General features: G+C 39.7%; 3 protein-coding genes across 5 annotated transcripts; 2 read left to right on the forward strand and 1 right to left on the reverse strand.

Annotated features, from left to right (window-relative positions):
• The first annotated feature begins 525 nt into the window (after positions 1 to 525).
• On the forward strand, positions 526 to 21665 carry LOC132133070 (carnitine O-palmitoyltransferase 1, liver isoform-like). 2 transcript variants are annotated; one of them, XM_059545764.1, is made up of 19 exons: positions 526 to 657; positions 5159 to 5317; positions 5546 to 5688; positions 6596 to 6767; positions 7173 to 7274; positions 7479 to 7616; positions 9023 to 9100; positions 9825 to 9932; positions 11219 to 11306; positions 15044 to 15239; positions 15609 to 15797; positions 17616 to 17721; positions 18338 to 18454; positions 18544 to 18708; positions 18785 to 18919; positions 19011 to 19163; positions 19244 to 19357; positions 19995 to 20087; positions 20536 to 21665. In XM_059545764.1, the coding sequence occupies exons 2-19, from the start codon at positions 5177 to 5179 to the stop codon at positions 20623 to 20625; spliced, it is 2328 nt and encodes a 775-aa protein (XP_059401747.1). In that variant the 5' UTR covers positions 526 to 657; positions 5159 to 5176; the 3' UTR covers positions 20626 to 21665. The 2 variants fall into 2 exon arrangements, with proteins under 2 accessions (XP_059401747.1, XP_059401748.1); XM_059545765.1 differs by lacking the exon at positions 11219 to 11306 and adding an exon at positions 13625 to 13709.
• A 6136-nt stretch (positions 21666 to 27801) lies between these two features.
• Positions 27802 to 82877, reverse strand: LOC132133687 (SITS-binding protein-like). Of its 2 annotated transcripts, XM_059546602.1 has the most exons (11): positions 82740 to 82877; positions 81944 to 82397; positions 80646 to 80817; positions 71753 to 71957; positions 70742 to 70892; positions 58029 to 58223; positions 55627 to 55895; positions 36103 to 36239; positions 34487 to 34608; positions 31720 to 31899; positions 27802 to 29283 (listed from the first exon to the last, which is right to left on the reverse strand). In XM_059546602.1, the coding sequence occupies exons 2-11, from the start codon at positions 82346 to 82348 to the stop codon at positions 29107 to 29109; spliced, it is 2013 nt and encodes a 670-aa protein (XP_059402585.1). In that variant the 5' UTR covers positions 82349 to 82397; positions 82740 to 82877; the 3' UTR covers positions 27802 to 29106. The 2 variants fall into 2 exon arrangements, with proteins under 2 accessions (XP_059402585.1, XP_059402584.1); XM_059546601.1 differs by having other exon boundaries at positions 81944 to 82861.
• Positions 82878 to 107886: 25009 nt separating this feature from the next.
• mrpl23 (mitochondrial ribosomal protein L23) lies at positions 107887 to 137413 on the forward strand. The gene is made up of 5 exons (XM_059546703.1): positions 107887 to 108003; positions 108989 to 109111; positions 114230 to 114312; positions 121933 to 122006; positions 136670 to 137413. The coding sequence occupies exons 1-5, from the start codon at positions 107987 to 107989 to the stop codon at positions 136832 to 136834; spliced, it is 462 nt and encodes a 153-aa protein (XP_059402686.1). The 5' UTR covers positions 107887 to 107986; the 3' UTR covers positions 136835 to 137413.
• The last annotated feature ends 6766 nt before the right edge of the window (positions 137414 to 144179 follow it).

The raw sequence follows: 144179 nt of genomic DNA on the forward strand, positions 1-144179 counted from the left end.
TTTACATAATATAATTTGAGATAGATAGATAGATAGATAGATAGATAGATAGATAGATAGATAGATAGATAGATAGATAGATAGATAGATAGATAGAAGTATCATCAAAATATATAATTTAAATCTAGGCTATATATTTTAAGTTGCAAATATACTAAAACAAACACTATATATAGTGAAATTAATATAAAGACAGGAATTTCTAATCTAAAGCATATATATTTTATATTTCTAATATGTTACCCCCACCTCCGGCCCGATAAAAAAAATATATAAGCCTGTTGCAATATATATTTTAATGGTTGTATTAAAAAATTAAAAAATAACTTTAATTTTTTACAATTAATTAATAAATTAAGAATTTTCATGATTTTCTTGTAAATATAAAATTCCCAGATATTTTTACCTTTCCCTGGTAATAATTATATATTATTAGAGAGAGAGAGAGAGAGAGAGAGAACGGATTCCTCTGACGTCACATTTACAATCCTGCAAGGCGTCGCTATCCATGCGGCGTGACGTCACGTCGAGGGGCGGATCTAGTGAATTAACCTTATTATTACATTCATTCATAGCTCAAGCTCACACTTAAAGCAGGCGGCGGCAAAACGGTGCTCAGTAATCCACGTCGTCCATTCCTCAGAAAGAATCGCAGAGGTAAGAATCCAGAATGAATCGGCTATATTTTCCCGCTGCGGCATGAGACTGAATGTGAAGCTCGTACACCGGTTAAGTAGGTGAAAGTGCACGAGCGCACAGCCTGGGATATTTTTGTCCTTAAGGTTTGACACAGATATCCTATACGAAACACAAGGGGATTCCGGACGGCAACGCAGTTTTTCTTTGAATACAACACTAATGGATGTCATTCATGATTTTATGTTTATAAATGCATGCATGTGTTTACATTCCGACACTAAAGAGCAGCTGAATGTTGCAGGACAAGGTCAATGGGTGCCGGCTCTGTGGGGCATTGCTGCTGTTATGCGCGCGCAACAACTTTGATTGATTTCAGCTATCGATTGCAATATTATCAGCGAACTTGTCAAAGTGTTTGTCCTTTTGCTGATTTGTTTCGGTGCCAAGTAAGTTTACTATTGAGAATTATTACGAATTACTCAACACAACAAATAGCTTTGCAAGCGTGTTACATTTAGAGATAATAATAACGTATATGTTGTCGATTTAACTCAGAAATAAATAATCCAACATGTACAATTCTATAATAATTTACTAGCCCTCATGTTGACCCACACAAAAGGAGATATTATGCAGAATGACAGCAGTCACCATTCACTTTCATTTTAAGGGAGAAAAAAAATGCAATACAAGTAAATGCAATTTCCTAAACTGTGGCTAACATCTCATTTTGTGTTCTACAGAATAAAAATAGTCTTACAGTGTTGGAATAGCATTAGTGTGAGTAAATGAATAATAATTTTTTTCATATTTTGGGGAGCTGTCCCTTTAATTTAATAGTTCTCGTCGAGCAGGGACTATGCAAATGGATATACAAACATGTGGTCCTTTTTCTACTGTATGATCAAATAACTCAGTACACATGGAAGAATATTTAATACCAGCGTATTAAAGCATATTGCCATGTGAGCCATAATCGCGTTGAGCATCGCGTGTATGATCATCATCACAGTCGCGCGTGACCTTTCGCCTAGTTTCCATCCGCACCGGTCACGTGACCACACGGCCTCCTTACACAACTTGACCGTCGTAGTATTCTTTATTAGATTTGCGCTAGATGATGATAATATCACTGTTATAAACAATTAATTACAATATTATTATTATAGTGTTGTATTTATGTCTGTAAAGTAGAAAGGAGCAAGAAAGTCTGAAGTTGTAAACTGTAATATATTATTTACTTATGATAATAATAACAATTACATGAAAAAAAAATTACATTGCAAAGACATTTGAAATAGCTTGCTGAACAGTTTATTTATTTATTGTGTATTTAAATAGAAACGTTTGAATCATGGCTTTTCATATTTGACGTCTGGAAGAGTCTCTCATCTGCCATTGGTTGAACAAACCGATAGTCCCGCCCCCAAATTCAGGTTCTGTTCTGCTGGTCAGGATGTTAAAAGATGTGTGTGGTTGTAAGATGTGTGTGGTTGTGGTGCAACAGAATCTCTGTAGTTTCATAATTGGTTTCAGATGGTGTAATTTTCCATTAGTTTCCATGCTTTTTAAAAAGAGTACTTACTATGGAAATAATATGATTTAAAAGAAACACTTAATTGCTAGTGCTAATAAAAATGTATGATAGTACATGAAATAAAATTATCTGAACTTTAGAGTGTTTATTTATTTATTTTAATTTTTTTTAATATGCGTCTTCATATATCATGGCAGTAGTGGCCTAATGGTTAAAGAGTCAGACTTGTATGAGTGTGAAGTGCTCGTAAGACACTCTGCTTGGCTCCTAATTCATTGCAAATGATACGAGCCGCGACCATACGAGCATAAGCGATTTCCACATGATTGAAAAAAAATCGCATGCGAACTCGTACGACAGCAAAAATCGCACAGTGTACGCTCGCCTTAAGGCAACTCAATTATTTTCAGTTATTATAACAAAGTTTTGAGTTTTCACAGAACTTTAAAACATAAGTACACAACCACACAATTTTATCCTAACAAACTAAATTTTTATTGGTTTGTGTTGTCAGTGTTTTAAGTGCACGCTAGTCAAATATGTTGAGTTTGTTTACTTAAAAACATGTGATTGATGATTTGCATTCCTCACTTAACATTAGCGGATGCCTTTTCAGATGAGTGTGAAGGTATACGCTCTCTGAGACAAACACATCAACAAATGTATAAAATAAGTAAAAGTGAATAAATATTAACACTAAAAAAAACTTACTTAAACTGTTCTTCTGGTTATTTTAATTTTTTTATTCTTATATAAAAATAAATAAATAAATAAATTTTGTGTGCACTTGGGTGGCTGAAATGCAGAGAACAAATTATGAGTATGGGACACCATTGGCCTCATGTCACATCACGTCACTTTCACATATGTACAGTAATTTTATAATTACTTCTATTGCCATTGAAATATGGTGAACATGTGCTGCTGAATGTCCTAATTTGCACTAAAATATATTATAATGTATGATATATAATATAATCTTCTATCATGTATTAAAAATTCTTTGTAATCACACATTTGTAATAATTCTATAATGTAGTCATTTAAAATATAGTATATTTAAGTGTAATATTACTAATTAAAGCAATAATTCTGTAGTATGTTAGTCAACACATCAATGCAAGTGTACTTCTTTAGAGCATTATAAAAGACGATTAAAAATAAAGATTTAAAATGTACTTTAAAACTTTTTAAAAGTGTACTTAAGTGTGTAAAGAAACATAGTCAATAAAGAAGACTCTCTTCAAGTGCACTTGGCCTTTTGTTAAATGTAATCTGCATTATATGATTTGTAAGTATAATATACAGTATATAGAGTATAGTATATAACCTATTATAATATATATATATACTTCATATATATATATACTATTTTTCACAAGGGTATAATACGCCTTTGTTTTGAAAATGTGACAAGGACATAAACCCTAAATACACACTTTCTATTCTGTTTCTGTTATCTCAGACCCGTTATATTAAATATAATGCATTGTTTAAACTATCATGTTATGATTGCTCCAAAAAGTCAGAGATCATTGTGACCTGTCAAACATCCATGCAGCTTTATTTGTTTACATCAGAGTGATGTTCACAACACAAGTGCTTGTGAAAGAGTCACAGAGGCCGTGAATAAAGCACTTTCTGTAATCCGCTTTGTTATATCATGAAGTTAAATGCTTGAGGTCACACTGAACGGCAGAGCAAACGCGATTAGATTACAGCTAATGTTTTATTAAAACAACATATTTTAAAAAACATTATGGCTTTGTGTTATGTAATACGATGTTTGTTCATGTACTTTTTTTTAATTTTTTTTTTAAAGAAATAGTTCACCCAAAAATGAATATTTGCAGAGAATGTGCTCTCCTACGGTAAAAATCGTGGTCCAGGGGCACCTAAATCAGACTAAAAGAGCACTTTAACATTGGCAATTAAAGGGGCATGTGTGCACGCCACTGATTTAAGATATAGATGAGTTTGTTTCTTCATCAAAACAGATTTGAAGTAATTTATCATTGCATCAGTTGTTCACCAGTGGATCCTCTGCAGTGAATGGGTGCCGTCAGAATGAGAGTCCAAACAGCTGATAAAAACATCACAGTAATCCACAGCACTCCAGTCCATCAAGTAATGTCCTGTGAAGTGAAAAGCTGCGAGTTTGAAAGAAACAAATCCATCATTAAGAGGCTTTAAGGTGGCTTGTCTGAATCAGGAGAGAAATAGGTGAAAACAGTCCAAAACAGTTCTAAACAAATATGTGAGAAACAACAGGAGATGGATGTTTTTACTGACAGAAGCATTATTTTGGATTATGGACTTCACAATCCCCCGCCATATTTGTTTAGAACAAATATGTTTTGGACTGATTTCACCTGTAACATATTTCTCTCCTGATTCAGTCGAGACCGAAGAAAGCGATGTTAATTTATGGTACGTAACATAATTATAATATATTTTTGTTAGAAGCTCTGGTTTGAAGGTAAGGATTTATCTCTTACAAACACGCAGCTTTTCATTTCACAAGACATTAACTGATGGACTGGAGTCCTGTGGATTATTGTGATGTTTTAATCAGTTGTTTGAACTCTCATTCTGATGGCACCCATTCACTGCAGTGCATCCACTGGTGAACAAGTGATGCAATGCTACATTTCTCCAAATCGGATGAATAAAAACAAACTCATCTATATCTTGGATGGTCTGAGGGGAAGTACATTTTTTGGGTGAACTATTCCTTCAATTCATGTTACTTTTTCAATTCAACTTTCATCATCTGATATCATTTGTAATGAAAATGTTGTATTAAAATAAAATAAATATACATATTTAAATGCAAACTAGAAGCATTATCACTGTGCCATGGAGCAGTAGTTATTTTATGTTGTTTATGTTATCCTGGTAACCATTTATAAAGTTCCTGCACACTCTTCAGCACTGTGAGTCATGTATTTAATCTATCCCGATTATGACTCTCTGTCACAGTGTGAGTGCACAGTCACCATGGCAGAAGCACATCAGGCGGTGGCCTTCCAGTTCACCGTCACTCCTGATGGCATCGACCTGCACCTCTGTCACGAGGCCCTGCGCCAGGTCTACCTCTCTGGCCTCCACTCCTGGAAGAAGAGGTTCATCAGGTTCAAGGTGACCTCACAACTGTCCTCCTAATGATTCATTACATTATCAGTAACATATCAATGTTTCATTGAATTTTTCAGGATTGTTCATTCTCTGGAAATGACTGCAAAGGCCATTTTAATAAAAGTTTATTAGAATATCAACTTTAATGAGTTCTAATTAAAAAGCTATGCATCTATTGTATTCTGTTCTGTTTATATTGGTTTAATGTGATATTATGTTGTGTTTCTGTAGAATGGTGTCATCACTGGGGTTTATCCTGGAAGTCCCTCAGGGCTGCTGGTTGTTTTGGTGGGTTACATGTCCACAACCAAATATGCCAAAATAGACCCCTCCCTTGGGATGTTCACTAATCTGTCTAAACACCTACCAATCAGGTAAACCACCAAAGAACGGCCACCCGTTTGTCATTAGTTATTAGCAAGTTATTAGGATATGTTTGGAAGATAAAAAAGACAAAATGCCATTCTTCTGTAGTGAAAATGATCACAATTTAATCTGACAATCTTGTTAATAGGAAAATTATAGCAGTCTGAAATTCAGAGTCTCATGAAAACACAAAGGTCTGACACTTTGCTTTGTAGGTTTAACTACAGGTTTGTTTTTTTGTTTGTTTGGGGTTTTTTTTTGTTAAAAAGTATAGCTTTCTAAAGTCCAAAGACATTCAAACACAAAGGTCTGATTTTTTGTTTTGTAGGTTTAACTACAGGTTTTTTGGGGGGTTTTTTTTGTTTGTTTTGTTAAAAAGTATAGCTTTCTAAATTCAAAAGACATTCAAACACAAAGATCTGAGTCTTTTTTTTGTAGTTTAACTAGTAAATGTCTTGTTTATAGTTTGTTTTGTTGTTTTCGTAACTCTGCTTTGTACCTGTAGTACGAAACTTTAAAGAAAAAAAGCTCAAGAATCTGATTTTTCTGTTTGTAGTTCTTTTAATCTTTTATCTTCAAAACAGATTACAGTGTTATAAAAGAAATGTTTATCACACGCTGTTAACTGCAGTGCTGATAATAACAAATAATTTTGATTTTTGATGATTGAATATCTTATAATTTTAATAATTAAAAAATGATGAGTAAATTATTAAACATTATTATTTTAAGTATCATTTTAATAATATATTTACCATGTCTGTCATTTAAAAATGAAGAATCTTAAACTATTTGAACTATTTTAATTGATATTATCATAAAGTGCTGAAAAAACAGCAAACAAACTAATAACTACAGTGTTTTTGAAAGTGCACTGCAGTTAATTGCTCACCTAATAGCTGTGTTTCCCTGCAGTAAGTACGTAACAGAAGAAGGGCAGTGTATTGCTGGTGGTGTGCTGATTGGGACCGGATTGTGGATTGCTGTGACTTTCGTTTCGAGGAGCGTCCTCAAGTACTTGCTGTCCTGGCATGGCTGGATGTTCAATCGCCATGGGTCTTTTTCCTTAAAAACAAAGATTTGGTTGGTGGGTGTCGCCCTGATGGAGAATTGATCACTTAAAGGAATAATAAATAACCCAAACATTATGCAACTATTGGATTTTTGTAGTCCATATGATCCAGAGTTTTCACTTTAAGGTGCACTTTACCTTTAACACTCCCAGTGCTGTAAATATTTCACTACATCATATTTAGAGAGAGTACAAAGTCTAATAAGTTTGTTTTATAACACAATTTCAGCACTGTTCTAGTCATTAATTTTGAAGTTATCTTTTTGTCAGGTTTTGTTATACCTTTTTGTCAGGTTTTGCTATCATTGTGTCAGGTTTTGTTATACAGCTGTTCACAAGAACTGGTCTGGTTTTATAAATGGCAGATTTATGCTTGTCTCATGTTTGACTCTTGACCCAATTTTAACACTGTCCACACAGGTGTTGGTGAAGTTATTTTCGGGGCCAAAGCCAATGCTGTACAGCTTCCAGAGTTCAATTCCACGGTTACCAGTGCCACCTATAAAAGACACTGTCAGAAGAGTAAGTCAAGTTTCTTCAAACAATTATCAAAAATATTAGTTCAAATATGACTGAATTTTCAGTGCACTTCTTTTTAAATTATGTTCACTTCTTCACATCTATCTATCTATCTATCTATCTATCTATCTATCTATCTATCTATCTATCTATCTATCTATCTATATATATATATATATATATATATATATTTATATATTTTTTCAGTACCTTGAGTCAGCTCGTCCTCTGATGGACAATGAACAGTACAAGCGTATGGAGGGGTTGGCAAAGGACTTTGAGAAGAACTTGGGCCCCAAGCTGCAATGGTACCTGAAACTCAAATCCTGGTGGGCCTCCAATTATGTAAGTTCGCTCTTTTCTCTACTATTCAAAGGTCTCTTTCAACAACTTTTCCTGAGGGATTTTGGGAATATATATATATTCTTTTAATAATGTGCAGATTAGGGCTGGGACAACGCGTCGAGGTCATCGATGACGTCGACGCAAAAAATACGTCGACGCAAAATATGCGCATCGATTCGTCGACCTGTTTTTTTCTCTAAAAAACTTTTGCAAAACGTTTACCTTATGTGCGCTGAATATACGCGATGGCCGGATCAACATTCTGTCCAACGTTATATAACCAATCCAGGGGTTTTTCTGCATTGATCTTTTTTTTTGGCGGCTGTCAAAGCCTTATTTGATCGGATGTAGAATAGAATGACTGTGCTGCGCCTGACAGGACGCGTACGAGAGAGAGCCCCGGCTGTGCGCGCGCACTCACAGTCTTCAAACAACACGAGCGCTTCTTGCTCTCTCTCTCCATCGTGCATATTAATCAAAATCATTAAACACGATAGAAAAAGGGCGAAACACCCAAGTTTCACACGTGCTCGCGCACTCACAGTCTTCAAACTACACGAGCGCTGTCTTGCTCTCTCTCTCTCTCTCTCTCTCTCTCTCTCTTTCTCTCCCTCCCTCGTGCATATTAACCAAAATCATTAGACACGTGGAGTTTCACGTGGAGCATTCGGTGATTTTTTTTCTACATGACAGGCTGCTGGCTCCCACTGTTAATTTTTATTTTTTGGAAAAGCACTCTCTGTATTAGCTTAAAGCCCTAAAGTTTACATTGGTTACTGTATTCTTTCAATTGCTCTAAACAAGTATTTTGGGTGAACTTTTTTATTGAATGCTAGACATCAAGTTGTTGTTATTTTCATCTGAAAGAAGAACTTTTTTCAGTAAGCTAGGCCCTATGTGTTCAGTAAGCTTGTTTCAGTAAGCTATGTGTTTTCAAGGCTTCAAGGTTTTATTGAATGCTATCTCTATACAAGTGCAAAGTAATGCATTCTTAGTCAGTCTTTTATTTTGTAATTTTAAGAGCAATAAACATATATTGCAATGGTAAGGAACTCATGTTTTTTTCATTCAGATATGTAAATCAACATGTATAAATTGTTAGTAGTCAATTAATGGGGAGATAATCGAAATCGAATCGGTCTGGAAAAATTAATCGTTAGATTAATCGACGCATCGAAAAAAATAATCGCTAGATTAATTGTTTAAAAAATAATCGTTTATCCCAGCCCTAGTGCAGATTTATCATATCTCATTATAAAAATGCCTCTGGACCTTTTTGAAGTTTTTCTTTCTTTCAAAATAGCATGATGGTTCTTAAATAATCAACCTTAAGTTACTTTTATTTGAGATTTATGGCATACCTTGGATTATGGATATTTAACTTTTTTCTACTATCATCCTCTTAGGTCAGCGACTGGTGGGAGGAGTATATTTACCTCAGAGGTCGAGGACCAATCATGGTCAACAGCAACTACTATGCAATGGCAAGAATGATATCCAATGGTTTCTGGATTTTGTTAAAGTCAAAAAAAAAAAAGAATCAAGATGGTGAAATTTAATCAAAATATAAAATTAACTATCTTAAATTAGGCTTTGCTCAATCTTCACCTTGGTCACGACACCAATTTGTGTGGTGTAAAAAATGACAAATTTATATTAAGTCTTACTTGTAGCACAAACTATTTTTTTTATAAATCTAACATCTGGGTCACGGCACCAATTTTTGTGTTGTACAAATGAACACATTTACATTCAGTCTTACTTGTAGCACAAACTATTTTTTTTTATAAATCTAACATCCGGGTCACGGCACCAATTTTTGATTTGTAGAAATGAACAAATTGACATTAGGTTTTGCTTGTAGCACAAACTATTTTTATAAATCTAACATCCAGCACATGGTGGTGTAGAATTTAACAAATTCATATTAAGTTTTGCTGGTAGCACAAACTATTTTTAAAAATCTAACATCCAGGTCACAGCACTAGTTTTTGTAGTGTAGAAATTAACAAATTCATATTAAGTTTTGCTTGTAGAGCAAACAATTTTTATAAATCTAGCACAAACTAGAAATCTACCAACTGGGTTATGGCACCAATTTTTGGAAAGTTGCTTTAACTCATTTAACTCCAGGTTGTTTGTATAATAAACTCATAGCACTGTTCAATGGCAGCATCTCAGGAGAGTCACTTTCTCTGTGTTTATCAGGACTTCCTCTATGTGATCCCCACTACACGTCAAGCCGCCCGTGCTGGTAATTCCATCCACGCCATCATGATGTACAGAAGAAAACTGGACAGAGCACAGATCAAACCAGTGAGTCTAGTTTACTCAGTAGAGTCTGTAACACAAACATTCATCATTATTGCCTAAACTGAATGCAATCTTTTTTACCTTCATTCTCTACAAGAATAATGGATTTGTTTCAAGATTCAATAACAACAACAACAACAACCTTAATAGTAGCCAAGATAACTCAAATGATAGCTTTCTGTGAGACCCAAATTTTTTTTAAAATCTTATTCACCCTGGGGTGATTGACGTTAAATGAAATTACTTCTATATGCGCAGCATCATGCAAAATATCTCCTTGTGTGTTGCACAAGATAATGTCATAGAGCAGGGATCCTCAAATCTGGCCCACAAGATCCACTTTCCTGCAGAGTTTAGCTCTAACCGTTATCATACACACGTAAGCATACTAATCACTGTCTTCAGGATCATTAGAAAATCACAATGAGTAAATGGTAATGAAATTTACTTTTGGCTGAGCTATTATCTTTAGTGTAATTATTAATGTTTCATAGGTCAGGGTCATTGGAGGTTAACTACTACTCAGAACTTCAGAAGAAACATTAACTTTTATTATCACATAGTGTTTGACCTAATTGAAGCAAACGAAGAGGCATGTGCTTATTTAGATTCTTGCTTTTATTTACAGATAATTTTATGCAATTATTTGACCATGTAGTAATGTCTACTTAGATAACAAATTATATATTATAAAATATATAATATATTATGTTTATGTATAAACATACACTGCCATTCTACCAATTTAACCATGTTAAATTGATTTCTGAAGGATCATGTGACACTAAAGACTGGAGTAATGATGCTGAAAGTGCAGCTTTGTATCACAGAAATAAATTACATTTTGACATAAATTACAAGAGAAAACAGTTATTTTAAATTGTAATTATAATTGTATTTTTGCTGTATTTTTATCAAATAAATTGCAGCCTTAGTGAGCAGAAGAAACATTAAAAGAGAGGTGAAGAGACCAAAATATTTGTAAAAATATATCTTGATGATCCCAAACTTGTTAATAGTTTGTGTGTGTGTGTTCAAGTCTCTCCTACGTCATATCCTATGTGTTTTAGTGCATGTTTGTGTATCTTTTATTTTTATTTGTACTGTATAATAACGAAATCATTAGACATGTTGAAAATGTTTGTCATGTCATACCATGCCTCTCTTTAACCACCTAAACTCTGTGTGCATGACTATAAAAGCATCCCCCTCATAAACAACCTTGTGTTTTGTTCCTCGCTCCCGGACGTGTCTGTGTTGCTGTGTGCTCTCACTCACCACATGCACAGTTATACTTGCTGGAGAAGCGAGTGCCGCTGTGCTCGGCGCAGTGGGAGCGGATGTTTAACACGTCCCGCATTCCCGGGCTGGAGACAGGTAAGAGGAGAGGCTTGTCCGTCCCGACCCGAACCCCTTCATCAGCTCCAGCAGCGTCCTCCTCAGCCTCAGCCTCAGGACAACAGCACAGCAGACAAGAGAACACTAGAGCTTTTTGACTTCCAGTGGTCCACTGATGAGCTGATTTCTAGAGAGCAGGGTGGACGATGATGCAATTTAATGATAGCAGCTGAGACCAAATCTCTCTTAGACAGATCTTGGTCATGATTGTTAACCAATACCTATAATACATCAATATATCAATCAATATACCAGTGATACATCAATATATCAGCTAATTATAGAAATAGGTAAATAGTTAAAAAAAAATCATAATAATTAATTATGTATTATTATAAAATGTATTATTTATTTATTTATTATTATTATTATTATTATTATTATATTAATCACATAATATTATTTTATTATATGTATATATATATCAATATTGCTTTATTGGCATGAATTTAAATGATACAATATTGCCATAGCTTAGTGTACATATATAGAAAAAAATAAAATAATAACAATAATAAATAATAGCAATAATAATAATTAAATGAACATCACAGTAATGGAATTGATTATTATAACATCTTAGAATATAAAATTCTCTCTCTCTCTCGAACATTTCTGGATTCCTTTTCCTTTTAATAATACCAATAATAGTGATACACCAATATATCGGGCAGTTATAAAAATCGGTAGATAGTTAAAAATTATAAATAGTTACAAATAATTAAAGACATAATAATTCATTATAGTGGTCGACCGATATGTGTGTTTTTTTTTTTGACATCCGATGCCGATATCTTGGAAAGCCGATAGCCGACATTATTGTAAAAAAATTATTATTATTAATATTTAAGAAATTTTTTATTATTTGACAGTGGATTAAAAAAATGTGTAAAATAAACATAATTATACTTTAGATTACAGTATTTTTCACAAATAAATAAATATTGTATAAAATTATAATATATATAAAAAGTAAACACTGTAACCAACAGGGCACTCAGTATTCTGGCAAGTTTGTGTGCATTGGGAATCATATTTTCAAATAAAGTACATATAGCGCACAGTGAAAATGACATGTAGTCTATATGACAGTGGGCAAATGCATAAAGTGATGCATAATTTGAAATCACACGAGTTTAAAGTTTAAAGCATTCAATTCACACAGACTGATGGTCACACAGAGTGATTATGCTGGATAAAAATGCACACTTCACAGGATCTCACGGCTGGATTCGACTGAGTTTGCAAGATTTGTGAAATTAAATCTTCATTAGTCATTCAAAGATTTGTTTATTAAATTATATAAATAAGTATTTGCTTAATGCTGACAGCGAATGATAAAGTATTATAATGCTTGACTTTCTATTACTAATAGGCCTAATATAAAAGCAATCATTATAATACTTTCTGTATACATTAATTCCTTTGTTTAACCGTTCTATCTGATTATTAGATAGACTTCTACCTGTATCATACAGAACTGTTAACGATGACGACGAACAAGAGAGAGAGTGTGAGCACTGTGTGCGCTCAGACGCTGCCGCTCTCAGCACTGTCAAAATAAAAGTCCCACCTTGAACACATCGGCCAAGCAGAAGAGCTTATCGGCCAATGCCGATATTCGAAAAATGCCATGTATCGGCTTTGGCGATATATCGGTCAACCACTAATTCATTATAATGATCATCATAATATTAATACATTTTTATATTATTATTATTATTATTTGGTATTGATAATATTTATTATATATATATATATATATGTATATGTATATATATATATAATCTACCTTGACATAATCTAAAATAATTAGTATTTTGTAAGATAACTGTTGCCTACACTTCTGCAATGTTTTCAATATTTAGTTTGAAATCTTTAAATTGAGCTGTATTTTTGTTTTTTCTCTCAATTGGTCATCAGTCACCCTACACTCTACGAATTAGCCTGAAACATTGGAAAACGCACATCAGACGACCACTATCAAATGATCAAATATCAGAATGATCATATATTGTATCTGCCTGACTGTTATATCGGTCACCACTGTTTTTCTGTTTGGTTTTAGAAGATATTACTGTAGGCTGTTTTGTTATTTCTCAGCTGTGCTGTTATCCAGAGGCTGGTCACCGTGTGAATTCATCTCTCCTGATGATCCTTCGTTCATTCCTTACACTTTTTCTTTTTTGTTTCCAGTTTTCCATTACTCTGTTTTCCTCTACAGGTCTCTATAGTGGTATTTTGGGTTTCTTCCTTGTTTTTCCTGTTAGTGTTTGACCTTGCGTTCTGCTTCACAGCTCATGGTTTTGAACAATATCCCCATGTGCTCATCTCAGTACGAGCGTATGTTCAACACCAGTCGAGTTCCTGGTGTAGAAACAGGTAGAGCTTCCCTCTCGCCTGATTTCACAACCAGTCCACCTTTAGATGCTAGCTAGTGACCGCTGTGGGTCTAACCTGCATGAGGGTTTGTGATTTGGATTTGCGCTCTATATAGCTGACGTTTCTGGATAAAGCAGATGGCGAGGACTTCGTTTTGTGTGCTTAACTGTCTCATAACTTGATAACCTGTTTGTGTGACTTAATGATTAACCCCTTATATCTGAAACAGATGAATGAGGAACAGGAAATAACATGTTTTTACACCCGTCTGGCCGTTTAGTGGTGCCAGTCAAAGATGTCTGTTATTTTTGTTGCTACTGATTTATAACATACTGTAATAAATTCAAGAGGTTATAAGAGCTGAATTCATTCCAGTTTAGTAACTAACAAATATACTTTATTTAATGACTTAATCTACAGCATTACTATTTTGAAAATTAATGTGATACAGTGTTTTCATAATAACATAGAAATATGTGGTATAGGGTCTAATTCTTACTAAATGAGAGTAAAATAAATTATTACTGAATTAATATAGATCAAATAATTATAATAACTTAACTAATTTAGAGTGCAAGTATACAATTAATGCAGAAAACCAAAAACAATATAATTATAATAAATACTTATATTAATATCATTTTGTACTAGAACTAATCAAGTTAATAATAATAATAATAACTTTAAATGCAGGTATTCTATTAATGCAATAATAATAATAGTTTTAGAAATGATGATAATGATGATGATGATGATGATGATGATTAATATTTAACTAATTTAAAGTGCATGTATACTATCAATGCATATAATAATCAAAACACTTAATCAGCAGTAATAATTATAAAAAAATATTTTCTTTTAAAGATGATGATTAAAATGATTGAACACAAAAAATACTTAGCACTATACTAATCAATAATGATAATAATATATAATCAGTGAACTTAAAAGTAATAGTAATAATAATAACAACAACAGTTATTATTATTATTATTATGTAATATATATATATATATATATATATATATATAGTATATGCATATATATGTGTGTGTGTGTGTGTCCAGTAAATCCAGTTTAGAAAAACAAGTCTGTGTTTGGTCTTTCTTCTCATCTACTTTGCCCTTTTCAACTCACCTTTTTCTTTTCTCATCATCGTCTACTGACCGCCATTAATCATCTAACCCTTGACAAAAGCAGCCAAAATATAACACATTGTACCTAATTTAAACTGCACAAATAATTATTGGATGAACTACAGAATAATGATACTTTGTTTGTTTTCATGCACACTGACACACCTCCATCCTCTCGTCCGTATTCTTCATCAGACGTCCTCCAGCACATGAATGAGAGCAAACACATCGCTGTGTATCACAAGGGACGCTTTTACAAGGTTTGGATGTTTTATGACGGACGGCTGCTGTTGCCTCGAGAAATTGAGCAGCATATTGAAAGGATCTTGGCGGACAAATCCGAACCTCAGCCAGGAGAGGAGCTGCTGGCCTCTTTGACAGCAGGCGACAGGTCACTGCTCATTATTATTTGTGTTTTATTTTGAATTATATGTTTTATTTGTATTTTTTATTAAATTAATTTAATTGTTAATTTAATTTTACAAATATTTGGTGGGATAACGTGAAATATCTGGTAAATAATAATAAAAAATTATATTGAAAGATACAGTATATAAAATCAATATTTTAAATATCATGGTCGATGAGATTGCATTAATAAAGGACTTTCTGTGGCTGCTAAAGCTGTGCATTTCAGCTTTCATTCATGAACCAGATGCTGTTTCTTCTCTTTCTGTTCACTTAAATATGATCAACTCCCATTAAAGAACACGCAAAGAGCCAAGTGATTTTATCTCTGCTTTTGTTTCTCATTACCCAGAGTTCCCTGGGCCAAAGCCCGCTCACAGTTCTTCAGTCAAGGGAAGAACAAGCAGTCTCTAGATGCCGTGGAGAAAGCAGCTTTCTTTGTTACTCTGGATGACACCGAACAGCGTTATGATCCAGAGAATTCGGTGCGGTCGCTGGACAGCTATGGCAAATCTCTGCTCCATGGAAAATGCTATGACAGGTGACTATATGATCTCACTTGGTTATAATTAAATTAGATTATAAAATCACTTATTGCGCAACATAATATATTTCTGTTCATTAACTGTTCTGTTCAAAAGTTTGGGGTCAGTAAGATTTCTTTAAATGAATTAATACTAATAGATGATTTATACATATTAATTTACTTAGCAAGGACTCAATTGATTGCATTGTTACTTTATTTCAAATAAATGCTGTTCTTTGGAACTTTCTATTTATGAAAGAATCCTGAAAAAATGTATCACATTTTTCGTACAAATATTAAGCAGCAAAAACTGCTTTCAACATTGATAATAATAAGAAATGCTTCTAAGAAATGACACTGAAGACTGGAGTAATGATGCTGAAAATTCAGCTGTGCATCACAGGAATAAATTATTTTTGAACATAGTACAGTAGGAAACAGTTAATATTGTAATAATATTACACAATATTACTGTTTAACTGAATTTTTAAAGAAATTTAGCCTTGATGAACAGTGCATTTACATTTAGTCATTTAGCAGATGCTTTTATCCAAATAACGCAGTGGCTGTAACAAGTCAAAAGAATAGAAAAAGAACAGAGGATGCTGGTGTTAGAGGGTAATTTTTATAATAAAGAAAAAGAAAACAAAAAGATGGAATAGAGAAAGCTACAGTTGGAGGCTTTTTTTTGTAAAGAAAATGTAGTAAGAATAATAATAGAATAGACAGTGCAAGTTTTAGAGGGCCAAGTGTAGATTGAAGAGATGTGTCTTTAGCCGCTGATGAACAGAGGTGTGACGTGTATTCTTTTCGGCTCAGTAAAGACTAATCTTGCAGCCGCATTCTGGATTAGTTGTATAGGTTTGATAGAACTGGCTGGAAGACCTGCCAAGAGGGCACTGCAATAGTCCAGTCTGGAAAAAAACAAGAGCTTGAACAAGGAGTTGTGCAGCATGTTCCGAATGAAAGGGCCTGATCTTCCTAATGTTGTATAAAAAAAAATCTGCAAGACTGGGCAGTTTTAGCAATGTGGTCAGCTCATCAACAATCATAACTCCAAGGTTTCTGGCTGTGTTTGAAGGAGTTATGGTTGATGTGCCTAACTGGATGGTGAAATTTTGATGAAGTGATTCTGTTTGCTGGAATCACAAGCAGTTCTGTCTTGGCAAGGTTGAGCTGAAGGTGATGGTCCTTCATCCAGCAAGAAATATCTGTTAGACAAGCTGCGATGCAAGCAGCTATCGTCAGATCATCAGAATGGAATGAGAATTAGACTTCAGTGTCATCAGCAAAGCAGTGATATGAAAAGCCATGTTTCTGAAAGACACAACCAAGTGATGTCATGTAGACAGAGAAGAGAAGTGGTCCAAGAACTGAGCCCTGAGGCACCCCAGTGGCTAGATGTTGCGACTTAGACACCTCACCTCTCCAAGATACTTTGAAGGACCTATCTGATTCAAGACTCAAACCACTGAAGTGTGGTTCCTGAGATGCCCTTTGTCAGTAGGGTTGACAGGAGGATCTGGTGGTTAACCGTTTCAAAAGCAGCAGGAAGATCCAGCAAGATAAGCACTGAAGATTTGGAAGCCGTTCTTGCCAGTCTTAGGGCTTCAGCAAATGAGATCAAGACAGTCTCGGTCGAATGTTCATTTCTGAAGCCAGACTGGTTGCTGTCCATGAGGTGTTCCTATGAGTGAATGGCAGATAAGAGCATATGAGATTTATTTAAAAAAAAAAAATCTTACAGACCCCAAAGTTTTGAATGGTAGTATATGTTTGAAGTTTGTATTTTTTTTTTCACTTTATCGTGTGTGTGTTTTTTTTTGTCTACAGGTGGTTTGACAAGTCTTTCAATCTGATTGTGTTCAAGAACGGCACTATGGGATTGAATGCAGAACACTCCTGGGCCGATGCACCCATCGTTGGCCATTTGTGGGAGGTAAAAACTGTAAATCAATTAATTATTGAAATACATGAGCTGTTTTGGCAAGATGGAAAATTCATATTTTACTAAATCAATTTTTTTATATATTGGCAATGCTCAATATCTGAGTCACTTATGTTTTTTATTTATTTATTTATTGGTATAAGTATACAAATTAGCCTCAGAATAGTAATATGACACCAATAAACTTGGTGTGCTGCCTATAGGGGGCACAATAAACTTCTTATACGACCTTAAAAATACAGTTCACCTAAAAGTGAACATCATGTCATCAATTCCCCACAATCCCGTTGTTCCAAACCTGTGTGAGTTTTGTTCTTCTGTTGAACATATATTTTGAAAAATGTTCGTAACCAAACAGTTGATGGTAGATATTGACTTCCATAGTATTGAAAAAATACAAATACTGGCTACAGTCAACAGGCTACATTTCTTCATGATTCTTCAGCGTTTATTTGAAATAGTTTTTTTGTAACATTAATAATGTCTTTTCTGTCACTAAATTTTGATCAATTTAATGCATCCCTGCTGAACAAAAGTATGAAATTCTTGCAAAAAAGGTAGTATATGCCATGTTATATTTGAACTGTTTTTGTTTGTATTACGGCAGCATGTCTTGTCATCGGATCCAGTGAGACTGGGCTATACTGAGGACGGACACAGCAAAGGAAACCCCCATCCAAACATGCCGGGACCCCAGAGACTGCAGTGGGACATCCCAGAGGAGGTCAGTTCAAATGTTTACTGTGCATTTTAAACAAGCTGTACTTGCATCCACTATATAATTTAACAAGGAGCGGCCTTGTTCCTACACAGTGCCAGGCGGTGATCAACGCTTCTCTGAAAGTGGCCAAAGCTCTGGCGGACGATGTGGACATGCACATCATCCCCTTCAACGACTTTGGCAAAGGCCTGATCAAGAAATGCAAGACAAGTCCTGATGGCTTCATTCAGATCGCACTCCAGCTGGCACACTTCAGGGTACGAGCGATTCTTCAGCGATTCTTTGGATTTTTCCACAGGCTTCTGTGTAATATGTTCACATTTCCTCTTCTAGGACAAAGGCAAGTTCTGCCTGACGTACGAAGCCTCCATGACGCGTCTGTTCAGAGAGGGCCGCACCGAGACCGTGCGCTCCTGCACCACTCAGACCTGTGATTTTGTCCATGCCATGATGAATGACAAAGCAACGGTGGGATTGACTTTAATGGCCAGCTAGTTTCAACGAGTCTGTTTGCTAATTGCCGCTAATTCCACCATGTTTCTTTCTTTTTTTTTCTCAGAGAGAAGAGAAGCTGAAGCTTTTGAAAGTGGCGGCAGAAAAGCATCAGGACTTATACAGACTGGCCATGACAGGAAAGGGCATTGACCGCCATCTTTTCTGCCTCTACCTGGTGTCAAAGTACCTCGGGGAAGATTCGGCTTTCCTCAAAGAGGTGTGAGATGCGCCACAAGCTAAAATGCAATCCATTTCCCAGATTCATCACATTTCATAGTGATACGTTGGGTGTTGTAGGTGTTGTCCGAGCCCTGGAGATTGTCCACCAGTCAGACCCCTCTCCAGCAGGTCGATCTGTTTGATTTGAAGAGGCATCCAGAATACGTCACCAGCGGAGGTGGATTTGGACCTGTAAGTTCAACATTTTGTTTCTAACACTCTGTCCTACCTCGACATGATTCAGGGAAAACTCAACTCTTGGTTTACAGTGTTTTAAAAGTTTTGGGTGGCATGATTAATTGGTCTCTCTCACCAAGGCTGCATTTATTGGATCAAAAATACAGTAAAACTCTTTTCAATATTATTACAATCTAAAGTAACTGTTTTTCTATTTGAACGTATGTTAACATTTATTTTATGTCTGTGATACGAAGCTGAATTTTCAGCATCATTACGCCAGTCTTGGATGTCACATGATCCTTCAGAAATAATTATAATATTCTGATTAAATGCTCAAGAAACATTTCGTATTATGTTGCAAACAGTTGCTTCATATTTGAATGGTAATTGTGATAGAAACTTATAAATTACAAAAAGACATTGTACTGTGTTATTATAGATTATAGTTAATCCATCCTTTTTGCATAAAATTATTAAATTCTTTGTCACTTACTTCACCCAACTTTTGAATATACTGTATATAGGCAAAATTTTAGGTTTTGTTTTTGACTTTTTTTTAACGTAAGTTTAAAGTAACATTTTAACATACGTTTTTTTGTTTTGTTTTGGGGTTTTTTGAGAATATGTGGCCAATATGTGTGTTGTTTAGGTTGCTGATGATGGTTATGGTGTTTCATATATTATTCTCGGAGAAGATCTCATCAACTTTCATATATCCAGCAAACACTCCAGCCCAGAGACGGTGAGTTCGCTTTATTACATCTCAAATAAAATATAAAATATGATCAAATATACATATTTTTATATATTTATATTTTTTATATATATTTATATATATATATATTTATATATTTTTTTATTATATATATATATATATATATATATATATATATATATATATATATATATACATATATAGTGACATTATGAAGTCATTTATAATGTTGTAATATTTTAAAACATTAAAATGGAGAAGTTACTTTAAATTGATATATATATATATATATATATATATGTATATTACTGACTTATTTCAGAAAATAACTTTTAAATGGTATTGTATATTCATATTCAGTGTATATATTGTTAAAATAATTGATAATATGATATAATAATTAATTATAATTTATTTGTAATAATTCTGTACATATGTCAAATCAAAATGTTCCCCTTTTTCTTGTGATTTATAGGACTCTCACCGCTTTGGATGTAACATCAGGCAGGCAATGCTGGATATGTTGGATCTTTTCCAGCTTGACAACAAAACTAACAACAAGTGATCTGTCTCTTCCTGTTTTCTCACTTCTTAAAAGGCAAATCGTTTTAAAATGTTTTAAACAGAGGGCTGATGCTCTTTAGGCATGTACAGAGTAATTGTTGGTTTTAATTAATTAATCTAAACAGGATGGAGTATGGTATCTGGGCATTTGATGAAATTGCATTGTTTAGAGTGTAAAGGAGAAGACGTACTTTGTGATTTGGGAATTATATGACTGTATGACTTTTTTTGGGGGGGGGGGGGGGTGTATTCATCCACTGTTGCCTTAATCTCGAGCGAATGTGAATGGGCTAGAAATGTTCTTCAGAAGATCCTGGATTTGTGCTGCTGTACATTCAGCCTTTCATTTTTTGAAACATGACTCAGACATGACTTAGACTCAGGTTTTCAACTAATTTACTGTATTCACTTTATTGTGACTTGAATTGTTCCTGAAGTAACACCGTGGCAGGACACAGGGGAAGTTATCCAGGGAAGACAAGCCAAATATTTCAAACATATAGGGCAATGGTGCATATTTTTCTTTCACTTGTGTTTTTGTATTTAAGCATGGTCACAGAATTTCAGTGTCAACATTATCATATATACGTTTTTTATTTGTTTATTTAATGGACTCACCATCACTTAAACAACACTCCAAATACTGTAATAATTTAGCTGTATATTCATACTATGATTATTCATCATTCTGAGTGCACTACCAACGAAGCCAAAAATCATTAATTCGCAGGTATAACGGATAAAAAGGTTTGTTTTTCTGTATATGTTGTTTCTCAGTGATAGAAAAGTGTGCTATTTATTTACCAGTTCCTCATCTAACATTTCTGAAAGTGTGCTAATGGATTCAATATTATAATAATTATTCTTTATTGTAAACATGAATGAAAATGAATACAATTTAAAGGGAAAGTGTCACTTAACTTGATGTGTTGTGCAATCATATTTTCCACAGTGTGTGTTGTGGTGTGATATAGGAGCTGTTTGGCATTGTTACTGTAATTCAAAACACTTTTAAACAAAATAAAAGTTGACTTTTAAGACTGATCTGATCTGTATGCGCCACATTTTAGTTGATTATGGAAAATGGGCAGTGGAAGTATATATTATTTTCCTATATTTCAAGGTTTTTTTTTTTTACATTGTTTCACTCAAATGTAGTTTTTCACACTGTGGTGCGTTTATGGAATATAGTTATGAAATAAAGCAAATACATATGAATATATCACTATTCAAGTAATAATATTACAAATACTTAAACAAGGCTGTCCAAACCTGCTCCTGGAAGGCCACTGTTCTGCAGATTTTAGTTTCAACCCTTATTAAACACCCTGAACCAGCTAATCAAGGTCTTCAGGATTACTAGAAACTTCTAGGCAAGTGTGTTGGAGCTGAATTCTGTAGGACAGTGGCATTCCAGGTGTAGACACTCCTGTACTAAGGCGTTAAGCTTATGCAACCACTAGATGGCGAAATACACTACTGATGTTAAATAACAGTCTGAAAATTACAAAGACACTCACATGACACATCTATGAAGCATACTTTACAACGAGGAATTGTCTTAAAACAAAGGTACAATGATCAAAAGCTCAGTGCAACGAAGAAGAACTGTGTCAGGAATCACTGGAGTAGCCATTATGGGGAGTACTGGGAGACCTCTGGGGAGGCTACGAAAGGATCCACTGGGACTGAGCTGGCACTGCAAGGAGCTTGGAGATAGGGGCAACCACGACAACACCCTATGTATTAGCCTTAACAGGAACCTCTGGCACCAAGACGACCAAGATCTGGCTTTTGGATGGCCATGGATCAACTGAGGTTGGACCTTTGGCTGCTGGGTCCATTACAGGAGTCTCCAAGGTGGTAAGAAGGTGCCTGTGGCAGGGGTCACTGGGCCAGCCATGACAGAGAGCACCGGCATTGAGAAACCGGAGAAGCAGAGCTCTTGGACAAGAATATTTCAACCCCTTTGGCAGCAGTGAGTAGCAGCAAGGAAGAGAGCTCTGACATTAAGGAGACACAGATTGAGACAGGAAGTTCTGGCATTCAGAAGGCTGTGGCAGGAAGCTCTTGGATGATGCAAACCAAAACAAAAAAGTGGCAACCAAAGGAAGTATGTACAAATGTGTACAAATTCCTCCAAAGGCATTACTGCTAGATGCAAATACTGCTTCCTCAAGCCAAATCACACAATGCTGCACAAAGCTTGCTAGCCCCGCGAAAGTGAGAGGAGGGATGGAAGTGTCATGCAAACAGGATTTGGCCTAGACCAAGCCGCTGACTTGGGTTTTCCTGCATGAGAGCCCTGAGCAAATGGCAGCATTCTATGAAGGAAGACAGGAGGGACATCTGATTTTTACCATATACCAGGGGTTCTCAACACTGGTCCTCAAGGTGTACATTCCTGCAGAGTTTAGCTCCAACCATGTTCAAACTCACCCGCCTCGAACGTTCTAGTGATCCTGAAGAACTTGATCATCTTGTTCAGGTGGGTTTGATTAGAGTTGGCTCTAAACTCTTCAGTAAAGCGAATCTCGAAGGCCAGAGTTGAAAACCCCAGCCCAAAACTTTACACCTGTTTTGTTTTGCATCTTTGAACTGAGTGGTGACACAAAGTATTTCATTATTGTAGCTGTTTATTAAGCACATCGTTGGTTTTTCCAGTAGTCTGCGTCTATTAACATTTAATATGTTCATATGTGATTGCTGTCTGTGGTTTTATTGTGGAGGGTTTGTTGGTGTGATTCTCTTCTCTTCTCTTCTCTTCTCTTCTCTTCTCTTCTCTTCTCTTCTCTTCTCTTCTCTTCTCTTCTCTTCTCTTCTCTTCTCTTCTCTTCTCTTCTCTTCTCTAGCAACTGTACATACAAACCCACAAATCACTCTCTGCTCTCCTAATGGCCAATTTCACAAGTGTCCTTTGATGTGGCAAATAATGGAGCGATAGATTAATTAACTATTATATAAAGAAATAAGTTATTGTCACGGTGTCTTGACTACTACACCAGATATACAATAATAAGAACAGCTCTGGTAGGTCCTTTCCTTGGGAAAAAGTATACTAACCTTTGGAAAAACTTTATTACTGTAATAGACCTTAAAAAACAAACACACAACAGTTTCCTTGTGTGTTTGCGCACACCTGGCGAATAAAGCTAATTCTAATTCTGATTTATCAATAAATTGTAGCATTCAAATAAAAAGAGATTTACAAAATGCCAGCTCCTACTGGTGTAGTCTTACATCCCAACGCATGGACATTTGTACAACCCCAGGAGGGAGGGATTCTGTTGGTCCTCAGATATATCAGCCAGACTCTTAAAACCATTGCAAGGTGACAAATTTCTCAGGAGGGCAAAACAGGAAGTGAACACGTTTTCTCAGTGGTATTCCCAGGGAAGACGTGGATTCACTAACCAATTTCCGCTGCAGCTTATATTTCAGGGATTGTCTGCCAAGAACCCCATCAAGACCCCCATCAAGCATTTAAATAGTTTAACACATTAATAAATAAATAGTGCCTTGTGAAGAGTCATCTGAATGGTGCACACTCAATACAGTAATAGCTGATGATGACGATAATACTCACATGAGTGGAAGATAAAATAAGGTGAAATCCACCCTATTTTTAATGTAAAAACAGCTGGAGTCACTTGAAAAGTTCTGTTCACTCCAAGGACGATGACAATAATGGGAGTTTTAAAAATCTTTCAAAATTGTAAAAGAATCGCAGAGTCCACTCCAAAATGTTTATGATATCTGCACAGAGGAATGATATGGTAGGGATCACTTTCACAATGATTATTATTATCATTTTTTCCTGCTGATTAATAATAATAATAATAATAAAAACTCTTGAAGAATCATTAAAGATCTCAAGCATTTAAAGTGGCAAACTAAAAACAGTAATGTGTGCTTAAACAGAAGACTATTGCCTGATGGTGTTGGTTCACCAAATGTTTTCCCCAAAATTTGAACATTTTGTCATCATAGGTGCTCACCCTCAATTTGTACCTTTGTATTTCTTTCTTCTGAACACCAAAGAGTGTATTTTGATATGTTGGTAACAGCTGATGGTAGCCAATGACTTTGACCAAGAAGGAGAGTGATAGGGTGCTGCGCCAGATGACCTGGTCTCCACAGTCACCGGACCTGAACCCAATCGAGATGGTTTAGGGGTGAGCTGGACCGCAGACAGAAGGCAAAAGGGCCAACAAGTGCTAAGCATCTCTCGGGGAACTCCTTCAAGACTGTTGGAAGACCATTTCAGGTGACTACCTCTTGAAGCTCATCATGAGAATGCCAAGAGTGTGCAAAGCAGTAATCAAAGCAAAAGGTGGCTACTTTGAAGAACCTACAATATGACATATTTTCAGTTGTTTCACACTTTTTTGTTATGTATATAATTCCATATAAAATTCCACATGTGTTAATTCATAGTTTTGATGCCTTCAGTGTGAATCTACAATTTTCATAGTCATGAAAATAAAGAAAACTCTTTGAATGAGAAGGTGTGTCCAAACTTTTGGTCTGTACTGTATATAATTTTGTTTTTCCTTATGTTGTGTGTGTGTGTGGATGTACAGTTCCAAAAAAGTGTCTGTAATGGAATAGGGCTCAATATAAGGTGATGTTGGGGCCCCTGAATGTGTTTTCAATATGATTCCGTTTGCATGCTTTCTGCTACTATAAATAATACTTATTGGGTTTAAGTGGAATTAGCGCAGGTTTTCATCGTCAGCAGAGCCACACGGACACTCGCTTACATATATCTTTGCACACAAGCAATAAAACGATATAGACTTACAGTTTATTGAAGGATCTTAGATGGTGGTTACGTCTACAGTGACAAAGGTGCGAATTCCAACACCCTGCCAAACAGCTCTCTATATCTAGATTGAGATATTTGTGTTTCCATGCAGTACTGTATATACTGCATGCCTGTTACGCAAATTGTTCACTAGGTATTATGCTAAGTGTTTGAGATTTAAGTTACTCTTCCCAAACTCAAAACAAGAAATTAAGAAATTATTATTAATTTAATTATTATTAATTATTAATTATTGTTTTTACTGGTAACTGGTAGAGCATTGCGTTAGCAAGCAAGCAAGCGCAAAAGTTGGGGGTTCGATTCCCCGGGAACACATGATAGGTAAAAATTGATAGCCTGAATGCACTGTAAGTCGCTTTGGATAAAAGCATCTGCTAAATGCATAAATTTAATTTAATTTTTTAAATGTAATTTAATTTATTATTAAATTGTATTATATTTATTTAGTATTGTTATTATTGCATTTAATATTATAAAATTATTATTATTTATGAAATTATAATATTGTTATTTGAATCAACAATGAAGCCTATTTTAGGGCTATTGTCACACCCCAGGACTGTTTGCTGTGTTTTCCCTCCGGCTCCACCGCGGCCTTCCAGTTCTCCACCTCTACCTAGGTTGCTCATTGGCTCTCTGTCTTCACCTCAGGCTCCTCCTCCACCTGTTCCGCCGCTGTCTGCGTCTGGCGCCGGCAGTCGGCACCCTGGAGTCGTGAGTCCTTCCTCCACCATGGTTCCTCCCTCTGTTGGCTCCACCATAGGCTGCCATCATGGCTGCGGCCTAGGTCTCACATGGCTCCTCCTGCTCTGTTTCCCATCTGTCATCACTCTGGCTCCTCCCTCCATCTGTTCCTCCATGGATCCTCCTGCCTCCTATATGGCTCTTCCCTCCGTCATCACCACACTGGACTCAAGAGTTCAAACAATGAGCTCTAACAGTAACAAAATGTAAACTTTATTGCAGATTGACAGATTTTTCAGATTAACAGAATACAGAAAATGTCATACAGTCATGTGAAATATGCATATTTCTGATTGGTTTGCGGCACCTGGTTCCTAAAAAAGTCAAAGATTGCTCAGCAGGGATCATTTTAGCATATCATTTTCATAGCACAGCATTTTAATTAAAAATACAAGCAAAAAAAAAAAAAAAAGGCTCTCGAAACCACTCTGCATAAGATCATCACAATTAGTCTCTCTGTAAATGCTCAAATGAAAAGAGCTTTAAGAGATTAAGACATCAACAGTGTGCTGGGGCATAAGACATTTTCTTTCTTTTGGATTTGATATCTTTGACCTGAGAAACCTGCAGATACAGTAAACATTCAAAATCACAGTGAGGATTAGGAGGACATTCCCAGTAGGCCACATGTATCAGGTGATACTGATCAAGTTCTCAAGGAGGTGATTGCGATTTAGTGTCTTACCATGGGGACCAATGCTCAGAGTTTGGACCTTGTCAAGGCATTAGAGATTAAATAGATAAATGAAAGTAGCAGCACATATGGCAAGCCATCTAAACATTTAATCCTCAAAACATACTAGTATATATTTTAATTCTTCTAGTACTTAATCATTAGTTACTTGTAGCTATTAATTTGTTACTAGTACCTATCCATTAGCTACTAGTACTTATTCATTTGCTACTAGTACTTATTCATTAGCTACTAATGATTATTCATTAGCTGCTGGCACTTATTTATTAGTTACTAGTTCTTATTCATTAGCTACTGGTGCTTATTCTTCGGTTACTTATTCATTTGCTACTAGTACTTACTCATAAGTTACTAGTACTTATTCTTTAGGTACTAGTAACTTTTTTAATATACTAGTTTTTAATCATTAGATACTTTGTACTTATTTCAAAAGTAACAATTAACTATTTGTTATTAGTAAAACATTTACATTTTTTACATTAACTATAGCAATCTGTCATTAACATATCAACTATTCAGTTCTGAATACTATGTTCTCGAATAGTGGCCAGTATCTTTTTTACATTTTACCAGTAATTATTAAGTGGACATTAGTATTTAATCAGTACTTTTAAAAGATACTTGCATTTATTCATTAGGTACTAGTACTTATTAGACAATAGTATATTTTGCAGTTGTTACTAGGAACAAAATCTTATACTAGTCACAACTGCTTTTTGTCTTATGTTATGACTAGTCAGAATGGCTACTGTATAGTTCAATATAGTTAAAAATCTTACTAGTAAAATAAAACTCTTCCTACTCTTAAACTCTTGTTTTCATTGACACTAGACTATAATGAATAAGTACTACTTTCTTTTAAAAATGTACTAGTACCTAAAGAATAAGCACTAGAAGCCAAAAAGTCTGTATTAATACATAATGGAATTTATACTAGCTGCAAAAAAAAAATAAAAAAATAAGCACTAGTAGCATTAAACTATATACTAGTGTGTTATAGATTAAATGTTAAAACAGCTTACCATACACCATCTCTATCAAATTATTATAAAATGCATCTGCATTTTGCCCAAACTCATTAAACCACAATTCTACAGGGCAAATGTTGCCCTCAGGCTATAAAAAGTCTACATCCGATATCCTAAACACTTTGTAATGGCGGAATTCAGCTTTATAACAATTAGCAACAATTAAAAAAAATGGATTTTTAAACGAAAGTACCAAATGTAAAAAATTGCACTGCAGTCATCAAAGTATTTCCAAAGTTAAAGCAATGAATGATGAAGTTTAGTCTGAACTGATATAAATACAAAACTCTAATTCTACCTTCAATAATGTCCTATGAATTACTCAAGATCTAGAAATACCATATTGGATAATCTGGTCAATTGTAAAGCTAGACAAATAATTATTAAAATTCAACATAATATCAAAATCTCTCAAAAACCATCATTATGAAATAACAATTTGTCCTTTGTGTTGTGTGTTGCATTCAAATAAGACTGTACAGCTATGAAAGTTTTGTTTGACATTGGCTCACATTCTATTACTAATCATTCTAATTCTAATATTAATGATCTTCAATATTTTTTTGTAGACAAAAATAATAGTACTATTCAATCTAAAAGCCCTTAATTTCAGTCTTCTCTATCAGTAAGTGCTTCTCTCATAGTTCATGTTAGAAAATATATGTCAAAAACACCATGAGAACTTGAGGTACAGGTAAAACATTACAAAACTACAGTAAAATAATCAGCAAAGTTCTAGTAAAAACCCCGCTGAGATAAGATGAGTGATGTATAGCGTACTTTCATCTTCATCCATTTAGAGCATTGGTTTTTCCTTGTAGAGTCATTCTCAATTTAGTTTTTTTTTTCTTCGTTTGGTCTTCGTAAAATTCCATTGATTGTTTTTAAGCAAAGGGTTTGATTTCTAGCTCCATGTCATGATAACAATTTAAGAGGCTGTAAGAATCTATCAAATGTAAACTGCGTTCTGAAGAAAAAAGTCCCCAAAGAATTTATGAATTAACAAAACAAGTAGCAGAGAAAAACAAGAGGGATCTAAAAATCATGAGAACATAGATATTTAAAGTGCAAATTATCTTCTACATACTCTTAAAATTTCTTGAGACACGGATAATGTTATTTATGGAAAGTGCAATTTGAGATCAGCACAAAAATCTTCAAATATAGAAAAAAAGTGGTAAATAAGCCTCAGGATCTCCATCGTACAAACACTGCCACGTCCCCAAGGCTGACCGGGTAACTTTCCAGAAATGTCCCTCCGTCAAACATTTGAGCATTGTTAGTGTCCTGCCACTGAAAGTCACTCTCTGGAAGGTAAATGTCTCTTTGTAAAGCTCCTTTTTCAGTAACCGGAGCAACAAGGACCTACAAAAGCAGAAGACAAAATGTAAAACTTCAAGTGTACAATAGTAGAGATCACCTCAAAAGCCCTGTTTTGAATGTGTAGCCTAAAGTTGGTTTAGTCCATGTTTGAACTAAAGTTGGGTTAAAACAACTCAGCATATTTTAGATTGTAATTTTATCGGTTGTTTATTATTTATTTAATAATAAATAGGCATATACTTTTATAGTTTTCATTAATAACCATTGCTATATTGACAACATTGTCTAGTGCTCCTTAGATTTTGTTACTTTTGTATCTACAATTAAATTGAACTACAATACTCAATGAAATAGCATAAACATAACTTACTTGATCTACAGATCTCTGCAGTAGTGTTATATGCTATTGTTTTGATAGCGTTGATAAAGTTTCTGACAGATAATATCATGTTCCCTTCCGATACTACACTCGTACTGCATCTGCTAGACGCAAATGGGAAAAAGGCTTTTTTTGTCCTGAACTAAAGGCTTTTTTATTCACACAGTGAAAACTGCATGGCCATTGGTGCAGTGTATTAAAAACGAACCAATGGCTAGGCAGCAGAGCTGCACGAGTCTATGGCGACGAAGCCTGCCAAAATGGGTGGTGGATCTGGCTATATAAGCCACTGGCTAGATGGATAGTAGACTTCATCTCGCTAGCATACTCTTCTTTGGACCTTCAATGCCCTATTGGAGCACGGCCCATGGTCCATATCATGCTTAAGCTCTCTAGAATCAGTTCACCTGTTAGCTTTCGACCCCTGGGTGTCGATGTTACAGGAGTACTCTGGAACGATTAACTAGGCTGGGTGTGACATCAGGAAGCTCAGCCCACCTTAGCCTTGGATTGATTCTCATGGGCATTGGATGTTTATGGAAGTTAATACTTTTAGTTGTTCCACTACATTAGCAGAGCGTGATTGTACTATTCCCATATACGTCTAGCAGACGCAGTACAATTGTAGTATCAAAAGGGAACGTACTCGGTTACTAAATGTTAACTTGGTTCCCTGAGATACGAGAACGAATACTGCGTTGCTAGCCGTGCTATGTAGCTGCACAACTCAGTTGTCGCTCAGTTAAAGTAACCTGAGAATCCTGTGGCGAACACCCACTTATATAGCCAGATGTTTAGCCCATTTTGGCGGGCTTCAGACGCAGTACTCATTCCCATATCTCAGCAAACCGAGGTTATGTTTAGTAACCAAGTAGGTTATTAATTTTTTTTGCCTTATTGAATGTGGTATCCTGTCAGCAATAACATGTCCGTTGTCTCTTTTAATTAGTGTTAGTGTAAGTTCTGATGATCATTGCGGTGTTTGCCACATATTGTGATGAAACAAATAAAAACCAGAAAAAATAAATAAATAAACTGCATCTCGTCACCAGAATTGTATGCGTGTACTGTACGCGCACCATTTTTGTATTTTGTTTGCATTGAATATATTTTGCACTAACTAGTTGTTCCACAAGGTGGCAGCACTTGCCCGGCCATTATTTCACAGTACAAAACGAAACTAAATATATGGAACGACGACGACAAAATAACGGAGACTGCAATAACAACAGACCGCCGCACTGACAAGCGCTTGTGTGAGGGGGTAATGAAAGAGCTGATACTTTAGTTTAAAACAGCATAAAGACATTTTTTTCAGTCATAACTTATGAAGAAAACTTCTGAAGCTTTCTAGAGCGCAAATGTCGACTGCCGATCAAGTAGAAAATACTATATGAAAGGCTACATGTCGACTGTATGCATATGCAAGGGTTGCCAGGTCTATGTAACAAAACCAGCTGAATTGCTACTCAAATCTTGCCCAATCGCATTCCAGAGGAAATTGGCTGTCAAAAAAATGAGAGGGGGGGGGGTTGTCACGTTCCGGGGGGGAGCGGTGGTTCCTGTGGCAAAAGTTTAAAAGTGGACCAACTTTGCAGGAAAACCACAGACTTGGCAACACTGGCATACAAAAAAGTATACTTTAGGCTTTTGATGCTAGATGGTGCTATGGGGTCATATTCATTGTGCAATAGATTAAGCATAAGAAACAAACAGCCTGAGAGAAAGATTTCAAATTATTGACCCACATTGTTATAGCGAATGAATGTTTGTGGGAATTTCCCTCATTATAAGCACCGAGTTTGTGGGAAATTGTAAAATTATGTGCAATACCAGCACTGAAAGTTTGGCTTTGAAAACCCTTCATTAACTAGCATATCGTCAGAAACTTCATTGTGGAAATCAACACTGAAAACATATAATCTACTGATTTCATGGGCTGGAGGTTTGGACTGTATTGTTCCAAAACTAACAAATTATTCAGAAACGTGTTCTATTTGGTAAAATCAGTCACCATGTCTTTGAGCAATATACTTGAACTCAGGTTACTCCTAAATGGGCCAATTAAGGAAAAACTGACCTTTCTACTAGCAGCTTACCTCATTTCCAATAAGAAACTCATCATCAATGGTGAACGTGATCGGGTCGTTTGGACTGAGCCACCACAGCGGCCTGTAGATGGGGTTTCCGGTATCCTTCCATTGCTCTGCGTATTTCAGTACCAAAGGAATGACAAAGTCGTGGTGCTTGGCTACGTAGAATCTGGTGAGGTTTAGGACCTAGAAAAAGGTGAAACTGTCAGTGAATGTTTAATAAAACATCTGAAAGAGGATGTGAGTTTCTGTTCAACACCGTTCTTGTCTAGTTCTGCTGTGGTTCGTTTTTAAACATTCCTTCTGAGGTCATATCCTTCAGTTAACTTCCTAGCCAGTCTCTGGTGACGGAAACAAAGCAAAACCACATTCATAAAAAATGTATTCTTTAGATGAAAAAAAAGTTTCATGAGATGATTTTTGAAGAACTGCCTGAGTTTGGCCTAATTTTAAATGGAGAAAACAGGCCTGCGGCTTCTATTCCGGTTTTTCTCCTGTTTAGACCCAACATTGAGTCTCTAATGGGTGTTGGGTAATCGCACAAAAGCTAGCACACGCACACACAGGCACACACACACACACACACACACACACACACACACATATGCTTCCTGCAGAAAGCAGAAGCCAATAATCGAAAGAGAATTTAAAATAAAGGCAAGTAAAGCCTTTCAGTATGATCATGATCAACACATTTAATATTAATACTAATGATTTAAAAGGGTTAAGGCTGTCCAGTTGATATTCATGAGCCAAGATCAAAATCTGACAATTTTCCAATACCGTTTTCTCACTGTTCAAAACGAAGTCACTTTTTTATTGTTTTTTTCTTTTTAAGTTATTAAAGGGATAATTCACCCTAAAATTCTGTCAGCATTTATTCACTGTCATGTCATTCCAAATCCATTATCCATGATAACTAACATGTTAGAACTTTTTTCCATGTAGAGTCAGTCTGATTTGAGAACAATTCAGTGATGAGTCTGATTCTGTTGAAAGATCTGACTCAAAAGAATGATTCTTTTACTAACCCTTTTATTTATTCCAAAGCCAATTGGACAGATGTCAAGATTTCAGTTGTGTGGATTGCTTTTAGAATACCTGTTTGCTTTTTGTTGCTTTCTTGTTCTTTTTGAAGCTTAAAAACTTAAGAGTTCAGCTTTTTTTTAATATTTCTCTCTCTGGCCATGTACACACTGCAGCTAAATTAATGTATCACTTCACATTATAGTGCTTAATCTGGCTCTGAACATGCATAGTTTAGTAATTTACTGGAGTTGCAAATGTAGTCTACAACCAAACTCCCAAAAAATGCAGGTGACAACCGCATTTATAAAAATTGTGGTGTATACAGAATGGAACTGAACAGTTAGTTGTTAAAGATATATTTAAATGTGTATCAGAGTTTAGTGAAAGTGACGTGACATAGAGCCAAGTATGGTGACCCATACTCAGAATTCGTGCTCTGCATTAAGTGCACACACACACACACACACACACACACACAGAGCAGTGGGCAGCCATTTATGCTGCGGCGCCCGGGGAGCAGTTGGGGGTTCGGTGCCTTGCTCAAGGCCACCTAAATCGTGGTATTGAAGGTGGAGAGAGCACTGTACATGCACTCCCTCCACCCACAATTCCTGCCGGCCCAAGACTCAAACTCACAAGCCTTGGATTGCAAGTCCAACACTCTAACCATTAGGCCACAACTTCCCCACGTCTTTCTTCTGTTTGTGCAGTTCAAGAAGTTTACAGGGCATTTTTTGACTTATTATCGTTGCCAGATATTACTAGGAAAATAGCAACTAATAAGAACGAGCCCATAATAAACTCAAATCCAAACGCATTATCTTGAAAATAAGCCACATACAAAAATAATGCGACCTGCACGTCTACTCTATTATCTCCATAAACTGGATTATGAGCTGAACCCAAACAACAAGTCCAAAGACACTTAATAAGCATCGCTTATAATAAGTGGACATGGCAACATTTCAACCACCTTCCAAACATAAACCAAACTCACTGGCTTTGTTGCTGAACATAAGGTTTTGGTCAGTGTAATATTACTTTGAACAAATACCGCAGATACCAAATGTGCAAGACGACAAAACACAAAACATTGATGTTTTTACCACAGTGTCAATCATCGCAATCTTGATTGTGATTTCTCTTTCATACACACACAATATATATACACAACCATGACCACCCCCTACTCTGGAGTGTAAACTCAAATCAAAAATGAAATCTGTAATTGTCTCTGAAAATTTTCTTTTCCTCTTATCCAGTGATTCATTATCATTCCTGGTGCAGGGGTTCTCATTACAGTTGAGATTGAGAGTCATAAATTTGAAAGAGACATTAATGCTGACCAGGTGGAAGCATACCACATGTGAAATGCAAGAAAAATAGCCACCTGGAGGACCCTCTCAAACAGGCCTCAAACATATCAGTGCTTGAGACTGGATATTCTGCCATGTATTTAGCAAGTATTTTAAAGAAGGCATTCTCATGGTACACCATGGAGTGAATGAGTATTATGTTCCTTATGTTATGTTAGGAGGGAAAAAGAAACAATCTCCGATTCTGAGGCTTTTAACTCACAATGGCCAACATATTGCACCCAGTTTTGTTTCCTGAGAACAGTCTTTCTTACTGTATGACCCACTTGGCACCATCTTATCCCTTATTTTCTTACCACAGCGGGAATGGAACTGAAATGAAAGCTAAAACATGGATGGGGTTGAGGACCCGCCCTTATGGCACTCACCCATTCCTTCTCAAAGACCCATGGAGGTGTCTGGAAGCTGATGACAGGAAGAAAGGCTGCGATCTCCAGCCAGCGAACAAAGAGCTCATCATCGGCAACCAGTTCGGCAGAGAGCGAGCCTCCTGCGATTAAAAAAGTCCCACAAATACATTCACATGTGAAGAATTTTTTTTTTTTTAGGACAATCATGATTTTATGGCATTGTGATTTTTACATTAGAACTTGGAGGGAAAATGTGCTTAACCCTATAAAGCCTAATGTAACATATTTGATACATTTCTAAAGGCTCTAAAATATCAGTGTGATCAAAAATTGCAGCAAATTGCAAAACCTTGTAGCACACAATCTACTACATGCCTTTTGTTGTCTGATTGATAGTTTCTACTTTTTTTTTTCTTTTTATTAAGAAAAAGTCCTTTCAGTGTATTAAAATATATAATTATACTGTACATCCCTCTTCAGTTCATGGTATGTGTTAAACAGTATTTACTGATTTTTATTAAGTAAATTATACAGATAATATAACACATAATATATATATATATATATATATATATATATATATATATATATATATATATATATATTAGGGGATGGCACGGTTCGCTGAAAAAAACCCGAACGGCTCGGTTCACCCCACACGGTTCGGCACGTGCTGGGAACGCGGTTCATCTTAAAACTGACAAAGCATCTGTAATATGGTTTGCACGTAAAACAAACTGGGTTTAACTAATATGTGTTTCTGTTGATGGATGCGCATTCTGGATTCCCAGACATTACAACAATAGCGATGAGGGAAAAAAAACCCTGGACAAACCATTCACTCTTGATCAATGTGAATGACTTATTCTTGAATGTGAGCAGTCACTTATTCCGTAATCCGGGTGCTGATAGCGCGCGCACAGATGAGACCTGAACAGCACACGTTAAAATGTATTTAATCTAAACTCATTTAAGATTTGTCAGTTTAAACATTTAAGAGCCAGAGGACGCGAGCTTGCGCGCGCAGTGAGAATTTGTGCATGCACTCATCCGAAGCGCGCAAACCCGCGCCTCAGAACGTGCGCAAATAGTAAGCTATCTCTGAAGTATTGCGTTTAAATGGACAAATTCACACAAAAATTATGTAAAAATGCTCATTTTGGTAAGAATCCTACACAGGCATAGCCGGCTGAACGTAGGCCTGCTGGATCAGTGCATTCTCTTAAAGTGACAGTCTTTATATTAATCGAACAGCAACAACAAAGAAATCACTCACTGCTCTTGATTAAAGAGCTTTTATAACTTTAATAAAGAATGATCTTTAATTTATACAGTCCAATATGCTGTTTTACATTTGATTACTTTATTCAAGTTTTTCCATAAACATAGCACATACCGAACTGTACCGAAAACCGTGAAACAAACCGAACCGTGAAAAAGTTGAACCGTGCCACCCCTAATATTATTATTTAAGTGTACTAATATGATCTTACATTTACTTAATAAAAATCAGTGTTTGTAAAGGATTAAAGAAGACAACTTAATCAATTGTATTGTCTTTATATTGTCTATGACATGCATTTTTACAAAAAGTACATGTGTATTTATGTACAGTATGTGTGGGCAGGTATTACCTACTGCATCAGGAATGAAGAAATTATATCCCAGAAGACTGTGATGCAGCAGGGATGGAATGATGCCTTTGAGCCCAGAGTAACTCCAGTCTGACTGCAGTGCACTCATACGGATGAAGAGCGCTTTGTGGCTGGACCTGTGCGAACAAAATAAAAAAGTTCTAAAGTTCAAAAACAATTTGAATCATTTTACACAATACCGATTAGTTTTCAAAAGTTTTTTTTTTCAAACAAGTGACTGTCTACTTGACATTTTGGATGCAACGATGCAAATGCAAACAGAACATATGCAAAGAGACTTTCTCTTACAACAACAAGTAGCTATAATTGTGGAATGATAAGATAAAAAACTGGAAATTTTGTCTCTAGTTACACATGGTAACTGATAACATGATACCTCATTCATAAAATCTTCCCAAAAACCATTTTAACTATTTCCACACCAGCATTTTTTAAAACAATCGTCAACATTTTTTTGATCATTTAAAAAAAAAAAAAAAAAAAAAAAAAAAAAAATATATATATATATATATATATATATATATATATATTCTAGCTTTCTTTTTTATCCACAATTAAATGTGAGCAAGTTTCATGACAAAAAGCAACATTTTGAAAGAAAAAAAAGCTGTGAAATTCGTAACGTAAGGCAGTTTTGATGTATATGCTGTTTAATGTTTGATGATATTTTACATTATGTGTTGTTTTACATATGCTTCTGCTTACATACGCGATCGTACTCGGTTACTAACGTAACCTCGGTTCCCTGAGATGAGGGAACGAGTACTGCGTAAGCTAGCTTACGCTATGGGAAAAGGTCCCCTTTTCTCGAGAATATGAAGCCAAAAATTATCCTTAATTTTTAAATAATGTAAAACGCAGTGCTGCAGCACAGCAGACCTAAGCGAAGCGGCTCGCGCGCTTATTGGCTGTGCTGTGGCAACTGCAGCAACCTATGGTGAGGCGGCGGAGAGGAACGAACCAATGGGGGCGCTTCGCGCCCATTGGACGTCAGAGCGCGCCAAAATAGGCGTGGCTGGAACTATATAAGCCACCGCTTCGCCATAGGGATCAGGTTTTAAATCGACTGAAGCGATCACCCGGTCCGAGCACATAGCACGGCAGGTTATGCAGTACTCGTTCCCTCATCTCAGGGAACCGAGGTTACGTTAGTAACCGAGTACGTTCCCTTTCGAGAGTACTCTCGTACTGTGCAAGCTAGCTTACGCTATGGGAACACAATGTAAAACGCCGTGCGTGCTCGGGAACTTCGACCTGTCACAGCCCGAGGCGAGAGCCCGGGGCTTTATAGCAGGATATCATCCAGTGGTATCCCGCAGGACCACGCCCATGACGAGGCCATACCTCGGGTGGAATGGGCTCTGATGCCGAACGGGCAGTGAAGGCCTTTAGATTTGTAAGCCAGCGAGATAGTGTCTACTATCCATCGCGATAGGCTCTGCTTCGTGGTGGCGAGACCTCGGGTGCGCCCACCAAAGCATATGAAGAGCTGGTCCGACCTCCTGAATGAGGCGGAGCGTGCAATATAGGTTTTGAGAGCCCTGACGGGGCAGATGAAGCTCGCGTTGCTTTCGTCGCTTTGCGAGGAAAGGGGTGACAGCGAGATGACCTGTGCTCTGAACGGTGTTGAGAGCACCTTGGGGACATAGCCGTGTCTTGGTCTGAGAATGACTCTGGAGTCATTAGGCCCAAACTCGAGACAGTCAGCGCTTACAGATAGCGCATGTAAATCCCCCACTCGCTTGACTGAGGCCAGAGCCAGTAGAAAAGCGGTTTTGAACGAAAGAAGCTTCATATCGACAGACTGAAGCGGTTCAAAAGGGGGGCCCTTTAAGGCCTCTAGGACCGTAGACAGGTCCCAGGAAGGGATTGAAGGGGGTCGGGGAGGGTTCATCCCACGAGCTCCCTTAAGGAAACGAATGACCAGTTCGTTTTTTCCCAGTGATAGGCCGGCCACCGGAGCATGAGAAGCTGCAATGGCTGCCACATACACTTTGAGCGTAGACGGGGCCCGCATCTAAACGCTCCTGTAGGAAGGAGAGTATCTCCGTCACCTCACATAAGTGAGGGTCTAGGTTCCGTGTCCCGCACCAGGTGGAGAACACTGACCATTTCTGCGCGTAAAGGCGCCTGGTTGAGGGCGCTCTGGCTTCCGTAATGGTCTTTAACACTCCCTCAGGGAGGTTCCCGGGTACCTGTTGAGGGGCCATACATGAAGGGCCCAAAGTTCGGGGTGGGGATGCCAGAGCGCGCCCTTCAGCTGCGTGAGGAGATCTTTCCGCAGCGGTATTGGCCATGGGGCTGTACTGGACAGCTGCATCAGCTCGGAGAACCAAGGTTGGGTCGTCCAGAGTGGGGCTACTAGCAGCATAGCACATCTGCTCTTCCTGACCCGATCGATGACCTGCGGTAGCATCGCGACCGGTGGGAAGGCATAAAGCGGGCGTCTGGGCCAATCGAGGGCCAGCTCGTCCCTGCTCTTTGAAAAATATATTGGGCAATGAGCGTTGTCTTCTGAGGCGAAGAGGTCGACCTCTGCCCTGCCGAAGATGCTCCACATCAACTGAACCGTTTGTGGGTGAAGAGACCACTCCCCAGGGGGAACATTCGCCCTGGAAAGCATGTCCGGGCCCCGGTTCAGGATGCCAGGTACATGCGCTGCCTTTAGCGAGCGCAGATTGTAATGTGCCCATGTCAGAAGACGTTCGGTCAGGGTGTGCAAGGTTTTTGACCTGACACCACCCTGGCGATTTATGTAGGGAGGAAAGCTTTAAAAATGGGAGGAAAGCTTTCAGGGATAGTTCGACCGCTATCATCTCCAGACAGTTTATGTGTAACAGTCGCTCCGGGCTCGACCAGAGGCCGGAGGCAGACCTGCCCTCGTACAGGGCGCCCCAACCGAGGTTGGATGCATCTGTCGAGACTACTTTCCATTTCGAGACAGCGCCTGTGCTTACGCCTAACTGATACCAGTTGGCTATTTTCCAAGGGGCCAGAGCTGTGATGCAGCCGTGGGTCACCTTGATGCGCGTGCGGCCGGAAATCCAGGCGCGCGCTGGAACACGGTCTCTCAGCCAGCGTTGTAGTGGGCGCATGCGCAGCAGGCCCAGTTTGAGAACCGCAGAGGCTGATGCCATCAGACCTAGCATTTCTTGAAATCGTTTGAGCGGGTAAAGAGACCCGGCTTTGAACGACACGGCTAGATGCTGAATAGTGAGAGCGCGCTGTGACGTCAGACGCGCTGTACACGTCACAGAGTCTATGTCTATCCCCAAAAAGGAAATCCTCTGGCTGGGAGACAGAGCGCTCTTGACAGTGTTGATTGTGAGACCCAGGCATTCTAAATGGCTGAGGATCCAGGATCTGTGTGTCGTCAGTAGTTCCTCGGAATGGGCTAAAACTAGCCAGTCGTCGAGGTAGTTCAATACTCGCACTCCCCGCATTCTCAGGGGTGCGAGAGCGGCATCCATGCACCGTGTAAACGTACGGGGCGCTACGGAGAGGCCGAATGGAAGAACCATGTACTGATAAGTCTGCCCCTCGAAGGCGAATCTCAAGAATGGCCTGTGATGAGGTGCTATTTGAATGTGAAAGTAAGCGTCTTTCAGATCCACTGAGAAAAACCAATCCCTCGGGCGAATTTGCGCGAGTATTTGTTTGGTAGTTAACATTTTGAACGATCGCGCCATAAGCGCTTTGTTCAAACGTCTGAGATCTAGGATGGGTCTGAGACCGCCATCCTTTTTTGGTACGAGGAAGTAGCGGCTGTAAAAGCCTGACTCGCACTGCGCAGGGGGGACAGTTTCTATCGCCCCTTTTGCAAGAAGGTTTATCAGTTCGGCGCGAAGGACGTGTGTCATTTCGCTTTTCACTTTCGTTTCGACCACGGCGCGAAAGCGTGGCGGTCTGCGAGCGAACTGGAGCGAGTAACCTCGTTTTATTATATTCAAAACCCAATTTGATATGCCAGGGATGGCCTGCCATGCAGCGGCTCGTGCGGCTATGGGTTGAACGTGCTTCGGGCACTGGCCGCCTGTTATGAGGGGACCAGTAGCTCGAGTATGCTGTGCTTGGGACACTGTGGTGACAGCGCTTATTTGTAGGGTTGCGCACTGAGAAGTGGGCACGCGCGCTACATTTAGAGCACCTCCGGCGCGAGCGGGAAGGTGGGCATGAAAGGGGACCCGAGTGTGTTTTTGTGACACTTGGGGGAGTGTGTATACATGTAGGGGTGCGTACTGTGTAGTGGGCACACTGCCTACATAGAAAAAGCTCTTTTTGTGCTTTATTGAGGTCGCCGTGAAAACAGCGTTTGTGTGCAGGCGTGCGTGCATTGTAACAGGCTCGTTTACTGCAGTATAGACATCTCCAACCGCCTTTAGTGAGGGGATTGGAGGAAGTATGTGAGGTTTCTTGTGTGGTGGTCCGGCCGCAGCGGGACTTAACCACGGTCTTTTCAGCACGAAGGTCAGGAGGGCTTCGGAGGCTCGGGGTTCAGCACAATCCTGGGCCGAGGTCCCCGTCTGTCTGGCGGTTTGCGGCTCGTAGAGCGAGAGCGGTGCTGGGTTTTGGTCGCTGGGCGAGACTGTAAGTCTGGCTGCGATGGCTTCGAGGTCTGAGGGGGCGGCGCATTTCTACGGCGTCCCGCAGCAGAGCTAGAGCGTTTCGGCAGGAAGTGTCTCATTGCTTGTGACGTCTTCTGAGCCTCAGTGAAGCGTTCAGCGAAACCCTTAACCGACTGGCCAAAGAGGCCGGAAGGCGAGATAGGAGAGTCAAGAAAGGCGGATTTGTCGGCGTCTTTCATCTCCGTGAGCGTGAGCCAGAGGTGTCGCTCTAAAACAGCGAGGCTTGCCATGCTTCGGCCGATCGCTTGTGCTGTGGTCCTTGTCGCACGCAGGGCTAGATCAGTAGCGCTGCGGAGATCTTTAAAGTCATAGGTATCTGGGGCAGACTCGTCCAGGTTACGGAGAAGTCTGGCCTGAAAAACCTGCAGCACAGCCATGGTGTGTAGAGCCGAAGCAGCTTGACCAGTGGAGGTGTATGCTCGGCCAGCGAGAGCTGAGGTGGTGCGGCACGGTTTGGATGGATGCACAGGCTTCGACCGCCATCCTGCGGCTGAGGGCGGGCAGAGGTGTGCAGCAATTGCCTCCTCGAGAGGGGGGAGGCTCTCGTAACCATGGTCTCGGGCGCCGTCGACACAGGAGAGCGCTGACGAGACAGAAGTTTTCAAGCGTGCGGAGAATGGGGCTTTCCACGACTTCGTGAGTTCATAGTGAACTTCCGGGAAGAAGGGGGCGTTTCTTTGCGTAGGGGCCGAAGGGCGCCCCTGCAAGAACCATTCGTCCAGCCTGCTTTTAGCGGGCTCGTCTGGAGGAGACCAGTCGAGCTGAAGGTCGCTGACAGCCCTTGTAAGCACGCGAGTAAGCTCCGCGTCGATATCAGCGCGTTGTCCGGTGCAGCTGGGGGCTGTAGAGGGGGGGGGGGTCCGCAATGGAGCCCGACCATTCCTCACTACTGGACGCGGCGAGAAAAAGGCTGTCGTGTCTGTCCTCTTCCGCCTCAGGCGCTCCGAAGGAGAAGGGGGCGCTGGTGAGCAGAGACTGACGCTGCTCGTCCACGAAGAGGACAGGCGAAGGAGAGAGAGCGGGCGAGGCACGCGGGGAGTGTTCCGGCGTGAGCTCGCGTGTAGCAGTGTGCTCAGGCATTCTCTGATCCCTTTCGAGAGTACTCTCGTACTGTGCAAGCTAGCTTACGCTATGGGAACACAATGTAAAACGCCGTGCGTGCTCGGGAACTTCGACCTGTCACAGCCCGAGGCGAGAGCCCGGGGCTTTATAGCAGGATATCATCCAGTGGTATCCCGCAGGACCACGCCCATGACGAGGCCATACCTCGGGTGGAATGGGCTCTGATGCCGAACGGGCAGTGAAGGCCTTTAGATTTGTAAGCCAGCGAGATAGTGTCTACTATCCATCGCGATAGGCTCTGCTTCGTGGTGGCGAGACCTCGGGTGCGCCCACCAAAGCATATGAAGAGCTGGTCCGACCTCCTGAATGAGGCGGAGCGTGCAATATAGGTTTTGAGAGCCCTGACGGGGCAGATGAAGCTCGCGTTGCTTTCGTCGCTTTGCGAGGAAAGGGGTGACAGCGAGATGACCTGTGCTCTGAACGGTGTTGAGAGCACCTTGGGGACATAGCCGTGTCTTGGTCTGAGAATGACTCTGGAGTCAACATTCGCCCTGGAAAGCATGTCCGGGCCCCGGTTCAGGATGCCAGGTACATGCGCTGCCTTTAGCGAGCGCAGATTGTAATGTGCCCATGTCAGAAGACGTTCGGTCAGGGTGTGCAAGGTTTTTGACCTGACACCACCCTGGCGATTTATGTAGGGAGGAAAGCTTTAAAAATGGGAGGAAAGCTTTCAGGGATAGTTCGACCGCTATCATCTCCAGACAGTTTATGTGTAACAGTCGCTCCGGGCTCGACCAGAGGCCGGAGGCAGACCTGCCCTCGTACAGGGCGCCCCAACCGAGGTTGGATGCATCTGTCGAGACTACTTTCCATTTCGAGACAGCGCCTGTGCTTACGCCTAACTGATACCAGTTGGCTATTTTCCAAGGGGCCAGAGCTGTGATGCAGCCGTGGGTCACCTTGATGCGCGTGCGGCCGGAAATCCAGGCGCGCGCTGGAACACGGTCTCTCAGCCAGCGTTGTAGTGGGCGCATGCGCAGCAGGCCCAGTTTGAGAACCGCAGAGGCTGATGCCATCAGACCTAGCATTTCTTGAAATCGTTTGAGCGGGTAAAGAGACCCGGCTTTGAACGACACGGCTAGATGCTGAATAGTGAGAGCGCGCTGTGACGTCAGACGCGCTGTACACGTCACAGAGTCTATGTCTATCCCCAAAAAGGAAATCCTCTGGCTGGGAGACAGAGCGCTCTTGACAGTGTTGATTGTGAGACCCAGGCATTCTAAATGGCTGAGGATCCAGGATCTGTGTGTCGTCAGTAGTTCCTCGGAATGGGCTAAAACTAGCCAGTCGTCGAGGTAGTTCAATACTCGCACTCCCCGCATTCTCAGGGGTGCGAGAGCGGCATCCATGCACCGTGTAAACGTACGGGGCGCTACGGAGAGGCCGAATGGAAGAACCATGTACTGATAAGTCTGCCCCTCGAAGGCGAATCTCAAGAATGGCCTGTGATGAGGTGCTATTTGAATGTGAAAGTAAGCGTCTTTCAGATCCACTGAGAAAAACCAATCCCTCGGGCGAATTTGCGCGAGTATTTGTTTGGTAGTTAACATTTTGAACGATCGCGCCATAAGCGCTTTGTTCAAACGTCTGAGATCTAGGATGGGTCTGAGACCGCCATCCTTTTTTGGTACGAGGAAGTAGCGGCTGTAAAAGCCTGACTCGCACTGCGCAGGGGGGACAGTTTCTATCGCCCCTTTTGCAAGAAGGTTTATCAGTTCGGCGCGAAGGACGTGTGTCATTTCGCTTTTCACTTTCGTTTCGACCACGGCGCGAAAGCGTGGCGGTCTGCGAGCGAACTGGAGCGAGTAACCTCGTTTTATTATATTCAAAACCCAATTTGATATGCCAGGGATGGCCTGCCATGCAGCGGCTCGTGCGGCTATGGGTTGAACGTGCTTCGGGCACTGGCCGCCTGTTATGAGGGGACCAGTAGCTCGAGTATGCTGTGCTTGGGACACTGTGGTGACAGCGCTTATTTGTAGGGTTGCGCACTGAGAAGTGGGCACGCGCGCTACATTTAGAGCACCTCCGGCGCGAGCGGGAAGGTGGGCATGAAAGGGGACCCGAGTGTGTTTTTGTGACACTTGGGGGAGTGTGTATACATGTAGGGGTGCGTACTGTGTAGTGGGCACACTGCCTACATAGAAAAAGCTCTTTTTGTGCTTTATTGAGGTCGCCGTGAAAACAGCGTTTGTGTGCAGGCGTGCGTGCATTGTAACAGGCTCGTTTACTGCAGTATAGACATCTCCAACCGCCTTTAGTGAGGGGATTGGAGGAAGTATGTGAGGTTTCTTGTGTGGTGGTCCGGCCGCAGCGGGACTTAACCACGGTCTTTTCAGCACGAAGGTCAGGAGGGCTTCGGAGGCTCGGGGTTCAGCACAATCCTGGGCCGAGGTCCCCGTCTGTCTGGCGGTTTGCGGCTCGTAGAGCGAGAGCGGTGCTGGGTTTTGGTCGCTGGGCGAGACTGTAAGTCTGGCTGCGATGGCTTCGAGGTCTGAGGGGGCGGCGCATTTCTACGGCGTCCCGCAGCAGAGCTAGAGCGTTTCGGCAGGAAGTGTCTCATTGCTTGTGACGTCTTCTGAGCCTCAGTGAAGCGTTCAGCGAAACCCTTAACCGACTGGCCAAAGAGGCCGGAAGGCGAGATAGGAGAGTCAAGAAAGGCGGATTTGTCGGCGTCTTTCATCTCCGTGAGCGTGAGCCAGAGGTGTCGCTCTAAAACAGCGAGGCTTGCCATGCTTCGGCCGATCGCTTGTGCTGTGGTCCTTGTCGCACGCAGGGCTAGATCAGTAGCGCTGCGGAGATCTTTAAAGTCATAGGTATCTGGGGCAGACTCGTCCAGGTTACGGAGAAGTCTGGCCTGAAAAACCTGCAGCACAGCCATGGTGTGTAGAGCCGAAGCAGCTTGACCAGTGGAGGTGTATGCTCGGCCAGCGAGAGCTGAGGTGGTGCGGCACGGTTTGGATGGATGCACAGGCTTCGACCGCCATCCTGCGGCTGAGGGCGGGCAGAGGTGTGCAGCAATTGCCTCCTCGAGAGGGGGGAGGCTCTCGTAACCATGGTCTCGGGCGCCGTCGACACAGGAGAGCGCTGACGAGACAGAAGTTTTCAAGCGTGCGGAGAATGGGGCTTTCCACGACTTCGTGAGTTCATAGTGAACTTCCGGGAAGAAGGGGGCGTTTCTTTGCGTAGGGGCCGAAGGGCGCCCCTGCAAGAACCATTCGTCCAGCCTGCTTTTAGCGGGCTCGTCTGGAGGAGACCAGTCGAGCTGAAGGTCGCTGACAGCCCTTGTAAGCACGCGAGTAAGCTCCGCGTCGATATCAGCGCGTTGTCCGGTGCAGCTGGGGGCTGTAGAGGGGGGGGGGTCCGCAATGGAGCCCGACCATTCCTCACTACTGGACGCGGCGAGAAAAAGGCTGTCGTGTCTGTCCTCTTCCGCCTCAGGCGCTCCGAAGGAGAAGGGGGCGCTGGTGAGCAGAGACTGACGCTGCTCGTCCACGAAGAGGACAGGCGAAGGAGAGAGAGCGGGCGAGGCACGCGGGGAGTGTTCCGGCGTGAGCTCGCGTGTAGCAGTGTGCTCAGGCATTCTCTGATCCCTTTCGAGAGTACTCTCGTACTGTGCAAGCTAGCTTACGCTATGGGAACACAATGTAAAACGCCGTGCGTGCTCGGGAACTTCGACCTGTCACAGCCCGAGACGAGAGCCCGGGGCTTTATAGCAGGATATCATCCAGTGGTATCCCGCAGGACCACGCCCATGACGAGGCCATACCTCGGGTGGAATGGGCTCTGATGCCGAACGGGCAGTGAAGGCCTTTAGATTTGTAAGCCAGCGAGATAGTGTCTACTATCCATCGCGATAGGCTCTGCTTCGTGGTGGCGAGACCTCGGGTGCGCCCACCAAAGCATATGAAGAGCTGGTCCGACCTCCTGAATGAGGCGGAGCGTGCAATATAGGTTTTGAGAGCCCTGACGGGGCAGATGAAGCTCGCGTTGCTTTCGTCGCTTTGCGAGGAAAGGGGTGACAGCGAGATGACCTGTGCTCTGAACGGTGTTGAGAGCACCTTGGGGACATAGCCGTGTCTTGGTCTGAGAATGACTCTGGAGTCATTAGGCCCAAACTCGAGACAGTCAGCGCTTACAGATAGCGCATGTAAATCCCCCACTCGCTTGACTGAGGCCAGAGCCAGTAGAAAAGCGGTTTTGAACGAAAGAAGCTTCATATCGACAGACTGAAGCGGTTCAAAAGGGGGGCCCTTTAAGGCCTCTAGGACCGTAGACAGGTCCCAGGAAGGGATTGAAGGGGGTCGGGGAGGGTTCATCCCACGAGCTCCCTTAAGGAAACGAATGACCAGTTCGTTTTTTCCCAGTGATAGGCCGGCCACCGGAGCATGAGAAGCTGCAATGGCTGCCACATACACTTTGAGCGTAGACGGGGATCTGCCCGCATCTAAACGCTCCTGTAGGAAGGAGAGTATCTCCGTCACGTCACATAAGTGAGGGTCTAGGTTCCGTGTCCCGCACCAGGTGGAGAACACTGACCATTTCTGCGCGTAAAGGCGCCTGGTTGAGGGCGCTCTGGCTTCCGTAATGGTCTTTAACACTCCCTCAGGGAGGTTCCCGGGTACCTGTTGAGGGGCCATACATGAAGGGCCCAAAGTTCGGGGTGGGGATGCCAGAGCGCGCCCTTCAGCTGCGTGAGGAGATCTTTCCGCAGCGGTATTGGCCATGGGGCTGTACTGGACAGCTGCATCAGCTCGGAGAACCAAGGTTGGGTCGTCCAGAGTGGGGCTACTAGCAGCATAGCACATCTGCTCTTCCTGACCCGATCGATGACCTGCGGTAGTATCGCGACCGGTGGGAAGGCATAAAGCGGGCGTCTGGGCCAATCGAGGGCCAGCTCGTCCCTGCTCTTTGAAAAATATATTGGGCAATGAGCGTTGTCTTCTGAGGCGAAGAGGTCGACCTCTGCCCTGCCGAAGATGCTCCACATCAACTGAACCGTTTGTGGGTGAAGAGACCACTCCCCAGGGGGAACATTCGCCCTGGAAAGCATGTCCGGGCCCCGGTTCAGGATGCCAGGTACATGCGCTGCCTTTAGCGAGCGCAGATTGTAATGTGCCCATGTCAGAAGACGTTCGGTCAGGGTGTGCAAGGTTTTTGACCTGACACCACCCTGGCGATTTATGTAGGGAGGAAAGCTTTAAAAATGGGAGGAAAGCTTTCAGGGATAGTTCGACCGCTATCATCTCCAGACAGTTTATGTGTAACAGTCGCTCCGGGCTCGACCAGAGGCCGGAGGCAGACCTGCCCTCGTACAGGGCGCCCCAACCGAGGTTGGATGCATCTGTCGAGACTACTTTCCATTTCGAGACAGCGCCTGTGCTTACGCCTAACTGATACCAGTTGGCTATTTTCCAAGGGGCCAGAGCTGTGATGCAGCCGTGGGTCACCTTGATGCGCGTGTGGCCGGAAATCCAGGCGCGCGCTGGAACACGGTCTCTCAGCCAGCGTTGTAGTGGGCGCATGCGCAGCAGGCCCAGTTTGAGAACCGCAGAGGCTGATGCCATCAGACCTAGCATTTCTTGAAATCGTTTGAGCGGGTAAAGAGACCCGGCTTTGAACGACACGGCTAGATGCTGAATAGTGAGAGCGCGCTGTGACGTCAGACGCGCTGTACACGTCACAGAGTCTATGTCTATCCCCAAAAAGGAAATCCTCTGGCTGGGAGACAGAGCGCTCTTGACAGTGTTGATTGTGAGACCCAGGCATTCTAAATGGCTGAGGATCCAGGATCTGTGTGTCGTCAGTAGTTCCTCGGAATGGGCTAAAACTAGCCAGTCGTCGAGGTAGTTCAATACTCGCACTCCCCGCATTCTCAGGGGTGCGAGAGCGGCATCCATGCACCGTGTAAACGTACGGGGCGCTACGGAGAGGCCGAATGGAAGAACCATGTACTGATAAGTCTGCCCCTCGAAGGCGAATCTCAAGAATGGCCTGTGATGAGGTGCTATTTGAATGTGAAAGTAAGCGTCTTTCAGATCCACTGAGAAAAACCAATCCCTCGGGCGAATTTGCGCGAGTATTTGTTTGGTAGTTAACATTTTGAACGATCGCGCCATAAGCGCTTTGTTCAAACGTCTGAGATCTAGGATGGGTCTGAGACCGCCATCCTTTTTTGGTACGAGGAAGTAGCGGCTGTAAAAGCCTGACTCGCACTGCGCAGGGGGGACAGTTTCTATCGCCCCTTTTGCAAGAAGGTTTATCAGTTCGGCGCGAAGGACGTGTGTCATTTCGCTTTTCACTTTCGTTTCGACCACGGCGCGAAAGCGTGGCGGTCTGCGAGCGAACTGGAGCGAGTAACCTCGTTTTATTATATTCAAAACCCAATTTGATATGCCAGGGATGGCCTGCCATGCAGCGGCTCGTGCGGCTATGGGTTGAACGTGCTTCGGGCACTGGCCGCCTGTTATGAGGGGACCAGTAGCTCGAGTATGCTGTGCTTGGGACACTGTGGTGACAGCGCTTATTTGTAGGGTTGCGCACTGAGAAGTGGGCACGCGCGCTACATTTAGAGCACCTCCGGCGCGAGCGGGAAGGTGGGCATGAAAGGGGACCCGAGTGTGTTTTTGTGACACTTGGGGGAGTGTGTATACATGTAGGGGTGCGTACTGTGTAGTGGGCACACTGCCTACATAGAAAAAGCTCTTTTTGTGCTTTATTGAGGTCGCCGTGAAAACAGCGTTTGTGTGCAGGCGTGCGTGCATTGTAACAGGCTCGTTTACTGCAGTATAGACATCTCCAACCGCCTTTAGTGAGGGGATTGGAGGAAGTATGTGAGGTTTCTTGTGTGGTGGTCCGGCCGCAGCGGGACTTAACCACGGTCTTTTCAGCACGAAGGTCAGGAGGGCTTCGGAGGCTCGGGGTTCAGCACAATCCTGGGCCGAGGTCCCCGTCTGTCTGGCGGTTTGCGGCTCGTAGAGCGAGAGCGGTGCTGGGTTTTGGTCGCTGGGCGAGACTGTAAGTCTGGCTGCGATGGCTTCGAGGTCTGAGGGGGCGGCGCATTTCTACGGCGTCCCGCAGCAGAGCTAGAGCGTTTCGGCAGGAAGTGTCTCATTGCTTGTGACGTCTTCTGAGCCTCAGTGAAGCGTTCAGCGAAACCCTTAACCGACTGGCCAAAGAGGCCGGAAGGCGAGATAGGAGAGTCAAGAAAGGCGGATTTGTCGGCGTCTTTCATCTCCGTGAGCGTGAGCCAGAGGTGTCGCTCTAAAACAGCGAGGCTTGCCATGCTTCGGCCGATCGCTTGTGCTGTGGTCCTTGTCGCACGCAGGGCTAGATCAGTAGCGCTGCGGAGATCTTTAAAGTCATAGGTATCTGGGGCAGACTCGTCCAGGTTACGGAGAAGTCTGGCCTGAAAAACCTGCAGCACAGCCATGGTGTGTAGAGCCGAAGCAGCTTGACCAGTGGAGGTGTATGCTCGGCCAGCGAGAGCTGAGGTGGTGCGGCACGGTTTGGATGGATGCACAGGCTTCGACCGCCATCCTGCGGCTGAGGGCGGGCAGAGGTGTGCAGCAATTGCCTCCTCGAGAGGGGGGAGGCTCTCGTAACCATGGTCTCGGGCGCCGTCGACACAGGAGAGCGCTGACGAGACAGAAGTTTTCAAGCGTGCGGAGAATGGGGCTTTCCACGACTTCGTGAGTTCATAGTGAACTTCCGGGAAGAAGGGGGCGTTTCTTTGCGTAGGGGCCGAAGGGCGCCCCTGCAAGAACCATTCGTCCAGCCTGCTTTTAGCGGGCTCGTCTGGAGGAGACCAGTCGAGCTGAAGGTCGCTGACAGCCCTTGTAAGCACGCGAGTAAGCTCCGCGTCGATATCAGCGCGTTGTCCGGTGCAGCTGGGGGCTGTAGAGGGGGGGGGGTCCGCAAAGGAGCCCGACCATTCCTCACTACTGGACGCGGCGAGAAAAAGGCTGTCGTGTCTGTCCTCTTCCGCCTCAGGCGCTCCGAAGGAGAAGGGGGCGCTGGTGAGCAGAGACTGACGCTGCTCGTCCACGAAGAGGACAGGCGAAGGAGAGAGAGCGGGCGAGGCACGCGGGGAGTGTTCCGGCGTGAGCTCGCGTGTAGCAGTGTGCTCAGGCATTCTCTGATCCCTTTCGAGAGTACTCTCGTACTGTGCAAGCTAGCTTACGCTATGGGAACACAATGTAAAACGCCGTGCGTGCTCGGGAACTTCGACCTGTCACAGCCCGAGACGAGAGCCCGGGGCTTTATAGCAGGATATCATCCAGTGGTATCCCGCAGGACCACGCCCATGACGAGGCCATACCTCGGGTGGAATGGGCTCTGATGCCGAACGGGCAGTGAAGGCCTTTAGATTTGTAAGCCAGCGAGATAGTGTCTACTATCCATCGCGATAGGCTCTGCTTCGTGGTGGCGAGACCTCGGGTGCGCCCACCAAAGCATATGAAGAGCTGGTCCGACCTCCTGAATGAGGCGGAGCGTGCAATATAGGTTTTGAGAGCCCTGACGGGGCAGATGAAGCTCGCGTTGCTTTCGTCGCTTTGCGAGGAAAGGGGTGACAGCGAGATGACCTGTGCTCTGAACGGTGTTGAGAGCACCTTGGGGACATAGCCGTGTCTTGGTCTGAGAATGACTCTGGAGTCATTAGGCCCAAACTCGAGACAGTCAGCGCTTACAGATAGCGCATGTAAATCCCCCACTCGCTTGACTGAGGCCAGAGCCAGTAGAAAAGCGGTTTTGAACGAAAGAAGCTTCATATCGACAGACTGAAGCGGTTCAAAAGGGGGGCCCTTTAAGGCCTCTAGGACCGTAGACAGGTCCCAGGAAGGGATTGAAGGGGGTCGGGGAGGGTTCATCCCACGAGCTCCCTTAAGGAAACGAATGACCAGTTCGTTTTTTCCCAGTGATAGGCCGGCCACCGGAGCATGAGAAGCTGCAATGGCTGCCACATACACTTTGAGCGTAGACGGGGATCTGCCCGCATCTAAACGCTCCTGTAGGAAGGAGAGTATCTCCGTCACGTCACATAAGTGAGGGTCTAGGTTCCGTGTCCCGCACCAGGTGGAGAACACTGACCATTTCTGCGCGTAAAGGCGCCTGGTTGAGGGCGCTCTGGCTTCCGTAATGGTCTTTAACACTCCCTCAGGGAGGTTCCCGGGTACCTGTTGAGGGGCCATACATGAAGGGCCCAAAGTTCGGGGTGGGGATGCCAGAGCGCGCCCTTCAGCTGCGTGAGGAGATCTTTCCGCAGCGGTATTGGCCATGGGGCTGTACTGGACAGCTGCATCAGCTCGGAGAACCAAGGTTGGGTCGTCCAGAGTGGGGCTACTAGCAGCATAGCACATCTGCTCTTCCTGACCCGATCGATGACCTGCGGTAGTATCGCGACCGGTGGGAAGGCATAAAGCGGGCGTCTGGGCCAATCGAGGGCCAGCTCGTCCCTGCTCTTTGAAAAATATATTGGGCAATGAGCGTTGTCTTCTGAGGCGAAGAGGTCGACCTCTGCCCTGCCGAAGATGCTCCACATCAACTGAACCGTTTGTGGGTGAAGAGACCACTCCCCAGGGGGAACATTCGCCCTGGAAAGCATGTCCGGGCCCCGGTTCAGGATGCCAGGTACATGCGCTGCCTTTAGCGAGCGCAGATTGTAATGTGCCCATGTCAGAAGACGTTCGGTCAGGGTGTGCAAGGTTTTTGACCTGACACCACCCTGGCGATTTATGTAGGGAGGAAAGCTTTAAAAATGGGAGGAAAGCTTTCAGGGATAGTTCGACCGCTATCATCTCCAGACAGTTTATGTGTAACAGTCGCTCCGGGCTCGACCAGAGGCCGGAGGCAGACCTGCCCTCGTACAGGGCGCCCCAACCGAGGTTGGATGCATCTGTCGAGACTACTTTCCATTTCGAGACAGCGCCTGTGCTTACGCCTAACTGATACCAGTTGGCTATTTTCCAAGGGGCCAGAGCTGTGATGCAGCCGTGGGTCACCTTGATGCGCGTGCGGCCGGAAATCCAGGCGCGCGCTGGAACACGGTCTCTCAGCCAGCGTTGTAGTGGGCGCATGCGCAGCAGGCCCAGTTTGAGAACCGCAGAGGCTGATGCCATCAGACCTAGCATTTCTTGAAATCGTTTGAGCGGGTAAAGAGACCCGGCTTTGAACGACACGGCTAGATGCTGAATAGTGAGAGCGCGCTGTGACGTCAGACGCGCTGTACACGTCACAGAGTCTATGTCTATCCCCAAAAAGGAAATCCTCTGGCTGGGAGACAGAGCGCTCTTGACAGTGTTGATTGTGAGACCCAGGCATTCTAAATGGCTGAGGATCCAGGATCTGTGTGTCGTCAGTAGTTCCTCGGAATGGGCTAAAACTAGCCAGTCGTCGAGGTAGTTCAATACTCGCACTCCCCGCATTCTCAGGGGTGCGAGAGCGGCATCCATGCACCGTGTAAACGTACGGGGCGCTACGGAGAGGCCGAATGGAAGAACCATGTACTGATAAGTCTGCCCCTCGAAGGCGAATCTCAAGAATGGCCTGTGATGAGGTGCTATTTGAATGTGAAAGTAAGCGTCTTTCAGATCCACTGAGAAAAACCAATCCCTCGGGCGAATTTGCGCGAGTATTTGTTTGGTAGTTAACATTTTGAACGATCGCGCCATAAGCGCTTTGTTCAAACGTCTGAGATCTAGGATGGGTCTGAGACCGCCATCCTTTTTTGGTACGAGGAAGTAGCGGCTGTAAAAGCCTGACTCGCACTGCGCAGGGGGGACAGTTTCTATCGCCCCTTTTGCAAGAAGGTTTATCAGTTCGGCGCGAAGGACGTGTGTCATTTCGCTTTTCACTTTCGTTTCGACCACGGCGCGAAAGCGTGGCGGTCTGCGAGCGAACTGGAGCGAGTAACCTCGTTTTATTATATTCAAAACCCAATTTGATATGCCAGGGATGGCCTGCCATGCAGCGGCTCGTGCGGCTATGGGTTGAACGTGCTTCGGGCACTGGCCGCCTCTTATGAGGGGACCAGTAGCTCGAGTATGCTGTGCTTGGGACACTGTGGTGACAGCGCTTATTTGTAGGGTTGCGCACTGAGAAGTGGGCACGCGCGCTACATTTAGAGCACCTCCGGCGCGAGCGGGAAGGTGGGCATGAAAGGGGACCCGAGTGTGTTTTTGTGACACTTGGGGGAGTGTGTATACATGTAGGGGTGCGTACTGTGTAGTGGGCACACTGCCTACATAGAAAAAGCTCTTTTTGTGCTTTATTGAGGTCGCCGTGAAAACAGCGTTTGTGTGCAGGCGTGCGTGCATTGTAACAGGCTCGTTTACTGCAGTATAGACATCTCCAACCGCCTTTAGTGAGGGGATTGGAGGAAGTATGTGAGGTTTCTTGTGTGGTGGTCCGGCCGCAGCGGGACTTAACCACGGTCTTTTCAGCACGAAGGTCAGGAGGGCTTCGGAGGCTCGGGGTTCAGCACAATCCTGGGCCGAGGTCCCCGTCTGTCTGGCGGTTTGCGGCTCGTAGAGCGAGAGCGGTGCTGGGTTTTGGTCGCTGGGCGAGACTGTAAGTCTGGCTGCGATGGCTTCGAGGTCTGAGGGGGCGGCGCATTTCTACGGCGTCCCGCAGCAGAGCTAGAGCGTTTCGGCAGGAAGTGTCTCATTGCTTGTGACGTCTTCTGAGCCTCAGTGAAGCGTTCAGCGAAACCCTTAACCGACTGGCCAAAGAGGCCGGAAGGCGAGATAGGAGAGTCAAGAAAGGCGGATTTGTCGGCGTCTTTCATCTCCGTGAGCGTGAGCCAGAGGTGTCGCTCTAAAACAGCGAGGCTTGCCATGCTTCGGCCGATCGCTTGTGCTGTGGTCCTTGTCGCACGCAGGGCTAGATCAGTAGCGCTGCGGAGATCTTTAAAGTCATAGGTATCTGGGGCAGACTCGTCCAGGTTACGGAGAAGTCTGGCCTGAAAAACCTGCAGCACAGCCATGGTGTGTAGAGCCGAAGCAGCTTGACCAGTGGAGGTGTATGCTCGGCCAGCGAGAGCTGAGGTGGTGCGGCACGGTTTGGATGGATGCACAGGCTTCGACCGCCATCCTGCGGCTGAGGGCGGGCAGAGGTGTGCAGCAATTGCCTCCTCGAGAGGGGGGAGGCTCTCGTAACCATGGTCTCGGGCGCCGTCGACACAGGAGAGCGCTGACGAGACAGAAGTTTTCAAGCGTGCGGAGAATGGGGCTTTCCACGACTTCGTGAGTTCATAGTGAACTTCCGGGAAGAAGGGGGCGTTTCTTTGCGTAGGGGCCGAAGGGCGCCCCTGCAAGAACCATTCGTCCAGCCTGCTTTTAGCGGGCTCGTCTGGAGGAGACCAGTCGAGCTGAAGGTCGCTGACAGCCCTTGTAAGCACGCGAGTAAGCTCCGCGTCGATATCAGCGCGTTGTCCGGTGCAGCTGGGGGCTGTAGAGGGGGGGGGGTCCGCAATGGAGCCCGACCATTCCTCACTACTGGACGCGGCGAGAAAAAGGCTGTCGTGTCTGTCCTCTTCCGCCTCAGGCGCTCCGAAGGAGAAGGGGGCGCTGGTGAGCAGAGACTGACGCTGCTCGTCCACGAAGAGGACAGGCGAAGGAGAGAGAGCGGGCGAGGCACGCGGGGAGTGTTCCGGCGTGAGCTCGCGTGTAGCAGTGTGCTCAGGCATTCTCTGATCGCGGTGTTTCTTACGCGGCACTTGAGAGAGAAGAGGCGGAGCGGGTGGAGCATCCTGGCTGGTTTGAGCTAATCGAGCCCGCAGGGTCGATATAGCCATGTTGTCGCACTCAGGGCAGCCGCCCTTGGAGAGTGCGTTCTCAGCATGCTCGCGGCCCAGGCAGGAGACACAGAGGATGTGGCGGTCCTCGCTGGGCAGAGGGCCTCGGCAGGAAGCGCAGGCCGGAGGCATTTGAAACAACGCCTCGAATTTTGGAGAAAAAAGTGTGATGCAGCGGCAAACACACTAGCTTTATAAAGGATATAGTCACGCCGGATGGCGCAGCAGGAAGCGAGTGCTGAAGGCGGCGTCGAGATGAAGCACGAGCCGACGTCCTCAGATCTGCGTTGCAGTGCTATCCCGCTGAGAGGCTTTTCGACGGCGTGTAGAGGCTTCTCCGGAGAAGACAGCGAAGTGCAGGTGAGATCGCTGAAGGAGATGAAATCTGATCCCTATGGCGAAGCGGTGGCTTATATAGTTCCAGCCACGCCTATTTTGGCGTGCTCTGACGTCCAATGGGCGCGAAGCGCCCCCATTGGTTCGTTCCTCTCCGCCGCCTCACCATAGGTTGCTGCAGTTGCCACAGCACAGCCAATAAGCGCGCGAGCCGCTTCGCTTAGGTCTGCTGTGCTGCAGCACTGCGTTTTACATTATTTAAAAATTAAGGATAATTTTTGGCTTCATATTCTCGAGAAAAGGGGACCTTTTCCCATAGCGTAAGCTAGCTTACGCAGTACGAGAGTACTCTCGAAAGGGAACACTTGTTTCTGCTTTTTCACCATGTTTTGATCTAGAAATCTAATACTTTCATAAGATGTGTAATAGCACCTAGTACCAAAATGGTAGTTAGTGATCATGATTTTGCCAAATGGGACAAATTCTTGGATTGACATCTTCAATTGATCCATAAAAATTCCGTAAAATCTCAATTCTCAACATAAAGTCAGCTATTAGGACCAACGAGAATGACTTGACAAAATCACCATAAACGATTGGGACTATTTACCAGTTTACACCAAATACCTTGTTCCTGAGGTCACAATGGCGTTGTCCCCTATCCTCTCTGCCAGGTCGGCCAAGAGTCTGATGTATTCATCCCCAACCCATGCCAGAGGGGGGCGTAGGACTTGTTCCTCGAAAGGGTTTCCCTCACCGCCTTCCAGGATGACATACTCCATGCCCAAATGGCTACGCAAGCTGTCCACTTTGTCCAGAAACCAATTTGTGGCTTCTGGGTTGGAGATGTTAAGCTTCACACTGTACTTTCCTTTCCACTGAGTCAACAGAGGCACCTTATGAAAGAGAAATAATGTACAAATAAAAAAGTAAATAATAATAATGCACAGGTAAGAATATTGGTCAAGAACAAATAACCTTTTTTTTAAAAATCTAGATCAAAATTTGAAAATTCTTTAAAAAGATCATGTTGGTTTCACATGGTTTTGAAGAAACTTTTATGAAATTTCTAAAGAAAACTTTTGATAAATTTCATATACTGTAACTATCAAGTAAAAATAGTACTTTCCTTACCCTTTCAATACATATGAGAGTACACATATTAATAATTTTCACATTTTCACATATATTTCTTAAGGGTAATACAGTTTTTTGTGCAGATACCATGACGTTTTTGGGGAACCACATGCCATATAACTGGATAATTAATAATAATAATAATTAATGATAATAATTTAATAATACTGCAAAACGATTTAATAACTCTTTCTTTCACGAATTTCATTCTTTTAATTAGTTTTTTTATTATTATTATTATATCAGAACATTTGTATCACTCTGACAGCTTTACTTTATGGCCCATAAGATATCATTTTAAATTTTAAATCCAAAATGTAGAACATATTCATAGAAGACTTCAAGTCACTGTATGTCTGAATTGCATTTTTTCCCCCTACCCCAGGGGTGGCGTTTCCGTATGGCAGACAGATATGTGCCGTGAAAAATTAGCCAAAATTCATATTTCTATTATAATTCGTTATTATTATTTTAAATCAGAGGGTTTTGCAAAAATTTAACCAATGATAAGTATTTAAAAGAGCTTGTCAGTGAAACTTCATTACGCCATTGGATCCTCAAGCTCTAAGCTCTAAGCGAAACCTCGTCACTTCCCCTGATTCCCCTGACTCAGATTGACGCGCGCGCACAGCCTGAAGGAGACAGATCTCCGCTTATCCGCAAAGCAAGGGTAAACAAATAACTGTTTGAATAGTACAGCATTTTCTTTACTCAAACACTATGTCTGTAAAGGCTAATGTCTTTGTGTGTTTGAAGACTGGAGAAGTAAGTTTTTTGCCATCTAGCCAATATACTTTTGTACGTTTTGAATATCCTTTGCATAAGCGCTTTATCATTTATATCATAAAACATTGGCCAAGTTTACTAAACAACAAGAAAAACTAAGTGCCCATATAGCAACAATAAACGTTATATAACCTGTAAAAGGTGATGATAGCATATAATGCGCTCCATTTGCCTCAGATGCGGACAAAACACAGATCTCCTCATTCACCGGCCAAAGACCTTGTTAACTCCATTTGAACTGTTTTTCATATAGCATAATGTTAATTGCACGTGTCTGATAAAACACAAACACTGACGACGCAGTGTTGTTTAATATTTGACCCCCCCCCCTGTATTTTAGTAGAGTGTGCCATGAAACTGTTTTATTTGTCAACAACCATCAGACATCATATTATGTGTATTTGGTTGCTTAAACTCAACAAACTACGAAAAATAACTCTTATATAGGCTAATACTCGCGAAACGGCTTTATACGTGCGAGCTTTGGATGTGACTGCGAGGGCACATAGCCTGTGGAGCGCGCGAGTACCAAATGGCTTAAAATACTTAAAAGGTGTGCAAATTATACATTTTTGTGACAATGCAACAATTACCCGATTAGTCAAGTCAAGTGACAGTTCTGTCAGCTGTCCCGATCAAAATGCGAGTGAGTCTTGTATCGCAGCTTGCAGCAGGTCGCTGAAGTGCAGACAGATGCGCTGATGTGAAGCACGCTCTGAGAGAGTTTATGGTTTCAAATGACTGATTGAATCTTGTTTGTGTGGATTTATTTTATTATTCAAACCTACAAGCTATGTTGAATAAATGCAAGGATTTACCTCATTATAAACTTGAAAGCTGCGAGAATTATTAAAACCACAGAAATGTAGGACCTGATTAAATATAACTATTACACAGAGATTTGAAAAATAAAATTCCACAACTCTTAAAAAAATGTTTTATACTATATAGACATTTTAAAAACTAAAACTTTAAAGTGAAAACAGAAAATCTAATTCAATATATAAGTACAGCTATGATGCAAAAATAATCCAGGTGATTGACCCATATAACTCAATGCATAAAGGACCAGATGGACGCCCAGATCAGCAAACAGTCAGTCTTACCGTTCGGCCCTTCGCTCCTGAGGGCAGACTCAGCCAGTAGTCTTCAATACCTTCCTGAAAGGAGGTCTGGAACTGCTGCGAGTCCACGCTCAGGTACGGGGACAGGGTGATGGAAATGTTTAGAAGCTTCACAAAAGGGAGGTCCCTCTTCTGTCTCTTAGACGTCCTTTTTTTGCTATTGAGGTAGCTGTGGTCCTAGAAAGGCAAAAAATAATAATCAAAGATGACAAATAGGCTGATGTCACCTGTTTAAAAAAAAGTAATAAATGATGGTGAAGAAATTATATATTTAACCTTGCAAATCATGCTTGTTACAGTGTTGAAAAAATTGTTTTCAACACAAAAAAAAGAAAAAATTAAGATGAAATTTAAATAGATTGTTGGTGTAAAATTCAGCAGTCTTTCAAAATTAACAAATTAACTAAATTAACCACACAGTGAGTAAAGAAGAGTCACCCCCCCCCCCTTTAAAATAATCACATTTTGTTGCTTTGCAGTCTGAAATAAAGATGGACACAGTTTATGTTTTATTCAGTGCAACATAACATCCAGGTGAAAGTAAATAAATGTAAGTGCCATGCATTTAAAAATCTTTCTAATGGTGCTGATTCAAAATGACAATGTCAGGATAGTCACTGGAGGCAGAGGTAAGTGAATTCAACACAACGTTTAGAAGGTGATTTCAGGTGCAGTGCAGATCACTTCGTGAGGGGCTGAATGCAGGTGAGTACGTCCATAGAAGAGAGGTCAATGCCACATGTATACACATGTATACGTATACATTACGTCTTGGAATCCACGGGACGCGAGGCAAGCAGGGGACGGAAACATGGCTGTGAACTGGGGCTGAGGTGTGCGTTTTCTATTGCCTTGATGAGATCGCTGATGACCAGGTGAGGGTGATTAATACTCGGGCGCGTGATCGTTGTGGATTGGCTGGGACCGGGATTGCCTGGTCCCTGACACTACTCCCCCCTCCAGGGTCCGCACTAGCAGACCTTGCTCTCCGACGTCGTGGGGGTCTGCCTCGGGGCTGCGGAGCCGGTCTCTCTGGATGCTGGGCATGAAACTCTGTGAGCAGATTGGGGTCGAGGATATCTTGATGAGGTACCCAACACCTTTCTTCAGGTCCATATTCCTCCCAGTCCACTAGGTACTCTAGTCACCCACCACGACGTCGGGAGTCCAGTATCTCTTACAGTGCAGATGGGCTCAGCGTCTATGGGTGGTAATGGGGGGGGGGGGCGGTTCTGCAGAGGGAACAGAGACAAGTAAATGATGTGGTTTTAACAGTGAGACATGAAAGGTGGGGTGTATTCGGTACGGAGTGGGTAGTAAGAGTAGGTAGGTAACTGGGTTGACTTGTCGTTCCACCGGGAATGGCCCTATGTATTTTTGGCTCAATTTCCGAACATGGTTGCTTTAATCGGATGGAGTTTGTCGACGGTGAACATTGGCAAAGTGCTGCTGGCAATTTACTGCCTGCTGAAGGTGGTGGTGTGCCTGGTTTCAAACCCTCTCACTGTTTCGGAAGTTTTCCGGTGGGTAGTTGCCGAGGTACCTTGGTCATGGCACAGAGGGCACATCCCTGGATAAACTTTTCATAAACTTAGTTTAAAGAGTCTAAATTTTTTTTTGTCTAAACTGCTTGGCAGTTGCAGCCTCAGTTCAGAATCTTCCCAGTAGTCCAGTCTATCGTGGGTTGATGTCGGATTAGCCAAGGGCGGCCTAGAATTAAATCAGCTAGGCTATTTGTGAGAACAAATAGGGCAAATGATTTGTGGTGGGCATTTTCTACAGAAAGGGTGATTGGTGCCATGTGATGTCACATACCCTTTGTTGATCATCTCACCAGTCACTGCATAGATAGAGTACGGTTTAGTGGTTCGGTTCCTTGAGAGGTTGTGTGACTTGGCAAGTTTTCCAGAAATTAAGTTGGGTCAACAATGGCGGTGGCTGCAACGTCGAGATCTCAAAACCTCAGAGTCACACATATAGTTAGTGCAGCCGATACAGAGGTTTGGTGGAGAACTGAACTCACCAATAACCACGGGGGACGAGAGGGGCAGGTTTGTATAAAGTGTCCTCCGCTCCCGCAGTAGAGGCATAGTCTGAGCTCTCGCCGGCAGTTACGCTCTGCTGGAGACAGTCGCTGGGTTTCCACCTACATCTGTTCAGGCTGCGAATCAGGGATTTTCTCAGGTAGACTCTTATGAGAAACGGAAGATGGGGCGTGAGCTTCTCGATAACAGGACTGGGATCTCAAGTGAACTCGGAGGGCTTGTTGCATGAATTTCTCTAACCCCAGTTTATCATCATAAATGGCGAGCTGCAGTCGAAGTGCGGGGTTTAATCTTCTTCGGTAAAAAATAAGAAGTGCTTTTCCACTCGCCGCGGCCCGAGTCCAGAATTCAAGGGAGTATTCAGAAACAGGTCTTTTACCTTGACGCAGGTGTAACAATTGAACGCTGACTGAAGAGTCTCCCACAGGGCACCCAAACACTTCCTTAAAGTGACTTATGAAATTCTGTACGGACGAGGTGACCACAGTCTTTTGAAACCACAGCGCTTCGGCCCATCTCAACGCAGCCCCAGATAACTGCTGGATGAACAAAATTTTTGATCTCTCTGTAGGGGACTGATGTGCGTTTTGCTCAAGGGCGAGTGAACATTGTAATAGAAATCCGTTGCAATCCTGAGACTGAGTTGGCGATGTACACCAGTGTGGGAGCGGTGTTTGTGGAAGCGCAGTCTTCAGATGCTGAATTCATGTCTGTCAAGCCTTCTGTCAGGATAGTCACTAGAGGCAAAGGTAAGTGAATTCAACACAACGTTTATTTTTCACAAGAACAAGTGCACAGTGAGTAGGTGATTTCAGGTGCGGATACTGTGCTCACTCACAGTTGTTTAGATCACTCAGTGAGGGGCTGAATGCAGATGACTACGTCCATAGAAGAGAGCTCAATGCCACACAATCAAGGTTCACTAATGCTTGTCCTTTTTCTTTTAAAGGACAGACAACTGTCCAGCAAGCTTGACGGGAACACAAGAGATACAGGTGATCATTGGGAAATCAGGTTACAGGGATGGCTCAGGAATCCTGGAGGCAGCAGAACAATGACACAAAGGTTAGTGTTTCAAAAGTACGTATAAGTTATGTCTTGGCATCCACGGGATGCAAGGCAAGCAGGGGAAGGAAACATGAGGTCTGTTCCTGTTTGAGGCTTGACGGTGAACTGGGGCTGAGGTGAGTGTTTTATAGTGTCTTGATGAGATCGCTGATGATGACCAGGTGAGGGTGATTATTAGGCTTTCCTGGTCCCTGACAGACAACACAGGTGATTGACAGTCAAAGCATAGTGCTGTTTGGACACCCCTGCCCACCCCCAACTGAACTCCAAGTTTTGATTGGTTTTGCACCCGAGTCAGACCTGTCTGTTATTAGCTGAAATAACATGATGTGCTCGTCAAACACCAGCTCGCTCTGTCTCTCCATCAGCGCCTCCTTTGTCCGTTTTTTTTTTTTTTTTTTGTAATTTGTGCTTTTGTTGAAAAACAAATGTAGCAAATTTTAATACTTTAGTTTTATTTAACTCAAGTAAAAGTACCACAATTTAATTATACTCAAGAAAGCAGAAAAAAGTTCAAATTTACTCAAGTAGTCTAATGAAAGTATTTGTATTTAGTTACTTCCCACCTCTAACCGAAGGACATTGATATTGCAGTGTGTGCAAGATTTTAAAAGCACTTTTTTAAAAATCAATGATTGTATCTTATTTATAATGCAGCATTTAAGAAATAGAGCAGCTATGACTGGGACAGGGTTCAAGTATAACTTAAAGCTTATCATGAGTATGTTAAATCAACCTTCTTCTGAGCCAGTCTGATGATACAGGCTTGTACATTCCAAGATGTGTCTCTAAGAAAAAAAATCCAGAATTGTCAACAATTGGATTCAGCTAATGAAGGATAAAAACCAAGGCAGAATTCAAAATGGCAGAAATTCACACTACAATGCTATTTTGAATTATGCTCAAGTTCGTGTTTTCATGTATTTAACAAGGACAGTTGAATCAATGGCTGCATCTGAAAACTGAAAAACGCTGCCTTCGGAGGATGCATTCCAAGGTAGGAAGTCATCAAGGCAAATCTGAATCAATGTTATTTTTTAGTTCCTGTCTCCTGAGATGCCTTCATCTGGCCGATTTTTGAAGGCAGCATAGATGTATCCTTCACTGCCTTTGAGATCACACAATCCTGTGCATTCCATTCTGTGACAGTTAAGCCAAAAAATAAAGATGGCATCTGAAATTTGCGGTCAGTGGTCAGTTTGTGTGTAAATATACAGTATTGTTCAAAATAATAGCAGTACAATGTAAGGAGGGTGGATGATTAGCGAGGGATACCCGGTTCGTCTAACCGTCACAACATAGCCTATCGTGTGAACATATTACTGACCATTTGATAATTTAATTTATAGTCTATATTCTACTGATAACTTAAACTATGTTAAAATAAATGTTACTGTAATAATTTGAGGAATGTTTCATTTGCATAGAACGTGTTGTCTTTCTTAACGCTGTAATGCACCTTCATGTGAAGTGGAAAATCGATTCATGAGCAATCGATGCCAACTAATTCAGCACCCTGACTTTGGACAGCGCTCTTGTAACGTCGGACGTAAGAGGCAGCGTGCTAAGAAGCTTCCTTAGGGACACTTCGGGGAACACACTTAGAAATATCAACAACTTTGGTAAGGTATATCTTTCGATGTCTTCTTAGCGCTAAGAGTGAACATTATCGGGGAACCGGGCCCTGGATTATTCTGGTTAGTCACATTGTACTGGTATCATTTTTAAAGTCATTGCCTGATACGCTAGCGAGGCAGCAAGTCACCTGCATACATTTCCGGACGCAGCCAATGAGAATCATTCAGTTGCATAAGCTCCAACTCATACAAGTCTGGAGAATCGTTAGGGTTAATGAAAAGGGAGGGACTAACTTTAATTAGCTGAAACCCGTAACCCTCTGTTGAATGTTAGATAAGGGAGACATACAAAAGGTGCAGGGGAGGGGATCTCCAGGATAGGTTTGGGAAGTACTGCTGTAGAGTATAAAAAGACCAAAGGCCAGCATCACTACTTTGTGTTTAGTTGTTGAATATGGCTGCAAGTTGGTGTTTGGGTCAGATTTTGGCAGTTTGCATTTTCTTTCATGCTGTTCCAAAGTGGAATAATCTGCGTAAGAGCTCTGACCCAGCAAACTGACCTTCAGCTTCAGAAGCCAGTTCAACAAACTAACCAGCAGCTTTAGAAGCCAGTGGTGCAGGCAGAGACCCTTGATAAATGTTCTGTAGCTGATTATGAGCATATCCAATGTGGTCAACCTGGGATCAGTAGTGCTGAGTGTGAAGCTATCAACTGAGCTTTAACCCCCTGAGGTCTAAGGGTATTTTTGGGGCCTGGAGAAGTTTTGTCATGCCCTGACATTTGTGCTTTTTTCAGTTGCTTATAAACATCTAAATGGCTAACGTCTAGTCTCCCTGTAATCAGCACAAACTGGGCTATAATAATATGTGAGCAGCAGGTATGTACATGATTGTGTTTTTGAGGGAAAAAAAATGTATGCGTAGTTAGTGAAAAACTACAAATGTTAAATCACTTGAATAAAGCAATAAAACACATACAGAACATTGGTTTTCGGGACTTTTGAGAACTGGAGCTTGTAGCCTAGAATTGTTCTTTCTAAATGATGTGAAAATCATCTTGTTTACTCACTTACAGAAAAATATATCTTGATTTAAATTTTCGAAGACACTTTTTGTTTGTAAAAGTCATATGCGAGAGGGTGTGAACTATCTATGTGCAGTTAAACAGTTTACTAGCAACAATCAAAGCTGACTTAGCATCATTGCTCCAGTCACACACTGATTTTCTACAAAAAAAATACCTTTATTGTTATTAGTATCATCATCATTATTATTATTAATGTGGAAAAGAGGTGAGAATATTTTTTCAGGGTTTTTTTTTGGGGGGGGGGGGGGGGTTGAATTGAAAGAACAGCATTGTTTGTTAAATTTCTTACAGTTACGTTTATTTGTTACATTTATATTATTTACATCAAGCTTTTTAATGGTATAGTAGTGTATGGAAACTTCATAATGTTTCACTTGATTATACATTTAGTCAGGAATTATAGTTTGGAAAAAGTCTAACTTGTAAAATGTTTACACGTTATGTGAAACCTAATACAAGTATATCAATAAATAAAAAGAGATTTACTCGTGTTTATGATCTTTGCTGAATAAAGCGCTTCATTGTTTTTTTTCTGAGGAAATCTCAAATCCTGAGGTAATCCACATCACATCTTTTTGGGGTGAATTATGTCTTAATCCTCTCATCGCGAAGCAAACAGTAAAATAAAAAGAACTTGAAGAACAGTCTTGCTGCTTTTTCTTCTGTGTGGGCGTATTCAAGCCGCGCACTTCAGTTTGAATCTGAATAGCGCGTTCAGCGCGGGGGCGTGGTCGCATTAGAAGATAATGAAGGGAGACGTGAAAAACGGACATCGCGTTGTTTTCATATGGATTACTTTATCACAGAATATTTGTTTTCGGCAGCACTTGTTAAGTTTAAAAGTAGACATGTCAAGCTTTCTATAGATATCTCTCTCATGTCTCTTCGTTGAGTATTCACAAAGTTACAGTTCATTTTAATGACGCTTTTGTAAATGAAGATCAGCGCAGACAGCACACCTTGTTTGTTATTTTTATTTTATAAATGCACAAAGTTTTGATGTTATTATGTCTGTATACATAAAATGAAAATCAATGAAACCAGCGGAAATGTCCATCTCCCATTGTTTTGAACTGTTTTTGCTTATAAACAGTGCTTAATCTGTGGATATTTCTCTCCTGATTCAGACGAGTTAACATTTCTATGGTGGAAAAAAGTTATTATAGACAAAGGAATCATATTTTAACTGGAAGCAATGATTTAAAGTTAAAAACGTCTGTTGTTTCTAACAAGCAGCAGCTTTTCACTTTACAAGTTAATAATTGATGGACTGTAGTGATGTTGATTACTTGTGGATTATTGTTATATATTGGTTCAAAAATTATCTTACAGAACGAACGCAATGTGTTTCTATAGATGGTCTTAAATCAGACTTTTTAGAGATTTCCAAGGGTGTTCCTCAAGGTTCGATTTTAGCCCCTATTTTATTTTCTATATTTATAAATAATATTGGAAAGGATGTGCAAACTGCTAAACTGCACCTTTACGCAGATGATACTGTGATATATTCAGTTGCCCCTTCATTGAGCCAAGCCATAAATTACCTTCAATTAGCCTTTAAACAGCTCCAAGTCTCAGTTAGTGCTAAATACAAATTTATGACGTTTTCAAGGGCTCGTTCCCAATCCCCAGATAATATAACTATTAACACACTAAATGGGGACTTAATTGAAAATGTTACATCATATAAGTATTTAGGTTTTTGGCTGGACAACAAACTTTCTTTTAAAGTTCATGTTGAAAAGCTTGTAAAAAAACTGAAAGTAAGACTGGGGTTTTTTTTAGGAATAAGGCTTGTTTTAACCTGTTAGATAGAAAAAAACTTGTGCAGGCTACCTTTTTGAGTGTTTTGGACTATGGTGATGTTGTCTACATGCATGCTGCCTCTAGTACTCTCCACTTTTTAGATTTTGTGTATCACAGTGCTCTGCGCTTTATAACTAACTCTGGTTCCCGTACTCATCATTGTACGTTGTATGAACTGATTGGTTGGCCGTCACTAAGTCTACGTAGACAACTTCATTTTCATATTTTTCTATAGAAGGCCATGTTAGGTAAACTGCCGACATATTTAAGTAATCTTCTTAAGAAGAATTCCAGCAGTTTTCATCTCCGTTCCACGAGGTGGCTCTCTTACCAGGTTCCAAGGGTTTTTACTGAGCTGGGGAGGAAAGCCTTCTCTTACTTTGCACCAGGGTTTTGGAATAATCTGCAAAACTTGCTACATCTAAATGTTTTAGTCCCATTAAATGAATTCAAGACCATGTTAAAATGCCATATAACTCAAAAATGTAACTGCCATATGTGACCTGTTCCTTTTTATGTGATGCTTGTTTGGTTGTTTTGACTATGTTGTATTTGTATTTAAATTGTAACTGGTGTGCCGTCTTGGCCAGGTCTCCCTCGAAAAAGAGATTCTATCTCAAGGGACTTCCTGGTTAAATAAAGGTTAAATAAAAAAATCAGCTGTTTGGACTCTCATTCTGACGGCACCCATTCACTGGAGAGGATCCATCGATGAACAAGTGGTGTAATGCTACATTTTTCCAAATCTGTTCTGATGAACAAACAAACTTATCAGAATATCCCAAGTGTGAGTATATTTTCAGCAAATTGTAATTTTTGGGGTGTACTACTCCTTTAACAAACTCAGTATATAATGTCTCCCCGTTTTAACACGCACAGTTTGTAGTCAGCTTTTCTAGGCAGTCATGTATTACAGATGATGGTAGCCGTCAGCATTTACGTCTCTGAATTCTTATTTTGTTGATTATTTTAACAGTGTGGAAAATATTGTTTTACCATCACTGCAAATAATACTTCAGCCCCTATTAATGTTTTTACCATGACAGTCCCTAACAGGTGCCATGATGTCTGAGAAAATACAACAATAATGTCATTTATATTAATCATATTGTACAGGCATGCTGAACGCTGTGCTTATGAGGAATCTGTGCAATAAATAGCGAATACTGGCAACAGTGTTTATAACCAAATTCATTCCAAGTCAAGCTGTTGGTTCCGCTTATGACTGTGTTATTTCAAGCTAAAATGGAAACTAGCAAAGAAAAAAAAGAAAAACTGTCACACAAGGGAAGGTTTTCCACTGTAATTTAGTGGTAAGACTTTCATTCAGGTTGGGATATGGGAAAGTGTGGTCTGTGTATCAGATAGCACATAGAATTAGGCTTCACGGTGGGTGAGCTGACATTTTTGTTATATTAGGTAATAATCAACCATTTTAATTTACAGAAAAATTGAATTTATAGCTTATTTTATCAATGCATATAGATTGAGCTTATAGCTAATTTTATCAATGCATATAGATTGAGCTTATATCTTATTTTATCAATGTATATTGCAATATAGTAAAATGTAAGTGCAATGAAAGTTTAACATATATTTGAGACAATGTTGTAGGGTATAAATATAAAAATAGTAAAAAAAAATCTCATATGTCATGAGTTATTGAAATTGGAGGGCTGTACTCTGCATTACATTGATGTTAATGTTCTGATAAGCCTTTTAAGTATTTTAGGCATAGAGAACATTCTTTTCTTGGCAGGAAGCTTTTTTTTTTTTCACCTGCCTCTGATCTTTCTAGAGGAATTCAGCTGTGAAACGAACCGCTCAGTGTTATTTATACTGTTTTGAGATCAATCAAGCATGCATGCCTAAGAACAATGTCGTGACTAGTCAAAAAAATTAAACAAGCATGTGAGTCATAAATCAATTAATTAAACTAAGCGATAAATCAAGACGGTATGCAACTGATCAAATCAAGCTTTGCACAGATGATATTTATCTGGGCGATGTCTTATATTATGGCCAATAAAACATTATGAAGGCCATTTTGTTTTTATTAATTATTTAAATATTTTATGTTATTATTTTTATTACTCCCAATTAATGAATTAATTTATTTTATTTATAAAAAAAAGTACCTTGAAAAAATATATTTAAATCATTCTGGAAAATGTATTAAGGGATTAAGGAAAATATGCTATTACTTTTTATTTAATGTTGACACCACATGACATTTTTGACTCCTTAAATTTAAACTTTTGTTGAAAAAGATACTAAAGTTTCCAAAAACCATGTAAATCCAGAAAACAAACATTTGACACTGTAATAAATAGCATTATCATTGGAAAATGTGACTTTTTTATATATCAAGGCATGGTTAGTTCGGGTTGCAAAATGTCATGTGGTGCGACTCTCCAAAAACCTAATGATATATACGTATGAATTAATTGTGTGTGTGTGTGTATATATATATATATATATATATATATATATATATATATTCTCAAAAGTAAAGATATATTCACTTATATTTAATAGTTACATCTCATGACATTTTTAGACTCATTCAGAGGATACTTTTGTTCAAAAAATGCACAAAACCAACATCAACTCATGTCAACATCTGTCACTGACCCAACTATATTGTGATATTTATCATTATCATGTTGTAAAAAAACTGTTGTTGAAGTCGTGGCTTTGTGGTTACAGCAAATGCTCTGATGCTCATGTGGGAAAATCCGGTTCAAGTGTTCAAGTTTACAGTCTGTTCTAATATCTCAAACACTAAACCACAACATATTTACATGTTCTGATAAAATATACACATCGAATGCACTATAAACCTTGGATAAAAGCATTTGAGAAATATGAAAAAAAGTGGTAAAAAGATGAAGCTAACATAACACAGATGGCTCACACTGGTATAACATATCATTCTCCTTAAAACAGCAAGTATCATTTAATTTGAGACCAGTTTCCTGCTGGCATTTCAGTGAACCAGAGATGTGTGTCTTTCTCTAGGGGATCAGGCCCTGACCTCTCCTCACCGGCTGCAGATCCGCTTAGAAAAAATGAAGCCTTTCATGTCCACAACACTGAGCAGCTCAGACTGTTTTGTTCTGTCAAAATGAACTTAACAGGCCAGCTGGTGGCAGATGTTTGTACTTGAACACAGTGTTCCTGCGTCCCTGTTAACTCTGCCTGGTATGAAACTTTGTTCTCCCAGACCAGAGCCTGTTTGTGTGATTATAATGAGTCCTTCAGAAACCTGACCATCAACCGCATGAAAATTAACAGCAAAGTGTGTCATTTATGGACCACTAGTGGTCACTAGTTTGTTCTGAATGTCATACAGGTTTGGTACAAAACGAGGGTGAGGAAATGATGACAATGATTTTGTTTTGGGGCGAACTGTCCGAACTGGGTTTTTCCACGAAGTGCATGGATCAAAATAGTTTGGCGAATTATGCTTTATAATTCGGTGTAAGGCTAATAACCATTCAGAATCTGATTAAACAAAGGTCTGTTTTAGTACAAAATGTTACATATGCACAGTGCTTAATGCCTAAGAAGGATCTAAATCAGATTTGCATTTACTTTATATAATTACTCATGGCTGTGCACATTTGCTGACACTGATGCTATTTGGATGTTAAGGCAAATTGTAATATGTATCAAATATTTTGGCCTTTTATTTATATTAATTTCAAAAAAAAAAAAAAAATGATTGCACTCATAAAGATTTACTCTTTCGAGTAAATACGGCTGGATAAAACAAAAACTGTGTCCGTCTTCATTTAAGGATGCAAAGCAAAAATATTATTTTAAAGGGGGTGATTCATTTCTTTTTCTCATTTTTGAATTGTAGTGTTAGTTATTTTTTTTATCTTTTTATCTATTTAGTATTTATTAATATGTTTTAATTATTTAGATTAAGTTATTTTAGTACTTTAACTTAAACGAAAATTAGATATTTTGCCTTGGCAACTAGCATAAATAAAAGATATCTCTTAAGTTTTTTTTTGTTTGTTTGTTTTTATAATGTAGTATCTTTTCATGTTTACAACCATTTCATTTTTTTTATATAAATTTAAAGATCCAGAAAAAGGAGCACCACACAGGGTTATCATCACTGACTAAAGCAAATCTAAACAAAATAATAATAATGCTAATAACTCCTATGTGATGATTTTTTACTTGCTCTTTTAATTTATTGAAAAAAAAAAAGAATACATTTTTTTATATGTTTATACTTTTTCTATATAGTATAGAATACTTATAGTACTTGATGAGAAATGTTACCTTGTCAACCAGATCAAATAAAATATTTTTGTCATGTTTATTTTATTTTAAGTAATGAAAGTAATTATTTTATTTTTTTCATGGTTTCAATGATCGATAATAACCCTGTTACTGAATACATTTATTTTGTATTAAAATATACCAATAAATGATCATTTTCAACATGCAGATGCAGAGAAAGAAGTGGAGTTGGTTCTGTGGGCTGCTGTGCGAGTCAGTGGGGTGTTGAGGCTGAGAATGAAGGCCTGTAGGCCCAGAGCTACAACAGGTGCAGAGGCTGAGCCGCTGACGGCTGGAGATTAAACAGCACACTGAAGGTCAGAGAGACGGGGGAATATACTGCAGATCACCAGAGCCGCTCTGACGCTTAATGATGTCAGCTTTCTCACAGCCTCTTTATTATTTGGGCGTCATTGTTGTTTTTATTATTATTTATAAAAAAAGCTTCTTGATCGGATGCTTTAATATATTATTATTAGTAGTAGTATTTTCCAATAGCAGGCTAATCAGATTGATACCAGTCTTTTCAAATATAGACATTACAGTTTGGGGTGAGAAAGAAATGAAAACGTTTTTTTAGCAAAGATATATTAAACTGATCAAGAGTGGCAGTAAACACATTTCTATTGTTACAAAAGATTCTATTTTAAATAAATTATGTTCTTTTCTTTGAAGAATCATGAAGAAATGTAGCACGGTTTCCACTAAAATATGATGGTTTGCTACAACATTGCTAGCTTCAAATCAGCATATTAGAATGATTTGTGAAGGAAACATCTGATTTGGAGTGAGATTGAGAGCGTGACCCACCATGTTGGCGAGGAGAGCAGTGGAATGTTCGTCGAGGCTGATGACCCCCTCCCCGAGGTGATGCCGCTTCAGCCGGTTTGAGAAGGTCCTCAGCTCTCGCTCTAGCTTGGCCCCCGAGTCCACGTTTGCTAGAAGCTTCCAGAAAGGCAGCCTTCAGAGAAATACTGTATTTGTTAGAGTACAGTTCTCAGATTGAAGTAACACTCCACATCAGGTTCATTTAAAAAATTCAGTTCTTGAAATCAAATAAACGTTAACTAAATGAAAATAAAGTATTAAAAAAATTTGAACTTGTTGTATTTCAGCTAATCGCCGAGAAAATATTAATAATTTTATACGTTTCATTAAGTACTAAAATATCTAAAACGAAATAATCGAAAACGAAAAACTAATACAAACAATATAGACATTTAAAAAATACAAACTACGAAACACAATTACTAAAACTTGAACTAAAATTTAAATTAAATCACATTCTAGAATTATAATAATAATTAATAATGGCGTTTAGGGGGCCTGAAAAGTGCGAAGTTTTGAAAACAGGTTTCAGAGTGCAACTTTTTGAAAACAATACTATAAGTGTAAAACATCTGTGAAAATTATAATGTCATGCACATGTGTATAGTATCGCGTTTTTATTAATTTTCATGAGTCTGTGCCAGCAGGGGACGTTTTGACAACATTGCCGTTTGTATGTAAAACTTCTTAAAAAATGCGAAGGAAAACCTTTTTCGTTATTAGTACACTTTTGTCATGTGAACGTACCCTCATTCACATGAATCTATAACTGGAAGTGTATCAGAAACCAATTTAATCGACAATAAAGTTGATGAATCACTTTTTAGCTCTTTTGACAAAAAGTGATGCTAAGAAAAAGTGTATCTCTGCTTCAAATATTGGACAGATACTGAAAAAAACGCTAATATTGGTATGAAACGTTGTGCATCCCGAGAAACACAAAGTTAAAGATAACAATGAAAAAAGGTAAAGGAGTTTGTAAAGTTGTAGTACCGTAAGACATCCATGTTTGGCAGTTCTCGTCTGGCTGTGGAGAGCTGCTGCATTGACTCTTGATGGACGGCTCGAATGTTGTGTCCAACACATATGGTGTACTGCAGCGGCATGCGCTCCATACTGGGCGGTGTCTGCAAACAGAACTGTCTGCTCTCTATTCCTACATGAAGTGGCATGTTCGGAGTCACTCGAACTGAAACACCTTAAAAACAGAAAACCTTTGGATTATCAGTGGTCAGCGTGGCAAATAAAAAAAATACAAATAAATCAAAATAGGAGTTTTGTGGCTTTTACACCGTCTACACCGGATGTGACAGCTGTCGTGCCAAAACAAATATAGTCTGTCTACACTTGACGCGATAAAGTGACTGTTGCAAATCATTTGAACTTTGTGTCAGTGTGTCATATATAGAAGAAGGTAGTTGTTTACTGTCAAGATTTGTCGTGTTGCACTGCATCCAGTGTAGACAGCATCTTTGATTATAATGGGTTCTATCTGGATAGTCGTGGCCTAGTGGTTAGAGAGTTTGTCTCCTAACCCTAGAGTTGTGGGTTTGAGTCTTGGGCTGGCAATACCACCACTCTTTCAATACCACCAACATTCTTCAATGTATCTTCTTCTCTGTTCAACAGAAGAAAGTAACTCATACAGGTTTGGAATAACTTGAGGGTGAGTAAATGATGACAGAATTTGAATTTTTTGGGGTTATCGATCCCTTTAAGACATGCTTACTTTGGGGCATTGAATAATGATACATGCAACTAAGTAAATTTACTATAAATTTCTAGTAAATAAAATTTACTCTGCCCATGCATTTGTGTCTTAAATCCTGAGAATAGTTTTTAAACAACAAAAATGGGTGTGCGTTGTTACAAGCTGTTGGTAAATCAGGTCCATACACTTTTAAAAATGACACCCTGTCTCTGCTGTGGGCAACAAAACAAAAATATTGATGACATCATTGTGAACTCGGGGTGTATACACATTTTTTTGTCCAATCAAATGCTCTCTAGATTAAAAATAAAACTCTTTAATATTGAGTTCTTTATTACAATAAAGAGATATTTAACACTGTTAAATATTATATTTTATTACAAATACAAAGCAAAAATAAAGTCTTTTCATTGGAAATAACATAGAGAACAGACATTTTGGAGTTCAGTCAACACTCTCAGAAAAAAAAGGTACAAAGGTTAAAAGTTTTAAAAGGTACACCTTTGTACCTAAAGAGTCCTTAAAAGTACACATTAGTACCTAAAAGGTACAAAAGTTTACCTTTTGAAAAGGTACAGTCCCAGTGACAGCTTTTGTACCTTTTCTTCTGAGAGTGAATGATGTTGACATGCAGAGCCTTGATTTCGGAAATTTTGTATCATGAGACACTGCTGAGACATCAGGTGATTTCAGATCACACGTTAACTCCTGTAACTCCATTCGTGACTCTGAATGACAGACACTGCATGAACGAAACCAAATACCATCTTTCAACCTGCCCCAGAGTAAAGCAGCCTTTACAGCCTGATGTATCATGGAAATTCTGATCCTGGGACTTGTGGAACAGGAAACATTGGGGTTTATAATTGAATCTTTATATTTTCAAAGACTTTAGAGAAGATGGGGACTGGTTCTGATGTCTTTCTGCACCTGAAATGTTGAGATTATGTGAAGCAGATAATGGTGTGCGCAGATGTAGCTGCCCTCCCTGGAATTCCTCCTGCTTCTTGGATTTCACCACCATGTCAAAGTACCCCAGTGTAGACACATGCAACACTGTCCATCACACTGCCCCTCACCAAACCCAAACACCATTTTCACATGAGCAGTACATCATTTAGATTTTTAAATATATATATATATATAGTTCAGATGTCATGTAATTCAAAAGAAATAGGCTGGTAATTAGTTTGACCTGAATTTTTTACTGATAATTATTTTTTTCACAATAGCACCAACAATGACATTACATTAACCCTGTAAAGCCTGGCATATACAATGATAGACTGAGAAATCTGATATTCATGCAGTATGATGAAATTCTGATGCTTGTACTTTAAATCGGTGGGTTCTTCATCACAGACTGCTTACATAAACTCCTCATATATATCAGCTTTTCTGCTCACCTTGAGGATTTTATGTAATCTTCTGCGTGTTTCTTGTGTGGCGTCCCCCAGGGCTCCATTTTGGGGCCTAATCTATTTTCTTTATCTATACTTCCTCCATTTTCAGGAAGTATAATATTTAGTTTCATTGTTATGCAGATGATACACAATTATATCTGCCATTGAAACAAAAACATCCATATTCTATAGTGCCACTTTTGTGTTGCCTTGAGGAAATTACAGCCTGGATGGCAGTTTTTTTCTTTTATTATTTAATGAGGATAAGACAGAAGTTATATTGTTTGATCCAGGGGCTGCTGGAGTCTCCTGACCTGGATTTAGGTGTATTAAAACCATTTGTGATGCCCTCTGTAAAAAACGTGGGTGTTTTAATGGATAATGATTTTAAACTGGCTTAATAAAATTAATTTGGTTTTATATATATATATATATATATATATATATATATATATATATATATATATATATTTCTGAGGCAACTTTTCTAAGATTAAATCTTTTCTGAGTTACAAAGTATTTGAAAGAATTATACACATTTTTATTTTATTCAGTCATGACTACTGTAATGGACTTTATGTAGGAATTAGTCAGGCCTCTTTGACCAGACTGTTGATTGTTCAGAATACTGCAGCTGGTTTGCTAACAGGGACATGAAAGCGGGAACATATTACTCCCATTTTGGCCCCTCTTCATTGGCTTCCTGTCCATTTTAGAATTGATTTTAAGATTTTTACAATAGTCTGCCTTTACATGTCAGAAAGGCCCAAACACTTACTGTTTTAAGTATCGCTTAAAAACCCATTTTTATAGTATTCCGTTTAACACTGCGTGGGAGCTGCTTATTTATTTTACATTATTCTATAATATTTCATTATATTTTTTACTTTGTTATTCTAATTGTCATATTGGCTTATTCACGCTTGTACAGCACTTTGGTAAACACATGTTTCTAAAAAAGTGCTTTATAAATAAACTTTGACTTGACTTGACTTGACCAGTTGTCACTCTATATCTCCCAATATTGTCTTAGTAAAGTACTATTTAAGCGTATAGTTTTATGTTCAAATATCTATAGTTTCAAAAAACAGTGCAAGGCAACAAATTTTACTATTTGGGGGCCTAATTAACCCTAATCTTACATGCCACCTCACACAGGTGCAAAAATATTAAATTATCTAATAAACAAAAGTTTATTAAGTTTCTTAAAAAGAACAATGCAAGAATATATTTTAGGCTTGCAAATGTAGCCCAAAATTAACTGTCACTCAGCAGAGGAAACCTAGTTTGAAACTGAATGCAAGTTTGTAGATGTCGGTAAACTTTTACTTACCAAAGATTAAAGGGAAATAAAAAATATACATATTTGTTTGATGACTTGATAAATGCTGTCAACAAAGCAATGGAATTTTGTTCTAATTGTCTCATTAGTTTCATTTTCCCTTTTATTTTGAGAGAAACATCTCTTAAATAAGACTCTTTGGCAAACTCTACCAGTTCCCTCTATTTATCACTGCAGATTAGACTTGGAGAGAAATGAAGGCCTCTGACATGGAAAACTTTTATAAATAATAGCGTGTAAGGGTGTAACATCTACTAATATCGTACCTGCCATAGACTTTGGCAAGTGAAGGAAAGAAGCCAAACTGTTAACCATAACATTATGCATATGTTTCTTAAAGGGCCAGTTCGTGACAAAAATAAATATTCTGTCATGGTTTACCAAGCTTGTATGGCTTTCTTTCTTCTGTGGAATACAAAATAAAAATCTTTCAGTGTTCTGTTTTTCCTTATAAAGAAAATCAGAGGAGTCTAATGTTGTACTGGACACCATTGACTTCCACTGAATGGAAAAAACCTATAGAAATGCTCAGTCAAATAGGTTTGGAATGGTATGAGGGTAAAGAATTATAATTCGTAATATATAATGAGTAAACTATTACTCTAAGTAGAGAACTAATCCTATCCAAACAGACAAAAAAAATCGCATTTGAATGTGCAAATAGGAGAGATTCACAACTCTTTCTAGCCAGGTGGAAGACAATTTAAAGACCTAAACCGATTCAAACTACATTTTCAGTTGTTTACCATAACCCTTTGTGTAATTTTCCTCATATCAAGTTATGTGATACTCTATCACTTATATGAAATAGCATTAAGTATTTCTGAGAATCATTCATCTATTGTTCAAAAATCGCTTCAGTCTCTGCTCTCATCCAGGCCATATTAGGTGAAAAAAAGTGAGATGGGATGCTGTTATTCATCTTTGCTTTAAAGACAGAGTGGAAAATATTTCAGGAAAGCTGGTAGTAGTTACAGTGGGGAATTATTCTAAAAATAATAGACGCTCCCCCTCTTTTTCAGCTTCTGTAGAACCCACCTTGCTCATAACTCAAGCCAAAAGTCTCTTAAACGTCAGCAAATTACAGTTATTTATTTGCGACTGTGCAGATTCAATGTTATACACACCTTAAGAATGGGGCCTCGAGCATTTAAAGGGTAAAACTCGAAGAATCTGACTCTAGACGGATACAAAAAATGAACTTTGATTGCCAGTCTGACTTCAGTCTCACATGTCACAACACTGTTTATTAGTGGTGTTTTCACAGGTCGTGCATTACTATTACTATTGCTTATACTGAAGGCTAGTGATACGTCACTGACCTAGCAGAAACTACATGAGATTATAATTCCCATTAGCTCACATTGAAGGACTAAGTTAACAATATCAAAAGACTTGAGCTGGGGTCTTTTAACTTATTAACTATTTAGAAACGGTCTACAGTAGCAACTACCACAACACTCTAGTTTGAGATTTAGAACAGATTTTGTTCCATTTTCAAACTAAAAAGATATGTTGCATGCTTTTTTGTAATGATAGTACTCATAGTTTGCTCATAATTTTAGTGAGCAGTGTGATCAAGATTTAAAAGCTTAAATGTTGTGCAGCTAAAGTCTTAAGTTCGAAACAGTTTTATGTATTATTTGCAAATGTCTGATAATAATAATAATAATTCACCAAAAGCATACATTTTTATTCAACTAATCATTTTTCAGCCCAAAAGAATTACGTCAAGACAATGCAACACCACAATAACACACATTTCCAGATTCTTACATAGCAGACAAGGAAACAAACAAACAAGCAAACAAAACACATTTCATACATTTCTTAAGCGTGATTTGCGAAAATGGTGAACAAAATCTTTTTTTTCCCCCCAATTTATTACATCAACAATTCATTTTTATTTTAGCCGCAACAGTTTAGGAAAACCACAATAATTAACTGAAAGAGTGAAATTTCGTGTTTTGACGGTGTCAGTGTCTATTTACAACTCAGGTTTTAGAGTTTTTCATAATTAAATCAATTAAATTAATTATTTGATTATCATTAAAGAAACTTTACTTATTTATTTATCCCCCTCCCTCCACTATTTTTTGGTGATCACACAATCACTGCTTGGAAACAGTCAAAATCTAAATATGTGTTCTTCTCTTCGTTCAGTCATCATGTTGGACCGGACACAACTGTCAGTGAACCCAGTAAAGGACACAACTTGCCCAGACACTTTCATAATGTCTCTCATCAACAAAGTGGACAAAGCTATTTGACAGACATCGCATGACCGAAGCTCCACATCACCAACCTTTTTAAAACCACTATCCGATTTCAAGGCCTAAATGTAAATATACACTGCTGAAACGTTTACCTTTGGGTTTGCCCTGGGTCGCCGAGGGCTCGTTTTACAGGCCTGCACAACAACATGCCATTTGGCTGCAGAGCAGCAACTCGTGAAAAACAATTATGTCCATTATCAACACATCACCGACCAATAGCAGGCGAGAGCCGGGGCCACAGGCAGCTGCTGGGTTGTCTTATGAATCTGAGCCAATATGACTGTCATTGTTATGCCACTGGGCATTATATTCTGAGATATGTCTTCGGTTACTTGGCAACCTGGGACAGCTGCTTTGGCAGAAAGCTCAACATTTCTGTCTTAAAAGTGAGCCAATTAAGAGAGGGGTTTGAGAGGTCTCTACAAAATCAAGGCCGTCCTCTACCGAGGTGGAAAAGGGATCAAAATCATGTGATCGTTTCGGTTAAACTGCTTACAGCATTACATAACGCTTGGTGGGCCAAACAATGATCTAGGAAATCATAAAAGGCCTTTGTTTATGTCACATGACGAATATAATGTCCTTAGCTGATGGCATGCCCTTTCACTTTAATCTAATTCTGTTCAGCTGTCTGGGATACAGATTACCACTTTCACCTCTCAGCTGCCGAAAGCTCACATGCAAACTTGGAAGACACCAATGCGGGAGCAAATAATTCGGCCGTACGAAAAAAGCAGTGTGACCGTGTTGAGTAAATAGGGTTATTAATTGCTGGATTGTGCGTGGGTGACAAGGTGCTGTGAGAGTTGTGTGAGAGTGTCTCGGCTCTGAGCAGTAACCATGTTTAGAGACCAGCTGCCCACCCACACACGCCTGCTGGTCCGAAGCACAAGGGTCATCACAAAGCCCCTTCAGCGAACATATTAACCATTTCCTGAACATATAAAATGTCAAAGACCTAAAAAATGCTACGTTTGCACTTTGAGTGTGAGTACTAGTGGCAGCTTATCGCCAAACGTGTTAAGAAACTTAACTACTAATGTGTTACAGTGTTGTGTTACATATATTAACCATTTAGTGAACATATAAAATGTCAAACACTTTTGCGGCTCAAAAAGTGCTACGTTTGCACGATTAGTGTGAGTACTAGTTCCACCAGTGTTGGGAAACTTGTCTACTATAAGTAATGTGTTACAATGTTGTTACTCGCTGTAAAAATGAACCTATAACTGTTGGTATTTGATTACTTTTAATGGAAAGTAACACATTAATTTCTAATTGAAACATGAATCAATCTTGAATGTTACAACTGAAAAATTAAAATTAGATTTTTTGTTTGTCTGTTTGTTTGGAGCTATATGCTCCAGGGTGGAACTGTCACAAATTACTATTGGAATCCACTGAAACTTGGTGAAATGCAGTGGTTTTTAAAACTCTCCTGGAGCACCAGCATTGTCTCCCTCATCTAACACACCCGATTCAACTCTTTAGCCCATTACTAGAGACTTTAAGAACTGAAGTGGGTCAGAAAAGGTAAAGAGTGATGAGAAAATATGATGTGCATCAAATCTGAATCATATTCAGCAGTGGCAGCTCTTAAAACAGCCAAAATAACCTAATAACCCAGCTGCTGTGATGTCTGTTCATCAAAGAGCAAAAGAAAAAAGATATAATCAAGAACTTTGGTTCTGGGACGGCGGTTCTGGTTTCTGCCGTGTGGTTGAAACAAATGTTAATAACCACTGATTTAAGTTTCATTTAATATTTAAATACTTCAGATTAAATGCTCCAAATATGCTGCATTTTGGGACGGATTCACTCATTGCCAGATTCAGTTAGTTCATTGAGTGAAGCCTTTGTTAAACAGGATTTGATTCAACATTTTTTTACGAAACACTTCTTCACAAGAGTCATTTCATCATGATAACTTTGCTATGGCACTGCAGATTGAACCCTTGTATTATATAAAGGCCAATTTATACTTCTGCGTCGAGGGTACGCCGTAGTGTACGTCGTAGGCTACGCACGTAGGTGACGCCGTCGTGAGCATTTATACTTCTGCGTTATGTCTGCGTTGCTCTGCAGTTGCACCGCTGAAACGCTAGTTGGTGGGGGCGGGTTTTAATGTTCCACTGTGTTTAGATTCCGACGTTGGAGGAAATCTCTCTCCACGAATTCGCTGCCATCTGGCAGTCTTTGTATTCTGCAGAAGACGAGTCATACAGATGGCTGTATTTCCGCACTTCTTCAACTAATCGCTCGGTCACTTGGTCCATTTCCATTTTCTTCACTGAACTTTCACCTGAACTTCTGAATTTAAAAATGGCGGGCGGTGCAGAAGAACACGCCAGAAATGCGTAGCCGGAAATGCGATGCTACCAAGCCGACCAATCACAGATCTTGCGGTCCGCGTCGCCGCGACGCGTAGTTACATTTTTGAGGAGGTGCGCGTCAGGGTACGGCGAAGGGTACGACGTATGGTACACGTCAATGCGTATGCTACGCCGTACCTTCTACGCGCACCCGACGCAGAAGTATAAATTGGCCTTTACAGTTCTGTAACAATATTTTAGTTTCTTCATTTAGATTGAATGAGGTTTTCATTAGTGAGCAAAATCTGGACGTCCAGCTAAGAAGCTCTTGGCTCTCATAAGACATGAATACAGGTGGCGAATACCTATAACTCAAAGGATTGGACTGAACAAAGTGTTCTTAGGCTTAAATCTAAGTTAAATGTTAAACGTATTCAATAAAATCAATAAAAACATTGAAACTTTAACAAAAGTACAACATTTCATACTTATTTCACATTAAATACTGTCAGACTATGAGAATTTGGAGTGGCTAATGTTTTAATGCACTATGCAAACCTGCCTGAGATTGTTTGCCTAATTAACTCTCGATATAAACATCAGGCATCTGCTGACAAATACCAATGGGTTCAGACCTTTGTTGTGCAGTCTTTCACCAAGCAGAAGTAACCATCAGTATTGTGTTATGCTCTCTGTGATCTCAGGCCCGAAGCAGTTTTGAAATGTGTACATAGTCACAAGTGAATGCATGTTTGGACTGGTCAACAACGTGTGAAAGGGCAGGGTGGCCAAATTTGGCTAAGGGGGTGACAGTTAGTGGAGCGGAGCTCCTCTTTGCTTACCTGAGGATCCTAGGAAGTAGCGTTCTAAAACTGACCCGAAGCCAGAAGGGTTGTCCCTAAGGTCGCTGACTGTGAAGTGCTGCATGGAAATGTTGGCATCGTTTATTGGCCAGTTGGGTGCACGGACACTGGCACCTCCGTACCATGAAATATTCACCATGGAGAAACAGTCCTGAGAAATAAAGAGGGTTACTTTCCTTAAAATGTATAGTTATTGTTCATCTATACCATAAGTAGATCATTTATTGCAAGTTTAAGTACTAATTATACATTTATTGTTTGAGTTTCTTCATATAGATTGAATGAGGTTTTCATTAGCAAAACCTGGACATCCACCTAAGAAGTTTTTGGCTCTCATAAGACATGAAAACAGGTGCAGAATACCTTTAACTCAAAGGATTGGACTGAACAAAGTGTTCTTAGGCTTAAATCTGAAATAACACATGACAGAGCATTAGTGAGGAAGGAAATATGGGAAATGAAGGGATTAACTAGAAAACTTCCGAACTGCATTAGGTGCATGCTGAACAAAGAAAGACCTTGTCTTATCGGATATCTGTGAAATGTATCTCTGTGGCTCTTTTAGACTAGTGAACTTTAAACCCTGCTTTAAAAACTTTTTTTGGCAGGTACGAATGCAAAGTAAATCAGTTTTTATGATTAACAATATAACCCCATAAAAATAACTAACAATAAAACTATTTAAAAGTAAAAAAATAAAAACAGTTAAATAATAAATAAAAAAGTTACAGTTGGTTTAAAATGGTTATCTTTATGTAACACTGTGAAACAATAAACCATTAAATAATTGTTTGTATGCACTTACAGGAAGCCAAAACTAAAATATGAAGGTCTTAAAAGTATATATTTTATGTATATATGGATATATTTTAATTGAGATTTTAAACATTTCAGGAACCTCAAAAAAAAAAAAAAATACTTATCCTTAGGATCGTCACTGACAAAACAAACACATCATCATCGTTGTCACTTATTGATTTTTATATTATAAAGACTTTATAAAAATGTACTGTTAACCTGCGACGCTGCTATTATTCGGTTTCTGTGAGAGAAATTTTCACACAATGTTGGTGGCTCTTGAATATTTTGAATACATTTGATGTTGTTTTTCATAAACAAATACGATGATTTATTTTATTTTTATTCTATTTTTAAGAGAATACAAGTTCTTTTTCTGGAAATTAAAATGGTGCCTCAATGACACTTCTGGTTCTATTTGCAACATAGACAATATTTTCAAAATTGTTCAAAATAAATAAGTTCTAATGGCATTTTACCTTCAGGTCCACATGACAGTGAATTGGAGTCCAGGTTACACTGTAACACTCGGTCTCTGAGTCCTCCTCTGATGATTCCAGAGAGATCTTCACCTCTGCGACCGAGTCCCAAGTGTAGCAGAACTCGGTTTTGTTAAGCCAGCACATGTTCCTCACGAACGGAACCTCAATATCGGTGTTCCCCACGTTCTCCACGTCTATCTCCGCAAACGTCTTGTCCTCAGTCAGTGTCTGTATGACGAGAGTTTGCGTCCGTCTCTCCCAAATAAGCCCACTAAAGCTCCCCTTCAGGATCCAGTTCTTGTTGGGCTGATCCACAACTTGCCAATAAATTATCCCAATTGTCATGACAAAAAAGACAGCAACTCCCAAGCAAGCAATAGCCCCCTTCCAGGTCTCGTTCATCTCTTTCAACCCCGTGTCCCATGTCACCTCTGGGATCGGACTTGGGTTCCTGTTGCGAGAGTGTGGCATGATGATTTCACAAAGAAGAAGAAGAAGAAGTAGAAGAAGAAAATATCTAAACGAACGTGATGATAAAAAGTAACAATATCTCTGCTAAACCATGCAGAATCGTCATCGTGTCATGCTCCTTCACGCGCTCGACCGTCTGTGAATGTGATTTTTGAATTGGATCTAATTGCGTTGTTGCGCGCACCGGCCGCCGGTCATCTACGGATCCAGGTCAAGTTCTCCAAACAGAATAATTCCAGAATAAATCAGAAAAGTAATGCATGCTGCTTCCAGTGCTGCAGCAGGGTTAAAGCACTGATGGCAGAGGAGTGAGCAGCCTTACCCGGGTTTGGCAGCAATGCCTACAAATAGCTCCTCGGCGGCTTATTTGCTTGGCGTGCACTTTTGCGCGCCGGTGTGACGTAACTCCATACTGCTTCTTCAGAAAGGTAATAGAGAAATTGATTAGGCGAGCCTTGCGAAAACGGGGGCAGGAGCCAGACAGGACGCAGTGTGTGTGTGTACCACCCATTCTCACAATCTGAGTGCACGCGCTTGGCATTTGGAGACGCGCGTGCAGTGATTGACTCGCATTATGCGTAGCATGCATCCCTGCGCGCAATGTTTCAGTGTCCTGTAACTGTTTAAAGCAGGTGCGCAAATCTTTAATCTTTGGTGTAATATTCAACTGGGAAAATCTTAACTTTACGTTTAATCTGTGCAAACTATTAATTTATTCTCTTCCCAACAGCTGCACTCGCCTTCTACGCGTCACACGTGTGTTGCTTGTGTGTGTACTGTTCCTAAATATTATTGTACTATATCATGTATATTATTTTATTAATTTTTTTACATTTTGATAAGGGTCAATGACAAAAAAAAAGTTTTAAAAAAAGTTTAAAATAAGCGACATGCTTACAGAAATCTAATCTTCGTTTTCAATTCTAAAACATTTATACCATTCTTGACTTTTTTAAATTATTTAATGAGACTAAAATGCCAAATGATAACTACTAGTTTATAACTACTGAAATATTTTCTTTTTGCTTTTATACTTTAAAAATGCATTAATAAATAACTAAAAAAAAAAAGCTTATATATTTTTTAAAAATCATGTTTTTTTGGAGTCCTCTTTTTTATGTCTTGTCAAATGCACTGGTTTTATTTTGACAGGACAAACATTTTTCAAATATAAACCAACAAAACTACTTTATAGTAGTCCGTCTGTCCTTCTGTCCCGTTCCTGTGGCTCAGTGGTAAAGCATTGTGTTAGCAACACAAAAGGTTTTGGGTTCAATTCCCAAGAAACACATATACTGAAACGCTCATGTTGAGGGTCAATGTGGTGTCCAGTAGGTAAGATGCATTACACATTCTCTATCACACACACTACACACCTTCAATTGCTGTCTCTCTCTCAAATTCAAAATTGCTTTATTGGCATGAATGTAAATGATACAATATTGTCCAAGCTTAGTATACATGTGTACAAAAGGATATTATAATAGCAATAACAACAATTAAATGAACATCACAGTAATAAAATGGAATATTATAACGTCTTAGAAATATTGAACTGTGACAAATTATAGTGTGTGAACATTTGATACCACAGTCTTTAACACACACAAACATACCAAGGATCACTGTGGTGGACAGTAGGGTCACACACACACGCACACACACACACACATGTTTGTTTTTGTGAAAAGTGGGGACATCCCGTAAGCGTAATGGTTTTTATACTGTACAAACTGTATATTCTATGGCCCTACACCAACCCTACACCTAACCCTAACCCTCACAGGAAACTTTGTGCATTTTTACTTTCTTAAAAAACTCATTCTGTATGATTTATAAGCGTTTTGAAAAATGGGGACATGGGTTATGTCTTCATAAGTCACCCTCTCCTTGTAATACCTGTGTCATACACATGTAATTATACAGAGTTGTGTCCTGATATGTCACAAAAACAAGAGCATCCACACATGTATCTTGCAGACAGTGCTGCTGTGTGTCCCTCTCCTAACAGTATCTTAAATTGGTGAATTTGTTGAAGTCTCTTATAAACATGTATTTATGACACTGAAGGAGGAAGTGCATCTCTGTCTTGATCTCTCCTGTCTGACAGAGAGCACACACTCTTCTCTCTCTGGGTAACCAGCTCTTTCTGTGTCTGCCCGTCTCGATGGCTAGACTGTACTTGGTCAGGATCCGTCTCTGATTTGTGTCTCTTACACTCTGGAGATAATCTTCACATTCATAATCTGATTTTAGAGTTCAATAGAATTGTAATTTACTTTGTGTTTTAGTTTCTTGATCCCAATGTTCCAGATAGGTATTTTTAGATTGTTTGATAATTTGATTTATTTTGATGTTTGGATGAGAAGCAGTGCTGGTTTGAGACTGGTTCTCAAATTCTGCCCTAATTTTAGAATAATTTTGCAGAATTCTGTGTGTAGGGCTTCTGTTGGATGTCTGTCCCATCTAGTGTAGCTCTGATCACTGAGTGGACCCCAAACCTCACTTCCATACAGCGCTATGGGCTGAATCACACTATCAAAGATTTTACACCAAATTGGAAGCGGTATTTCAATATTTTGGAATTTTTTTCCTGATTGCATATAGAGCTCTTCGAGCTTTATCTTTGAGAGCATTCACTGCCGAACTGAAACTTCCCGATGCAGTGAGGATCAGGCCGAGGTAAGTGAACTGCATCGTGTGTTCTAGAGCGGTGCTGCCTAGACTGAACTGGTGTCTGTGTTCCTGACATCTGGGCTTCTTCTGAAAGACCATAATGTTGGTCTTGTTGAGGTTTACTGCCAGGGCCCAGTTCTTGCAGTAGTTGTCCAGCAGGTCCGGCTGCTGCTGTAGTCTCTGTTGGGTGGATGACCGCAGCACCAGATCATCTGCGTACAGCAAAAGCTTGATGTTCTTGTCTTGTAGAGAGAGTCCAGGGGCTGTAGACTGTTCCAACTGCACCGCTAACTCATTGATGTAAATGTTGAACAGCACTGGACTCAGGCCACAGCCCTGCCGCACTCCTTTTTTCTGGGTGAAGAATTCTGTATGTTTGTTGCCAATTCGGATTGCACATTTGTTGTTTGAAAATGTCAAAAACTTTACCCTTACACCACTTTGTAAAAGTTTATAATATAATCCATCGTGCCAAATAGAATCAAATGCTTTTTTGAAATCAACAAAGCATGCAAATATTTTTCTGTGTTTGCTCTGTGTTACGTGTTTATTGATTAGGGTGTGTAGGGTGTAAATGTGGTCAGTCGTTCTGTGATTTGGAAGGAAGCCAATCTGACTCGGGCTCAGGACATTGTGCTCGTTAAGGAAGTTTACCATTCTATGGTTTAAAATACTGCTAAACTTCCCCAGAATACTGCTCACACAGATGCCTCTGAAATTATTAGGGTCCAATCTGTCTCCACTCTTGTGAACAGGGGTAATGAGTCCATGGCTCCATATGTCAGGAAAGCACCCTGAACTAAGTACATTGTTGAATAATTTGAGCACAGCTGTTTGAAGCTCAGGTGTGCTGTGTTTCAGCATTTGCTGTCAGGACCACAAGATTTCTTACATGTTTGGCTTTTGAGTTTGTTTGTCAATTCTTTAAATGTAATTGGGAAGTCAAGTGGATTTTGGTTATTAGGGCCCGAGCACCGATGGTGTGAGGACCCTCTTGGAATTGCTCCGTTTATTATTATTATTATTATTATTATTATTATTATTATTATTATTATTATTATTATTATTCTCTAAGATGAATCGCATTTTTGAGAGCCTAAACATGCTCGAAAAGTCATGAAACTTTGCACACACCTCAGAACTGGCGAAAATTTACGTCTGATATGGGTTTCAGAAGTGAGTGTGGCAAAATGGCTCGACAGCGCCACCTATACACGTTCAACGGTGTGCGCCTCGAGCTACGTTTCACGTACATGTATGAAAATTGGTATACACATGTATCTCTCCAATACCTACAAAAAAGTCTCTTGGAGCAAAATCCGAAACCCAACAGGAAGTCGGTTATTTTTAATTTTATGAGCAAATTTTGTGTCATTTTTGTCATTTCCATGCGTTGTATTTTAACGAACTCCTCCTAGAGATTAATTCAGATCAACACCAAAGTTGGTATGCCTAATCTAAAGGCCTTTGCGATGTTAAATTGCGAAGATTTTGAGTTTTCGTTAAAGGGCGTGTCCGTGGCGGCCTGGCGAATTTCGATGATTCGCCATGAAAAATGAAGTTGCTATAACTCGGACATACAATGTCCAATCTGCCCCAAACTTCACATGTTTGATGAGACTCCGAACCTGAACAGATTGACATGCCCATATTCAGTTATAGTCATAGCGCCACCTATTGGCAACAGGAAGTGACATATTTTACACTGCGACTAACTACTCCTAGAAATTTTATGACATCAATGTCTTTTTTGTGGTCAGTCTAATCTAAAGGCCTGTGCGATGTTAAGTTGTGAAGATCTTGAGTTTTCGTTAAGGGGCGTGTCCATGGCACCGTGACGAAGTTCGATGTCTCGCCATGGGAATAAAAGATGTTATAACTCAGGCATAAAATGTCCGATCTTCCCCAAACTTCACATGTGTGATAAGAGTCTTGGCCTGAACACATCTGTAGGCCAATATTCCATCGGGTGTGGCAAAATGGCTCGATAGCGCCACCTATACACTTTCAACATAGCGCTCCTCGAGCTCCGTTTCCCGTACATGTACAAAAATCGGTACACACATGTAACACACCAATACCTACAAAAAAGTCTCTTGGTACGAAATCCGAAACCCAACAGGAAGTCGGTTATTTTTAATTTTATAAGCAAATTTTGTGTCATTTTTGACATTTCCATGCGTTGTATTTTAACAAACTCCTCCTAGAGATTCATTCAGATCAACACCAAAGTTTGTATGCCTAATCTAACGGCCTTTGTGATGTTAAATTGCGAAGGACTTGAGGTTTCGTTAAAGGGCGTGTCCATGGCGGCCTGACAAATTTCGATGTTTCGCCATGAAAAAGGAAGTTGCTATAACTCAGACATACAATGTCCAATCTGCCCAAAACTTCACATGTTTAATACGACTCCTGACCTGAACATATTTACATGCCCATATTCAGTTATAGTCATAGCGCCACCTATTGGCAACAGGAAGTGAAATGTTTTACACTGCGACAAACTACTCCTAGAAATTTTATGACATCAATGTTATTTTTGTGGTCAGTCTAATCTAAAGACCTGTGTGATGTTTGGTTGTGAAGATCTTGAGTTTTCGTTAAAAGGCGTGTCCATGGCGCCGTGACGAAGTTCGATGTGTCGCCATGGGAATAAAAGATGTTATAACTCAGGCATAAAATGTCCGATCTTGCCCAAACTTCACATGTGTGATAAGAGTCCTGGCCTGAACAGATCTGAAGGCCAAAATTCCATTGGGTGTGGCAAAATGGCTCGATAGCGCCACCTATACACTTTCAACTGAGTGCATATGCACTTTCAACGGAGTGCGCCTCAAGCTATGTTTCACGTACATGTACAAAAATCGGTACACACATGTAACACACCAATATCTACGAAAAAGTCTCTTGGTACGAAATCCGAATCCAAACAGGAAGTCAGTTATTTAGAATTTTCTCTGCAAAATTGGTGTTGTTTTTGGCATTTTCAGAGGTTGTACTTTAACGAACTCCTCCTAGAGATTTATTCAAATCAACACCAAACTTGGTCAGTTAAATCTAAAGGCCTTTGCGAAGTTAAATTGGGAAGATCTTGAGATTTCGTTAAAGGGAGTGTCCATGGCGGCCTGACAAATTTCGATGTTTCGCCATGAAAAAGGAAGTTGCTGTAACTCAGACATACAATGTCCAATCTGCCCCAAACTTCACATGTTAGATAAGACTTCTGCTCTTAACAGATCTACATGCCCATATTCAATTATAGTCATAGCGCCACCTGCTGGCAACAGGAAGTGACATATTTTACGCTGAGACAAACTACTCCTAGAGATTTTTTGACATTAATGTATTTTTGTGGTCAGTCTAATCTAAAGGCCTGTGTAATGTTAAATTGTGGCAATCTTGAGTTTTTGTTAAAGAGCGTGTCCATGGCAAAAATGACAAAATTTGATGTCTCGCCACAGCAAGAGAAGTTGTTGTAACTCAGGCATAAAATGTTTGATCTTCCCCAAACTTCACATGTTTGATAAAAGTGCAGCCCTGAACACATCTTAAGGCCAATATTCCATTGTAATGATAGTGCCACCTGCTGGCAACAGGAAGATTGGCACATATATGGAATAAACGTTTATATATTCTACTTATATTTATGAGTTTAAACGCATATTTCTCACCGTTCACCTCTTTACTAAAGCCATTTGCTGCCGGTGAGCCCGGGTGCGAGGGCCCGTTCATCGCTGCTTGTAGCTTTAATTTTTAATTGTATCTTCATAAGTTTATAGATTTTGTTTGATCAGATCATAATTGTCATTTAGTTGTTTTGGTGGGATTTCTTGATATAAATTTTAAAAAACGTTATGTCCAAATGTTTCCTCGTATTTTTAGATCTTGTGGTTTTGTTGTGCTCAGATTATTCCACATATCCTAATTTTGATTTATTGAATGTTCTATTTCTTGTAAACTTTTGATCAGATGGTGTTGCTTTTTTGCTCTAATTGTGTCTTTGTATTGTTTTAGTTTTGAACAGTATTTAGTTCTCATGTCAGTGTTGTATGGTTCTTTATGTTTCAGATTTGATAATTTTCCAAGTTTTCTTAATGTTTTGCAGTCTGAATCAAACCATCTTTTGGTGTTTTTTTTATGAATTTTTCTTCTTTCTTTTTCAATTCACTTATATATGCAGTTTTTTGAAATATGTTATTGATTTCATTTGTAGCCAAATTAACACCATCTTCAGTTGTTTCAAATTTTTTATTCCTAAATATAGTGATTCGATTGTTCAGTTCTTCAGAATTCAGGGCTTGGATCAATTTTTCTGCGCTGTCTGGAGTCCATTTGTATCTCTGCTGGGCCTGAAACATTTTGCAGGTTTCCAGCTTGTTTTGTTCTGGTGTGTGATTTTGTTTTAATATAAATGTTAGTTTGGTTATGAACCATTTTTATTTACAGTTTGGTCAAGATTATTTCTCAATGTAAGATTTCTCAGGGAGACTCAGGGAGCTCTGGCCAAAGATATATTGATTGCTCTTTGGATCTATCGGGTTCAGATCCAGTTCTTGCATTAAAGTCTCCAGACAGCAGCACATTTCCCTGGGCCTGGAACCGGCTGATCTCTGTGTGGATGTTGTTCCGATACTCTTTATCATGGTAAGGGGATTCTGCTGGGGAAATATAGATGGCACAAAGATATGTGTCAGTGGTTTGAATGCCAATTTGGTTGTTTAGTTTTAACCAGCAGTGAATTTTCCAAATGTAATAATAGAAATGTGTTAGGCCCGATCCTCCCTGTACCAAACCAGAATCTCATCCATGATGTACTGTACTTAATTTAACTGAGGGCACAATTACTTCATAGTAGCCTGAGGGACAGTAGGTAAGCTTATCATTTCTACTTGAATTTTATTCTCATCTCATTAAAAGTAAAATCTCATCATTAAAAGCTAAAAGCTAAAGCTAGCTTTCGATTAAGAAAGAAGCTTTAGCTTTTAGCTTTCAATGATGAGATTTTACTTGAATAAAATTTAATATACAGTTTTTGTTAATGTTTTATTCAACATAGAGCTTTACAATCTAAGAGTTTAGCAATCGAAGATCAACAATTGTGTAATGTCTATCAGTCGTAGTTCTTTAAAAGATTCCTTAAAGTTTTGGAGGGAAAACTGCAGATGTGTGGTGGTGTGTCGTGTCTCGGGAGAAGCGTGGAGATTATGATTCGGGATTCTGGGAACTTTTTGCTGGTGATTTCTGCCATTTTTCCTCACAGCATCAGCAGTATTGTTGCGCATTGATTGAAGGTCGTTAGTCCCAGTGTGAATGATAATACATGAGGGGTGTCCTGTGAAGTCTCTGATGATCTGGTGGGCCTGGCCTGTTGTGCTGCATCGCTTTGCAGTGACTTTTTGGTGTGGGAAGAGCTTCTGAGGGTCCAAGAACTTCCCATTAGAGTATATGAGGAGGAGGACATCTGGATCAGGTTCTGGAGGCTGGGCAGGTGAGGCTTGTGTTACTGCAGGTGTCTGTGTGCTTGTCGTAGGTACACTTTCTATGGTTGTGTAGTTTGGTTTGGTTTCACACACACACACACACACACACATACACACACACCTTCACCTGCTGTCTCTCTCTCTCTCTCTCTCTCTCTCTCTCTCACACACACACACACACACACACACACCTTCACCTGCTCTCTCTCTCTCTCTCTCTCTCTCACACACACACACACCTACACACAACACACACACATACACACACCTTCACCTGCTGTCTCTCTCTCTCTCTCTCTCTCTCTCTCTCTTTCTCTCTCACACACACACACACACACCTTCACTTGCTGTTTCTCTCTCTCTCAATTCAATTCAATTCAATTAGCTTTATTGGCATGACAAAAGTACATTTTGCATTGCCAAAGCATACATATGAAAAGAGAACATATACAACAGTGTAATTTGGAACAATATAGCAATTAAAATAACATTTGAACAAGTAATATTAGAAGAACAATATTAAAACACATGGATGCATATAAACATATGATGTTCTAAGAGTTATGTAACGGATTATTTATTATTTACAGATTTATTTATTCATTTATTTAATTAATAACTGGATTCAGCATTATCTACAGTCATGAGTATTGGTTGGTTTGGTGTGAGTTAGCTGTATATTCTCTGGATGTTGGTGTCTTGGCTGTTGGTGTCTCAGGAGTTGGCAGGCTGCTATAAATCTTGCCGCTATATTTGCACATTCAGATTTTTCACTGAGAATGAAGGTGAGTTTTTCGGTTGGGGTGCAATTATTAAAATGGGGAAATAATTTGTTTATTTTGGGATAATAGTGGTTTCTAATGGATTGGTATTTGGGGCATTGTGTGAGGAAGTGCAGCTCTGTTTCGATCTCTCCCTGAATGCAGTGGGAGCAGAGTCTCTCGTCACGGGAGAGCCAGGTTTGTCTGCGCCGGCCCGTCTATACGGCCAGGCTGTGCTCACTGAGTCTGTACATCGTCAATGTTTTCTTGAGTTTGACATCAGTCACTGAGCTCAGGTAGTGTGCCATGGTGTACTCTCGATTTAGTGCCGAATAGCATTCTAGTTTGTGTTGGTTTTTAATGGTGTTTGTCCAATGGGTGATGTACTTGTCTTTCTCTGTGTTGATGATTTGTGTGGGCCGAATGGTTGAGAGTGTGTGTGAGTCCTGAGGCTGGCTGATCTTTGTCGGTGTGATCTCAGTCAGTCTCAGCACCAGCTGAAGAAGAGGACTCATCGTGGGGCTCAGCTCTTGGTGTTTCTGGGCTTTATAATGGTATGAGCTGGGGTCACTCGTCTTTAGGTGTTTCCAGAATTTGATGGCTCTTTTTTGAATGTTTAGAAGGAGAGGGTATTGGCCTAATTCTGCCCTGCATCCATTGTTTGGTGTTTTTCTTTGGACTTTGAGTGTTCTTTTACAGAAATTTAAATGCATATTTTCAATTGGATGTTTTTCCCAGTTTAAAAAATCTAATTTTATAGATGGACCCCAGACTTCAACGCCATATAGTACGATTGGTTCAATTACTGATTTGGAAAGTTTGAGCCAGATTTGGATTATTCCAAGATCAATTTTAATTGATCTTTTTATGGCATAGAAAGCCCTTTGAGCTTTCTCTTTGAGTTCATTCACAGCCAAAGTAAAGTGACCTGTTGGAGTAATTTTTAGGCCGAGGTAGGTGTATGTTTTTGTGGTTTCAATGGTTTTGTGTGATAGTGTGAATGTGTGTGTTGGTCCCTGTGGTCTGGAGCGTTTTTGGAAAATCATTACTTTAGTTTTTTGGAGGTTTACAGTCAGGGCCCAGGTCTGACAGTAGTCCTCCAGCAGATCCAGGCCGTCCTGAAGCCCTTGTTTAGTGGGCGACAGGAGAACCAGGTCATCTGCATAAAGGAGACACTTTATCTCTATGTCATGGAAAGTGAGACCTTGAATGGGAGCATGTTCTAGAACACTGGCCAATTGGTTGATCAATCAGTGTTTGTAGTGTAAAAATGTGATCAGAAGTGCAACATTTTGGAAGGAACCCAATTTGACATTTACTCAAGGCATTGTGTTTGATAAGGAAGTCTGAGAGTCTTGTGTTCAAGATGCTACAGAAAACCTTCCCCAGGTTACTGTTCACACAGATGCCTCGGTAGTTGTTGGGCTCCAGTTTGTCTCCGTTCTTGTGAATGGGGCTGATGAGGCCCTGGTTCCAGATCTCAGGGAAGAACCCTACACACAGAACATCATTGAAGAGTTTGAGGATGGCCAGTTTGAAGCTTTGCTCTGTGTGTTTCAGCATCTCATTCAGGATGCCGTCAACACCGCAGGCTTTCTTGGGCTCGAGGACCCGTAATTTATATTTCAACTCATTTAGTGTTATGGGGAAATCTAAGGGGTTTTGATTTGCTTTTATTGATCTTTCTAAATTGTCTAGTTTTTTACTTATTTCATTTTGATTAGAATTTTGAATTTCAGTTGAGCTACATGTATATAATTCTTCGAAATGATTTTTCCATATCTCTCCATCTTGGATAGCCAGATCTTCTTGATTTGATCTGTTTAATAATTTCCATTTGTCCCAAAATTTGTTTGAATTGATAGATTTTTCGATCTCTTCAAACTGGTCATGCAGAAACTGAGCTTTTTTTCCGGCGGAGTGTGGATTTGTATTTCCTCAGTGCCTCGCAGTAATAAAGACGGAGCTCCTGGTTTTCTGGTTGATGGTATTTTTGGTTGGATAAATTTCGGAGGTTTTATCTCAGAGCCTTACAGTCTGAATCAAACCATCTGTCAGTGTCCAATTTCTTTTTCTTTGGTTTTATAATTGTCATATCACTTCTTTGTGCTGTCTTATAGAATATGTAATTTATATCTTTCACTGCCTGATTGATGGCGAATTTATTTTTAGGGAATTCCTGTATTTGGAAAGCATGTAAGACGGACTGGATTTCTGAAGATTCAGTAGCACTAATGTAATTAGTACTACTGTTTTCTGTCCTTTTGAATGACATAGTTTTGTGCATTTGATTGGTGTCCTAATTGGTTTGGGTAGTGTTTCAGACTGCTTTATATAAAGGGTGATTTGGCTGTGGTCTGAGAAAGGTCTCAAGGGTTTGACTGTGAATGCTCTCAGAGAGGAAAGCTCTAGATCTGTGATGGCATAATCTACAGTGCTGCTCCCAAGAGCTGAGCTGTAGGTGAAGCGACCGAGTGAGTCTCCTCGCAGTCTTCCATCAACGATGTACAGAGCCAGATTCTGACAGAGCTGCAGCAGCTCTCTTCCGTGAGAGTTCACTGCCTGATCACAGTTCTGTCTGGGAGGATGAGAAGGGAAAAATCTGTTATTGCCAGTAATAAATCTGGTGCCTTCTGATTCTATGGAATCGAATTTGTCACCGGTTCTAGAATTGAAGTCACCCAGAAGCTGCACATTTCCCTGGGCCTGGAAATGGCTGATTTCTTGCTCTAAGTTTTGGAAGGTTTCTTCTTGGAAATAGGGAGACTCAAGGGGTGGTACGTATATGGCACAGAGGAAGACAGGCTGGGATGTTGATATGATGTCTTTTTTAATTTTCAGCCACATGTGGTACTGGTCTCTTTTGACTAATTCTATGGACAGTTCAGATTTAGTCCAGATGATCATCCCTCCTGAGTCTCTTCCCTGTGTGGTGGATCTGAGTTTGACTGAAGATAATATAATTTATCTGTGTCCTGAGGGACAGCCAGTGGACTCATCCCCTCTACACCAGGTTTCTTGTAAAATAATGATATCTAAGTCATTTCTTTCATAAAGTCTGGGTTCTTACTCTTCAGACCAAAGACTGAGGATTTGAGACCCTGAATGTTCCATAAGGAGATGCTAAGTGATTTCATCACAAAAAGAAAGATAATCTATCGAGTTTGTTTGCTATTTTGAGAAAAGGAGAAAGACATAAAAAGTGCAAAAACATAACAGATTTGCTGCAACAGTAAAAATAAAGATAATGTGGGTAATGTGGAATTAATAACATTTGTAAGGGTTTTTTTTTTTTATTTAATTTTTTTTATTGTTCGTGTCTCTGTCCAGTGTGTGTGAGCAGGTGAGAGCAGATAATACTCGGATGTTGTGCATGTTTACTGCTCCGCTGAAGGCCTGGGCGTAGCTCTGTCTCTCTGGCTCGGGAGGAGGAGCGGGGGGGCTTCTGTGGAGCAGTCTCGGTCTGTGTGGCTCCTGTCGGAGGACTGAAGCTCTGGATGAAGTGCTGGCTGGGATGCTGTCTCTCGAGCCGTGTGCTGCCGTGTGGTTAGGGCTTGTTCTGCTCCACCTGGGGCTGGGCTGGTTGGTCCTGTTCAGAGTGACGTCTTTAAGTCTTTTTGCCAGGACATGTACTAGATTTTTATATAGGTGGACATGATCATACAGACAGTCTGTGTCCAGGTCTGGGTGGTGTGCCAAGTAGACATTAGGCATGAGGGCACAGTGTCTGGAGATGTTAGCATTTATCTTATTGATTGTGTTTGGATGGAAGTCTTTTCTCTGAAGCAGAGTGGAGAGGATGATTTTTGAGTTTGGGAAAGTGTGTCTTGCTTTCTCCACAACAGCTCTGAGGGACTCGGACATTCGGTCCTGCTGGCTCCGCAGGTCATTGGTCCCCGTGTGGATAATGATGTGGCTGGGACGGCCCAGCTGAGATTCTGTCAGAAGCTCCAGGGCTTTGTCTGTGTTGGAACACCAGTGTTTCACAGCTCTGTGTCGGGGGAAGAGTTTCTTTATGTCAATGAATTTCCCATTTGAATCGATGAGCAGGGCTATTTCTGTCTGTTGTGTACTGGTGGGTGTTGGGCTGTTGTCAGATGGGTGCTACTGGTGTTGTGCTGGGGCGCTGGGCCCGAGGCGCTGTGGTGATTGTGAGTGGTCTGGGTCGGTTGTCTCTGGGCTGAAGGCCAGTGTTTGAGCTCTAAGTATCTGCTCTGGTTCTTGTCTGGTCAGGAGCAGCTCTCTCACCTGCTCTTTCAGGGCCTGGATCTCACTGTGCTACTGCTCTCTCTCCTCCTGTAACTCTCTAAGCGTCTGCCTCATCTCTAGTGTGAGATGCTTTCTGTCCTGTAGCTGGAGTCTCAGTGTGGGCAGCTCTTTCTGATAGCTGTCCTTCTCTGTCTGTAATCGTTTGACTTGCTGTGTGAGGGCTGTCAGTCTCTGTGTGATGTGTTTTGCTGGAGTTGGGTGTGATGGTCCTCTGAGCTGCACCATCTCCATCTCCAGCCTTGTGAAGTGCTCCTGGAGGACATGTATAGATGTGAGCGGGGGGGATGAGGGGTCCTGGTTAGGGCTCTCTGCAGGCCTGGGCTTGAGATCTGGGCTAATGCTCTGTGTATTCTGCTCAGATGATAGATACTCAGATAATAGGGCTTTTTCTCATTTCATTATTGCACTGTAGTCAGTCTGGAATGTTTTTAGATTTCCCTATACCATGACTGTGCCATTTTTATATAAGTTCACAGTTATCACTGTGTTGTCGGGGTCACATGGTTCTCTTATTTTGACTTTCCAGCCATTACAGATGCCCTCCTTCTTTACAGACGGGTAATGGTTTATAATGGCTTTATGCCAGACGCTGGGATGATCAGTGAAGAAAATGAGGTTGCAGAAGTCTACAGTTTTAAATGAATCTGCATACAGAGTTTCTGGGTTGTTTTTGAGAAGTTTCTGCTTATATTGTTTCCTTGCAGAGTCAGCTGTGATGTCAGAGGGGTACTGTATGGACCGAGCCCCAACCTCCCGCTCTCTCTCCTGAGGCCAATAAGGAAGTGCCTAAAACTGCAATTCATCGACTGGCCGCTTGAGACTGGCTGCAAAAGGGAGTCAGTCCCATAGAAATGCCCAACTTTACAGCATAAAAAACATGTTTACAGCCTGGTGCAAAAAATGATTTTGGTCTAAATAGCTAATTTTGCCCTTCATGACAACTGTGAGGGGGGTAAATTTTTTATAACTCATCCGTTTAAATTATATTAAGACTTAAAGTTCTGCATAATTAAGGGCATGGCCACTTGAGTGACAGGTGGATTGCCGCTGCTAACACTGCCGTCATGCTAGGTGGGCGTGGCTTCAGCAAGTATCTCCCGCCTTTTTGCCCATTTTTGAGTGTCTGGGAGAGTCGCGCGGTGACGCGCTGCCAAGATGGCGACGGCCCGCTCTGCACACTTTAGGCTTCAGAAACCACACTTCAGGAGTCACGGACACTACGTCCATGTTTTTATACAGTCTATGGTATGGACACACAGTGCAGAGTGGGGAGCCCATTTCCATATGGCAGTGGGGTGACTGCGTCTGCTCCTTTGATTGGTTAATGTTCTCTGGCTCATTTGAATTGATACATTGAGGAATGTCAGAGTGTAGGGCAGCCATAGCTTTAGCTTTTTAGCATTTTTAGCAGCTTCAGTTTATAAAAACTATAAAAAAGGTCAATTTAAAACTGTATATCCTTGAAGTTGAGAATAAATATTGTCCAGTTCAGTTAGCTGTACTCACTGCTTCTCCCTCTCTGAACTGTTGAGGTTTATCTGGAAGGATTGTCCTGTTTTTGGATTTCCCTCCGATTCTCCTGTAGGTCTGTGCTGCAGTGCTGCTAGAAACTGATCCTCTGTGCTGAAAATACTTTTTCCTTTTGTGAAAGTTCAGTTCAGAATTTGATATTCTTTCAGATATTTAAAATTTTTCATCTAACTCTCATCTCAAAATAGCAAAAAAGAAGGTAAATTCTAAGAGCTCATGCAGATCATGACTCTCTCTGATGAAGTCTCTCTCTCTCTCTCTCTTTCACACACACACACACACACACACCTTCACCTGCTGTCTCTCTCTCTCTCACACACACACACACACACACACACACACACACATACCTTCACTTGCTGTTTCTCGCTCTCTCTCTCTCTCACAAACACACATACAAACACTCACCTGCTGTCTCTCTCTCTCTCTCTCTCTCTCTCTCACACACACACACACACACACACACCCCTTCACCTGCTGTCTCTCTCTCTCTCTCTCTCTCTCTCTCTCTCTCTCTCAAACCCACACACACACACACACACACACACACACACACACAAACACGTTTATTGATTAGGGTGTGTAGGGTGTAAATGTGATCATTCCTTGATCAATGTCTGACTCAGGACATTGTGCTCCTAAAGGAAGTTTCCCATTCTATGGTTTAAAATACTGCTAAATAACTTCCTCAGATTACTGCTTGCACAAATGCCTCTGAAATTATTAGGGTCCAATCTGTCTCCACTGAATCCATGGCTGCATATGTCAGGAAAGCACCCTGAACTAAGTACATTGTTCAATAATTTGAGCACAGCTGTTTGAAGCTCAAGTGTTTCAGCATTTCACCTAGAATCCTGTGAGGACACAAGATTATTATTATTATTATTTTTTTTTTTTTTTTAATAGTAATTTAATAGTAATTTAGTCAATTTTTCATGTGTAATTGGGAAGTCCAGTGGGTTTTGATTATTTTTAATTATGTTTTCATAAGTTTGTAGACTTTGTTTGATCTGATCGTAATTGTTATTGATTTGTTTTGAAGGGATTTCTTTATTTAAATTTTCAGAATGTTTTGTCCAGTTGTTTCCATCTCGTGGTTTTGTTGTGCTCAGATTATTCCATGTATTCCAGAACTGATTATGATTTATTGAATCTTCTATTTCGTTTGGTCAGATGGTCTTTCTTTGGTAGCTCTGAATGCATCTTTGTATTGTTTTAATTTTGAATTATATTCAGTTCTAGGTAAATTCTTAATGTGTGCAATTTATTTGATAAATATCTATCTGTCTATCTACAGCTTCCCCAGTAAACTCCTGAGAAAGGGCTTCTGATAGTGAAGCGCTGATGTGTTGAAGCGTTCGTTGCCTAAATGCCTTGAAGATTAGTTGCGACTGGCTCAGATTCTTTAAGTCAGCCCTTTTGCACCTCAGGATTCTGCTGGCAGGGCGGTGGTCATTGGATAAGGCTGTGGGAACCTCACCTTGGCTGTTCACTTTACTCCAATAATCACGTAACCACTAGATGTCTTCACCTGTCAGCTGACTACTGGCTGCCCCCGTTTCCCTTTCACTTATTTGCTTTAATTTCGATTCATGTTCGGATATGGACATATGAAACTGTTCCAGAATAGCAACTAAGGGTTGCCAGTTGTATCTTCAGCACTTGTCTGCGGATGTGTGTGTGACTATGCCAAGTTCAACTTTACAGTGGCCTTGGCTCAGGGTCAGAGTTGAGCGTGCTTTGGGGCCATGTCCAAAGGAAGAGTCTCAATTTACACATCAACTATACGACTCCGTTGAGAAGTGCTATAAATAACAGCTTGAATGATTGGTGGCTGGCTCTGTTTTCCACGGACTGTGAGCATGGAGAGTGAAAAACAAATGGTAGTGAATAATAGTGAATTATTCAGTGAATGACATTAACCTTTGATGTTGTTTTTATCATGTGTAATTGGTTTATTTGCACAGTGGGGTCCAGAGACCACCGGAAAAAAATGCTTATTATTTGCATATTTCATTTTAAATAACATTACCTGAAGAAAAAAAAAAAATAGAAAAATAAAAAATAGTTGTATTTATTGTTATCCAGTTTAATTATTTTTTTACGTGTACCTGTACACTCTAAAAGGAGAGCATAAGTCACCATTCAATTTTAAAACACTTTCAACTTCCCTATATAAGGTTTTTATCCAGGGGCGTCATGCATTCATGATTTTTGAGGGGGCACATTTTTGGGGGGGGGGGTCGGGGGTATAAGTCATTCTACGAAAGCACTGTATAACTGATATAGGCTTATTTTTTTTATTATTTATTTTTCCTTTTTATTCAAAACAATTCCAAACATGCTTAATATATCAGGAAATATCTCGTTTCTCAAATATGTGTAGGTAAACGCGTTTTGCACCTTTATAGATTGTTATTTGATCAATATATGGAAATGTAGTGTAATCTATTAACTACACATAAAAACCTGACTTTTTACTTAAGTGCCATATCATACCATAAAATATTTTTAATACGACGATATTTTTAATAACAATATTGTAAGATACTTATTTTAACACTTTCATTTTATAGAGAGTAAAGAACATTTACATTATCAAAAAACATTTTCATTCAGTCTAGCCAGAGTTCAGGCACTCTCAAAAACTCCCATTAAAATCACTGAAGCACTTTACATTATGAAACGAATATCTTACTTACATTCGTATGCACATCTGCACTTTTTGTTGTTTCTGATGAGAGAATTCGCTAAATAATTCAGTCAGCAAGCAAGTGAACAAAACACCGCGTTTCAGTGATGACTCTTCTGGACGTCTCTCATTGGCCGTTGCATCCATAAGCGCAACAGAATAGTTTCTGATTGGTTATCATGAAGCATTGTACGAACGCGTCTGTCTCTGGCTCAGCGCCAGCCAGCGAACGCAGATTTGAATTTAGCAGCTGATGCTGTGCACTGAACGATCTAATCACACCTCTGTGATTGTATCAAATATATAAAAAATACTATTCTGCAATTTTTTTTTTTTTCGTTTGGAAGCTGCATTTAAAATCCACTTGGCTCAGAAATCTGAGGGGGCACGTGCCCCCTCACTTTGAATGGGCACGACGCCTCTGTTTTTATCAATAAAACCAGAATCTAATCCAAAGACTTTCAAAACACTCCACAGATATGAATGCTCAACTCTATCAAAAGCCTTCTCTTGGTCAATCGATATTAGCCCAAAATCTAAATCAAAATATTTACCACTATCGAAAATGTCTCTAATAAAAAAAACATTGTCAGAAATTTTCCTATACCTGGTACACAATAAGATTGATCGGGATGAATCACATGTTCCATAACCTTACCCAATCTAATTGAAAGGGTTTTAGAAAGTAATTTATAGTCGTTACACAACAAGCTTACAGGCCTCCAGTTGCCAATTTTATTAAGATCTCCTTTTTTTGGTAACAACGTTATAACTGCCCTGCGGCAGCTCTGTGGCAAAAGTTCATTTTTCAGACTCTCGTTGAAAACTGCTACTAATTCTGGTCCTACATCTGAGCAAAAGGCTTTATAAAATTCAACCGTTATACCATCCAGGTGTTTTACCATTTTCCATCTTCTTCAATGCATCTTCGATTTCTTCTAAATTTAAAGTTTTACTAATTTCATTATTAACATCTTCATCTATCTGTGGTAAATAAAATAAAAACCGCCAAGATAATCATCGTTTATTCCTAAAATTTCACTTTTATACAAGTCCTTATAGAACTGTACAGCTCTTTTCTGGATATCTACAGGATTAGTCAATAAAAGCCCATTTTCAGACCGCAAAGCATGAATACTTTTTTCCTTTTACGCAAATACTGAAACATCTTGTAATTTGATTAACTCTTCTTCCAAAACACTCATTGGCTCTTTAATTCCCTTTGTGGCATTTTGAGTATATTGTTGACTTAATTGCTTAATTTGCACCTTTACAAAACCCCACCACTGTTGCAATGACAAAAAAGTTGATTTTGTAGTCTTAACATTTATCCAAATGTACATCAATAATGCTATTCGATTTTATAAGCTGAAATAGCCTCTTCCTCGATTGCATATGAGGTTCAACATGATTCCTGTCTAATCCACTTTCTGTGCAATTAAAGTCTCCTCCTAATATTAAAAAAATCATCATTGGTACAATCACTCAAAACTTTTTTCAAAGTATTTAAAAAAAAATCAATCATTCAGTCTAAAGCATTAGTTGGGGCATAAACACAAACAAATACAAAAGAGCTGTTTTCAAAATAAGCATTGATCTTCAACAATCTCCCTACAATAACTTCCTCAACATTATAAAAATGTGGAATAAAATTTCCTGAAAATAACATGGCAACACCACCACTAAGCGAGGTATAATGACTTAAAATTGCCAACCCATTCAATTCTCTAATCCACTCTGCAGTATTTTCTATATCACTATGTGTCCCTTGCAGAAACAGCACATCAATATTCTTATATTTCATCAATTCAAAAGCCTGAACTCTCTTCTTAATGTCTCTTGCTCCATATATATTTAAAGAAGCGAAGCTTATATCCCCCATAGACAATAAAGGGGAAAACCAGAAAAGACAAAAAGAAAGAAGATGTATCAAACTACCCATTTTAACTGTTTTCTTTAAATCCCTCTGACTTTAACTTTGTAAGAATTTTCTTCAGACGGTACACTTCCTGATCAGTAAAACAATTTTCACTTCTGAAAGTCTTTACTTTGTCAATGAATTGCATTATATCTGGAAAGTACTCTTCTATTTTCACCTTCCTCAAGTTCTTCATTTTTAGCAAAAAAGACTTAATGTCGTCAACAGTGTAATTTCGACTGGAAAAACCACCCAAAATCAGATTAGCACTGAAGCTGCTCTCTGAAATGTTGCTTTTTACTATCTGTGTCCGTCTGATTTAGACGAAAACATTCTTTTCTTTTAACTTGTTTTTGAAATTCTACCAACTTCCTTTTTTGTGGAGTTTTAAAGAAACATCCATCATCATTCAACACTGGAACCTCAACTTCAGAATTTTCTTCCTCTAATACCATTTCCTCATTTTCACCATTACTATCATCTGACTCACCTAATTCTTCTTCTGCTACCTGTTCCACTTCAGAAGAGCTTCTAATCTCTTCATTCTCATTTGCAGCAGTGTCATCTTTTTCAGTTTCTTCTGTACTTTCCACCAAATTTTCGACAAGCGCCTTACTCGGACCTGGCATCTCAGCAGTACCTGCTTTAACATCATTGTGCACATTTTCAGATGCCTTACTTGGACCCAGCACCTCAGCTGTAACATCATTCTGCACATTCCCAGTGAAAACAATCAATTCATTTTTATCATTTCCTTTCTTTGGACACGCGGATAAGATGACCATTTCCCCCACAGCCGAAACATCTAATTACATTTGTCGTGGCATAAATGACATAACTAACATCATCTAACTCCCTGCACTTGGAGCCGCCATACTCCCAGTACATAGACTGGGAGTAAAATTCCTTTAAACAACAACTTCCTTCTTACTACTAGTACCTAAAGACACAACGCAAATATTAACAAATTTAACAAAGATAGAAAAGGAGGGAAAAAAGTAATTCAATCACTCGTACCTCGCACTTCAATTAAACACTCTCCGTCCATGCTCCACGCCCACCTGACGCATGCGCACTGCACACACACACACACACAGAGAGAGAAAGAGAGAGAGAGAGAAAGAGAGAGAGAGAGAGAGAGAGAGAAAGAGAGAGTTAATTTTCAATGTGTTTACTCATTTTTGCACCTCACTGTGTGTAACTGAGGAGCTCAGCTCTTTGCATCTGCACATGCATCCATCTCTTTTATTCTCATGGAGCAAGTCTTCTGGAATGTTTTGGACCACCTTGATTTTTACAGTTGCAGATCTTTTTCATGTACATTCATGTAACATAATATCCCAGGCAATGCAATAACGGAAAATATGAGTGGCATGCCAGTCCCTCAAGGAAATATAAAATGCTGTTTGAAAAAAAAAAATCCTACAGACCTTTACAAGCATAAGTATTCATTTTAAGCAAAAAAGACTTTTCCATCATCTTGTCTGGTTCTTCACTTTACAATTTCCCCTTCCCTTTGGATATTTAATATAACCCGAGCTGGGAAAGTTTCCATAGTGTTTCTTGCGCTTGCACTTCTGCCATCTCCTCCACAGTTAACCCCAATCTTTATTTTTTAGATATTTTTCTGGTGCACATATTTCATCTAGCTAAATAAATTTCCATTCTGATTGCCTTGCTGACTGATTTTCCATGCAAATACATTTCCATGCAGATTACCTTTCAAGAGAATTTTACTGAATTGAGTGATGGTAACAGAACATAAAAAAGGTTTAACATTAATTTCTAGAAATTTACTGATTAAATTAGGCTACAAAAGTTTTACACTTTTTATTCATTACTAGCTACTCTCTCTCTCTCTCTCTCTCAAAAAAAAGGAAAACCAAACACATGAAATGCATTAAATGAATCACTTGATAGATAAAGCAAACTTACAGAGCGAGTATAATTTTGTAAGCACTATATAGTTTGTAGTAATTTGAATAAGTACTCAATAAAACTAATTAAGATTTAAAAATTTGATTAAGTTTAATTAAGATTTTGTGAAAAGTATTTTGTTCATTTCATATTTTACCCCACAGCAGAGCAGGCATCAGTTTCAGTCACAAACACACTGCATGGGCCAATCTATAAATGGCAGCGTTGGAAAACAGTGTGTGAACAGACCTTTGCTTGAAGGTTGAGAGGAGTCAAGTTGCACGAGTACGTCTCCTCTAACCCATCCTTTGCTAAACATTGGCACACAGACAAGTAGCTCTTGCGCTGTGATTCAATTACAAGAGCCTCGGCCAACAAGAGCTCTTTCTAATCTCACTCAGGTAAACCATTACACTGACAACAGGTACTGCTCGTCTCTGCTGAAAATAATCAGTATGAGATTTTGATAGATACAAATGACATATAAAAAATGAAAGAACCGATCTGGACACCAAATTAACAATTCTGATACCTTTATTTTTATTTTTGGCAGTAGCAAACACCCCAGAACACGAATTAAAGGCGCAGAGGTGAAATTGCAGATCTTGCCATAATAACAGTGAAGAATTTGAATCTTTGGCGAGTGTCCTGGTTAGGAGACTTTTATTTTAACACCCATGTTATTTCAGTGTTGGTTGAGGTTTGTACCGTGGTCAAGGCTGTCCTCTTCTGTTGGGAAAGAGCTTTACAACACCATACTCAAAGAGCTACTGAGTTTACAATGACCTGCTGGAGAAGAAGTCTTCAGTTGTCATATCTGTTTTGACAAGGTAAATATTAATAACTTTTAATGAACAAAAGTTGTTGCATTTTAAAGTAAGGAGACCAGGTTTTAAATGAAAACAAATTTATATTTACATTTAGTCATTTAGTAAAAGCTTTTATCCAAAGCGACCTACAAATGAGGACAATGGAAGCAATCAAAAATAACAAAAGAGCAAAGTGCTATAACAAATCTCAGTTAGCTTAAAACGCAGTACACGTAACAAGGGCTTTTAAATAATATAATGCATAAAAAGAAAACAGGTCTTTTTTTTATAATTGTATAATAAGTGAAAAGAAAATAGAATTAAAAAAAAGATTAGAATGGTAGTGAATGCAATGTTTGTATTACAATTGCAATCTCAATCATTAAATCTTAATTTAAAAAAGGTGCCAATCCATTTTTGTATTTATTTATTTATTATTTATTTAAATTATAATGATGATGATGTTTGCGGGTCAGACTGATTAACTGGTTTTAATGCAATTCAAACCAAAAACCAACCAAAATAACACAACCAATTCAAACCAAAACAACCAAAAATCACACTATACATTATACAGTAGCCTAAATATCCATCGCAAATACAATTGTCTTTAAAAAAAAAAAAAAAAGCACATTACAAAAACAAAATAAATATTTCCTCTTTTCTAATCCTATAAACATTTTCTATAGCTATTTTCATTTTCGCAAACTGTGATTAGCCTATATAGCCTAGATACTGTACATGCAGGGCCAGATTAACACTTTGTTGTACCCTGGGCAACAATATTCAAGGGCCCCATCATCACGACCCCAGGATCACCATAATATGGTCATATACAGAATATATTACTGTAATATACAGTAAATATACTCAATACTTCAAATTCTAAGTGTCATCAGGTGTATTTTGATTTACAAATATTTAAATGCTCATATAACTACAAATGCACTACTATGTCCTCTATCAAAGACATTCACTCACATATGATGCTATGAAAACAAAACACATCAGCATCTGTATAATCTGGTAAAATTGACCCACTACATTGAGAGGGAGGGAAATATCCTCCATTTTCACAAAAATGAATAAATAAGCAACCACTTTCAAACCATTGTTTATTTAACAACATTTATTCCCAATAGAAATGTATTGAATTGATATAGCTATAACAGAAGACCACAGACAACACATCAAGAAACATTTTGGTCCTCAGCTCATTTTAAGCAGAAATCACCCTGACAGGGTGACCCTGTTTCCTCAGAATTCAACAAGGCAATCAAGTTATTAGTCCAACACAAACAAATCTGCCTGTTATCCCTCCACAACAATATACAGCATTTTAATAAAGCTGGCACCTCAAGGAAAAAATAAATAAATAAAATGCAGTATCACTGTTATCTGCTCATAAACATTTTTATCCTAAGCTCATTGTAACTTGTTTTAAAATAGAACAACAACATATCACAGCACAATTAACCAGTTAAACATTGTAGTCCTACATAAACATTTAGAAATCTGTCAATTTCTCTGAAGAAGACAAGACAGAAATAAATGCTACATAATCTGGCAAAACACACAATTTTAGTCCTAAATAATGAGGAAGTGCATGTTTGAATTTGAAATGCCTTCATTTGGCAAACACATCTTACAATGGCTTTTTTCTGGACTTTGACTGTGCAAACTGGAGCACAGTATAACATCTTCAAAATCAAGGCCAATAACAAGTTCATGTCCAATAGCTAAAATAGAAAGTGCAGAGCCGTGTCTGTGACAAAATTTCTCTCTAGAAGACAAGATAAAAATAAATACTACAACTGTCGGCAACATTAACAGGAGTGAAGAAATTACCTATTTTAGGTATATACTTTAAATGTTCTGCGTTTCTGATGTCCTTTTCCTTTTTTAATTTCCGCTTCACGCTCCCACTTAGCTTCTCCATGTCAGTTTTTCTTCTGTTGTAGCAACGCCTGACGTAACCCGCTCGGCGTAACATTTGACCCACCTCATGCGGACTGACCAATGAGAAGAGGGTCTTAACTTGAGGCCCTCTCTTCATTGGTCAGTCCGCATGAGACTGACTCTCAACCGCTCTCAACTCACGTTCAAAGTCTTAGGCACAGCGCAGCGTCTCTCTGTGCAGCGCAAAAGCCCGTGTTGAAAGTTTGTTTAATGTAAAGTGGGAGATTACCAGATACAGTATTCTCGTGCCCTTGCTGCCCTGGGCCCTTTAGAGGTCTTGGGCCCCTGGGCAATTGCCCAGTTGCCCGTATGGTTAATCCGGCCCTGTGTACATGTAATTACAAATAAACTTTTTCAAATTATTTTAGTTTTATAAATGGATCTGTACCAACTATAGCCTTATTATTTTGCATAATAGGTTCATTTTGAGCACAGAGTATTTTTTTGCGGTTTTATTGATTTATTTAGCTTATTTACTCATGTTTGTTACAAAGCATCTATTGTGTATCTGATAGACGTCTCTTTTCTAAGTCATGAACTTTTTCTAAACGTCTATTTGATATCTGATATGAAACGTCCAATAGACCTAGGCCTATTGCTGATAAGCAAACACTAGAAAACACGTCTCGCAGATGTAAATGCAGACAGTTAGTCTTCTCCGTGATGTACGTGTAGCCTACTGTAGGGTCCCTGCAAAACACGTACATCACGAAGACGTACATTTGACGTTTACATCTGCAAAACATAGGCTATTGTGCTTGCCCACCTGCAATACATTTATAGGAGGTTTCCTATCAGACGTCAAATAGACGTTTATTCGAGATGTTTATGATTTAGAATGTATCTTAACGACGTCACAGATGCATGCGTCAGACAGACATCTCCGTGATGTACGTGTGCTATGAGGGGAACGTTTCACATTTTGTGCAAAAACAATCCTGTCGAGACCCTGTTATATAAGACATAGACCTACAAACAGTATTACTTTGGTTAAGCATGATTAGTTAGTGTTTCTGCCTTAAAACAGATACCGGTGTCAAATACTGGTGAAATAGATCTGTAGAAAAATATGAAATGATTCTGGAAAGTTATTAGATTATTTTCATTCCAACAACTTTTTATCAAACCACGTAGGCCTATGCAAAATTGTATACATCTCTCACGTGTAAGTTAAACAAAAAAGTGACATTAGGAAACGACTTCAAGAGATTATGACATTTACATCAAAATAAAAGTTATTATTACATTTGAAATGTATATATTTATCTAAATATCCCAATTTTGATTAACAAAACCCACAGTTTGAAGTACATATTAAACATGCATTTATGCATGCATCGATTCTTCTATTTATTACAAATCTCCATAGGTGTTTATTCAACTGCACTGTCCAATCTATAAACGACAACAGTGTGGAAATCGAGACTTTTATTTTGAAAAAAAAAAAAAAAAACAATTGCGCAGTTTTCACAGCAGTCAGTGCTCGAGGACCTTGAGGCTGGAGCACATGAAAATACAATCAAAACAGCACATGTGATTGTCCGTAACTGAACAGGACATGGCGAAACGGATAATGTGAGTGGTTTCGTGTTATATCTAAATATGAACCGATGTGTTGTTCATGCATATATATAAAAATGTAAATATTACATTATTGATAGTTTGTCCTTCCGAAAATGTACCTGTGTACGTTACTGTGTGTATTATTATACTTGTAAAGTAAGTACTACTTCAAAAAGTGCCACGGTGTTACCATGTTTTGAGGCATGTACCATCTTAACATCATTTTGTAACTTACCATGATAATGTTATGGTTTCCAATACCATGTTTTTTTAGGCATGATACCAGGGTATTACCATGATATTTTTGACATGATAGTAGGAAAATAAAAATACCAATCGTTGGAAAATAATACCATCGTTCTTGTTTACCGGTACCAATGCCCCTGCTGAAAAAAACAAACAAAACGCCCTTAAAACAAGCCTTAGCTGGTTTAAGAAGGTCGAGCTGGTTGGTCATCCTGACTAGAAGTGGTCAAATCAAATCCCTTCATAAAGTAGCCTGTTTTAACCAGTTATGACCAGGATGGAAGACCAGCTAAAAAAGAAAGAAAAAAGAAACATTACTGGTGTGCATCTTGAGACAAAACAAAGGCACTGATATATTACAAGATCAGTCGGTGCAAGTTTCTTTCAGTTGAAACAGCTCAGACTTACACTTTAGACTAGGTTTAAGCCTTGTCTATGAAACCAGGGGAGAAACTGGGTAATACTATAGTAAAGACATGTTGTTTTTACAAATGATAGTAAAATGATGCTCTTTGAAGTATTTGAGTATGACGTAAAGATCTTGGTAAATGCATATGGTATGAACAAAACTGTAGCATAGTTTTTCCACATATTAGTAAGAAATTGGAGCATTTCATTAGAGACAACTGGAAATTATATGTATATATGTTTTTGTGTGTGAAATGCAGGGCTCCTCAAGTCATGAAATGCAATTAATCCTCTAAAAATGTATTTAATGTAGTTTTATGTCATTTCTCTTTTATTTGTTCAGATATCCTTTATACCAGCTCGGTAACCCACAGCTGAGAATATTCCGGCCCACCTTCAACCTGACCCTGGTCAGACCCGGCAAAGAACAGCCACCTGATACAGTGCAGTTTCGCATTCCTATGGAGTACGTGTTTCATGTCATTTTCATCAATGATACCAATTGTGTCAAACATTAAAGGGGTCATATGATGCGATTTCATGTCTTCCTTTTCTTTGGTGTGTTAAAAACTGTCGGTGCATGCAGAAGATTTGTAAAGTTGCAAAGATTAAAGTCTCAAACCAAAAGAGATATTCTATTTAAAAGTTATCGGTCCATGCCCTCCTAAAATGCCTCGTTCAAACACGTCCCCACATGTTTACGTCACTGTGTGGAAATATTTGCATAACACTGCCCAAATGTAAACGCAAAGAAAGAAGGCGTAACTTTTATTCTCGCTATAGTATTGTTGCTGCCACCATGTCGTGGAGATGCTGTGTGTTTCGTTGCGAAAGCCAAACTACTTTGTTTGAAATTCCAAAACACAACTAGAAATCAGTGGTTAAAGGGATAGTTCACCCAAAAAGGAATTTTTTTTGTTTATCTGCCTACCCCCAGGGCATCAAAGATGTAGGTGACTGTTTCTTCAGTAGAACACAAACAAAGATTTTTAACTCACACCGTTGCAGTCAGTCAGTCTTATAATTTATGTGAATGGGAATCATGGCTTTGAGAGTCAAAAAACGTACAAAACTAAATTAAACCCTGTGGTTCGTGACGATACACTGATGTGTAAAGACATGAAATGATCGTTCTGTGCAAGAAACTGAACAATATTTATATAATTTTTTACATCTCATTCACATTGACACTCTATCTACAATCTCAATCAGGAGTGTCAATGGTCCATTTGAGAGATAGGTGGCAGTAATGCACTTATAAATCTGCGATCTGCTGTAAAGCAAAAAGAAGATGCCAAATGAGCAATCTGAAGAAGTAGATGCAAACATGCTCAGGACGTCATTGCGGTGAATCAGAGATAAAATATATATATACTGTTCAGTTTCTTGCACAGACCGATCATTTCATGTCTTTACAGCCGACCCGCAGAGTTTAATTTGGTTTTGTTTGTGCATGTTTTTTTTTGACTCCCAAACCATGATTCCCAATTTCCCATTGACTTCCACTTCATAAGACTGACAGACTGCAACGGTTTGAGTTAAAAATCTTTGTTTGTGTTTTACTGAAGAAACCGAGTCACCTGTATCTTTGATGCCCTGGGGGTAGGCAGATAAACTTCAAATTGAAATTTTTGGGTGAACTATCCATTTAAGTTTTATTTACAACACTGTTGCAAAACAGTACAACCCAAATATTCGAGTGTGTGCAGCGCATTTTACAGAGGAAAGATTCTTGAACCTGTTAAGGGGTGTAACATTTTCAGCACAAGCTTGAGGTATTTGGCCAATCACAATGCACTGGATAGCAGGCCAATCAAAGCACACTGCGCTTTTCAAAACGATGAGCTTTGTAAAAATCGATGCATTTCAGAAAGGCGGGGCATAGAGGAGCAACAATAATGTACAGTATGAGGAAAATGTATTTTTTGAACTTTTAACAGCACAAACATTGCATTACACCAAATACACAAAATAATGTTCTTTTTATAAACGTCATATGACCCCTTTAAAATGCCCTTTTTGCAATGATGTATTTACATTATTTTCCAGTAGGTGGCAGACAAATCCCACAAATCCATTTCACCTTTGCACTGTAAATGGCAGTGTGGGAATCTTGCACATGATTATCAGAAATAATTAAACCATCTTAAGTGACGCTTAACTATAATTGCAGACCGGTTAGATGCAACACAGCATTCTGTAACAAAACCCGGGATGACGTTTCCGTGCGGCGGTTGCATGGTCAGTGATGCCTCGGAGCTCCCTTGCCTGTCTCAAGATTTGTTTACAGCTCATTCACCTACTTAAAATCCACCTTCTCGTTCCTTTATTGGTGACGTTTGTTAAACGTCACTAAAAATACAGCCATAATTATTGCATTGCGGTGTTGTAACATGAAACAGGCAGTCAGACTGTTAATAACGGGTCTAATCAGAGTCCACACAAGAAAAGAGGACAAAGTCTGCTTTGTTTTCTGGAGAACCTCAGGGCGTACATCTAAAACAGTGATGGTGCAGCCTTGTTCCTCAGTTATTATTCCGCCAGTATGTGTTCCAAACCGCACACGTTTGTAATTGGGCTATATGCTATCACTTGCGCAAATGCTTAGAGGAAGCTTCTTCTTTTTTTACCTGCTTTTACTTCTTTGTTTTTACAGACTGTTTTGTGATCTTAAGTGTCTTAATCCGCACCAGGCATCCTTGTCACCTGATTCTAAACATTTCCTGCCTGTGCAATCAAAGGAAATGTATTTTTTCTTCTTCTTGTTTTGGAACCACTGCCTCCTCATTGGACATCAAGATCTGTTTTGTCTCCTCCAGAGCTTCGTTTGACACGGTCCCATCGCAAACAGTATGAAAGTAGACAAGGCAACAGAGGTATCATTAAAACATTAAAGACATCCCCCTCTTCACTTTCTACTTTTCAAAGATACCCTCCACTTTGGCAAGACGTTGTTTTGCTTGAAACCAACCTGGTTTGCATAGTGATTATCAGAGCCAAATAATTTCAAAGCACTTGTTTTTGTGAAAGAGGGCCTCTTTTCAAAGTGTTTTTACTTGCAGGATTTGTTTAACCTCGTTTATTTATGATCCTATGTGCCTTTTAAGTATTTGATTTAGCATCAACATTTGATCTTTCATCTTTTTATTTACTTTTTTTTTTTTATGATTTCATTTTAATGATCTTTTCTTAGTTCATTAAAGCTATTTGTCCACTCTCTTGCCGCCTTTATTAGTCCCAGTGGTGTGAATGTAACCTAGAGGTCACCGGCTAACAAAAGATCCCTCTTTTTTTGGATTTCCTCAAAATTTTTAGTGTTTTGTCCCTCTACCTCTGAGTCACCTACTTGGAAAGCCTTTGAAATGGGCGGTGTGAGTGCACATGTTTAGAGATGAGTGTGGACTGTTTATGTGTGAAGGGTGGGGCGCAGCTCAAACTCGCAGAAGAGGGGATTGAACAACAAGGAGGTCTCTATCTTTATGAGACGTCAGCGCTTACAAAAGATAAGCCACACAGGCGTAAGGCACTGTTTACATCTGCTGAAGGTCATGACTGTGTTGCCCAGTGCTTCATTTAATAGATTCTATGGAGTGGAACTGAGAAACGTTGTCCAAACAGAAAAAACTAAAAAACAATTACAGTATTGGTTTGTCTTTATATCTGAGATTCCCAAACTTTTTTTTGGTCAGCCGAACCTAAAACATTTTCAATTGTAACTTGATATTTCATTTATTTACATGATTTAAAAAACAAATATATTTAATATTAGATTTTAAGTAAGTGGTTTATTTGATATAGAAAGTAAATAAACAATTTTGAAACAAAAACTATATTATGACTACATTTTCATCAACTTACCAAACCCCTGCAGTTCCCTCATTAACCCACAGGGGTTTGCGAATGACAACATTATCATGGGGAAAAAAAGAAAATACTATAGGAATATGTTGTAGGATAAACTAAAACCGTATTAAATTTCCCATATCAAAGAGTAACTTGAAACTTTAATGATGTTGCTTTTCTTCCTTCCAAGATAAAGTGTCAGAAATGTGCTTATGTGGGGTCGAGTCCAGTTAGTTTGGTTTGCCCCTCTGACCTAAAATATTTACTATTATGGCTCAATATTTCATTAATTTAACAACCTTTTTTACACAATTTAACAAAATATGAAATCTTTTAGTCAGTTTTTTTCTCATTGTTTTTAAATGTATTTACATTTTAAATACATGTAAAAAATGTATTTTAATTATACCGTGTTTAATAAATTATGTGCAACTGACAAACCCCTAGAAGGTTCACAAACTCTTTTATATTTGCAATATTTTGTCACTCTTCACTATTTTGTCTTTGATAGATGAAGTGGAAAATGTCATGAAATAGAAAAGAAAGAAAGAAAGAAAGAAAGAAGGAAAATGGGATTAGAATATGTTGCAGGCAAATTCGACCCTGCATTTCTCATCTGAGCACCAAGGTTCAATGTGATGGTTTTTCTACCTTACTAGATGAAGTTTTAGAGATGTGGCCGGGTGGTTTAAATGCACTTTCCAGACACACTGAGCTGTGTCTCTCATGTGGTGTCGATACCACTGTGCATTGGGTCCCAGTCCTCCTCAAAAAGCCTAAAAAGGAGATTGATACAAAATTCAATCTTGTCTTTTAACTCATATAATAACATCAGACGATACAGGCCTATACAGTGCTAGACGTCGATGGGGAAGCAAAGGTTTTTCCTGTTGGCAGAGCTGTCGAGGTCACCAGGGGGCTGGAATTAAAAAAGATCTCAGTTTCTCCACTCCAAGATCTCAGAAAGCACTTAGGTCTGCTAACTGTTCCTCTCACTGTAGCTCGAGTGCTCTGCTCTCTAGGAAATCGCCTCACTCTCTCACTTTCACACAGACAAACGCACACTTGTACACATCTCCTCTCTCACATAAATTACACGGCCAAAACTCCACTCAGCTTCATTGAAATCTGGGCATCACACACTGGTGCTCTCTCGGAAAGATGTGCGTACAATATTCTTTCCGAAGGAGCATTTGTTTGTTGGGTTTCTTGGAAACCCTCACCTTTAAAAAATGTAAAAAAATTACATGGACAGACTTGTGATAAACATCCTTGTTTTTCAAAGCAGTTCATTATGTTGTTCCCGTTAGCTCCGGTGTCATATTTTCTGAATGGTTCTCATTAATGTAATGATACAGTTTTCATTTGTTTGTTCAAGAAAGCATGTCAGAAAATGCATTTTATGTAATTTCAGTTCTCGAGAAACAGAATGTTTCCAAAATAACTTGGGTTTTCTCAGAATTGGGTTCTCCAGAGATGCAGATGAACATATTTTGCCACCTGTGAAATTCTGAAGCTTTCATCTTTAATTTTGTTATGTGGGTGGGGTGGGGTGGGGTGGGGTTGTGGGGTCACAATAATTTTGGCACTTAAAAAAACAAAAAATGTTGGAAATCTCTGTATTAAATGCTTCCATATGACATGAATCTTAAGGTCTTACTTCAATACACCATAGATTCTCATATTTTGTTCCCTTACTCCATGGAAACTCTGAACCTCTATCTGTTTCAATTTCTTCAAGAATGACCAAGTTTGATGTCAGAAATTATCTAGAGAAGATCTACAGCGTTCCTGTTGCAGCTGTACGCACAAGGATCCAATACTGTGAGTAAATCTTTCTGTCATTATAATTTAATCTTGTTAGTGAAGAGTATTTAAAACTCATTCTGGTTTTATTAAACATTTTTTTTTTACAAGACAAAAATTAAAAATATATTTTATCCCATTCATATGTAAACAATTATAAGTAAGCCATCTTACTTATATCCATGTAACGGTTGCTCAGTGTGGTATTAGTCCCACTGTGATTGATTAGCTGAATAAAAAGTGGTAGTCATGATCGCTGTGTTTTACCCAAATTTGAACATTCTTCAGCTCTTGGCACAAGCGTAAAATAAATGCGTAGCATTTTAAAAAATGCGGCACTGCCATTGAAAACAATATTAAAATATGTTAGCCTTGGGGGGGGGGGGGTGCTTTGGTGGAAAAACGGCATGAAACGGTGTATCTGTGCCACCATAAAACAATGATTTTGGGGTGATTCTGGGGTGATCATTATGATTTTGTGTAAGTTTAATAAACTGATAGTTTTTTTTGCAATATTTTATGAAGTTATACTTGCTTTTCTGTTTGGTATTACCAGTATTTTAAACTGCACAGCTTTATTTTGAAAAGACACATTAAGTGTTAAACTTTCAATTGCATCAAGTCTCATGTATCTTTAGCATCTTGTGCTATAACTGTTGCATTTTAAAGATGGCTTGATGATTAAAAAAAAAAGTGTCAAGACCTCTCCATTCCGGTTTATTCCAGTACGTTCCGGCCAGCTGTTTTTGAATGCAAGAGCATGTCCAGTGAGCATCCCCTCACTATTTTGCACCTCTGCTTACTAATTTTTTTAAATATTTTTTTTTGGTCTACTCTCCTAGCAACGCAAGCCAAACTCAGCTGACAGTAGAAGTTATGGGTCCCAACATCTCATCAGTGTTCTGTGTTTATCACTTGTTTTTGCACTCATGGGGTGGTCGTTCACCTACAGTAAATGGATAATATGTACAGTGTGTTTGTCAATGAGAATAATCAATACTGACAAGATGTTATGGAGATACTTGACAGTTCAGCGGAAGTTTGAATTAGATGTATAAACATATGGCTAATTCAGGGAACTGTGTTTTCAGAATTTGGATGAAGTGGGAGACACTGTGGGAGGGAAGGAGAGGGAAGTTTAAAGAAGGAGTGGTTTGCGTGATTCCGCTCACAGCTGCTTATCTCTCCATCCATGGCCGTAGCATTCCAATCGACAGTTGTCCTAGGATGCCCTGCCCTGTTTATTCTTCACAAGTTTGCCAATAGTGTTACACAACCGTGTTTCTTTTTCTTTACAGTCATTGTTAAAGGAGTGGTTTACCCAAATTTGAAACTTTTATCATTTAGTTATTTACCATCATACCAGTTGTTTTTCTGTGGAACACAAAAGGAGATTTTTTAATTCCCATGCAGCTGTTTTTTTATATACAATGACAGTTCATAAGTGAATTGTATTTGTTAGATGCAGAAAAAAAAAACTTATTCCTAACCCTAACCCTAACCCTATAATAAAAACCCTATATTCACCCTATTCATCCTTCTTTTTGTTTTGTTTTGTTTCATTTATTAATTTGGTTATTTTGGATCCTGTAAAAAATTTTTGTGTTTTTTTTTTAATTTTTATTATTATTAAAATGTCAAAATCCTCTACCTGTGAAATGTCAGACTTCGGGAAGTGTTTGCCGGATATCTCCAATCATTCTGGAAGTATTTCTATATTTTTATAATTCATTTTTTTTAAAGTTAAAGCTCTGTAAGACACTTATCAAGCCAACCACCTACGAGGTCAGTCACAATAGTACAAAATATGTATTTCGGCAAAAACCTTCATGAAAATAAGACAAAAAGGTACAAGACTGTGTACTTAATCGCTGTGAACTCAATCCCATAAATCATTGCAAATGATATATATTGTATGTAGATTTAAACAATATATTTTAAGCTCACAGTATGAATGTTTTTAAAGGTTTGTAAGTTATCGTTTAAAAGCGATTTCCTTATGAAGACAATTAATGCCATTTTGATTCAGGAACCTGGCTGTTGCACTCTATAGGTGGCAAGCTTTCATTCAGATCTGCCTGCATCCGGTCAACAACCAATGGATAGAAACCCGGCCTGTCCCGTCCTTCTTCTTTTATAATCCATTTAGTTCAAAATTTGAATCACAATACAGTAAAAAATATCTGTCGCTATTTCAGTTTCAATGGGACTTTAAGTCACTATCATCTGTTCAAATAGTTAAAAAACATTTCATGATTTCATTTTACTTGACATTACACAATTTATTAGGCCTAATCCGTATAAAATCGTACATGTTTTGAGCTTTTTCTTTTCAGTGAATTAATTTGGTTGGCAGACCGAACAAACAGTTAATTCACAAATCTGAGTTCTGAACTCAGTGTATCAGTGATTTGCAGTTCTTAAAGTACACATGAAATCAAAATTGACTATGTTTATCTTGTTAGCGCACATTGCTATTTTTGTGGTGAACAATTCATCCTTGCAAGTCAATCCACAAAAAAAAAATGTTTGCCTTCGTAATCTTTAATACAAATCTGAGAATGCTCCTCCCCTTTAAAATCGACGGACCTTCTGTGTGACTTAAGGCATGAGCCTAAGCACGCCCCTCCAACGGTCAGTGCCCCGTGAGTGTTGACAGCGCGTTCTGAATGAAATGCCTTCTTTACTACATCCAATCAGTTCGCGGTAGAAAAACAAATAAACCACAGCTCTGCTTTCCTCATTCAATATTCCAAGTACATCAAAATACAGAAGTAAAATCGGTCGTAAACTTCCAGTTCACGTGGACTTTAAGTTAACAGCTTACTTTAGGGAAGATTTCAGTGAATCGAGTTTAGGTTCGTCTGAAATATCATGTGACTTCAGAAAACATTGAATATAGTGCTTAAGTTGTATCGACCACATTTAATGAAGCTTTTAAGGATTTATTTATTTTCTTTTGATCTTAACAGCTGTAGTCACTTTGAGCTGTCATGGTATGGAAAATATTTGCATGCAATTCTTCAAAATATCTAGTTTTCCACATAAGAAAGTAAGGGATTGAAACAACATGAGGGTGACTAAATGACGTCATTTAAAAAAAATCTTAACTGTTCCTTTAAAGCAGTGGTGACCAGCTTTTTTAAGCCCAAGTTCCCTGACCTCAGCTTTTATGAACAACAAGATCTACCTATTGAAGAATTGATAGAAAAAGACATCCCAGGTAGTACTTCCAATTTGAGGCCTTTTTATTTACTGTTTTAATTAGTAATTCACAGATCATAACCGATTAAATATCCGTAACCATTGGAAATTAGAGGCAACCACTGCATTTTAATCACAATCCAAACAAAGATGCTACACACGTTGCACAAGCAATTGTTTTTTATTTGAATTACATTGTATAATTTCAGGATTTAAAACAAAAACAGAATGGTCTGACTTAAGGTTTTATTTATTATATATATTTTTTTGCTTCATAAAACCATAGACTGTATAAAATAAAACACATCTGCATGAAACAAAAATAGTAGGTCTGAATGAGGTGCAAATTCACTCTCTGACAGCAGGTGGCACTTACGAACCAGCCACAATATATCAGTTCCTAGGTTACCACTATAAACAAAGCAGAGCTGTGATTTATATGGTAAGAGGCGAAGAAAATGCCACTGCCATAAAAACCTTTCTTTCTCAAAAAAAGATTCTTTCTCAAGACAGTCCTCTTCAGTGATTAACATTAACATAACCCCACACCCCCAATTCAATTTTTATATTTTCTTACTATATTTCAACCATCAGGAACACAGTGGGCTATTGTTCTCTGCCTGCTAACAGTATTTTCTCCTCTTTGCGCTCGTCTTCAGTGTCTCTGCCATCTGTTAATTCCTCTTGACAGACACTGGCATGAGGTCTTTTTCTTTATCACTGCTCCAGTAGATCCTGAAAATAACAGGAAAATACAGTACAAAGAATGGAAAAATAATGCATTTTTGTATTTATTGCACTGTTATTTTTGGGTTCTACTGGAACAGTGATAAAGATCGCGATTGACAGGTTGGCAACCACTGCTTTAAAGCATAAAGGTTATGTTAATATATCATAAACAATAATGCCTGAGGGTAAGTAAATAATGTTAGGATTATTACAGGCTTTACCGTCTGGTTAACGCAGAGGGAACCACTTTTACGAGCTGCCAATTGGGTTTTTGCCACTGGGATTGTTTTCCGTGCTGTTTCCATGCCAACGTTGGAGAGGGCCAATAAGCAAAGTGGCCATTTTTATAGCCACAACATAAAAGCTGAAAAAAATGTGGAACACCCATTAGGTGAAATAGACCACGACAGAGAAGGTGTTCACTCTGCGTCATGGGCTCTACGCTGCTGATGGTTTAAAGGATGTGGAGAAAAGGGGGGCACCGGTGGAACCCCCAGGCTCAAGGCGTCTATTCTTTTTCCTACCAAGTATTTTGAAAAGGGTTTCTATAACTACCCCTCAGGCCTGGGATTTGTAATATAATAGTAACCAGCCAACACACAACCTCAAAAGAGAGCTTGATTGAATATTTATTTATACTATATAATGTTGGGTGGGAGTATGGGAATGGAAACAGGGATCGCATACATGAACAAAAGCGCTTCTCACCTGTTTTTGGGGTTGACCATCCAGCTAACCCTAAATGGAGGGAGTGTTTGTGTTTATAGGTTTTCCTTGTACTAGTAAAGTAAGACTGCCAACAGGGGCGCTGCACAAGATCCCGGGCCCTATGCATAGGCAGTCCTAATGGGCCCCCCTCCCCTTAAAAAAATATATATTCCAGCAGGTTTTAAGGAGAGATTTCTCCGCAAATCTTCTTGACTTTACTATATAAATCTCATATAATTTCAAACCTTATATCATTGCAGAATATTCTTCTGTGGAAGGGGAATCTAAAGAAAAGGCCCTTGAATTGTAGCACACACGTTATATGTAGCACAGTTAAATTGCAATTTTTTGGTCTTTTTTTTTTTTTTTTAGCTTAGTAGACGTGGTCACTATGAACTTGTTGAATGAAAAAGAGCTGCATGATGAACTATAAAGTACCTTTCAGACTTAACTAACCAAATGTCATGCTGTGAAGAAATTTTAATGTGAAAAACAGTATACTGTTGTTCACAGAGTGCGTCCTGTCATATGTTTTTAATGATTTAATCTTTTATATACTTCTCCTACTGTCTTTTATTTGTTTTTTTTTTTATTAAGTGATTTGGTTCTTGACTCCTTTCCCTGGGTTCTTGTGAATATTATCCAGCAGGCTTTGTGCAGTTACATCACAGTTAACAGGACTAAAGACATGGGCTTCTTAACAGATAAACCCAGCCCTGTCTTACCCCAAAAGACATATTGGGTATCTGAGCTGTTCTGCAAAACATAATATTCTTTGAAGGTGTAATTCTGTCAATGCAAATACACCCAGCTGCAACTTCGTTATATAGTAGGATGTTAGAGTGGTTATTTTTATATCCCCTGAGCTCTTACTAGTCAGCACTGATCAGATACAGTGAGGGGGGACATTATTTGATCTCTTGCTGATTTTGTACGTTTGCCCACGGACAAAGAAATCATCAGTCTATAATTTTATTGATAGGTTTATTTGAACAGTGAGTGACAGAATAACAACAAAAATCCCGAAAACTGCATTTAATATATATATATATATATATATATATATATATATATATATATATATATATATATATATATATATATAAATATATATATATATATATATATATATATATATATATATATATATATATATATATAAAATTGATTTGCATTTTAATGAGGGAAATAAGTATTTGACTCCTTCCACAAAACATGACATAGTACTTGGTGACAAAACCCTTGTTGGCAATCACAGGGGTCAGCTGTTTCTTGTAGTTGGCCACCAGGTTTGCACACATCTCAGGAGGGATTTTGTCCCACTCCTCTTTGCAGATCCTCTCCAAGTCTCCAAGGGGTGGTGTTGGCGCAGTGGATAAGACGCATGCCTTTGGTGTGAGAGACCCGGGTTCGAATCCACTGTGAGACACCAATCTGTCCCTGAGCAAGACACTTAACCCCTAGTTAATCCAGAGGCGTGTGACCTCTGACATATATAGCAATTGTAAGTCGCTTTGGATAAAAGCGTCAGCTAAATGAATAAATGTAATGTAAATGTAAGTCATTACGGTTTCGAGGCTGATGTTTGGCAACTCAAACTTTCAGCTCCCTCCACAGATTTTCTAAGGGATTAAGGTCTGGAGACTGGCTAGGCCACTCCAGGACGTTAATGTGATTCTTCGTGAGCCACTCCTTTGTTACCTTGGCTGTGTGCTTTGGGTCATTGTCGTCTTGGAATACCCATCCATGACCCATTTTCAATACCCTGGCTGAGGGAAGGAGGTTCTCACCCAAGATTTGATGGTACATGGCCACGTCCATCGACCCTTTAATGCGGTGAAGTCATCCTGTCCCCTTAGCAGAAAAACACCCCGAAAGCATAATGTTTTCACCTCCATTTTTGACTGTAGGGATGGTGTTCCTGTCATAGGCAGCATTACTCCTCCTCCTCCTCCAAACATGGCGAGTTGAGTTTGATGCCAAAGAGTTCGATTTTGGTCTCATCTGGCCACAACACTTTCATCTAGTTCTCCTCTGAATTATTCAGATGTTCATTGGCAAACTTCAGACGGGCCTGTAAATGTGCTTTCTTGAGCAGGGGGACCTTGCGGGCGCTGCAGGATTTCAGTCCTTCACGGCGTAGTGTGTTACCAATTGTTTTCTTGGTGACTATGGTCCCAGCTGCCTTGAGATCATTGACAAGATCCTCCCTTGTAGTTCTGGGCTGATTCCTCACCGTTCTCATGATCATTGAAACTCCACAAGGTCAGATCTTGCATGGAGCCCCAGACCGAGGGAGAATGACAGTTATTTTGTGTTTCTTCCTTTTGCGAATAATCACACCAACTGTTGTCACCTGTTGTCAAGCTGCTTGGAGAGTCTTGTAGCCCATTCCAGCCTTGTATAGATCTACAAACTTGTCCCTGACATCCTTGGGCAGCTCTTTGGTCTTGGCCATGGTGGAGAGTTTGGAATCTGATTGATTGATTGCTTCTGTGGACAGGTGTTTTTTATACAGGTAAAAAAAAATAGATTAGGAGCACTCCCTTTATTAAAGTGTTCCTAATCTCATCTTTTTACCTGTATAAAAGACACCTGGGAGCCAGAAATCGTACTGATTGATAAGGGATCAAATAAGGGATCAAATAGTCATTTCACTCATTAAAATGCAAATCAATTTATAACTTTTTTTTAATGCATTTTTCTGGATTTTTGTTGTTGTTATTCTGTCTCTCACTGTTAAAAGTAACCTACCATTAAAATTATAGACCGATCATTTAAGTGGGCAAACATGTAAGATCAGCAAGGGATCAATTTTTTTTTTCCTCACTGTATTGCTGGTTGAGATATTAGTTGTTGAACAAACACATTAATAGTATTTACTTTGTAGCAGTATGTTTTATTACAATTTCTTTAGGCAAAATAAAAACAAGTCATTTTTGCAATAAAATTTTAACTTAATACTCTTAACCACCTTTTTTTTTTGCTTCTACCAAGGTACAAACAAGAAACGAAACCACTTAAACCAGCGAGTGAAGAGGCCAGATTACAAAGTGGCATACGTTCAACTGGTGAGTGTTATCCTGTTGTGACATGTATTGTTAAAGTCCCCATCTGTACTTGTGGTCTCTTCTGGCCATCTTGAATTTCAGAAAGTGCCCCCATCATTAATACAGGACAATTCAAAGTGGAGGGCATCAACTGTAAAATAACCTTTCAATACTTTTATTATGGGTGCTTGTGTCAGATGTATTTTTTTAGTTGAAGTTATTAAACAAAACAAGACCCCCTTGAGAAACCGGATGCTTGGATGTTTGTGCTCCTCATTTTTGTTTATTCGTTGTTTTGAAAGCCCATCACAACCTATGTTCCTTTGAAAAACCTTAAGGCACAGGTACTCTTTGATGCGAAACCCTCACCTTATTGTGTTCGACTCCCTGAGTCCATGCACTGCTTGTTTAGTTTCTGTCTCCCACATATTCGCTCCTGCCCTCCTGAGAAAGGCAGCAGTTAAGTTTATCTCGTTGGCCAAGAAGGCAAGAGGTCGTCTTTGGTTACATGCCAGACTTTGTGCAGGAATTATAGTACAAAGTTCTCAGAGAGCTATGGTTATTATCATGGGTGGATGCGAGAGTTGTTTCTTGGGGCATCAGAACGTTAGCGTTGGTCGTGATCCAGTGGCGAACCGCACTGCTGGGTTCACACCTGCTTTTGGGCTGAGCCCTGGGCTGTTGATACAGAACATGTTTGAAGTATGCCGGGGTGAAAATACCTTAATCTGATCTTTGATTCATTTGGGAAAGCTGCTTTTGTTTCTTTACGGTTTTTAGTTTTCAAGAGAAGCATTAGATTGTTTGCTCTCTTTTTTTCTTTCATCCATCAATCAAGGCAGGGATAAATAATTAAAGTTGTCAAAACAGAGAAGCTTGTAATGGGATACATACAAAAAAAAAAAAAAAATGAATATTTAAAGGTGAACTTCCTCTTGACGAGAGTTGAATGACTTCCTGTGTGGCTTTGCCCCATCAATTGAACCTTCCCATAAACCCAGTTAGGGACTTGTATCTAGAGCATATCTGCATCCTGTTCCTAACATTTGTCTTTTTTCAGATGCAGTGCCATATTTGCTTGAACATTTCAGGAGAGAACTATTTTCTTGTTGTTCAATCTTTCAAAAAGTCCTGCCTATTTATTTGAATAACATGCAAGCTAAAGAATCTCAGACTGTGGCGAAAAACACTGATATGAAACCAAATTTCCAGCCACTTTCTTCTCCTCCAGCAGGTCTGCAAAGAGAAAAAACACTGCCCAAGAAAAGCCCTCCTTTCTTTTCAGTGGTGGGTAAAAACAAGATTGTTCCTAATTGACACCACATGTGGGGGAGTGTTCTGTGGTTGGATACCCTCAACGGTTCCCCCCACCGGCCCTTCCCCCCAATGCACTACATCAGCTAATATTCCAGAGGCAATACGGTGAGGAACGCTAACCCCCCCCCCCCCCCCCCCCAAACCCCCCAGTTTTACAAACTCCAGGTTAGTTGAAAAAGCCATGTGTTAGTACGGTTCCTTGACGGCCACTATCTCATCAGACCTCCCCATTGTGGGGAGGAGTCTGGGAGGAGAGAGAGTTCATCAAAGAGGAGGGAGGGGGTTGCGGATGGAGTCGACACATGAAGCGAGGTGAGCGAGGGCACCATGGAGCCGTGCCAGAACAGGGAGGTCCAGACAGGGGTCAGGGAAATCTTAAGCAACATAAAATCTTAAGACAATATCAAGGCTTTACGTATGACCGCTTTGTATGTAGTGCTCTAGTTAAATGCAATGTTATCCTATGCTTCCCTTTGCAAGGCCATGACCTTTTTGGTCCTGGTCTAAAGGTTCTGTTTGATGATGTCGCGTCCGTAGTTTTCTGGGCTGGTTGGCACATATGACATTTTATTGTATAGACACTCTGTATCAGAACCACTTACCCCTACACTGAATTTCACTAATCTGTACTGTTGTAGTACTGTTGTATAATTTGCCGGCGTTTTGCTTAACTATAAACTGCCCCACAAAACCAAGATTTTGCGGGAACACTCAAGTTTGCCCGCTTGTCGACAACAACTGTTTATTTTTGTCCCACCAGCTTTTTCCACAAGGGTCTTGTGGCAAGCATCAGTATTTGGAAAGACAAGGCAACTGTTGTTGGTACTAATGGATGTTTGTTGTTTTTTGTGAGCTTGTTGTTGAGTCGTTGTTTTTTGGGGCCGTGTTTCGGTCTGGATCAGCTGGTAGCCAGGCTACCTTTCAGATCGGATCACAATGTTCCACCTGAACTTGTGAGCACAGTCTGCTCTATTACCACTGAACAAAAACCGAGTGAAACTCAACCTTGCTAAGTAATACTATTATTTTTCTTTTCAAATGGGTTCCTTCCTGTTACACACATCTCCCCTACTGAGTGCCCTGCACAAATTAACACCCTTGCAATTTTTGTTGTTTTAAGTTGATGGCTCGTGAAAGTTCACATTGCGATCTTATCAACACTAGATGGCAACATTTGGCTTCAGTGGTATTGAATGAATGTAGGGCCCTACAATGTTGCTGTAATGTTTTACAGCTCAGAGTACTGTAAGCCAAAGTAATGAAAGAAGAAAACTGGCATGTCTATTAGTTATTCACGTTGCATGCCTTCTAACATGTTTTGAAATATTAATTTCACAAGCAATGAGAGAATCAAGTTTATAACTGTAGAATAGAAAAGGTATGAGAAATTTGTCATTTAGAAAAGTTACTATGTTATCATTGTACTGTTAAACAGAAAAGATACAGGGTAAGTTTGTCTTTTAGAAGAGGTACAAGGTAAGTTTATCATCAAACGGTAGAATAGCAAAGGTACAAGGTAAGTTTGTCTTGTAGAAAAGGTACGGCGTAAGTTTATCATTGTACTATAGAACAGATAAGGAACAAATTAAAGGGTTAGTTCACCCAAAAATTAAATTAGCCCATAAATTACTCGCCCTCAAGTCATCCTAGGTGTATATGACTTTCTTCTTTCAGACGAATGCAGTCAGAGTTATATTAAAAATTGTCTTTGATATTTCAAGCTGTTTAATGGCACTTCATAGGTGTTGCAGTACATCAGTCCAAAAGAAGTGAAATAAAAAGCGCCCATCCTTAATAAAAAGCTGTTTCTCACAAGGCTCGGGGGGTGAACAAAGTTCTCCTGTAGCTAATTGATGCGTTTTTGTAAGAAAAATATCTAAATTTAAAATGCAATAATAAATGTACTCTAGCTTGTGCTCACTGTAGTGCAAGGAAGCAGCTCCAGGCGGATGACATATGAGGTCGGCGTTGTGCATGCACTGCTCAGGAGTGACGAACGGTGAAGTGCAGGGGAGAGATCAAAACGAAACAACGGTCACTAATTAGAAGTGTAAATGAGGATTTGTAAAATATAATTTCTGAGGATTTCGATAGAAGCCAAGAGGAGCAAACTTTGCTTGTTTTGCTCCTGTTAACGAACATTGGTTTCATGAGACTCACTGGCGCATGCGCTACACCGACCTCATACGTCATCCTCCCGGAGCTGCTTCCATGTACAACTGTAGGCGCAAGCTACATTAAAGTAATTATTACATTATGAATATGGATATTTTCCTTACAAAAACGTATTGATGTGTTTGGCCTTTGCAACAACCACTGAGTGCCATTAAACAGCTTGAACGTTCAAAGACAATTTTTTATATAACTCCGACTGGAGTCATCTGAAAGAATAAAGTCATATACACCTAGGATGACTTGAGGGGGAGTAATTTATGGGCTAATTTTCATTTTGGGTGAACTAACCCTTTAAGTTGGAAATTTTGAAAAAGTATGAGGCACATTTATCATTGTACTGTAAAACTGAAAAGGTTAACCGGCATAAGTTGAGTTTATAATTTTTTCAATAAAAAGCTACTTGTTAGGTTTGTTATAACAAAGGCACAGTGTAAGTTTAACATTGTATAATAAAAAAGGTATGATTTATACATAGGTTATAAACATTTTTTTTAAGTGTTTTTGGCTGAAGCTATTAACACTAACTCCATCCACCACTACACTAACAATTTACCAAAGGATAAAACATGTAATTTGTTAAAAGAAGCTTAAACTCGATTAGTGACGGTAACGTGGTAAGCTTTAGGGTATCCTGTAGGTAATTCCAAGAGGAGGCGGCATTATATGTAAAACCTTTTTTCCCCTATCTCTGTTCGAACCCTATGAATTTTGAGGTGCAATAAATTATTTGAGCGGAGTTTGTAGCGTCTGTGTAATTTGAGAAGTTGAGAGACAAATAATGTGGATTAAGACTGCAAATCGACTTATAAATAAAACAATACTACCAATTAAAACTTATTCGGGTATGCAAGAATGGTAACTCTGCCTTCTCATATAAAATGCAGTGATGCGTTTGATAGCTACACCCAGTAATAAAACTTAAGGCATTATGGAACACTATATCAAGTTTTTTTAAGTAATGTGTTGGGGCATTCATATATAATATATCTTCATAATCCAACAAAGGTAGAAATGTTGCAGATACCACATATTTTCTAGCTTTAAATAAAAATAAGGTTCTGTTTCTGTAATAAAAACCAAGTTTTAGCTTAGGTTTGGAAATTAATTTGTCGATATGCACTTTAAAACTTAACTGACTATCCAATACAATGCCCAGATATTTATAACACACAGCACATTAAATTTTAGTGCCTTGCTATTAGGGGTGTGCACGGATAGTCGAACATTTGAATATTCGTTCTGCTCTAATTATTCGAATAAATAAAAATGATATTCGAATTTCGCAAAAAAAAAAAAAAAAAAAAAGGTTCACAATAAAACCTAATTTGGTCACTTTCTGTGATTCTCCACGGCATATTTGAAGATGTATGTAAGCAAAAAAATAATTAATGAATGAATTAGGGGCCGTTCAAATATCGCACCTAAAACGCGTGGAAAACACTAAGCACGCCGCTCTCTCCTTCTTTCCAAAGCGCTCAGGCAGAAGCGCTCCTAAGGCATCTGCCATTGCTAAGCAACAATGACGCGGTCTCTCAAGACGCGGAAATTTCAGCAAAGGATAAATGGATTTGCAGAACAAAAAAAATCGCTTTCAGTAGCTCTGCTACTAAATTTATTTAAAAATGGCAATCCATATACAGCTATGATCAGCTGTTCCTTCATCTTGGCTGAGCTTGCAACGTTGTTACGGGAAAGGATGAAGCTGAATGTTTAGTTCTTGTCACATGACCTGCTGTGCGCTTGCGGCATTCTGAAAAGTTGAGATGTTTTTAACTCGATGGGGTGCGGACGCGCCTGGAAAAAACGGGCGCGTCGCACCGCGTGCGCATCGCGATCGTGCCGCTTCCATTATGAGCGCGCATACCGCGCGCCTACATTGAAAATAACGAACTTGAGTGCGCAAAAGACGCGATATGTGAACGGCCCCTAAGAACTGCGGTTTGCTACAGTACTTCAAATATGCCATGGAGGATCACAGAAAGTGACCGAATTCAAGAACACTGATCAACGAATAAACACCGCTAACTTGGAGAATGCAGTGAAAACTCCTCTTCTCGCATCTGCCCTAGACCCTCGGCACAAACATCTCAGGTTTCTCGATGAAAACATGAGAGAAGTAAGAAAAAAAACCTTTTTTGAACATTATCAGAACATTTTCCTTGATGCGAGTTGTGCGGATGCAGCCGCCGTCACCAACGATGAAAAGGATGCAATGCCCACTCGTCTGAAAAGGCTGAGCCGGTTCTTCAGCGATGATTACAGAGAGTCCAGCCGAGACGAGTGGGAACAGTTCTTGCTGGAGCCATGTATTCCACCAGATGAGGATCCCATTCAGTGGTGAAACAAAAACACGAAGCGCTTCACAAAACTTATTCGCTTAGCACACCGTTATTTGTGTGTCCCGGCAACGTCTGTGCCGTCAGAGCGAGTTTTCTCCGCGGCCTTCTCTGGCCTTATTGTTAACAGGAGGCGACTTTCCCCCGATCATGTTTACATGCCCGTATTTCTTAACAAGAACATGTAAAACAATAGAAAAAAAAGCAAAAAAGATTTGTTGACAGTTTAAAAGTTTCAAAGTTAAGTGTAGGCTGCGTTCTACAATAGCCTAATTGCTGCAGGCTGCTTTACGTTTTTTCGTTGTTCACTTTTTTTTTTTTTTTTTTTTTTTTGCTTTTAATCTGTACTTTTGTTTGTTTGCACGCATTGTTAAAGGTTTTCAGCTACAAAACACGATGTGTAATGTTCAAGCTTATTGTGTGTAAGCTTGTTCAAAATGACGGAAACAATAAATGTTGCTGAAAAATAACGTCTGTGTCATTAAACTTAATTTAAATAAACGAATATTCGAATAATCGTTTTTTGTGAGCTCAAATATTCGAATGTGATATTTGCGGAAAACGCCCATCCCTACTTGCTGTGATAAAATATCAGGAACATATCAGGCGAGACTGAACAGTATTAAAGGCTGACTGTAAACATTGAAGTGCTTGCGTAGCTGATGACGCGAAGCAATAAATAACAGTATCATCTGCATAAAGATGATATTTAATGTTTGGGATGTTATTACAAATATTATATATAACGAAAATAAAATGGGTCCCAAAACTGATCCCTGAGGGACACCCTTTGAAACTGACAGGACAGTTGACATACAGTCTTTCAAGACCACAGACTGTGTTCTACCTGATAGATAGTCAGCAAGCCAATCAGAATCAGAAAGACCAACAGTGGCAAGTCATTTTAATTTGATGCCATAATCAACTGTGTTAAAAGCCTTTGATAAATCGAGGAAAAGAGCTGAACAAATTTGTTTACCATCTAAGCAGTTTATATTGCTAGGCACTTTCATTGTGGCTGTAATGGTACCATGTTGTTTTCTAAAACCGGACTGAAAGGGAGAGTGAATTTTATTTCATTCCAGATAAGTTTTTAATTGTTCGTTCACTAGTTTCTCTAATAGTTTAGATAAGACACACAATTTAGATATTGGCCTATAGTTATTTAAATGCAATGGGTCACCCCCTTTAAATAGAGGAGAAATGAAGGCAGTCTTCCAGATCCTTGTAAGTTCACACGAAGAGATGGAAAGCTTAAATAAATGTGCTAAAGGTTCAGAAATAAAATCTGCTGCTACCTTTAGATAAAAAGGTTCCAGCTTATCAGGCCCTGCGGGGTTTTTTGGATCTATCTGGGTAAGAGCTTTATGAACATCGGAAACAGAAAACTGAATGAAATCAAATTTTTGTGTAGTTAAATTACATGAAGTATCAGTTAAGGATGCAGTGAGCAGATTAAACAAAGAGCAGGAAGGTGGTTGAGACTCAAATAAGGAACCTGATGAAGTGAAATGTTCATTAAAAATATCTAAAATAGTGGTCTTCTCTGTTATCAGGTGGCCGTTTTTTGGTATTAATTTTGCTAATTTCTGTATTGTCGGCTTGCGACAGTGATTTAACCATGTTCCAAAACTTAACCAGATTATTTATATTTTGTGATGTTTCGAGTAAATAGAAATCTGATTTGGGCTTTTTTTTTTAATCTGTGAAGTACAGAGGTTTCTCAGCTTCCTAAAGTGAAGCCAGTCTGACTCCGCTTTTGTGCGTCTGGCTTTGGCCCAAACTGCATTTCTATCCTGCAGAAGCTTGGCTAATTCTGGTGTAAACCAAGGATTGTTTTGGGCCTTCACTCTTATTTTTCGCATTGGGGCATGCTTATTTGTCAGTTGCATGAAGGCACTATGAAAAAAATTCCAAGCTAACTCTATATCATTAAATTAATACGACTTCAATCAAATAAATACAAATCATGATGAAATGCTTGTTCAACAAAATGTTTTCTGTTTCTAACAACTAGAATTTGAGGTTAAATTTTGGACGTTTGGTATTCCTCACAGCACCTATGACACAGTGATCACTAACATCGTTGGCAAAAACACCTATATCAGTATACTTATGGGGTGCATTAGTCAAAAAAAGATCTAATAAAGTTGATTTTTCTAAACATTTGAGATTTAGCCGAGTGGGACTGTCGCTTAGTTGTGTTAGGTTTAAAGTGTTACAAAAGGATTTAAAATGATCTGCGGCAGGAGTTAACCAATCCCAATTAAAATCCCCAACTAAGAGTATCTCATTAAATTCAATGGCAGAGAGATGCTGTTCAAGTAAGACGAGAGTCATTTTATTTAAATGAATAAAACCAATATCAGATCTAGATTTAAACTCATTTGGAGTACTCAAAGAGCCAGGTTCAGGATTAGGGTGAATATTTCCAGGCAAAAGTAAAAGTAAATAAACAAAAACTTGCCGCTTAACTGCGTTCGCAGAATTAGGACTGGGTAATTTAACTTGGAAGTGTTGGTCATAGGTGTAGAAGGACATATTTACACCATGTAAACAGAAGCAGTTAAGGCATAATAACAAATTACAGTCCAATTTCAGAACACTATTTTTCCAACCATCATCAAATTCATAAGCTGTCAGTAAAACTGTCCTATATCTGGTGTCCTCAAAGACAGTTAAGGTCACCAGCATAAGTCAACATTAATAGACTTAGCATTTCTCCTATATATATATACAGTATATATATATATACTGTATATATATATATATACTGTATATATATATATATATATATACACACACACACACACACACACACACACACACACACACACACACCCACACACACACACACACACACACATGCTTTACTGATCTGCAGTCAGAGATCGTAGTCTGGCGTCACTATGTCGACAGGGAAGTCAAGAGATACTCCGATTCGACCACTTCAAACTGATCGTTGTCTGACGTCACGATGTAAACAAGGAGCTTCTTCTTCTTCTTCTTCTTCTTCTTCTTCTTCTTGACCCTTTAATATTTTGAAATGATTCCACTACTGCAACAATCTGCAGATTGTCTTCTTAAAAAAAGAGTCCAACCTTAGTTCTGTATTCCAAAGCATCCTTGAATTATAACAGTTTAAGTTTGAATAGTGCAGTTTCATATCTATATTCAAAAATGGGGATGGCACTTAAAAGGTTAACTAAAAGGTTAACTACAATTTCAAATTGCAAATGTACAGTATTTCATCCACCTCAAGAACTTTTGTAAGGCTGTGTTCGGATGAAAGAAGCTCTGCATGAATAATGGAAAGGCCAGTGGGATCTCTGGCATCCTGTTTGAAGCAAACACACACACACACTCAGCTCCCCAGTGTACATCCACTACGAGACCAGCCAGCAGAAGCAAGCAAAGATGATATTGAAGCCCTTCCTCCAACTCCAATCCTTGTCCTTTGAGCCGTGTTCTCTGTATTTCTTGCATTTCCCTGAAGTCACTCTCAATTAGTATAACTTCAAACACCCATTATCATGAAACACTGTTGTACCTGACCTTTTTCAACCTCACTACAATTTTTATCAGTCTCTCAATGTCCAGGCGCCACCCAGCTTTATTTTGTTATTTTCAAAATAAATTACTTCGATACTAGTAATGCTTTTCCTGTTATGGTACCACCTTCTCAGTTTTCCTGCTTCTATCTCCGTCTCTCGCTATTCCTTTCCTTTCTTTTCTTTTGTGTGTTTTGTACATCGGAGATTGAGGGAGAGGTTCAGGACCCTATATGCGAAAGTAGGGGTTATCTTTGATTGCTGTTGACAAGGTCCAATATCCTTGGGAACCAAAAAATAACCAGGACTTGGGCACGTCTGAACAAGTCGACTGGTCACAACTGTCATCACTGCAAACATGGAACGAGTGACTCAGTGGCTTAAAATGACATGAGGGCTGATACTGCTCTGAGACTTTGCCACCCCTTCTTTTAGACTGACTGCTTGGCTTGACCGTAATGATTTAACAAGCCAGACTGTGTGCCAGCCGATTGTCTACACCAGTGTATATGAGAAACAGTTCCCCAGTTGCAGTGGAAACCTGCTTCTGTTTTACAGTAATGGTTACAAAAACGTCTGGCTTATGGCTGTCCTCATTGAGGAAATATAATATGTTTTGTTTAATTTTTCCCTACGCATACTTTTCCCTGACATTGAGGATTCATTAGCGTGGATTGGAAACAAAGGCTCTGGACCCCCAGACATGTTTGGAAGGGCAGCTCTGACTTGGCATGAGGAACGCATTGCATGAATCATGTTCTCTATTTTTGTAGACAGTCAGGTTTTGACAGCTGGGCCACTATACCCATGCCTGAAGGAAGTGTTTATGCACAAATGCTGGTCCTCTGCTGGGAGTCAGTCAAGGCATCAGAGTGAAGCAGAGCAGACAGAGAGTCTGGCATAGGCCCAGATAGGCCTCAGATTGGCCAAATCCTTCGTTGTCTCTGAAATGATTTACATTAGCACTGTTGGTCTGTGCTCTTTTTCACCGAGGGAGCAACAAATTCGGACACACAGACTGACCAGTGCTCTTTGTGGAACAAACTTGCCTCATTTGTCCCATTCCATTCCAGAAGTAGTAATTGTCTTTGGTTTCCGAGACTATGAATTGCTGTCATTCTATCATGAGTCAACTTTTTCACATGCTTTATTTACAAATTTGCACATGATTTTATCCAAAGCGACTTTCATTCAAAGTAAATCTTTTTTTTTTTTTTTGTTCCCTGGGAATCAAACCCATGATTTTTGTCGTTTCTTGAGATCAAATATGAAATGCTACAATAGTCCCAAAATATGAAACGCTACAATAGTCCCAAATAGTCCCATTGTCTCTATTGTTTTTACAAATTTTTGGATTGTACATAGGCTGCATTCCACTTAAACACAATTATACTTTTACATAAACAAATCCATCCACATAGCATTTTGTTGGTCACTGTGGTTTAAAAGTCACACCAAATTTGCAAGTTTATTGAGATTAACATGCACACATTAAGAACATCCCGACTCCTCCCTTGTGGTCAAGTCTAGGAGCTTTCCTGGAGTATTTTAGTCCTTGGTAGTGCAGCTGAAGCAAACAATCAACTATGGGTGGTAAGACACTGTCAAAATAAGCTGTAGACAGGCACAAGTCAGGAGATGGCTACATAAAATTTGTGGAAGGTAGGTATTTGGTAAAACACAGGCCCTCCCTAGATTAGGACATCGCTCCAAACTGGATGAAAGAGCCAGAAGGAAACTGCTCAGAGAGGCGACTATGAGACCTACAGCAACTCTGAAGCAGCTGCAGGAATTTATGACAAAGAGTGATCATTGTGTGCATGTGACAACAATATCACAAATTCGTGGTTTGTATGGGAGGGTTGCAAGAATAAAGCAACTCTAGAAAGGCCACATGCAGCAAGACTGAGCTTTGCCAAAATGCACCTTTAGGATTCTGAGGCAGATGAGCCTAAAATTTAATTATTTGGCCTCAACTCCAAACGATATGTCTGGCAGAAATACAATACAGCTCACCATCCAAATAACAGCATTCGTCCAGTAAAGCATGGAGTTGGTGAGATACTGTGCTGGGGGTGTTTCTCTGCAGCAGGGACTGGAGCACTTGTCAGGGTAGAAGGAACAATTTATAAAATACCACCAAATTCTTGAGGAAAATCTGCTGCCCTCGACACAAAAGTTGACAATGTGAAGAAGGTTTACCTTTCAAAATGACAGTGACCCAAAACACACAACAAAACTGAGCACAAAGTGGTTGAAGGTGTAAAAGGGTAAAAGTCCTTGCATGGCCTCATCAGAGAACAGACTTAATCCCCACTAAAAAACTGTGGAATGACTTGAAGACTGCAGTCCACAAATGGTCGCCATCAAATTGAACTGAACTTGAGCAGTTCTGCAAAGAAGAGTGGGCAAATATTGCAAAGTCTAGATGTGCAAAGTTAGCGCAGACACATCCCAACTAGAGCTTAGACTCTCTGCCCGAGCCGATATTTCCCGCCACCGTCCTCGGGCCGGGCCCTTGCTAAAGCACGAAACGTGACATGCGCAGCATCTCGTCCACTCGCAGTCTCGCATGCGTGACGCATCACACCTGCTGTGCGTGCTTTACTATTCAATAGATTAAGTGCAACATGGAGCTTGAAGAAGCAAAGAAAAAAATTTAAACAGGAGAATTAACTTTGAGCAAGTTTAAAGGAAAATGGGGAGTGACAACATATGTGTTGGCTTTGTCTCGTGCATTAAATGCGGGACGCATATATATATATATATATATATATATATATATATAACTGCGCAGCTCCCCCGTAGCCTAAATGATCTAGCACAGCAGCACCTGCGTTAAAAACGAAATAATAATCTGGCGCCGCCCCTGGTTATAATGGCCCACATATTAAAAATGGTCGGGTTTAAATCGGGCTCGGGCTCATAATTACAGTGAACGTGTTGGGCCGGGCTCGGGCTCGGGTAGGGTCGGGCTTGATTTGTTGGGCCCGATCTAAGCTCTAATCCCAACAGACCAAAGGCTGTAAGTAAAGCAAAAAGGTGGTTCAACGAAGTACTGATAAAAGGGGCTGATCATTTTTCCAATTCAGTGATTCTAATTTTATAAGTAAATACAGCTGGGTAAAAGAGAAAAATTTATTTATTTATTTTCTATAGCCACTGTTTGATTGATTTTATTAGTAAAAAATAAAACAAAACCTGAATGCACTAAAAGTCGTTTTGGATAAAAGCATCTGCTAACTGCCTAAATGTTAATGTTAATGACTCAGGTTCCTACTGTAATGTAAGTACCCCCTTTATGAAATATCTTGAGACTAGAAGCAATAACACATCTGTCTTCACAAACCATTGTGCAAAAAATTGATTAGTAAATTTAAATGAAACCATAATGCATTTACATATTTTTGACACTGTTTATTTCATCCATTAATTCCTAATATAATTATATAAATTTCTCTTGCACACAGGGCCTTATAATACACATCTATCCCTGATGTAAAGCCACTGAATGTACAGTTTATGGTGTAAGTTCAGGGCCTGAATTATAGAGTGATAGGGGAACGACTGTTAGTATAACAGGGACAGATTTTGGGTTGAACCCAACAAAATGTTTGGAAAAAAATGAATTTTTGTTCCATGACTAAGTTTTCCCACCCCAACGATAATTTGACTTTTTTAATGCACAGAGATGAGAGGGGACATGTCAATTTGTATTTGATTCATTGATGCACTTTCAGGATAATATATTACATGCTCTTCCTGAAGACGATTACTATTACATAATAAAAATGAATATGCAGTGCTGTTTACATGTTCAAGTAATAAAAATACTGTTCTCTTAAATCAAACTGCGGAAGTGTTTGCCATAGCCTGAGACAAGAGTTTATACGCATTATATAAACATTAGTGCTAGCCAACAAAATATGGAGCCAGATCAGCCTCAAAAATGATACATTTACGAAACAAAATTCACAACACAATTTACATTTTACAAAATCTGATTCGTAAATTGGAATCCATAAATACATGTAACATCATTTATAAATGTGTGATAAAAATTAATTAAAGAACTTGATATATACATATTTGTGTAAACATTTTCATTTTTTTTGGGTAAGATCCATTTTTGTGAGCATTTGGGTAAATATTGATGCTTTTACTTATGAGCAATTTATTTATGAATTGTGTTTTGAATTTATGAATCAGATTTTTTAAATGTAAATTGTGCTGTGCATTTATCAATTTTGTTTTGTAAATGTATCATTTTTGAGGCTGATCTGGCTCCATAACAAAAAAGCACTTGCTTAAGGTACATTAATGTTTTGGTGGACACTCATGTGGTGACTTGTTTTTTGTTTTTTTTTTTTTCAGACCCTTCTCTATCAGGGCTAGAATGTCCGAACTGTTTTACTCCACTCTTGGATTGTCATTCGAATCGGTCCCCCTGCCGTTTTTTACTCATAGTGTTTTTTTTTGTTGTTGTTGGTTTTTGTTTTTCCAAGGAGAGTTTACTACAGGTGAAGGAACAGACATTTTTTGGCATCCATTTTAGTACTCTGTTACTAAGGTACTGTTTCTAATAGGTTTGGTTCTTGTACTTTCACTTGGCTCGACTCTTGTGTTTATAGTGTGGGGTTTTGCGTTGGAGCGCCACTGACGAGCCATGGATTTTAAGTGTTTCACTTTTTTTTCTTTTTTTATATTCCACTATTTGGTCATTTTGCTCAGTTAAAAGTTACTTTATTTGTTACAAAGAATAGAGCCAAAATAATACATCATCCCAGTAGAAGCATTTGTTTCAGAAAGGCACTGCTTTTCATTAGCTGTTAACTCACTGCAATCCCTGTTTCCTCCTGCTGTTTCCACACCTTGTTTTATCTTTGCAACAATATTGATGATCTCTGGTATGGAGACAGGCTTGGAGCACTAGCACATTGTCTCTCTGTCGTCATGCACAAGGCCTACCCCCCTTCCTGTCTCTCTATCTCTCTCTCAAAAAAAAATGACATTGTTTTAGAAGGAACGTATTTTTCAGAGGCAGTGTTGGAGAGCATGAGCTCCAGAAAAGGAGACTGTGTGCTGTCCAGTGAAATGGAATGGATTAACAATTCCTGTCAGTAACATTAAGCGTTAAAGATTTTACAAGTGTTCATAGTTACTACTTTTAATAGGAAGCATAAAGCATTCTTAAAAACTGCTGTTCCCATAAACTAAGTCACAAGTTTGGAACAACCAACGGTTGACAGTGTTCATGACAGACAGTCATTGTTTAAACTTTTAAGAATTCCTGCTTTTCTTACAGGCTCAGCAGCAAGCAAGCCAGTTCCCAGATATCTTTCCTGAGAAGGATAAGAGGCACGAGGAGGGCTCTGTTGAGGAGATGCAGGAGAAGTTCATGGAGGACGAGCGTCAGAGGCAGAAACCAGATCCCAGAAGAGGAGGAGTTACTGAATGGTTTGGCCTCTAGACAGACAAGTGTTGAATGAAGAATGACTTCAGAAAGGCAACAGCTGAATGAAGAATGGGGTGTATTGTAGATTATCTATTTGTGCAGGAATAGTCATTTACAGTGATCTGACCAGTGTCCATAGAGGGCCGTTTGCAGTGGTCTGATCTGACTCGATGGAAAGACAGACTGCCTGGGAGAAGGCTTGGAAATCCATTACTCCAATAGAATCTTGTGGTCTTCCAAAGAACACTAATGTATACACAGCATATGATCACTCCTAAGCTTCTGCCATGTCACAAAAATCTTTCAGGTTGTGTTCACCACCCACAGGTCTCAGAAACTTGCTTAAACAAAAGTCTTCCTTGCAAAGTCCTTGGTCATACAAGGTCATACAACTTTCTTTAAAGTTCCTCCAAAATGTTTTCCTTTTCCCCTTGCGGATCTTCAAGATAATTCATGAAATACTGTAAATTGTCAATCTAATCAAGTGACTCTCCAGGTTTCACACGAAATCATACTCCTAATGTTGTTCCAGAAAGTTTTTTTTGTTGTTTTTTTAACTGCATACTTCAATTCCAATAAAATAGTAAAACATGACTTGTTTTTGTGTTTTCTTCAACTTTGTCGGCTCTAGAGTTAGCTGTTCCCCACAGATGTGTTAGATAACCTCTTGCCAACTCTCATACCACAGAGGCTTACCTCACCCAGCCAACCTGGTGTTCGCCAGGGAGAATGTCAGTATTGATAACATTTGTTTATTGTTTTGTGCTTGTACTCAAGTACCCCCTGCATTGCAATTAAGCAATTTGATTTAAGACAAAAAATGCTTTTTAAGGGACCAGCTGGACAACAAAGAAAGATCCCTGGATTTTTGTCCAGTATCTTCATTGCTTGAATGAATGAATGAATGAATGAATGAGGAGAGCCTACGTTATATTCGGGAAGTCTTACCGAGTTTGCCAAGGTTGGCCTCCTTCATCCCAGCATCCCTCCCTGCAAGAACCCAATCAACTCCCCTTCTCTTGCCCAAACCTTATAAAACCTTGAAACACAATGCATTTATCTGAGCTTTACACACACAGCTGGCACAGATTTCTTAAATTAATGTTCCCAACACACTGATATTGCCCATGATGTTCTGGATTCGGGAAACCTTGCATCCTTGATTTCAAAGCAGCAATAATAGGAGTAATAAGGTTGCTTTCCAGGATTACTGCTTTGTTTTAAAATGATGCTCCCCTACTAGTGATGAAAAAATGTGACCTCAGAATTTAGGAGGAAAGGGGAAAACATACATTACTGAGGGATTACGGAAGATGTGTTATTATTGAAAACTAGATGCGCCATCCATCCGAATCACACGCTCTCTTCTCTCATCTCATCTCCTTTCTAACCTTCTCCATTCTTTAATGTCTTATGAAATTGACAGTGTGAGCCGTGTGAGCTGTCTCTCCATGGAAAGCTAATGGAAGAGGGTTGAATATTTAACAGACTCTCTTTGCCTCTCATTCAGGCTCTTGTACAAAAAGTGGGAATGACCCTATTTTCTTTACGCCAAGTTTGGAACTGGCATGACATCATCGTCTTAAGATAGAAGATGACGTAATTGAAACTCTGCATACTCCCATCACTAGCTGTACCGTGAGATTGAGTTCCATCATCCCACTCATGCCTACATTAGATTGTCACTGATGTTGGCAACACACTTGTCCAGATATCCATGACCCATTTTATCGCTAACCCTAAATTGCACATTATAAAATATAAGATACTACTAATGATATTACATAGCTGTTAAATCCACAAAATGTTGTACAGACAAGCATAATCCATCAGTGAATTCGTCTGTTTTATAATACAGTTTTTTTTCCTCTAAAATGACACAAACAGGGCAATATTAAGCCATTTTTTTCACTTCACGTTAAGTGCATACCTGCAAAGCGTCTACTTGTAGGGAGTATCTTTGTTAGAGGGTTTCTGCAAATATGCACTACTTAGATGGCATATTAAACTGGCTTGTTTCTCTCAGAGTAGAAGTAGAATTTATAAGATCTATCAAGAAAGATAAACTAACCTTTTCAACAATATGAATATATCATGGTTATTGTCCATTTAATAAATGTAAGCTTTTGCAATCACCATGTGTGGTCTGCTGTTTCATACTGTAATGGGAGCTTTTTTCCCTGATAATAAAATATGTTGTCATTCTTGACTCATGAATGTGGCTGTTTTTCAGTGATACTTAGGCCTTGGAGAGACACATCTGGGTCTTTAAAATAAACAGAATCTTTCCACAGCTTCAAACCCAGCAGATTTTCTTGCTGACAACATTCATTTGGGTGTCGATCATGAAGCGAATGGGCAAGTATTTCATTTCAGAAACTCAAGCATTTATAATGATGCTCCTTTAGTTCCAGGACATGGTTCCACCTTAAGTGATCTGCAGGAAATGATGGGACGATAAATACTCTTCCTATAAATAGATGCAAAGCAAATCTTGTGAAAAAACTTTGCACTCACTACAGATTTTAGTGCCTCTGAAAGATGTTCTCTAAGACAACCCATAGTGAGCAGGAGTGTTGGACAGGAGCCATAGACATTCCTGACACCCCCAGGTTGCTGTTGGTTCATTTGAGCTCAGCCAATGCACTCTGTCACCCCACATTTTCTGTCTTGGCCTAGTGCACAAACAGCAGTGCTTTTAGCCCAGCAGGAAGCTCTGTTGAAGTGCCCATATGCACAGCTGTATTCAAAGGAGATTTGCAGGGTGATGAGAATACATTATGTAAACTGTCCCATACTATTAATATACCATAGTTTACAAATAAATATAGTAAAGGAACTTCATTATGAAGAACATTTAATGTACACAACTGGTTTGTCAGGTAGCAGTTAGCAATGGCAGTTTTTCTTTTGGTGCTGTCGAATAATAGTGGGTGCAGTGTTTTTTAGGAATCACAAAAAGAAACAAGCCTAACACAATTGTAAATTAAAGGTCCTTAGGATTTGTGACAACAGCCAGCTGTTTATGCTTTTTCAGCACCTGATATCAATTTATCCAAACCTAAAGACGATGTCGTGCTTTGTTTTTTACATTTACAAAGGAGAGGAAACAATCAGGATTTCGGGAAATGGCTGAAACTAGATTCAGTTTTGTCAGCACATGAAGCTAGATGGTAGATCAGAGCATTTCAACTTCCCACTATGCCACATCTACTTTAATTGCTTCCTGCTTAGTTATGTAAAACCTTTTCAGTTAATTTGTTGATCAAGTTCATAAAATCATTCGTTCATTCAGATGAACTCTCTCAAGTGAATATCAGCCCAAAGCTATCGCATCACTTCAGAAGACTTGAAATGTAGTCTATAAGTCATATTGTTATGATACTTTTATGGTGAATATGGTGAAGCGTATCCTTTTTGATGCTCATGCCTTGTAACTGCATGAAAAGGAATGCCTAGTACGTTATTCAGAATGTCCGTTTGTTATTTGTGTTCCATGGTAGGTTTGGAATGGCATGAGGGTGAGTAAATGGTGACAGTATCTTGTTCAGTTTGGTTCAGGAAGTACTATTTAAGTTTAATTAAAATTTGGTTGTACAGTATCGCTGTCCCTTCTGTCAAAAACATAAGTCTTGAATAAGAAGCAATGACGCCGTAAAAATCAAGTGGCAGTGTGTACGTGTCCAGTTGATTCAAAACATCCTGCACTGATTTATTTCTTGGAAAAAGCCTTCCAACCAAGTAATCAGTCAAATCTCAGAACTGTTGTATATTTGATGCACATTTAAAAAAAAAAAAAAAAAAAGTCTGATCCGGCACGTTCACATTTCTCGCACCAGATCAGTTTCATCTTGACACACGTTATTACACGTTATTTTCTTTTTACCAGTGATGTGTTTGCAAGTCTCCTGTATAGTGTGTGCCTTAGAGGGATAAATAAGTTCCCCCGGCACCCCATTACTTCTTATCTGCAATCAACAATGCCTTATTCCCACTGGGTGGTCTTTGTCCAAAGCAGCTCTTCAAGAAACACATTTGCATTTTAAACAAGCTAAAAATAATAATGAAACTCAAAGACCAGGAGGTGGGGGCTGTTTTGATTTTCTGAATGTGACAGAAAAGGGTTTTAGTCTTAACAGTTTGTGGCCACCTAACCTGCTCCTTTAAACTACACTTTTACATTTTAGAACCAGGAACCTCAACAATCCACCTGAACAGCAGGACAACAGTCTGAATTAAGCAAGTTGGGAAACCTTCTAGGTTAATTGAATTGCATCACTTGAAATATGTCTGATTAAGTGATATCAGGTGGCAAATACAATACATGTTAGAGGATTTAATTTAGAGATTCTTAAACGTCTGAGAATGCTGTGGGTTTTTTATTTAATGGATATGTGACGCCCCCCTGGCCTTACTCAAATGGATTGCTGGGAATAGTTTAGGCAGCGCTACATGGTTAATCACAGAAAGAACAAACACACACACATCCTCTGATATCATTCAAGTGGGGCCAGTAGGTGATTGAAAAATTCCACGTTTTGTAGGGATGGTGTATGAATTGTACTTTTTTGGAAACCTCAGCCAACCTTTAGCTCAACCTTGTGATGTGTCCTGTTTCTAATTTGCGTCCACTTCTTTTAGCTCAGCTGTGAAGATTGGTGCCTACCCTGGACTGATCGAAATGTGTGGCCTCAACCCACTATGATCTTTAAGGACATTTTTGTTTCTCAGGGAGGCATGCGAGGTGATGTCAAGGCATTTCCTTAGCCAGTGGGATAGGTGAAAGAAAAGGAGTGCCAAAACAAACTCTTTGATTGCTTGGGGTCTGACCTTTCAACCCATCTTTTAAATGTCAAGCAGGCTGGATGGGGAGGCGTGGGGGTCATGTGGTCCTCTAAGATGAAAGCTCAAGGGTTTGGCACCAAGCCTTACACCGATCCTAGATAATTAAACACAATGCGATACAGATCATTACTGACTCCAGAACCCCTGGTTTGTGACCAGTGGAGTACCGAAAATAGACCTCTTGATTCAAATTGGTGCTTCTAATCAAGAGCTGCCATTCCTCAATCTCTAGTCTGCAAAAACTTGACCCACAATTGCCTTTTTGTTTAAAACAATCTTGTGTTTGTTGATAAGCAGCAGACAAAAGAGAGTGGGAGAAGAAGAGGAGTTTTGCGTGTTGGATACAAGAATGAGAGATGTGATGGAGAGAAAGAACTACTGCGATAGGGAGGGAGCAAGGGGAAGAGAAAGGTATCCTTTCCTAAGAGCACTGGCGGTGTGGTATGGTTTGGGTTATTTTGCAGCTGAAGCCTTGAAAGAGGGAGGCGTAGTGGCTCGTACATACCCGCGGCACTCAAATGGATCTTCCATTGGGAGGTTTTAGGCTTCAAAATGGTTTCCTGTGACGTCGATTGTATGTTTGATTTGCGCTTTGCAGGGTTAGAGTTATTCTCCGGGGGGTAGAATCTAGCACGCTTTCATTTCCGCTCACCCAACAGCCAGCACAAAGTTGGCAGTGAGAAGACTAGGGATTGTAAAGACAGATTTTCCATTACTGTTAGAAGCACATTTTTTGTTTTCCTGTAGCTGTCGCCATTCCAAGACTTCTGCTTGCAACTTGATGAATTGTTCCTCATAATTGGACTGTTTTTTTGGCAGCTGGGGGTTTGGTATGGTTAAAAAAATAAAGGGGGCGTGGGGGGGAGGGGGGTGCAGGGTGAAACGTCTTAGTACTAATTGCGCACAGTGGATACTGGATGGGAAATGGTTGCAGGAGAATTGAATCCAGGTTATGTTAGTTCAGCTGGCACTTTGTTGTGTGAGAAGCCTTGCCGTCCCTGGTGTAGACGAATGGTGCCTAGGAGTTAGCGTCAGTTCTGTTGTCATTGGAGTGAATAGGCTTCTCGTTTGTAGAATCATTTCACTTTCCATGAAAACCATCACATTTATTGTCTTCGCCACATGCAAAGTGAGATGTCATACTTGGACAACACTCTGAAGACTGATCTTTCTAGCTCGATACCTTCAGGCAGATGGTCTGCTATGCCTACAGCTAAACTCAGAAACATGAAATAATGCATTGAAGAAACTGATGTAAAAACAAATCTTAAAGGAGATTTTCTTTTACAGATGTATAAGAAACCGATAGAAAAGAAAAAATAATAAATTGTAATTGTTTCTTTTAGAGGTCAATGCAATTAAATTGAGAGTGAGAGTGAGAATTTACATGAAGCCCATGTTTCTTATAAAGTAAGTTTTTCTGAGAAAAAACACCAGCTAAATCTTATTTGTCAGCGTCAGATGTTTTAGAAGAGAACACAACAATGTCTCAAAAAATGTGCTCAGATTTGATTAGTTTACCCAAAAATGCCATATAATTTACTCACCCTCATGCTATTCCAAGCAACACTGGACCCTATTGACATTTGGACAACATTGTGAGACCTTTGTGCCCTTGTTATTTCTCCTTGAGATTTTAGAAGAAATATATGCAATTAAATTAAACAAACAAAAAATTTGGAATCCATTAAGTCGCTTGAGCAACTCGAAAGGTTTATAAGCAAATGAGTAAATGTCCCTCTGGTTAATATAGTTAAGTAAATGTAATTATCTATCTATCTATCTATCTATCTATCTATCTATCTATCTATCTATATATATATATATATATATATATATATATATATATATATGGTGTCTTCATGTTTGTTTAGCTGCGATATGATGACTGTATTTAATTTTTAAGAGTAAATACTCTCCAAACAACCAATATCCTATTTTTCAGATTTAATACAATGCACTAATGTCCCGATACGTAAAAACACCAAAAGCAGGTTTTAACTGGGCTGTGAACAGAGAGGATGTTTATTTTGTGGCTTTCCAAGGGTTGAAAAGTCAAGATGCTGAACTCTACACCACAATCCAATGATATAGAAAGTACACAGGAGATAATCAAAATCCACTGTCATTACATCATATGCATTTAGAAAAAAAAGATTGTAATCTTTGAAAGTTCTTATGCAGATCAAATTTCAACTAGCCTTCTTCCCATTCTGTAAATGTGCTTCACGCTGTTATTGTCAGACAATGAAAACTTTTTTTTTCTTCTTTTGGTAAAGCCAGTGAGATCAAAAACAACCGCCTATTATTTAATGTTATTGTAAGTGAATCCTTGACTTTTGGGCATAGTAACAAGAAAAGGAAAAACAATTGTTAGCTACGCTAATCAGAGGCTAGAACAAGGCATGTGACCAAACATTTTCTGCCCCTGGGGGTGTCCTAAGTTTGGTGTTCTATACAAACATTGGCCTGGCCCTGTGTAATTCTGTTTTGTTTTGGGAAAGCAGACAAAAGG

Source organism: Carassius carassius, chromosome 50 (genome assembly GCF_963082965.1).
Source record: "Carassius carassius chromosome 50, fCarCar2.1, whole genome shotgun sequence".
NCBI lineage: Eukaryota > Metazoa > Chordata > Actinopteri > Cypriniformes > Cyprinidae > Carassius > Carassius carassius.

Coding starts and splice junctions, on each gene's coding strand:
- LOC132133070 (XM_059545764.1), top strand. CDS start 5,177: ATGGCAGAAGCACATCAGGCGGTGGCCTTCCAGTTCACCGTCACTCCT. Junction 6,768..7,172: donor TAAAAACAAAGATTTGGTTG/GTGGGTGTCGCC, acceptor CTGTCCACACAG/GTGTTGGTGAAGTTATTTTC. Junction 18,920..19,010: donor TGATGAATGACAAAGCAACG/GTGGGATTGACT, acceptor TTTTTTTCTCAG/AGAGAAGAGAAGCTGAAGCT.
- mrpl23 (XM_059546703.1), top strand. Junction 114,313..121,932: donor ACGCACAAGGATCCAATACT/GTGAGTAAATCT, acceptor GCTTCTACCAAG/GTACAAACAAGAAACGAAAC. Junction 122,007..136,669: donor AAGTGGCATACGTTCAACTG/GTGAGTGTTATC, acceptor CTTTTCTTACAG/GCTCAGCAGCAAGCAAGCCA.
- LOC132133687 (XM_059546601.1), bottom strand. CDS start 82,417: ATGCCACACTCTCGCAACAGGAACCCAAGTCCGATCCCAGAGGTGACA. Junction 71,958..80,645: donor CTACTTCCTAGGATCCTCAG/GTAAGCAAAGAG, acceptor TCTGTTTTTAAG/GTGTTTCAGTTCGAGTGACT. Junction 36,240..55,626: donor ATTGTGACCTCAGGAACAAG/GTATTTGGTGTA, acceptor TTGTTCGCACAG/GTCCAGCCACAAAGCGCTCT.